Raw genomic sequence first — 121,896 nt, 5'->3', positions numbered from 1 at the left:
AAATCTAAAATAAACATTGTATTAGATCTATAAAAAACTGAATATTCAGGGCTTTTAATATAGTTCTTCTAATCCATTTATAAAATAAAAAAAATCTAAATATTACACCTAAAATGGTCCGGCCGACGTGGAATCAAGTTGATGATTCTATCAACAGTTATTTTCTAGATTTCTATAATGTAGTCTGATATCTGTATCATGAGCCAATTTTATTTAACCACTGGTGGATCAAAAAAGGAAAAAATACCCCAAATGGGGCTCTCTCTCTACTAGTATCTTTGCAAGTTTTTAAACCTCGTGCAATCCAAGCAGTCCCTTCGCTCTGTTTGGCCTGGTTGCTAGGGCGATTGGTTGTTACCATCCAAGTGGTGCAACACAAGTCCCACTATAACTGCCATAAAGAGGTGTGATGAAGCTCCCACTCACACTGCCAGGGGGTCATCATGACTGCTTCTGCACAGCTCATGCCTATCAAAAAGTGAAAATGACACCGCTCACCCAAGACTGTTACATATTCAGTGAGTAAACACTGAATGCACACGTCTCAAATTACTTTCCCACAGCTTGTCAATACAAATAGTTGCATGGTAATTGTACTAAAATGTATTATGTTTTGCTAGCAGGGAGAAAATGATGCCATAGACTCAGAACCTATTGAGACGTTGTGGCTGGATGCACTCACCGCCCCCGGGTTTAAATGAAAAAAATCGGAGCATAGCTGCTTGATTGAATGGCTTGTAACACAAGCCAAATAGGTTTTTCTCTAATGGGAATCGGCTTGGTGACGGCTGTAAAGGCCTTCGTTTGCACCTGAACGGAGGTAAGTAGCTGTGGACAATATGAGCAGTGGATCCTTAAAAGGGGATTTGCATTTAATGGCTGTTTTAGTGAGGAAATATTCAATGAGCCTTGAAAATGTATTCATGAGACTAGCTTTATGTGAGTGTTTGCATAGTGTATATACCTGATTTATTTCAAACTCTCATGTCTTCACTGTGGCTCAGGAGGGTTTAAAATGCAACAACCGGCTGTAATGGATGGACATTGAACATCTGCAAGCACTTTCCAGGTGAAGATAATCCTCCAAATTTATGGGTCCAAGGAAAAATCATCCTTTTAAATGATCCTTCAAATAAAGACAATCTCACACACACACACAAAAAAGAAATGGTCAGTCAGTCTAGCAGAGTTTCGTAAAAAAAAAAAAAAAATGCACTTGGAAAAGACTTCATAAAACACAGAGCTTTGTTTTATTGGGCCAAATAAAATAGAGAATGTAACTGCTTTACGTGTCAAAAGGGGATAAATGGAATAGACGATTGGATTTAAAAAGACAGACTACTAAAAGGATCTTATTCTGAATGAATTGAAAGTTGTAGATGTCAAGAATACAGACTCTATGACTATGAATTTAGAATTTTACAAGAAACAAATGCTTGAATTATTGCAAACAATGGGCTGAGATCCTACAAAATAGTCATGCCTCTACTTATGAATGCCTTTAAGTACAAAAGTTTCAGGTTACAACATTTCTATATGCAAATGAGTGACAAAAAAAGACATTAGTTACAAAATCCCCCAAAAAGTAAATGCATTTCCTTATCCATTATTTAATTTTGCAGTAATATGTTAATTGTGCTGCTGCCTTTTGTTGTAATGGGCTTGAAATAGTAATAATAATGATTCAATACAATTCAATTTTTATGCTTGGTGGAACCAACAGACATGGATAGGCTACAGAAGGTAGTCGAGGTCAAATTATCCACTCAAATAAGTTATTGAAATATTTTTTTACAGCACCCATGCAAGAGTTTTAGTTCCAGAAATAGCTGACAAAAAATATTGATCTTAAAAATAATGAGTTGCACTAATTTGAGGCCTACCTTTATAAGTAGATAGCTTTTTCTTACAAACTTTCAGGAGGTATTTCCTTTTTTCACCTTGACTATACCATTGTTTTAAACCAAAAAGCAAATTTTCTCATCTATAAATTCCAGAGCAAGCCAATGAACATATTCATCAACATTTGTCATCTGACAAGCTGGATTAATTGGCCTCAACCTAGGTGGGAAACCGTGTACATTCCGAGCAGGGGGATGGATCGGTGGGTTTTAAATATGTTTTTCTATCTAATACAGTGGAGATAAGCAGGCACCTTGTTTGCCGTGCAGTTACAGTATGAAGAAGCCCATTAGGGAACCAAGAGTGGAAATGAATGCTAAGCCTACAAAATATGATTTATTCACGAACGTGCAAATCTCAACCTGACCGCAATCTGTTTGGAAATAGATTAGCTATCCTCACAGGCTCTTATCAGACTGCTAGAAAGAAATATATTTTCTTGACTGGTTTGAAGTCCGCTATCCATACATTTTAAGTGCGAGACGCATATTAAAAGAGGACGTTATCATCCCATATACTACAGGATAAGAGCTGAGCATAACATTAAATATTTTGCTGTGTAGGCACTTTTTAGATAGGGTCAGTTGTCTTCTTCAAACAATTTACGCAAGTTTGAATGTAATTGGCTAATTATGACTACATCCCCATCTCCGGTTATTAAGTGTGTACACTACTCCGAATTCCATTTTATTCTAAATTACCCATTTACTTCTTATTTCTTTAAAAAAACATATTTTCTCATAGAAATAAGAGCATCAGAAGTTATCTTTTACTTTCATGGAGGTGCGACAGGCCAAGCAAGGAAAAAAAAACACCTACCTGTACACCAACATTGCTAGATAGCAAGATAATGTAAACCTTCCCAACATTTCCTGCAAAAGTCTAAAAGATTGTTAAGATAAAAAAAAGAGATGATCAAAAATAGAGTAATACAGGTAAAGCAATCTGTTTCCATAAAAAGGTATCAGTTATCTTGTTTTTTTGACTTAGCCAGATAAATATTTGAAGAGAGATTGCTAAAAAAAATATATATCTTGGCAGGGGAAGCAGTAGTCTCTTGCTGCAAAGCAAACAAAATACTGAAATGAATCAACACCAGGGGTTCCTTGGAAAAACAAACATTAAGGCCCCATTAGGATTTATTTGTTGTGCGTACACTTATTCACAGTTCATAAAAAAAAATAGACTTTAGTGTTTATTTTACAAATCCATAAAACATTAAATATGCTACACCATCATGACAAGAACGAATAAAAAAAAGGCACTATTGATCTTTTCAGTTGTGTTATATCAAGCAATTGCAGCAACTATTATCGTGGCATATGCGCACAAACTTTATGTACTGGCACAAATAACTAAGTAAAGAAAATTAAATTCATTGTGATAAAATGAATCAGTACTCACCCTTTTCTGTAGTCTCAATGTCACATTATTTTGAGGTTGGCACCATCCATGGATGTGTTTTTGAGCGAATTAGAAGGATTAGTGCTGACACAAGTGCAGTGAAACTGCTTTACTGTGTTGCGGTTTAGCACTGGTTCAATATAGATAGTTCAAAAAACAAAAGTTCATATGTGGTTGAGTTGCAAAGGATCTGTGAGGGATTTGGTCATTGTGGAGCCATCCAAATCGAAGGTGGTTAAACGTTTGTGTGGTGCTAAGAGAGAGAAAAAAACAGAGAGAGAAAAACAATGTTTTAGCCAGGTAACCAGTCCTCAAGGGTGGTTATATGTGCAGGTTTTTTGTTCCAACTGAGCCAGGCAGAGACAGTTTACTCAATGAGATTTCTGCAGAAAACAAGAAGTACTTGACTACAATCCAGTATTGCACTTGTAGGACAACACATAGCTAAAAAAATGTCTTCTTTATGTAGTTGGAACAAAAACCCGCATTCACTACGGCCCTTTCTGGAATAGTTTGTCCATCCCTGGATAGTCCATTTCTATAAGTCTGGACCAGAAAGATACTGTATTCTATCCTTAAATTAAAATTATTTTCTGTACATCTCGCGAGGCCTATTTAAATGGTGGGACAGAAAGTAGAGACAGCACTGGGTTCCAGGTCTTAACGACAACAAGGTTTAAACCGGCTTAAAACAAAATCTTCAAAAATCCAAAGAAGTTTCTGCCTATAATTCAGATTCAAAAGTGACTTGTTCCCAGTTCCCTGTTTTCAGCACTCATTTTTATGCAGATTTCATGACCAAAATGACCTGACAACATCTTGAAGAATTAAAAAGTGACATACTAAACCCCAAAAAGATTAAAACTCACCAAGTGTATCAGCCCTTCCAGTGCCATTGAGGACAGCATCGGGGGTGTCAATGGAGGAAGCCAACACAGCTCGCCTCAGACTCCTGGAAGCAGCATCCAACTTTTCCTCCTAAAAGACAAATTCACTTTTTCAATCATTCATTCATTCATTCATTTTATGTAGCGCTTTTCCTCACAAATTTATTTAATACTGCGATTGGCTGGCCACCAATTCAGGGTTTCCCCCACCTCTGACAGGCGAGCTGGGATAAGCTCCAGCACCCCCACAAACCTGGTGAGGATAAAGCGTTTCAGAAAATGAGATGTATGTGTTCATACCCTGCACTCGTGAATTTTGCGTTTGGACTCATCAAGCTGGTGCTGCAGGTCCCAGACAATTTCTTTGTGTTTGATGTAGCGTTGGTCAACCAATTCCTTCTGTTGTTGGGATTCCTGTTTGTAACAGATGGAAGGCATGTATTATTCTGAATTGTATAGTCTTTCGAAAAAAAAAAAAAAAAAAAAAAACGAAGCCAGCCTAACACAAAGGACCGATACCTCCAAGTCTTTGAAAATGTCTGTCAGATAATGTTTATGTGGAATTGAGTTAGAGTAGTCCCTTGCGGTTTTTGAATTCTGTTAAAAAACTAAAAAACCATCGATTGTTATGTAGTTCAAATTAAGCTCTATACATTTGTTTATCCAGGCCTTATGACTATCAGGACCAAGCTATTGTCTTATAGTTACAAACTAAATTCTTATATTTTATGCATAAAATTGTACTATTTAATTCCTAACAGTGTATTTTAGGCTGCACTTCATACAGCACTTCTACTATTGTGTTCTTTTTTGTCTAGTGAGAGTTTAAGTTCGATTATTTGGCATTTACACTTTATAACTAATGAGATGGATCCAGCTAATTATGTTTCTATTTCACTTAACAAAAACAGCAAGTTAAATAAAATTAACAAAGTATTTCTATTTATATCAGTTTTTTAAGGTTACCATATAATATCTTTAAGGAAAAGGATGCAATAAAATACAAATAGTAAATTATGGGTAAAAGCCAGGATGCAAGAAAAAAAACAATGAACTTCCTTCTCTTAAGTGTGCTGCAAACTTGCTTGTTAGCAGCCTAGCTATGAAAAATCATTCCCCAGAAAAGAAAAGTGAAATGAAGCATCATTTCCAGTTGAAAGCTCATCTGAAGAAATGATTACATCCGACGGCTGCACCAGATTTCTGTGGATGATAACAGCCCCAGATCATGTGACATACTCGTATTTGCAAAGATGATGGAAGCTGTCCACTAACAATGACAAAATTTGGCATTGTTATTCTTCTAGTTAGAAGAAAACATTGGGTTTTTCTCACTATGTGTATCTCCTACACTCAAATGCTCATTCAATGCAAGGACATTGGGTCACTATTAAAATAATGTATAATGTTCTCCTATATTATAGTTATAGTTTGCTTGTAGTTATTGATTTTTTTGTTAACCACTGCGTCTTTAAATAGACTTCTGACCCTCAGTCAGATGGCAAACTGGGTGAAAAGATGTGGTTGTCACATTGTGCAATGCTGATTGCTACATTTGTGGAGACAGTGGCACACGCAGATGACACTCGCCCGGACAGAGGAAAGTGGGTCGATGCATTCTACTGTTGCAGAAATGATTGAACTTGATGGTGGTCTGCAGTCAATGGCTAACAGGCAAGAGACTTGAGGGGACAAGAGAGACAGACAGCTTGAGTAAAACAAGCTTGAGTGTTCAGTAATTCTTAAAAGCCGAAGAGATAACTATGTCTATTTGGATCTAGTCAAATCTATATAAACGATTGACTATAGCTTATGAATCCAATACAAATTATAGGTTATTTCCAAAACTATACTTTACACAAAAACATTCGATAGCTCCAAAATACAAGTATTAACCAAATTAACATCGGCAAGTTGCTTCCTCCTCCATAGCAACGATATTATGACAAACTTTGCCATGAAGTGAAAACATATTTTAATTTGAAAGAATGTATAAGATGCTTCCTTAAAATAAGGGGTTCAAAAAAGGAGGCTTATTGACCCATTATTATCCACAAGCTTTTAACTAATTCAGTCCCCCTATGAGAATTTACTATGTTTTATCAACAGAAAGTTTTAAAATACCTCTAATACTTAACAGTGAATTCCAAGATTGGGAACAATGTTACTGCTCTGCACAACCATCAGCAGAAAACAGCATTACAGTACAGAATTTTAACATATAAAATCCCCACATTTAGTCTACAAGATATTTCTTAGATAAATGGAAGCAACATATTAGCCTCACTAAACAAGAGCTTACCATCTTGAGATCCAACACACGACCCTGCAGAGACAAAATGCATAATCAAAAATGTGCTGTAGCAAATTGATTACTATATACTATATACTATATATTATATACTATAATTCAATGACTAGTTTGCATTTCAATGTTTCTGTCACTACCACTCTTATGCACACCTGCTTCTTCCTCATGGGTTAAAAAAAACATTGGCACTTTCTAAAGAAGCCTTCTCCATTCTAAAAATCCCTTTACCCACCATTCAGTTCAATTTCCTTTCTACATCTTCCTCTTCTCATTTTTCTTAATTAGAAGCTCGACTGGGTACAAGACAGCTGAATAATTGCACACAAGTTTTGCCAGGTGCTGTCGAGTAGTAGCAGATGGATTCCAGGATTTCAACTCTTGGCAAGTGGAGGTTTATATATCTGCTGGTAGTGAGCAAAGGCCAAGGGAGGTGTTTGGGGTTCACTCAACCTTTGTAAAGGTGATGCTAGACATTGTTGCACCATGGGGATAGAAACAGGGCTACCAGTGGCTTGAAAAACTTGCTTTAATTAACTACTCGTCAAGGCATGGCTGCAAAACAAGTGTGTAGCGCCACATCACAGAGGTCCTTACTCAAAACTTCAAAGAATACAGCAGCTATTTATATCCTGTATGCAATATGATAATAAAGCACTTAAAAATAAAGTAGAATGGTCTTTCTAGTTAAGATGAGTAATTTCCTTGAGCTGATACACTTGCTGGACACAGCATTAAATGTGTCTTAACAAGATAAAAGATGGATAGTAATAATATTTGAATCATTATCGGTATCGTTGTTTTTTTCTGGTCTTGTTTGCGTTTGCAGCATCAGTGACAACAAAGACTTCAATTGCTGGATTCAACATTTATTGTCTTTGATGGCACTGAAACAAGATATTGTAATTCATTTCAAGCTTTTAGAGTGGATGTTCATGGCCATGAATTGCATACAAAAGTATGTATATTATGCACAATATTTGTTGTTGTGTGGTGATTTATAACACCCCTTGTTTTGGGATAGTAACCTCGACTAAAGTTAGAAGAAATTTATGACCACATGATTTCAGTTTGCTAATATTTATCATCAGACTTTAGGCATAGTAATCCTATCTGCTATTTTAAAATAGGCAGACTTATCTTTTTGTATATTGAAAATGAAGCAGTCCTTCTATTTATAATACCCCTACAAAATATTCTGTAATTAAATATCTTGGATTTGTATTATTTAGATTGCATCTTAGTTTGGATACATACCTGAAGGCTCCTCACTTCTTCATCCTTCTTACGATTCACCTCGAGCAGTTCTAAACAAAAAAGGCAATATTTATGTGTTAGTTTCCATTTTCTTCTTCTGCCAAATGTTTATTCCCTGCATGTTATAGAAGTGGCAATCTTAACCAGTAAACACGATCCACAACAAAGAGCAACTCAATTTAAATAATAATAATAATAATAATATGCAAGTCTAGTTTGTGCTCAATGTTAATTGCAGCTCCAAATTATATTCTGTTGCAATCACTGATTGTTTATCTAATTAGATCCTTATTTGGAAACGGATTTTATTTCCCACTACCGCAATGTTTACACACATTGCATGATGCTGTGCTAATTTAACTTTGTAAGCTATTTCAATTAAATGCAAGCAAGGCGTTACAGCATTAATCAAAATGAGAATGAATGATCAAATGCATTTTAAATCAATATCAAGAGAATGCTCGGAAAGTAAAAGTGTTTCAGTGATTACACTTGCTGTGCCTCATTACTTGCAATACAAAAACAAAGTTAAATAAATGCTTGCAGAATTGGAAATGGTTTCAAATGTATCTTTGCTAAGCTTTAAGTGCCTTCTGATGAAAATAAATAAATAACAGAAAACACTTGATGTCTCCAGCTGCTTTCCTGAAACCATTTGCCCTTGGAAATGCCTCCGCAAACATTATTTGTTAAGTGTGTAAAACATTTTATTTGCTCATCTCAAATTCAATGTCGGATACTGTATGTTGTAAAAAAAAAAAAAGCCACAGCTTTAGCTCAGGCATAGAAACATTTTTAAATGAGTATTGCCTGTATGTCAGGTCAAATAATGTTCCAGATACGAGCCGAAAAAAAGGAATAAAGATAAATAATAAAAAAGGGAATATACTTTAGTTTTGCTGACTCAGGCAATTAACAACCAGTCGCCGGAGGTGGGCAATTAAATGACTTTAATTGAAAAAAAAGGCTTATATTAGAATTTGATGGACGAGTTTATGGTGTAGCAAAGGTTATAAGTATTCAGCTATTGTAATTGAAAAGCTACTTTTGTGACTACCAGAACTTTGGAGAAGAAATTATTTATGCACTGATTGTTAGACTTATGGTGCTGAAAAAATAAGTGATTTTAATCTAAAATCAAATAGATTTGATTTTGCTCGATCGTGTGACCTAATGAATGAACAGAGATGTTGGGGCCAGCATTGCTCATGTTCTCTTACTGTGCCTTGGGTAAAAAAAATTCAAAAAAGCTATAATGCCTTTCCTGAGTGGTTTAAAAAAATGCGATATGGGAGGAAGGAAGCGAATGAAGAGATTAAATATGTCATATGTTGAGAAGGGCGCTCGCGCCCAAGTAAAGATGAGGACATTTAACAGATACGATCAGGTGAAAAGGGGAAGCAGGCGGAGATGCTGAAACAGTGTAAAAAAATTACAACGTTAAGAAGAAGCCATTAAAAAGAGGTCAAATTATTACTGACAATTTTAATTACACAGCTGCCTGATTACATTGCCTATTTATAAATTTGATGAGGGTAATCTGGAAGGATTAAATTCCTTCAATTTGCACTTTTTGTTCTGATGTTCTGATATACATATATATTATACACACACACACATATATACACATTTATACACACACATATACGCATTCATATACACATACATACATATATATATATCAAATCTCAAAAGTTGGGCCTTGGCAGAAGTGCATCCAACTTGCATGCCATTCTAATTGGGTTCAAATAAATGCCATCCTTATTTGATGATTCATATAATATCAATTTCTCTGCATCTTTTGGTTTTACTTCATTTTCAGCATGGTGGTATATGAAGATTTCAGACAGATAACAGTTAAATGAGTGACATTACAGCAGTGGCAGCAGAATGATTGTGTACCTTTTTTTTCTTTGCTGATGGAATGTAACATCTTTTCTTTTTCTTCTAGGCGTTGCAAAAGAGCATCCCGGTCTGTGCTCCGGCTCTGCTTGAGTGCTTTTAGCTCATCCCTGGTGTACTTGTGCTGCCTCCTTAGGTGGTGTTCTTTTGTATCATGCTCCCGCATCTCCTCCCGCAGCCAACGTATCTTTGACTGCTCAGTTAGAGTTGAAGAATTCACAACAAATGTAATAAATGTGGAATTTGGAGAAAGAATAGACGTGTATGTCTAAACTCTATGACAATAAGACATAGCAGCAATACTGAATTTCAACAGGTTAAAAATAAAAAACAATGATGAATTTTGACTGTTATTAAATACTTATATATTGATACATTTTGTAGTTATATTAGCCAAGACTAATCTGTTTAATGTTTTTCTTTTAGTAAATGTAAACTAATTTCATTGTAAAATACTATGTTTTCATATGCATACCATAGTGTACTAAATATAATGTCGAGTTTAACAGAATATATGTTTAATGTATTTCCATAGTACCAATTCTTTGACATCAAAAATAATTAAATTGCTAAAACTTCAAATGATTAAAATAAACAGATCTTTTCTACCTGTGATCTACACAATTTGCTAAGCACATCCACCACATAGAAAAGTCATACCTTTATTTCTGCATGCCAAAAGGAGGAGTCTTTTTCTAAAGTAGCTTTCTTAGTTGCCTGTCAAAAAAAATGAGTAGTTGTGAAAAGTAATGTTCTGCATGACAAACCAACCTTTTTTTTCTAATACTGCATGCAAAGCCCAATGCCACATTGGTAAAATAAAACAAATTACATTTATAGACATTTATCGCAAACTTAAACCGAAATTAGGTTATCCAAAGTATTACTAGATTTGATGAACAGATGAGGCCAAAACCTTTTAGAAACATTTTGTTAGAGGTCTTAACACAAATCAACATTCTTCCATGAACACCAGGGACACTTTTCAAACTGTCACTTCAAACCAGGTTGAAACTAAACAGAAATTCCAAGCAAGTGCTTGACAGAAGGTTCAAAGTGCATCTGTGGATTGTAGTGGTGGTCGGGTCCACAAGGACTTGGCACAGAAGAAACTATGACTGACGATACAAATATTTTTGGGATCAAAAAGAACCCTGCTGCAGGGGAGAGTCGTCTGAGAATTGAAAGTGTTGTTGGTGGGAATGAATGTGCACCAAATGCTGACTTCTCCACAAAAGTATTGTTTTTTGAGTCCATTATTTTAGTATCCATTTGCGATTAATATACCGTCTTTTTAAATTAACATGTACAGAGGTTAGGGATACACACCTGTATCAGTACCAAAAATTCACGTTAATATTTGTAAAAAGTTGTTAGTTGTACGATCATGTCAGACTTAAATAAAATAAATTGACCCTATATAAGACAGTATCAATCAACCATTGCAGATCAAATCAATCAAAGTATCATTGCTGACAGTAGAAGTACCAGAAGAGACTACTGTACGTATACAGTATAAACAACAGGCATTGGTCTTTTTCTGATCATGCATGCGTGACGTAGTACTTTAAATCTATTAGCAAACAACAATCATACCTGATATTTGTTGTCACCATTCCTTGGGAAGCCTTGGAGAGTAACATCTAGTTCTTCACTGATGGTGGAAAGCAGTAACCCATGTTCTGTTTCCATCTGTGCCACTTTCTGTTCCAGTTTGATAAGCTCGGTTACAGTTGCATGCCCCCTAACATCTGACCGGATCTAAAGAAGATATAAGACCAATGAGTTATTCAGGATACACATTACTGTAGTAGTATGTAGTAGCACAGTACAAAATGTGTATGTAAGTTTTAGAAAAAGAAGACGCGGACAACACTTTGAAATTACAGTGTAATCCCTGAGTCTGTTTTGCTTTCTTCCCACATAAACAGGCCTAGTTAACCTTCTTTGTCTGGTCTATTCTGTCAATAGTTTCAGGCCTCCTTCCAGGGCACAGTCAATTAATATGTCAGGGCCACAGGAACTAACTGATCAGGCTGCCTGGGGACTGTGGGTCATCATTCTGTCTCCCAGTGACAAACTACCCACGTTACATAAAGAACATTCCTTTTTTTTCTCCATTCAGCCAATTTAGAGTCAATACATAGATGCCCTGAAGAGATCATCTTACTTATAGAGCCTGTCAGGGGAGAGTGAAGCCTCCATCTGCTGTTGTAAAATACCTCCACTTTTATGTAGCAGCCCCTTTGAAATAGTGCTGATATGGCACAAAAATAACCTTTCAAAGTATACCAAGGTTCGCCTGAACACGGCATTGTCTTGAATACTTGGTTGTGTTATCACGAAAACAAAATATGTGTGAAATAAAACTGGATTTGAGCAATACTAACACTGGAGGATGTGCAATGCTTTTATTTTGTCTAATTTTGATGATGCATATCTGGTTCTTATAATCAGTGCATTTGTCTTTCTAACGACAACTAATGTGTGAAGGCAATAGCCTCTGAAAGCTGCTCATGAAGTGATACATTGATCTTGGACACTTCAAAAGTGATATGCTTTAATTTGGTGCCCTTTAGTGGTGATGAGGCAGGAAATGTCTCAGTAGCAAAGAGAAGCGGCATACGATCTCTATCTTGTGCCAGTGGGGGAACGCGCATCCCAGCACGAAAGGATAGAAAAACACTACAATTAAAGTTGAATTGAAAAAAAAGATAGATCACGGGTGGTTGGCCCCTTGAACTATTAAGCAAAGGTTTGAGAACCCTTGATCTACATGATATTGAAGCAGGTATTTCAACTCAATTTAACCAGTCCTTTCATATTCAATTTGAATAGAATGACAGTACTTACTTCCTCCAGTTCCAAGTTAAGCAGTTGGTAGTTTTTGTACAGGACTGCATGCGCATCTTCTTTTAAACGCAGGTCTGCAGAGAGCTTATCACACTCATCCTTCATCCTGTCCAACTTGACTTGCAGTGCCTCGCACAACTTCTTGTCTGACACTGCAACTTCCTAATGGACAGAAGGTGTGTTTTAATGATCATCATAAACGTAGGGATGGAATAATTGGACACAATTAAATGTATCAATCAATATGTACCCTATCCTAGCACTCATCTATATTGTAAAATGACAGTGTATCATGAAACCCTTTAATTGCAAATTAGAGTGGGACTATCATTGACTAAAACCTGGGATGAACTGACAAACTGTGAAAGGAAAAAGCAAAAAGAGGGATGGAGGGGAACAGAGAATGAAAAAAACGATAAATACTATATTAAAGCTAGAGGCAGGTGACAAGTGAAGGGATTATGAGGAAAAGGGATGATACAGTGGAAAGGAAATCGAGAGAGTACAAGGACAGGGAAAATTGCTATTTTAAGCTTTTTCCCCCGAAAGTTGACTATAGCTAAACATGAATATACGCTGCTAGCTATGTTCTTTGTCGATTGGGTGGGCTTCTTAGGGACATGCACAGCACCCATAGGCTGGGACTTTAAATATTCAAGAACATGCCCTTGTCCTCACGAAACTAAAATAACATTATGAGCTCCAGTACGTATGGCAGATAACAGAAATATGTGCTCCATTAATTCATATCAAGAAGGACCATACACCTTATAAACAATAAAATAATTTTCACAGCATTTCCTCAAAGGGCCTTAAAGGGGAGTTGAAGTTCATTTCTGAAGGCTGATTGGGATAATAGATCAATATTTGGACCTTGTGCTTCGCAATAGATATATAATTATTTCCTTTTAAACTTACTTGAACAGCATTTAAATGTGACTGGATTTCATCACGTTGTTGACGGCAAAATACCAGCATCTCATGTAGTTCCTTATTTTTCATTCTGCTTTCTTCAATGGTGGCCTTCAGGTTGACCACTTCCTTCTGATGAATCTCCCTTTCCAGCTGAAGCTGTTGCCTCAATGTGTCTGGCTCTTGCTGAACCATAGCCAGCTTGGCCTGTAATTTCACCGTGACCTTCTGTAACTCATTCTTGGAAGCTTCCGCTACTGTCAAACGCTGTGATAGCTGGGCATGAGCTGCTGTCATATGATTTAGTGAGTCTTGTAGTTCATCATGCTTATTTTGATCTTTCATACTAAGAAGAGCTTGTGTATCAGCTTGTTCAACGAGTCTTTGATTGTCTTCCCTTAGTCTCGCCAGGCTGTCCAAGTGACGTCGAACTTCCATCTGAAGGGCAACAGAGGACTCCCTCACCTATAATTACAAAATGCTCCTTAAATCTGGGTATGTATTTTCAAATTACCCTAAAGCCTACCTCCCGGATCTCCTGTTCTACAGCCAGTTGGCGCTGGTAGCTCTGAGAAAGCGAGACGTCCTTGCGATGTAGCTCTTCTTCACGCAGGGCCAAACGTTGTAGGTTTTCAGCCAGCTCTTTGCGGGCAGCCTCAGCCTGCTGGCTCAATGCCTTCAGTTGAGAGTGGGGGCTCCCTTTTTCTTTTGCTTCCTGGAGAAAGGAAGAGAAAGAGTATGAGGTGAGGCATGTAATAGAACAGGGAACAAAAAAATACAGAAGATGATGGGGACAGAATTACTGTGGAGAACAAAGACACACTCAAAGAATATTTAACAGGGGCAGGAGGAAGAATAATGGCGACATAATGGCTTTATGCCATATGCAGTTCGTTATTCAAAGGGCTCGTACCCAGCATTGCGATAAGTGATAGCTGCCAGGTCTGTGCAAGAGAGATTTTGTCTTTGACTGAACTTTGCTGTTGCTCACATACTAATCATTTAATTGAACAACTGATGAGATATCATTATTAACCTGGAAGGTGGAAATTAAATTATAATTAATTCATATTCCCAAAAATATTCACATCCAAGCAATTTTGTTGCACACTCTGATGGATATTAATTGAAGATCAGGGCCTGAAAAAGCCAATAGAATCAAATCTGGAGAAAGCAGAGATTGAGCATAGAATTCAGCAAATCATAATGTCTTTGAGCTTAGAAATTCCACAAAGGAAAATCCAACAGGCTACTGGAAATGCAGAGTAAACTAATACCCCACACTTCAAGAGCATCTCTCAGGGGAAACCAAATGCTAAACGTTCCAATTCCAGAGAAGCAAAACATCAAGGTCCCATTGAGGATTCAACTGAAAATATTCAGGCCGAACAAAAAAACAAACTACTACTCCTTCTGAATCCAGCCTGAAGGACTCCCTCATTTTATCTGCCTCTACTTCAAAGAGCTTTTCAATGACCTTTCCAGCAGAAATAAAAAAATCCACCCTCCAGGTCTCTAGATTCTGCTTCTTCACTAAATGTGGATAAATGACATGAGGAGCTCTGTCTCCTTCTATCCCCAAGTCAAGGTCCGATATAACAAATCCGGGAAGTCAATACTACAAACCTTACATGTAACCAACAGTGATGATTTACCTGTAGATACCACGTCTGTCCTTTCTATTCGAAAAACGTTCTCCAAGGCCTCTCTAAACTTCTCCCATGTATATTTTTTCCTCAGCAATTACTGTTGCTATGTGATGCTTTGCCTGCCTGTACCCATCCACATTAACCTGGGTTTGCATGGCCAAAAATACCTGCTCATGCATAATAACAGTCCTCCCCAGAGGAGTAGAACAATAGGTTCGAGGGCTACAATTACAACAAATGCCAACCACCTTTGGCCATCTCACTATGGAACATGATAGCAATCCTGCACAATATAAGAATTTAAACTCCTCCGTTTAATACTTATTTCTTTCTAAACGTAAACAGTAAACATTCACAAAAACATTTTAAAAATGCATGCATATATGCACATGTAAAACATGCTCATTTGTTTTAGTGGACTAGTAATTTTAATATAAAGCAACAGAACATTTTTTCTCATCATCTATTATTCATCATAGCGTATAAGAAGAGTTTACAGTAATTCTTCCCTTGTGCTTATTTTACAGGGAATTCCAGTGAAAGGCATTTATGTAAAAATTGGATGAAATAAAAACTATTAATAATTTAGCAACTGCATTTGTTGGAAAATTAGTGTTTAGCTGATTTATGTCATCTTAAAATAACGAAAGCGGCTACGATAGTTTTCATTCTTTTCTCACCTCTTGTTTATGAATTGCAATGACTCTAAATATAGCTCAAAATTGGAGCATAGTATGCTATGTAATTGTATATCAACCCTTTAATTCGAAATCAGGGTTCCTGAAGTTTTCAAGTTAACACAGTTGGGTTTCAATGAAATTAGTTGATGTGATATTTTCTATACTCCAAAATGCATTTTAAGACTGGCACTATTTATAAAAATCCCTGACTGGACTGACCTGAGCAGCCTTTTCAGTGTGAAGTCGAAGATTGGTACGGGCCTCTTCCAGGTCCCTCTGCAGTCGACTGCACTTTGTCCTCCACTGATGCACGGCCTTTTGGGCCTTAGCTCTCAATTCTTCTTTACTCCTTGTACTTTCATGGAGTAATGCCTCAGTCTCAGTTTTTTCTGTCTTCCCTCGGCTCTGAAAAGAAAGGCAAGATTAATTTCCTCAAAAGTGCTTTTGCTCAGTAGGCAGTATTGTTCTTGGCATCTTTGCACATTTTCTTCTTAGGTCTAGAATAAAATGTTATTTACATTAAAGATATTCCATCAAAATCTGGTCAATGTTGAACCACTTCATGATATTACATACTGTAACCTTTCAGGAAAAAGGATAACAGAGAACCATTGCTAATCAATGTTTAACAAAGTAACTGAAGAAACTTAGAAATACCTGTATCTCCTTAAGTTTTTCAAGCATTTCCACTTGCTGTTCCTCCCGCCGTGCCAACTCTGTAGACAAGCCCTATTGCAGAGAAACAAAATATAAATAGTTAAAGTGTGCAAAAGTAAAAGAAAAACAATTCCAGGATAAGAAAGCTGAAAACAAGCAATTGAAAACTGGATTCTCCTTTGAACAAGACAAAGAAATAGTCCACAGATACTTCATATTAGATTACATTACAACAACCTGAAATCAATTTGAAGTTTATAGTTCGACGTTATAACTGTGAAGTTGAAGTATTTAGGCCAAGTAGTATTGTCGGTTAGTCAGAGGCTGATGAGTCACCAGGAATTGATGTAGTCAACTCACAGCATTTGCATTTTTTTACTGTTAATATAAAGAAAGAATAGTTAGAACTATGTTAACCCATTTTTTTAAAATTGTCACAATAATTAGTTTTTTAATTATTATTTTATTATTGATTACTAAAAAGGAGCTACCGATCAAACTTACATGTTTAAATGTCATAGGGAATCATTTGAATTAAATGACGTAAATAAAGATTTAGATCTCAATTTTATAATACATTTTGAAATACTGCACGTGACACACACACACCTCCAACTGGATACTCAGCTGAAGCCGCTCTCGCTCCTTGCGTTCCACAGATTTCTTCAGCTTCTCGACCTCGTTGTTGACCGATACCTTGTGCAGTTGAGCTCGGAGTTCTGCTACTTCTTTTTCCATGTCTGAACCAACTATACAAATTCAATACAGAAAAGACAAGACTTTGTGAAAAACCAAAGCTTCCCAAAATCAGCCTAATGTTCTTTTTACTTCAAATTAGTTCCTATTAGTACTTACTTTTTTTGACAAAAACAACTACCATATTTATTTAGATATTGTGGCAGCCATATTGCTTCTAATGTCAAAATATCTTGATTTTTACAATGGTTCATATTACCGCAATAGTTCTCAATTTCAAACAAGAAATAAAATTTAAAAAATCAAAGTGGAATTTTGTTTTATTTCAATATTCATTATATTCTTAAAGTAGCTTGAAAAAAGAATTCTTTCCACACACATAACTGCACAACTCTTGTAAAAAGACATCCAGGCTTTTTACAAACTGATGCAAAATAATAAAACTTTAGTACAATTTTAAATGAATTTAATGAAATGCTCCCGTTTGCTCAATTATTTTTAACTAACCTCTATGAATGAAGGAAGTATCTACCACTTACCTTTGTACATTTTATTAGTCAGCCATGAAAGATACATGAATTAACTAAACAATGAAAAAAGGCAACGTGCCTAATCACACTCCTGACACCTTCAATACTACCTTCAAATTGCTTACCTCGTAACCGTTCTTCCTCCCTTCCTTGATAGTTGCAGTGAATGGGCTGATTAGGCTGAAGCCAGGCCTTCTGTAGCTCTGTCTTCTCCTTCCTGGTTCTCAGTAACTCCCCACGCATATTGTCCACCTGTGAATCATGACCCAAGCATGGAAAAAAATATCGATGAATTAAACCTTTTGGCATTTCTTTGAGTGGAGTTTGCCATGTGGATACCTCAAGATTTATTGTTTGCATTCAGACTCACACACAGCAGAGTAAAAATAAAATGGATAAAAACCTGTTGAACTAATGACTCCCTGCTGTCCTCTGACTGGTCAAGTAGTCTTTGAACTCTCTCCAGTTCATGCTCCATCTGAGGAGAGTATATAGATCTTATTACATAATGATGTCAGCAAAATGTACATTGAACCCCTTACAAATGTGATGCAGTTTAATCAGGAGAAATTAAGAAAACTGTGTAGTCACCTTGAATCTCTCTTTTTCTGAATTCTGCTGCTTGGACATTATGGTGTCCTCTCTTTCACTGACACTGACTGCATGTCTCTCCAAACTCTGCAAAACAACCGTACAGCTCTGGAACGTGTTGTTACTGGAGCACTACAGCAATAACAATGCGACATGACAGGTGCTTTAGTATGACATCATCGGAACTCGCTGTCTCTTTCAAATGAGCCACTGGAAAAATGGTGGATATGTATGAGGCTTCAGATCCTACTCAGTCCCACCCATTACGCGTATGCAGTATATGTTGGTTCTGGTGATGAATTATATGAGCTGCAAGCTATAACATCTACCCAAGTGACTCATCAGCCATTTAATTCACATCACAGCGGGCCCATTGGTGGAGAATAAATGTGCCCTGTGCTTTCCCTCTTCTCCTCAACTCCAGTGATAACATTGATTTTTTTTATGTAAAATGGATTTTCTTATGTTTATTTACTCATATATTATATATATATATATATATATATATATACATATATATATATATATATATATATATATATATATATATATATATATATATATATATATATATATATATATATATATATATATATACATATATATATATATATATATATATATATATATATATATATATATATATATATATATATATATACATATATATATATATATATATATATATATATATATATATATATATATATATATATATATATATATATATATATATATATATATATATATATATATATATATATATATATATATATATATATATATATATATATATATATATATATATATATATATATATATATATATATATATATATATATATATATATATATATATATATATATTTATAAATAAAATGCATTTTTCATTTTTTTTTGCCTCTTTCCTATTAAGATACAATGGTGTCAAAGGATATTAATGAATTGGAAACTGCCTTGTAAATTGCAAAACATGAGCTAAACCACTGGTAGCCAGTATTACAAAATAATAAAGCAACAGAGTGCCCCCTTGTGCTCTACTATAAGACTGCAATATAAAAACAGCTCTTGGCCATATTATATATACATATATATATATATATATAGTATTTCAGTCTTTCATCTACAGACAAGTTATTAGGCTAACTTGCTTTAACAAGTTCAAAGTAGAAACAAACAAAAAGCAATAACTTACAGAGGCCCGTCGTTGCACAGGTGCCATATGATCCGAAAGGCTCTCAATTGCAATCTTAGTATCAATCTCAGCCCTATCAAAAAAAGAAAAAGACAGTTATTCGCCACAGCAAAAAAAATAAAAAATTGCATAGACAGTTTTGGTCCACAACTTTTTTTTTTTTTTTACACATATCACCAAGTGGGATTCGAACCCGGGGTGCCCAAACCATTAAACCATTAATCTGATGAGGAAGAAGAATAATTATTTTCAACAATTCCAAAGCCTTCTACTGACAATATACGTCTATCTCTTTCTATTAATTAATTCATTTTCTGAACACACTAATCTCACTGCTACCATTTTTTTAATACATTCTCAATTTGACCCAGTACACAACATCAGGAGGGAAGGGTCTTTAAATAGGCTTTTCTACTTAATTTTAATGATGTTGAGACAAAATGTGTCTCTTGGAAATTTCACTATTCCCTTAAAGAACTTTGAAAAATACCATTATCTTCTTTATCTACTGTCGACCCTTCATCAAATTAAATCTTGAAACTTAGTTCACAAGTTCAAGAGCTTCTCAGAGCAAATTAAAAACTTCAATGCAAGAGATAGAATGCATTATTGCTATTGGTACATCCGAACAATTCAATTACTAAAGCTAATACAAATATAAAAAGACACAAAGTGCAAGAAATTTCACTAGTTCCAATAAACACATACACCAGGGGCACTCACACTTTTGCTCCAAGATCTAATTTTCAATGAGCCAACGTCACGCTATCTACTTTGTTGTTACAGTTGGAATTCCGGGGTGGGCAATGGAGGACCACTTACTCAGTGCATCAATTATTACCTATTTCTCCTGACAATTTCTCGATCTAGGTCCACTGACAGTCTCTGTTGGTCACAACGCAGGTCCCTCAAGGACTGGTGCAGTTCATGAAGCTGTAATGGGACAAATAGATTAAAAATAGTAATAATAATTTTAAAAATAATAATATTAACTGGCAAAACTAAACCAAGGCATTGTAAAACCAGAAGACGAGCTTCATTAACTGCCATATTTCAATTATTTTATATTGGTACTTAAATATTCAAATCCAAAAAAATAAACAAACCCAGTGTTGTTGTGAAATGCTCCTTTAGATTTTATTTAAAGTCCATATATGTCAAAACAAAGCAAAAACAAAGCAACTTTTTGAAAACTTACATTCTGTCCTGACAAGCTGCTATTCTTGAAATGAACACTTGCAGAGTGAGACCTCCTCCGACCGGATGTACTCGTATAGTCTTTTAGTGGTGATGTTGGTTTGAGACGCCGGCTATCTGTAAACCCACATTACAGTTTATTAAAAAATAATAAAACAGTGATAAAATTGACATGTATAAATGAAGTCTAGTGGTCAAGTCAGTCAAATCCATAAAATTCACAATTATGCTCCATCACAATGCCTGTTTCAGCTTTATTAAACAGATTTAAAACAATTTAGATGCAGAACAGTCTGTACCTGAACCAGGGCAACCATCTAGATCACTGGAATGCATGCTGGAAGCAGAAGCACTGCCACGAGCTTCATTGCTTCTGCTCAACCTCTGTGCCTGTAGCTGACTAATAGACTCCTCCAGGTTATCCCGAAGCTGTAAACCAGAAAACAGATGGCTGAAGCTTGGTTCTACATTTAAGCCAAGACTTGCACGATAATAAATAAGGAACGGAGTTCAACTTAATGTTGAATTAAGTCACTCATTTAATTTCAGGAAGCACAATATTACATTTCCACAGTAGGTTCCAATTGAGAATGTACTAATATTAAAATGAGATGACCCAAACCTTGCATAATTTGAACGCCATCTGTTTAATATGTAATAAAATTTCATTACACTGGAAATGGATTGAACGGATGTCTCACCAAAGCCATGGCCTCTGCCTGATCATCGGTATGCTCTCTGTACTGGCCCAGCATCTGGTCCACCTTGGTCAAGTTCCGATTAGTGTCCTGCCAAAAAGACAAAAGCAATTACGTGGCTCCTGAAGGTCACACAGTGACTGACGTTATGTGATTGTGTGATTACTGTCAGATAAAAGTATCCATTGTAATGCTACTGTGCATCAAAAACATGTTTTGCTCTACTCACTCGTATTTGATTTCAATTTTGATGGGTGCTGTAACTTGATTTGTAAAATAAAATGAAATAGAAATTTGTGAGAATTTTATTGTATCTGTACACCCGCTGTTTTAAAATGGAAGACTTTTTTCCCTATTCTCAAATGTTATGTTACTTTGGATACCTTTGTGAGATGTTATATTTGGATTAATGAGCCCCAACCGTTTAGTGCAGAGAGCCATAAACAATTCATATTTTCAAACATTATTCCTTGAGAGCAATACTCAGAATTTAAAAGCAAAAATACATGAAAATGTGAGCATTTATTATTCATTTCACCACTTTGAAAGTAAAAAAAAGTCTGAATTCTTTTGAGAATATTATTTCCCTGTTGCTAATCAACGAGAGTATGCATGCAGAAGAGTCTAATGAAGAAAAATTATGATTTAAAAAGGCAGAGAGTCATATACTACACGCCATTAAAAGAGCCACATGTGGCTCCAGAGCCATGGGTTCCCCTACCCCTGGTTTATTGTAATAACTCGAGATGGCAGTAACACCCTTTCGAATTTTACTTAAAAATACTTAGATTTTTATTTGATTTATTTATTTTTGTGGCATGTAGATAAAAAGGTACAAATACAAGTGCTCTACCTGCAAAGTGCTGCACAATGTGCTGATCTTGTTAGAAATGTCAGCTCGCCCATCACCTGCTCGCCCACTTGCTCGACCTCTTTCCCGTGGTGGTCTGCGGTGGGTTTCACGTCCCTGTGGCCTGTGTCCACGTACTTTATCGTACGAATCTGATCCACTTGATGTGTCCATATTTTTTGATGCTTTCAGAAATACTAGGCATGCATTCAAAGTAGGAATGTGTCGATGAGCAACAAACAAATCACATGTGTAATGAAATTCAGCAGATTTTGCAACAGATCGGTTTGAAACTCCTCGAAAACATTATGAGGAGGAAAATTTTAAATTCCGATTGCTTTTGCCCATTCAATGTTTGTCCATTTAGTAGTTGAAAGAGGATGGATGCTCCCCTTGATTCGCAACAAGTGTCACAACCAATATGCTAACTAGCTAACTAAATCTGGTTGGTACTGATGCAAACCCATCACAGACATAAAATCCTACATCAGATATGAAAAAAAATACTAGGATATTTCGAACAATATATCGTTTACACGCGCGAGTTTTTTTGTCATAAAAAAACTAATTAATTTGCGCATCCTCTTACTATGGCAACTTAAACTAGCCGCGTCTCGCCAGGAAAAAACAAACCACTACACACGAGGAGAAAGGTATGCTGGGAATTGAAGTCCAACTTCGATTGTGCACTAACTAAAATTGCAAGTTTGCTTCTGAGACAATCAAATAAAATACAGTGACATACAGGACAGTACATACTGTCCATGTACAGTAGTGGGAAGTCATTCTTGTTTACGTGTTACTTTTATTTGTCTATATTTATATAGTTTGCCTTTTCAAATTATAAATTTAAAGTAATGGGTGGCTCGGTAGATGAGTGGTTAGTGCGTCGGCCTCCCAGTGGGGGACCTGGGTTCAAATCCAAGTCGATCCACCTGTGTGGAGTTTGCATGTTCCCCCCAGGCCTGTGTGGGTTTTCTCCAGGTACTCCGGTTTCCTCCTAAATTCAAAAGACGTGCATGATAGGCTGATTGGACACTCTAAATTGCCCATAGGTATGAGCGTGAGTGTGAATGGTTGTGCCCTCCGATTGGCTGTCCACCAATTCGGGCAGTCCCCCACCTCTGGCCCGAAGTCAGCTGGGACAGGCTCCATCACCCTCCGTGACCCTAGTGGGGATAAAGCCCAGAAAATTAGATGAGATGAAATGAGAATTTTAAAATAAGAGTTCAAAAGTTCATGTTTAAATTTTTGTTGCATGACAGACAAACTATCATTTACTACTATACACTGTATTCTGATTTTAATCATTTAATGAAATTGTATGACTTTTTGGCAGGTAATTTCCCAGCAGCACACCAGACCATCATTCACAGCATACTGGTTTGGAAACACTACAATTCACCTCCAAGATTGAATAAAAGTTAGGTATTATGTATTTTCCAATGTAGTAGGTAACATAATACCCCAAATAATGAGCAAGGGGTTGGGCATTTTTCTCCAATCTAACACAAGAGTGCCTTCTAAATCCACCCTCCAGCTGAAGACCACCTCCAAATGTCAGTAAAAAGCTCCAGCTGCCTGTCCTTCAGCATCCCTGTACTTTTACAAGCTCACTCACGGACCCTCTTGGGACCCTGGAGAGAAAAGTTAGCGTTCTTTGCAAGGATTAGGGCTTGCAGAAAGAAGACAACATGCACGTTATAGTATGCGCTTTGCTTATCCTCCATTTAAATACCATTGGCCATGCTTACTCCTGCCCAAATGCCTGTGATTGCTCAGAATGGAGGACTCACACTATCTCTTGTCATGGAATTGATATGATTCCCAATTTTCCAGCTACAACTGAGACACTGTGAGTACATTTTCATATGTGAAGGTTTTTTATTGCTGTTGACTGTAAATGCTATGATTTTCTCAGCACACTTTTCTAGGAAAATGATTGTACAATGGTTTTCCCCCAAAGTGCTCCCACATGGTACTCTAAGAATTTGTGAAGTAGTCATATTATCCCCCCCCCCCCCATTTCGCTATAATAGTTCTCAAAAGTCAATAATGTTGTGTTCAGTTTGTGATCTATTCACGTGGAATATAGTACATAGTAACAAAACTAGTATTCACATATAGGAAAAAGTATTATGTCAATGCTGTATTATATTATATACATAGAAAGTGACCCTTTAATATTATAAATAATTTTCTATATTATAGTATGGCATATTCTGGTTTCAAGCCAAGGTAGACTATTAAAAAAATGATATTAATTTTAATTTTAATGCATAATGCTCTAGTAGTGCCATCCAAATTGTATTTTATTGTAAAGGTTGATTTTTATATCAGTTTTTGTCTCAGACTATGTAAAATTATCTGTTTTTGGTTCTTTAGCATATGAATTTTATCTTAACTGACTTATATTTTCTATTTATTTTTCTTTATTTCAATTTTCATCATTTTTATCTGTACCAGATCCATAGTTTACTTGTAGAACTGGAATTTTACCAAAGAAGAAATGGTATGCAAATAAATACATGTGATATTTAGATATATATATTGAGCCTGGACACTTACAGTAAGTTGTGGTTGTTTGAGGGTAAGAAACATTACTTCATGTCTTACTGAGAGTCAGAAAGGTGGAAAAGAAAGCAAAAGCACCCTCAAAAATTCAGTGGAGCATGACTCTTAACCCATTCAGCTCTTGTGTTTAAATATAATATTTACTTTTGACAGCACATTTCTCAAAAACGCAGGTATGGTAGTACTTTTTTTGGGAATACATGGGAGGCATTCAGAATATTTTATGATAAGTTTCTCATTCTGGAAATAAAAACATATTGAAAATGTTTTTTTCCAATGTTGTTTATATATGCGAATTGGTTCGTGTATGAAGTTCAAGGTGTGTGTATCCTACCTTTTTAACAAATACAGTTAAAATAAGCTTTTCTTTTAATCACAACCATTATTAGGAATATCCAAAAAAACTATCAATTCACTTCCAATCAAAAGTAAAACATGATTGTCAGGATTACTCTCATAAAGGTTAACATTTTTGAGATCCATCAAAATGGATTATTTCTTGAATCAATGCAGTTTTCTAATGACTTTATTTTTGTCTTTCCTTTTATTCCAAGCAGGTGGCTTTTCGAGACCCATCTGTCGTCTGTGCCTTCAGATGCTTTTGCCAAAATGGTCAACATCTCCAAGATGTCAGTAACAATGTTTGTTTTGTGTTTTAGTCCCTTAAAAAAACGAAGTAAAAGAGCTTTTAAGTGGTGCTCTTCTCCTCCTGTTTTCTTTTTAGCTGACACTTTTTGCACACTCTGCTTGAGCATCACCTTTGGCTTTACAGCTGGAAGCATTCATATTTTGCTTTAACACCAACTGTGCTCTTTTAACCGCAAGATGATTTTCAAAGTTGATATTTCAGCCTTGCTTAAATTAGGGCTCTTTGTAAAGGAATGTAAGGTCTAGGGTAAAATGTACGGTACAATAAAAATGTTATTTGAATAGGAAATATGATATAATTCTAAATATACCATTTGAAGGGACTTCTTAACTACTAGCGTGACTATTAGCAGATTAGATTAATTTAAAATATTATCATCAGTAAGTTTAGAAAAAAACATTTTAAAGAAAACTGAAAAATACCTGTACATTTTGATACTACATCTGTGTATTTGAAAATATATTATAAATACAATCATCCCATTATTTCTTATAGACATATATCAGTAGATGTGACTCTACGAAGTTTAGAGAGGAACTCATTTCACAACCTGGAGAAAGTCACCCACATGTGAGTATATTTGAAGGGAAAAGTATTTTTTTTATTGATCCCCGTTTGGTAAATTGTTCTACTGTATTAAATTCCAGTTAAAATACAGAAAATATATCAATTGCAGCTTTAAAAGCCGCTTACCATCTATCGAGTTTGTACTTAACAGTACTACTATTCATTTTCTGAACCACTTATACTCACTGGGCCGCAGGGGGTGCTGGAGCATATCCCATCTGAGCATGCAAATTTTCAAAATGTGGGAGTGAAAACCAAGCTCGGGGAGAACATACATATTCCGACCCGGGATCAAACCTAGGATCCTAGAACTGTGAAGCTGACGCACTAACCACTCATCCACCGTACATTACATGTTTACTTTATATATGTAGTATTATATACTGTATTTGACGTTAAAGTCAAGTAGCAAAACTAATTGGGTATTATGCAAGGCAGGGATGTGCTGTAGAATGTTTTTTTTCTATGCCACATTGAAAGCTGCTCGAGGAAGACAAGCCAAATAGAGACGTTAGGGAGGAGATGAACAGCAGCCACAATGTGGTTTCCCCTCTTTCCTTCATGCTCCAGCTCCGACAGGAGTGACTCAGGAGGAAAAGTTGAGCAAGGTGTACTTGTGTCTCAATTAGGAGAGCTACGTATGTTACCTCCAGGTGGCCCACACACCATCCGGAACAACTATCTCTCCACACTGAGCTCCAAAATTCCCTGAGTCTAAACCAAGGGTGTCTGACTCGGGTTGGTTCACGTGCCGCATTAACGTCAACTTAATTTCACGTGGGCCGAACCATGTTAGATATAATATTTAGATTTTTTTTAATTTTTTATACATGGATTAAAAGAACTGGAATAAAAGCCCTGAATATTAAATATGTTTATAGATCTAAAGCAATGTTTATTTTATCTTATTTTTATATATTTTTAGATTTTACATGATTATTTTTGAACTAAAAATAGAAAAAAATTGATTAAAAAAATTACAATTATTGATTTAAAAAGGGGGGAAATCTGGAAATTTAATATACATCTATACTCTCCATTTTAATTTGATCCTAAAACAAAAAGTCGGCACTCATGATTTACTTTCCCGGGCCACACAAAATCATGCAGCGGGCCATATTTGGCCCCCGGGCCGCCACTTTGACACAGGTGGTCTAAACACTCCAACTTAGTATTTGATCGATCACAACTCTCCAATTGGTGTTTTAGTGTCCCAGTTTTCAGTAGTAATTATAATTAACAGTGACACATGATTATGACATAAATTAATGATTTCAAATGCTTTACTGGTAAATTGCTGCTTAAGTATGTGTTGTAACTATCTGGCAAACTTCTTCCACATAACAAAAATACAGAAAGAACCGATTATTTCAACCGGCTGGAGGTTGGTATCTGTTTTCTAGGGGTGTTATTTTATACCTCTAAGGCCTGTTTGCCACTGATTGGTGCGGTGTATGAAATAATTGCATTTCACTCAGGTTTCCTTCAGGGTCAGACACAAATTAATGCGCTGCTTCCTTTCGACTGCTTGAGGAGGCCAACAGCAGCTGAAGATCTGAGGCTCTACTTATAAACAGATGATTGGAGGAGTCTTGTTTTCAGTAACCACAAACTTGGCCTTCCTAAGAGAAATGAAAGGGACATTACAGACGAAAGTAATAGAAATTCCACTATAGAGTGTCTTGTAATATATAGAAAGAGAAATTAGTCACAGATATATTAATAATATTGTGTATTTTTACTACAAGACCATATTAGGCTTAACAAAAATAGCATAACAGATGGAATAAAAAATAAAATAAAAAATGCAGTACGATAGCCTATTGTCAAGGAATTAGTAATTTACACAATTCATGTGAGCCGGACCATTTTAGATATAATATTTATATATTTTTTTATATAAAATGTATTAAAAGAATTGGATTTAAAAACCCTGAATATTCGGTTTTTATAGGTCTAAAACAATGTTTATTTTAACTTTTTTTTATATATATATTTTTTTAGATTTTACAAAATCATTTTTGGACTAATAACACAGAAAAAAATGATTAAAAAATTACAATTATTGATTTAAAAGGGGTAAAATCAGGAAATTTAAAATACATCTACACTCTCCATTTTAATTTGATCCTAAAACAGAAAGTCGGTACTCATTATTTACTTACCCAGGCCACACAAAATGATGCAGCGGACCAGAACACAGACTTGCAATTATTCATAATTTATTGTCTTATGTTAAAGCAAGCCATCATAATAATGTACAACCCCTGCTTTTCATATTAGGAAGTATACAAGTCTGCCTGCAAGGAGCCAATTCCTTACCCAGGATGTGAATGAGGCCAAGACACATTTGCCCTTAGACATAACATAACTATTCTGTCCAGCCGGCGTGAACTAGAGTAAACTAAACACACCAATGAAACACTTTTTTCTTCCATTGCTACTTCTGGTTTTGGCTCTCGGTACTCAATTTCCCTTCTCTTACCCACTGACCTACACTGAGGTCAGTTCTTCCAGCGGGTTTTAAAGACATTTTCAATTCAGTGTCTCTGGATTTTTGTTTATTCTTGTGGATTTAATTATAATATTGTTTGTTTCTCCACTCAGAGAAATCCGAAATGCAAAGAATTTAACCTACATTGACCCAGAAGCATTTAAGAATCTCCCAAACCTGAAATATCTGTGAGTAATTGTTATTGTATGCAAAATATAAGGGTTTACACATTATACATTATACTTAAAAATGGGATTTTTCCCCCCATGTAATAATTGTTGAGAAAATGTTAATTGATTTCAACTTGGTTCACCTGAATACTGCATTTATTTACATTAAAAACAAGTTTGAAAATAGTTCTTTTCCCAATTTTATTTGTTTGCTATATTAGACGTACAGATAAATACTAGTAAATATTCATATTAACAGAAATACACATTATGAAGTTATAAAAAGTCAATGAAAAGTGACCTTTATGAAAAGCAAGGCTACAATTTCCCTTATTACAAGCTAAAAAAAATACTTTACATTTCCTTATTCTTGAATCTCAGATGTGACATCCACATTGAAATATAAATAATAATATATGGTGGCCAAAAAGTTCTTAACATTTTTTTGTAGCCCTTTGGGTTGAGTTCTGTATTTTAGGGGGCCCCATTTAATCATTTATAGGAGTAATATATTGACAATATACATGAAATTATTGTGTATGGCATATTGAAAAAAGTAATTCAAATTTGTTCTACCATTCTTTTTGTTGAACAGGGGGATTTTCAATACAGGACTTAGAATCTTTCCTGAATTGGGCCAGATCCACTCAACTGACAATTTCATCCTGTAAGTAACCGCACTAATTTGATCCATTATATTGTTTTTTGTACAAAAGTCTGGTTTGGCTTGGTTTATCCATGTTGAAGCTACGTCTATCTTATATTATTTCTTGTCTATTTGACATATTCTCAAAGTAACAACACAATTAGGAAAAGACATGCAGACAAATTAGTGACTTCCTGCTTCGAGTGGCAGCTTTAGTTGATTTCCAAACAAAATTTGACCACCATCAGACCTCTCAAGCGGCTTTAAGTGTATAGAAAAAAAATGCTACACAAGCACTCAAAATGGCCAGTTGCACTTGTTTTGGAGTGCATGTTCTCAAGATGCCGTGAGTCTTCAAATGTGTGGTTTTCTGCCAATGAGTCATTCCCTCAATCAACTTCTCTAGCCACTTTTATTTTCCAGCTATAGAGTAAATGGAGAGGCATCAATCTTCTATCAAGGCCATGTCTGAGCAACTTTCCAGTGAAGACTATAATATATGTATGTTTACAGCAGCACTTAATGTTTTCTGTTTTCTTTCTTTGCAGGGAAATTGTTGATCAGCCACACATTACTGTCATCCCACCTAATGCCTTCCGGGGCATCACCAATGATGTACTGACATTGTGAGATATTTGAATGACAAATACTATCCACAGTGTTTTTGAATTTATATGCTTTGTGTCGTTTTTAAAGGAATTTGATGATATACAATGTGCAAAATATAGGGGTAGAGAAAAATGCACTATTGGTAATTTTCAACAGATAAATGAGCATCTAATTAATTAATATATTTCCTTTTTCTTTGATATAAAAAAGAAAGTAAATGGAAACTTTTGCAACATGAGAAAAGCTGCACAATCTGATTCTATGAGAATTATGTGCAAACTTTTGTAGAACAACAAAAGTGAATACTTGTGTTCTTAGATGAAATAAGCATAACAATAAGAGTTCTTGTATTAAATTATCACAATTGCAAACCATTATTAAAGCAGTCACGGTATTGATTTTAAATTGGGCATAGTTCCACTCCTGATTACTAATTGGAGCATTTTATTTGAAAATAATCCCTTTCTATATAGTCACATATTTGCTTTAAGTTTCCATGACAGCTATTATTGTGCTCGGAGTTATCCAGGATGCATGGAAATCTTCTATAACCAGCTGATTAAAATGTTATTAGTCACCAAAAAAAAAAAAAAACTATAGTAGAGGATAAGGTTGTTCCCTAAATAGTTGGAATCTAAATCAAGTCCATGTTAAACCTTAGACCACATTACATTTAGTAAGAAAATAATACCCCCAGACAGATCATAATGAGCTCCCTTAAAAACATGTTCAAGCAATGAACATTGCATTAATACTCAAACACAACAGCCATTCATAAACATGTGGTTAGAGCATAAGGAGATTTTTTTTAAATTAAATACAGTGAATAGTGAATGCAGTTATAGGAAATTTAAGTCTTCAAACCACAAAAATGCACAGCTAGACAAGACGTCATGGTGAAATGCACCACATTAAATGCATTATTATAACTTAAGGGATTGATTTAAACAATGAAATGTTATTTTATAATAGGAATATTGACTATTTTTTGTTGTATTTCAGGATGCTGTATGGTAATGGCTTCCGGGAGGTCAAACATCATGCATTCAATGGAACAAAACTGGATCAAGTGTATGTCAAATCCTGTTAAATATTTAATTAATGAGTCCACAGTTAGATAATGTCAGAAAATTTGACTTATTCCAACTTCTCATATCTAAAAAAACGAAGTACATTTCATCTAGTTTCTCTGACAACATTGCTCAGCACTTCAAGACCTCACAACTGGTGGAGGATGAAACTACTGCTGACATGTGTCATGCATATTTTTCTACTGCAAATGGATCTTCTCAAATATATACTCTAAACAGAACTTAGCCAAGCTTTTGATTAGTCTGCTCAAGTTCTCATGGGAAAATATTCATCCAATTTGGGAAAGAGAAGGACTGTAATAAGAGTTCCAACAAGGAATACTGGATTCTTGGTGGTCATCTCCTAGCTTAATTAGGGTTGTATTGTTTTTAAATGCTTGCTGGTCCCCACTCATTTAGAATATTTCAATATACAGTATAATTTTTACACTTTTATCTCATCTATACCTAAAAAATAGAACTCTTTGCTGTTTAATTATGCTGATTAGATTGAAGAGGTGTGTGGTAAGGATGCAGTGTTTTTAAGTAGTCTTCTATTGTGTCATTTGTAATATTTTGCAGTGTGATTAAGAAATATTTGACTTGGAAGATGACCTGACCATTTCTACATGGAATTTCTTGTTGTAGGGATCTTCACAGGAATACGTATTTAACCAAGATGGATGAAAGCGCTTTTGCCAGTGTCATCAGCGGTCCGATAATTCTGTAAGTTCACTACACTTTGCATATTTATTCACATAAGTGGATTACATGTGAATTTAGGGGAAAGGAAAAAGTATCAAACAATAAACCCGTGTGTGACTAAGGTAAGGACATATACAATCATTATTGTTAAAATTTGCGATCACTTATCTTCATTCAAGTCATCTTCAAGGAGTCGGATTTTAACATGAAATTGAATTATCATCAACTGGCAACCAGCTTTGTTGCTGCTTTTCTATATAACATGAGAAGAATTTAAATGTATAATGTTAATATCTGCTGAACCAGAAACTATCCACATTTCGCCACCCTTTTTTTCTTCCATCCCACAGCGATATATCCCAGACAGGCCTCACATCCCTTCCCACCAGTGGTATGGAGTCCCTGAGAGAGCTTAAGGCCCAAAATGTGTGGGCCCTCAAGAAATTACCACCTATCAAAACCTTCAAGCACCTCTCCAAAGCTAACCTCACTTATCCCAGCCATTGCTGTGGCTTCAAAAATCTCAAGAAGAAAAAGGGGTGAGGTTCAAAATCTTTGATTTCACATTGGTCAAATTAACTGCAGAGTTTGTTATGCATTCCAATATGAAAGAGACACAGACAACTGTATTTGATTTGTGTAATCTTATATAATGTGGATCTTGGCTGTTACTGAACCTACTTTTTCATGTCTCACGTCAAAAACTGTGGATGTAACTAGTCTCGTTCAGTGTTGTTATTATAGGCCCACGACTAAGCCAGCTATATGACTCTCATAATAGGAATGCATCTATTATCTATAACACTTGTCCTCATTTAGGTCACTGGTTGAATGGAACCTATCCCATACCTGTCAACCTCGAACCATTTGTGATCTTACCAAATTTTGTTTTCGCCCTTACATATATGTATAAATACATGGAAAATCTTACCACTTTACTTTTTTGTAAAAAATCACGAACAACAGCTGAAGAAACAGAAACAGCTGATCAAATGAAAGTAAACATAAACAAGGGAACAGGAAACGGAAATCACATGGTGAAAGTGTTACAAAACGAAATGTTTATCATGATCTTTTTTTTTTAGCCAATCAGAGGCGCCGGTACATATATCACTTGGCAGACATGCGTTTCCGGGAAGAAACAATGGCGGATGGTGAAAAATGGCTAGAAAGTGCCTTAATTTATTTTTTTTTCTCAAAATCACCGTTTAGCGTACCATTTTCATGTGTACAGCGTACCAATATAAAAATGGGCTTTCAGTTGTACCAATTACGGCGAGAACGTACCAGTTGACAGGTATGCTATCCTAGCAGAGCTTTAGAAAAAAAAAACTACCCTCTTTTGCCGTCTATGAGCGGTCATAACAAAAACAATTCCCCCACCTTGATTTAGGTCCAAACCACCTCATAAAAATAATGATAATCAGTGAATCATTACATTAAAGTCTTTATCTACAATATAAATAGTAAACAACTCTGCCACCTATGGAAGCAACATAAAAATACATCCCTCCATGGAACAGTCACACCTTAATTTAAGTACAACTATGAAAATACAGCACAGTACATTTATACCTCTACTTACAAAATTAATTGGTTCCCGGAGAAAACCCATGCAAGACAAGTGTGTCTATGCAAACGGCACACAGGAAGGTCACACCCACCAGGCCCCAATTTTTGGAACAATTATACTATACATGACCTGAAAAATTTGTAAATTGAAGTATTGGTCAGTAGATGTATCACTGTACTTGGAAATGTTACAACAATAATATGATATTTATGTAAAGATGATGCATTACATGTTTTTCAGATTTATGGAGTACATCATCTGCAACCTGACTGCCCTCTATGACCAACACCGTAAGCGATCCGTGGCGCCCTATTACACACCTTCCCTTCAAGATGTGGTCGAAAACCTAACAGAAGAACCAAACAGTGGTGATCAACGAGATGGATTCCATAATAGCTTGTACTACCATGCTTACTTTGGGGGACATCCAGATGAGGATGTAGGTTTTGGAAAAACCCTCATAAACCCTCAAGAGGACACCAGTCAAGACTTTGACAATCGATATGACTACGTGGTATGTGATGAGGGGGAGGAGGTTATATGTGAGCCAGTGCCCGATGAGTTCAACCCATGTGAGGACATAATGGGCTTTGCTTTTCTGCGGGTGTCCGTGTGGTTTGTAAGCCTGCTGGCTATCCTGGGTAATGTGGTGGTACTCCTAGTCCTGCTGACTAGCCACTACAAGCTTTCCGTGTCACGCTTCCTCATGTGCCACCTGGCTTTTGCCGATCTCTGTATGGGTATTTACCTACTCCTTATTGCCTCGGTGGACCTCCATACCCAAGCAGAGTACTTTAACCATGCAATTGACTGGCAAACTGGGCCCGGCTGTGCTCTAGCTGGGTTTTTCACAGTATTTGCAAGTGAGTTATCTGTCTACACACTGACAGTGATCACACTAGAGAGATGGTACGCCATCACATTTGCAATGCGGCTGGATCGCAAGCTGCATCTGCACCATGCAGCTGCGGTAATGCTAGGGGGTTGGATCTTCTGCCTACTGCTGGCCCTACTCCCAATTGTTGGGGTAAGCAGCTACCAGAAGGTCAGTATATGTTTGCCAATGGACATCCATTCCACTGAAGCTCTGGTTTACGTCATTTTTGTGCTAGTTCTCAATGTTATGGCCTTCCTTGTGATCTGTGCTTGCTATGTCAGGATCTACTGCGCAGTGCACAATCCTCAATACCGGTCCGGGTCTAAGGATACCAACATAGCGAAACGTATGGCAGTTTTAATCTTTACTGATTTTCTCTGCATGGCACCAATTTCCTTCTACGCAATGTCAGCAGTGTTGGACCAGCCTCTCATTACAGTCTCCAACTCTAAGATATTATTAGTGCTTTTCTACCCGCTCAACTCATGCGCAAATCCGTTTCTTTACGCTATTTTCACCAAAGCCTTCAGAGGAGATGTGTTCATCCTTCTCAGTAAAATTGGTTTGTGTCAACGGCAGGCACAACTGTTCAGGGGTCAGACAGTTTCCTCTAAAGGCAGCAGTGGGACATCACAAGTCCGTAAAGACAAATACGGGAACAGAAAAGGAAGAATTCCAGGCTATAAAAACACAACTATTGACCCGATGAAGTGTTCCGAGTGCACATACCAACCGGTGATCGGTCTGCAAAGCAACATTGAAAAGAACCAGAACCTGGAGACGTGAGCTAAACACCAGCCGGAGTGCTGAAAGGAAGGCGCGGTGAGGCCTTGGAGTGTTTGCCGGCAAATCTGTTTGAATATTTAACAGAACGCGGCAGCAGGCTTCTATTCCAACTTCAGCTGTTTTCACGATTTCAGCTATGTGGATTTTACAGTTCCAAATTGGTGGAGAATATCAAATGTCACTGAAGTATGACGTTGACATCATCGCTTCAACTGTGAGGTCTATTGAGGCACAATGTGGCTGGCATTGAACACAAGGAGAAATTTACTGATCCTCATGTGTTATTTTATGACGTGTATATATGAATTAAAGCTATTTTCTTATGTGATTTGATGAGAAACATTCAGATTTGTATTTTAATTTAAAAAAATGACATTTATCCATGTAGTTATGGTGAAAATTTCCATCACTGTGTTGCTTTGAATTGTGTTTTTAGATGAAATTTTTAGAGTTGCAACATAATAGAATGTATTCTTTGAGTATTTGCATAATCTTGATCTAAAAGGACTGTTCTCTATAACATATAAATATATATATAAACATATTTCTGCAAATTTCACTTTTTTGTGACAGTACAACTTCAAGGAAGTTCTTGTAAATTTACAATAGTCTTATAAAATTGCTATTTTGCTGTATATAAATATATTTTAATAAAACTTGAGTGTGTACATATTTTTTATTTCAATGACCCTTGTGAGGATAACACACTTGGAAGCTCAAGCTTAGGCAAAGTCCTAAAATTACAATATTTTTGCCTTCTCAAATTCCCTATTTGTCAGATAATTTGATTAAAGTTTGCAGAAGCAAGAAATTCCAATCCAAGTACAAACGTCAACACATGGCATATATACCGATGAGCAATTTAGAATAAATTGCACACAGTTATTATAACCACAAATATTTTCTGTCAGAGCTTCTGCGCTTTGGAATGCAATGGTTATTTTTCCAGTGCAAAAAGCGTTATTTTTCCATCCTCTGACGGAGAAAAAATGACTTAAACAATCAGTACAAATCATTTTGCCAGTTATCAAAGCAAATATACGGCAACAAACACACACACTGGCCGTGTGTTGGTGAGGGAGAAGATAATATCCAAATTTTGCATGACTCAAATTGTCAAATATGACCCAGAAAATGAGATGAAATCAAACCATGCATAAAACACTAGTAAATTGCTGAAACGGCCACACAGTCGCGATAAAGCAGAAATGTAGAGAAGAAAGATGCCACGCATACAGTAGAAGAGACTATCAGCAAGAGGTGATGTCATTTAATTACATTCCTCTGTCATTGAACTGTAACTCACACATTATAAAACTACCACAAATATAAGACAGCATCCCAGAAATTCTTGCTCCTAACAAAACAGATAAATCATATTAAACTGCCCTGAAATAACAACTAGAATGATTTCACTCCATCTTCCTCTTATCTAATTCTCTAAGTTAACCAGAGCCATTCCTTTAAAAGTATCCGGCCAGACTTCAATGATATTTCTCTTTTAAAATCAGTTTATCCTTCTGCAGTAAAACAGAGAGTGTTTTCGGACCAATCAGCATTGAGAGATTTACTCTAACCTTGACAGCTCCAAAAGAGGTTGTGTATTTCAACTCACCATCCAACTCTTGTTCTTGTGAACATAAAATCCTTGTTATGACGTCATTCTCCACACTATTCCATGGCTCAGTAGTCCTGGACTCTTGCAGGGGTCATGTTGCCGCCTCCTGCATAAAAACCTCTAGAACAAACTATTCCACAAAAGGCCCACAGTGGGTGCATATTTTGATTCCAACCTATCAAGAGGACATCTTGTCACCAATCTGATATCCTACAAGTGCAATCAGTGTGTTCCAATCAGGTGCATCTTATTTACTGCAGAAATCTTATTGGTTATAGTGTCTGTGCTTGACCTGTTGGAACAAAAACCTGCACCAACAGCGACCCTTGAGGACCGGTTTGGCCACCTTTGCTCTAGAAAGTGAAGGAGCTACTTGAATAAACCACTAAGTGGCTATCAGTACAAGTCAGGAAATCTGTTGTATTTTATATCTACTGTTTTACCTGGCATCTTACAAGACTCCAGTTTAGTCTCTACAGAGTTCTGTACATCTGGCAATATAAAGAATGGCCCACCCAGATTGGCCAGGTGAAAGCGTGATGGCCCGTGTAAATGCGATTTTTTCTTTTTTTTAGGCCTTTTGGAAGACACGCAGCCCCGACATAGCCACAAATAACATAAAGACCCCCTTAATCACAAGAATTTTTCATAGTTTATATCCCATAGCCTGAATAATATTCCTTTGTGGTGTAATTATGAAACAGTGGAGAAGAGACAGCCAAACTCCAGAATTATTCACAAACCAGGACTTTAGCTGTAATCCCAGACATCACCACACCTTCAGGCAATGATTACCCACAAGGAAACACAGAGAATTTAGTTGTGAGACTGCGACCACATGGCAAGCAGACAGACAAGCCTGCAGACGTCGGATTAGTTGGGCAGAAATGTGGAATTCAAGTAGATCCCATCCATGTAAAAATCAAATTTCTTGTGTTAAATGCCTAGTCGAGATGACAAAGAAAAATATTGTACATCCGTGCTTGATATTTAAGTGGACAACCAACAGAAGAATGCCATTTTTTTTTCAATTGTTCTCAACATTATTCATAGTGATGTGAAAAAAACATATTTAAAGGTGCTGATACTTACAAACAATTCAACGGTGCCCGAAGTCAGCTGGGATAGGCTCCAGCACCCCCTGCGACCCTTGAGGAATAATGGTACAGAAAATTAATGAATTAATGAAAAGGAAAAAAACATATATAAAGGTGCTGATACTTACAAACAATTCAACGGTGCCCGAAGTCAGCTGGGATAGGCTCCAGGACCCCCTGCGACCCTTGAGGAATAATGGTACAGAAAATGAATGAATTAATGAAAAGGAAAAAAAACATTTATAAAGGTGCTGATACTTACAAATAATTCAACGGTGCCAGAAGTCAGCTGGGATAGGCTCCAGGACCCCCTGCGACCCTTGAGGAATAATGGTACAGAAAATGAATGAATTAATGAAAAGGACTCAATGCAGCCCTTTATGGGATTGGTTAAAGACCCCTGGTTTAGAGTAAGGCGTATTTATATTGGGGGGAAAAACTGACATTGTGACTTTTTGGGTGTTTTTGATATTAAAAATTAAAGTTTCTTCACCAGGGGCCTTGATAATCTCTGATTGGGAAGACTGGTTAATGCTCCATAAGCACATTGTTTATATAATTCAGTTGTCAACCTTTAATAGCACAAGTTATGCAATTTGAGTAGTATTATAAGACCACCTATTCAAATTAATGCAAGTTTCAGAGTATAGTGGAATTTATAAAACATTTTATTGAACAATACATTTCAACAGCTAGTAGAAGTCACAACAGAGCAAAGATCAAAACATTTCTCACACATCCTTCTTCTTGGGAGGTACAAGAAAAGCAAAAGTACAAATCAAAAAGGCACACTCAACATTGAAATACAGTATGTGGAAACAACTGACTCTATTATGAGCCATAATTCACACACAACTAATGAATAAAATCAATTACTCATTTATTTTTGCCAGAAAAAAAGCTTTTTGGGACTGCTTAAATGCCAAAAGACACTAAGCTTTCTCACATGAACATACACAAATACTTCCTTCTTAAGGTTGATGTGTATTCACAATAAAATCAGGGAGCTCCCCTACTAGTAATTTGTCTCCAAAGCCCCAAGAAACATGAACTTTTTTTTTTTTATATTTCTGCAACAGGTTAATAAAAACATTTGAGAAAATCACACCCTTCAGTCCCACTTAACCCAATTTGAAACCTTCTGAATAGAAAACATGCCCATTAGAAAACTAAAGGACTAAAAATCAACCGAAGAGGACATCCAAGATGATGGGGAACAATGTCACACAGCGTTCGTTGCCCAGCCAACAAAAAAGGAACACTTTTTTGATTGTAAGAGCACAGTTTGGCGCGGATAAAGAAAAAAAATAACATGAATAAATAGGAAATTGCGTCAAGTCTTCAGCTAAAAGTGGTAACAATGTTTTATGGAGGTTTAAAGGGTGCTCAGTGATACAGTGGACAAACACACACGTAAGGTGAACACACTTGGCTACTAAAAAAAAAAAACATGTGCATTAGTTAAATGAAGGCAGCAGAGAAATCAATTTTTAAAAGGAGATGGCTCTAATATTAATTTAGCTTCGTGGAATGACACTACTGAAAAGCTGACAAGGGGGGGGGGGGGGGGAGAACGGACTTGGAATTATTTCTGATTAGATTTAAAATAATGCCATTACACAAGTATAAATGATGCTACGTTTGAGATAAAATTTTACCTTCTTTGTTATAACCCTTCAATTTAAAAGAAACCGTTTTAAAACAATGACGAATTAAGCTCTTTAACTCTCGGCAATATTCTCAAAAATGACTAAAGAGTGAACGGAAAAGGAAAGCGTTTCGGCAGATGTGAAGGCAGCAATCTCAAGTTTGAACTTCGTTTAGTGTAGACACGTTGGAAGTGCCAACCAACAAGCAGTGGATTTATAAACTTTGAAGGTCATCACGCTCTGGTCTTCCAACGTACATCCTGTGAAATAATGTGAGGGAATTCACTAAAGTAAAAGCTAAAAGGCTGAGAAAGAAAGAGGGCAAGATTCCCTTTTGCTGTCAATTTCTCATCCCGCGAAGCTGTTTGTTGAGTGTGACCAGTGGACATCTGGCTTGTAATAAAGGATCTCGTAGTTTTTAAGAGTTCTTATAGACTCGTCACACTTGCTGCCATCCAATCCAATCAAAGGATACGGATGGATATTGATATAGACCATTAACTGGATAGGAGGCGTACAAAATTCCTGATCCTGTTGCTTATCTTTGTCTTCCAATCTCACCATTCGGCATCCCCGATGGCTTTGGAGAAGACGTAATCTCTTCCGTTCAGATTCATGATGCCGTCCTTCAGGTGAAATTTCCATTTGTTCTTACTCCTGTGGATCTGGAAATTAAGTCGGGAGAGTTGAATTACTGTCAAGACTGAGGGGGATGTCTGGTTAGTTAGCCGTTACGTGCACAAAGGTTGTGGCATTCCTAATTATGGCTAGGGTTGGGTAATTTTTGGAATCCATCCGATACTAGATACGTCTCTGTACTTTTTTTAAACAGTTCTAATGCTTAAATGCCACTTGAACTGATATTATGGGATATTATGCAAAACACTTCATGTTTAGCAGCCAGTGGATAAATGTCCTGAAACAAGCACAACTTCTATACATATATATTAGAGTTCCCTTATTTGATAAGGATAATATGAAAAAAGACAAGGCACGGACGATAAAATGGAAATGGATGGGATATAAATTAGTGCTATTGTTCATTCGTAATTTCAATCATAAAAAAAGATAGATTCTTGCCAGTATAAGATTAGATTTCATTTTCCTAATTATGATTCCCAATTATACTGTTAAAACCCTACAACTAACTCAATCAATATTGACAACTCACCTTGTCATACTGGCACACAACTACATTCTCTGTGTCAAACAGCTCCTGGTCCTCCCCATCACTCACATCATCTTCACTGTTGAGGGGCTCCTATAATGGAAAAATCAAAATGAAAATGAATAACAATCAACAGATAAACAGGGAAACTATTTGTAAATGCGTGTACCGATTTATAAATACGTAGCAATGGTCATTTAAGTAACCAAAGTCACTGGTTACAGATGCTCAAACAAATATCTAACGGAATGGCGTATTCAAACCATGAAAGTACATAATTCATTGCTCCCAATTTTTATGGTGTGCCTCCTTTTACAATGCAGTTTTTTCCAACTTATTTAATGATTTTAAAAAGTTGTATGCGCTGTTTGGTGGTATGATGTAGTGACAACAGGTGCAGGACGTCACATTGTGACTAAAAAAACATTCATTCCAGGAACCCTGCACTGCAACAAACAAAGTTTGTCACCTTAGTTACTCATTGAGTTACACTTTTATAACTTTGGTTACAGAATTTGTTACTGTTACACGTTTGTAACTATAATTACAAGCATGTGAATTCATGTATGTAATTTTGATTTTGGCTACACATTTGTGGCTGCTGCAACAGGACTGTAGCACTGTCGTGTAAAAATCATACACAATCCAATGGCCCTGTAATTGTAGCTCAACAAACTACACATTTGTGGCTTTCGTTATGGATTTGTGACTCGTTACACATTTGTGACTCTAATTACACATTTGTGACGCTGGCTATATATTTATGAATCCAGGCACGCATATTTGCAAATCGTTCTGCTACAATAATCCATTCAAAGCAGTGTATACTACGCTCACCTCCTCCACCTGACCATCTTCTCCCGCCTCCTTGTCTTTTTCCTCTTCCATGTCGTCATCATACTCCTCTTCCTCATCCTCGTCTTCATCTGACGAGGTGTCGCCGGCCCCGTCTACCTGCAGCATCATGGGAGGCTGAGCTTGACCGGGGGCTGCCTGCTGCGCTTGGCTCTGAACCTGGGCTTGCGCCACTACTGCACCCTGGGCCTGCTGGATGTGTGCTGCCTGACCGGGCTGAGGTGCCATGGCAGCAGCCTGCGTCACCTAATGGGACCGAAAGTGGAACATGAAAGACAGCTCGCAAATCCATCTCGAGGTTGTAGACAGTAATTGGGGTGGTAGCTCATCTGTAATGGCTCCATCTTTTTTGGAACTGGAGTATGATGGTATTAGGTCACGCTGTGTACATGACAATAAGTAGTGGGGCATGCTAGAATGATTATAAATAATTTGTGGGGGTTAAGTATTCCCCTGTTGGAAATTTGAGAATGCTCATTATTAAAACATTTTATATTAAAATTTCCCCACCCACATTCACCAGTTTTAGTAATATTAGGTGACTAAAAATCTTCCCAAAGAGTCTCAACACAACAAAATAGATAAGAATACAGACATTGTAAACATGCTGACCTGTGTGTTGCCTTGGACTTTATTTCCAGGAGCTAAAACTATCTGTGGCTGCTGGATGATGACCCCTGTTTGCTGAGGAATGCCTCCTTGAAGAGGGGCCAAGACCTAGATATAATACAATGCAAAAAAAAATAAACTGAATATAATACACAGACCAATCCATGCAGAGAAATAGAGAATTCTTTCATATCAAAGAATAGTTTGTTCATCGACTTGGTAGGAAAAGTGTAAAACTCTCATTTACTATCTTCTTATTTAACATTGTCAAGACTTATAGATGTTTTACCAAGTGAGGATGAACAGTTTTAAGTCTCCTTAAGGGGCTAAAGAATGTGCAATAGACTACCTGTTGTATAACTGGAGCCTGAACTGATCCAGGCTGCATCTGCTGCTGCAGGAGGATGGGCTGCGATGGCTGCTGAATGAAGTACTGAGCTCCATTGGGTGCGCGCAGAACTTGCACAAATTGGCCTTAGGAAACAATGCCACAAGACACATAATTTCACACAACCCCATAAGACGTATCATCTCAAGAAGACTCTTTAGAGGCATTCTTGCATATGAAAACAATGTGTAAAGTGTAAAACTTACCTGAACTGGTAATGATCTGTGGGTACGGTGTGACCCCTGTTGGCAGAGCAAGAGCTGCTTGTGTAGCTGCTGCACTCTAGAAGAGGAATAAAATATGTATGACATTTTGCTACTTTTTCCACCTACTTAGCACAAGAACAGTATGAAAGTGAAAAGGTGTAAAGTTGGGGCCCATACTTGGCTGGAATAGGCTAACCTAATGTTTGGTACGGATTAGTCCCATAAACCAATGAAACGATGTTTTTTGTCATGTATAACAGGATTTTTTTTTTACTCCTTACCATCCCTGTTGTTGTCATATGCTGGAGAATCTTGGAATCTGGTACAATTACTTGTTGTTGGGGTGCTGCAGAGAAAAAGGACCAGGGTTAAATTATTCCGTATAAGACTATCTACCTTACAAATTTGGTAATGCCATCAATTGCCATTTAAAGAAAAGAAATAATTCCAGTTCTATTGAACCAACCTTGTTGCTGCTGGGGAGGAAGGATGACCTGCTGTGACTGTGCTGGCTGTGTCACCTGCTGGCCTTGTTGAACTTGTTGATGCGATGGTTGTTGCTGTTGTCGCTGTGCGGCCTGTAGGGCTGCCTGTTCCTCTGTATGGAAGCCCTCCACTGCCTTGGACTGCAACAGTTTGCTTTCCCATAGCTTACGGGTGGAAAAAAGACACAAAGTAACTACCCAACTTCAAAATTGTATGCATCATGTTTTATAAATATTCTAAAAGTACCGTTTTCAGCTCCAGAAGCACTTGCTCATCCACACCTTCATCCAGGAACAACTCTCGCACTTCATTAATAACATCTTCAATCACAGTCTTGTACAGTTTAGGCTGCAAGGGGGAAAACAAAAATTGCAATGATTTTTTTAGAAGCCAATATCAGAGCTGCATTTACAATAAGTTCAGGTTTTGGGGTGAGGCTATTTAGAGAAAATGTAAAACTTTTAACATTTACTGTGAATTGTCATATGCTAATATTACACCATTAAAAATATTCTGCAAAAGTTCCATGCAATTTCTCCATAATTCTATCGACAAACTAAGATTATTATCTACATTTATGCCTTTTTATGAATGAATCCCCACACTCTTTAATTTCCTATTAACAACTCTTTAAAGATGCTTGCTTTAAAATCACATTCCAGCTTTTGCAAGAGCTGACCTATCGTTGAGCATCTTTTTGGACATAAAATATTGAAATATTAATGTGCATGATGATGAGGAATGATATAAAATATCTTTGAGAATTACCTATTGTTTTAGTCTCAAAAAGAGCAAATACATATTGAACAATTACACAACTGCAGTTATGATAGAATTGTAAGTAATTCCATGCAAAGTAGCTGTAATAGATCCTGATATCATTTTACAAAAAAAAAAAATATATCACTTTGCCATTCATCTCAGGTTGTGCAAAATGTACATCAAATTTTCTCTAAAAATCTGTGATATTTAGATGCTTGTACACTTATAACTCAATACGATTTACATTCTATAATTGTGATCATTTATAATCAAGTAATTTGCACTGTACGATCGTTCATATCCGAGGAAATAAGAGTGTAAAAGACTCAAACAAAGACAGCACCACCACCACCCTCGGATTTTTCCTTCCCTCTCACTCGGCCCAGGCTGCTCCTCCAGTATTTAAAGCTGCGTGCCGTTTATAAACTGAGCCGGTGACGTAGTGTCGACTAACACCATCCCATCCCGGCCAGTCTATATAGAGCCAAAATGGCGGTATAAAACCAAGAGGCAGCGAGGGAGGAGGGCCAGAAGCAGAGAAAGAGAGGGTGGACATGGAAGCCATTATTACGGAGCAGCTCAACGATCTCGCTAATTCCGCGTTGAATAATGTGTTTTAACTTCGACTATCGTATTGGTGATCGTATAACTATCGATATAAATGGGAATAACTGCGTTTTAAATGGAGTAATAGTGTTTTAGTGGGCCTGCATTGTTGCCTTCGTGTCGTGGAATGGTGGACGATGATGATGCACACAAGGAGCGTCCCCATCGCCTATTTTATTTCATCACAAAGAAATAATTGGATCGCGATGTTTATACAAGGTGCTTTGCGTACATTTAAGATCTTAAAAAACGCACGTGTTCTTCTAGTTTTCCCCGAGATGACGTCAACAACCTTAACGCCACAAACGATCAAAGACAAGCTACATGAATTTATTCTACCGATCGTCAGAAATGTACAAAATGCCAAAGAATGAGATGCAACCTGGCAACACAACATGAGACAAAAATGTCACAATTACTTAAAATTCGATTGACATTTGTTTTGGAAAAAGACATTTTCTGAACTACATTTGACAGAAGTTTGAAGGAAAGACTAGATTCAAAAACTGATTCAAACGTCCCATTGATTGAAGCTAGTTTAATTGGTATGTGATGCAGTGTGTAAATGAACATTAATGTGGAAAAAGATTTTTTGGTTTTTAAATCAGGTGTTCAACAGTTTTCTATTAAACTTTACCCCCATTTCCCCCCGTTGACAATCCTTGAGATTGAGCCTTACCACTGGGTTCGAGTTAGCCGAGCTCGCCATTATACGCGTAGTGTAAAAACCACACGGCAATTGGCGAGAAATAAAGAGCCAAAAATGACCAAAAAAAACTATTAAAACAACTGGGAACGGTATTCTAAAACAGCCGGCATCACTTTTGTAAATAAAACAGTTTTGGCGGTCTTATTTACAATCCCGGGCTGCGAATCCCCAGCCGTACTCCGTCCGTCGTTGTTCCGCTTTATATACTGAGCGAAGGAGCTGCGAGTGCGCGAGACATAGGGCAGAGTCGAATAGCCAATATCGCGAGAATTCAAACGGAAACGACAAAGGCAAAGGACACGTGTGTTAAATGGCATTATGGGAAAAGGAGTGTTAATGACGCATTCACGTACCATCCGAATTGTCTAAGACTCTTTATGAGCCTCGTTCATGGAAAACTCCACTCACAAAACACAGTAATGAAAAGTAAAACAAGAAATAGCTTTTAGAATAATAATTTAAAAATCCACAAAGTTTAACCTAAACGTCACACTATCCCACCGATGATTTAACTCTGAACCTTTAAAAAAACATTGGAATTTATGTTTACGTACTCCGTTTTAAAACGACTAAGTTGGTGTCACTTGTAGTGACAAAACACTACCACAAGAGGCTGCTCATACTCCGTTTACCCTATCGCGACAGTGCCCTTAACGCGCATCTTTATGAGCGCTCAAAACGCAATGCCCAATCCAATCACTTTAGGTTGCAACTATTTCCCCACACCCAATCCAAGTAGGTGTGTGCCAGGTCCACTGCATTTAATCAAATATGCTCTTGTCCTGATCACCGATGAGATCTCTTGCCTAACGATAAAGCTTTGCAATAAATGAGAACTGACGAGAGTGCCGCTCTGCTTCCGTCTCCATGGTAACTTGCCTCACTGGTCATTGTGTGGCTATAGATGATATATACCAGAGACACACAACTCAGTCCGCATCCGCTGTTCTCTTACAATTCATACTCAAGTCAGATTAGAACAAGTTAAGGACGAGAATATTTAAAAAAAATGAATTTAAACAGACACATACACTTATTATTGATTAGAAATCATCCAGAATGTGTCAAACTTTCCAGAAAACACATTGAAGTGGTACCCTGCAGATTTGGCCTCTGATTTTTGATTCTAAAATAACAAAGACATAATATATTGTCTGGATGGCAGAGTAAAATACAATTATATAGAATACTGGTTTAAAGCAAGTCAATTGAGTCCGACTCTTAGTAACAGATGATGCCCTCTAAAGATGTGAATGCACACCCTCCCCTCTGTCTTGGTTTAGTTGCATAGCAACAGAGAAACTGCAAGCTCCAGTTGTGTTGATGATGGTGGGAGCGTGTCGCACACACAGAGGCGCTGGATGCAGATTAACCCCCTCTCAACTTCAATTATAAACAGACTTCCATGACCACATGGGTCTGAAATGACACCCCTTAGACCCTTTAGATTGAAAAAGTGTTGACCAATGCTATGGTGGCCTTTTACTACTTTGCCTAGAGGGAGAGTTAAGTTTGATCTTTAATCATACATATTGAACTAACACAATTAGAGGATGTGAATGAATAATTAACTGTCAGAGGTAGCAGAGTCAAAACTCTTGTTGATGGGAATTTGTGAGGTTAACTATGTGGGGTCAGGTTTAAATAGTTAAAGCCTCTACAGTTTTACACATCTATGCATATAGCATTGTTGTTGTAGATTACAAAGCATGGCCGCTCTAACGTCAACTTGATTTCACGTGGGCCGGACCATTTTAGATATATTTCGATTTTTTTTTTAAATAAATGGATTAAAAGAACTGGATAAAAAGGCCTAAATATTCAGGTTTTTTATAGATCTAAAACAGTGTTTATTTTTGCTTTTTTAAAAATATATTTTTAGATTTTACAAAATGATTTTTGAACTAAAAACACAGAAAAAAATCGATTAAAAAATTCCAATATTTGATTTAAAAGGGGGAAAATTAGGAAATTTAATATACATCTATACTCTTCATTTTAATTTGATCCTAAAACAGAAAGTCGGCACTCATCATTTACTTTCCCGGGCCACACAAAATGATGCGGCGGGCCACATTTCGCACCCGGGCCGCCACTTTGACACTTGATAGAAGAATATAAAGATATACGTTATATAAGACAAGAGTAGAACACTGACCTGATGATTAGCAGCTATATATCACAATTTTAAGGTTATGGATTAGAATATTGGTTGGCCTTTCAATTTAGAATTCAAAACATGACCACCCATAATTATTCTTAGTATTTCTGACTTATTTTTTGAAGAACAGCACACAAACTAACTCTCTGCAACTTGAATTTTTTTTTTTATTATTGCAACCAACTGGAAGACAATACATCACATAAACATCATTGCAGTTTCTCAGAAAATGGAAAACAAAATAAAACAACATTTATATATATTTTTTTGCCACGGTATTGGACAACGTTGATATTTACATGTAGTGATGAAACAGGTCTGGAACTCATTCTTTGGCAATACGATTGCACAATAAGGATAAGGAAGAGGAGGGAGTTAAACATTGACTGAAAAAAAATCAACACACCCGGGTGTACTCTGCGTCATCATCATGTCTCCATTCTGAATTTTTGACATCACTAACCTATGGCTTTCCAAATACTCAGTGTAGACAGTCACCAAATTCAACGGCAGTATTTTAGACTATTTTACTTGAGAGCGGAACAGTAAAAAAAAAAAAAAAATTGGCAACATTTAATGTTTTTTTAATAGCATTTTTCTGTTTGCTTGGCAGCATTGAATGAAATACTTTTTAAGGGTCTTTTCAGGCAGTGAAGCATACTACTTGCTTTCAATGTTTTTCCAGGTCAGGAGTTCCTAAATGAGCAAGGCAGAGGAAGTATTTTTTATTTATTTTTATCTCTTTTTTTTTGCCACAAATCTTGACATGCTTTTTTTTTTTTCAAACATGACATTTGTCATCACGCAAGTGGGTTGTTTCTGTAAATACAGCAGAGGGCCTGACCTTACACAGATACCACACAAGAGAGACAGGTGGCACATAACGGGACACTGAATGAACTGTCTCCTCTTAGCCTTTTTTTTGTAATGTCAGTATGGATAGCATACAAGATGGTTGGGAGAAAAACGCAAGTGATGCATGCTACAGTTGGCAAAAAGATTTCACCAATGTGGATGGTACATGCATACGTTACAATACTTGGCTCATTGCATGGGTGCACGTTTGTAAATGTAGCTTCCCAGCAAATAAAGCAGCTTTTTGGAAGAAGCCAAAGCAAAAAATGGTGGCACAATATCAAAATCACTTCAGAATAAAAGCGCTTTTGTGCTTAAACCTGCTATTTGAATTCCCAATTATGTCATTCTTTCATTTACAGGTGGTAAAGATAACATTAACAACCTTGAAAGAGAGAAGAATTGGTTTACCTTTCGGGAACTTATGAAATAGTTTCCAAAAGGGGGAAAAAGAGCTTCTTAATACTGCTTGACATCTTCGGATTTACAACTGCAAACCACTATTTTTAATTATGGATGGGTGTAATGTCCGGCGACCAAAAGTCTGGGCGACCAATCGTCCGGCCAGCGTTGTAATTGTTGATTAATTGAGGGTATTGAAACTATTAAGGCATATTGAAAAGCACTATATTATTATCGCTCCCCACATATACTCATGAAATCCAAACTATGGTGCAGCCCCCCTACTGGCATCATTAGCAATTCAAATCCATAAATAAGTGGTGTTAAAAATCTTAATTTAAAACAACTAGCAATGATGAATTTTACCCTTTGGGTGAACAAATACTGTAAATTTCTCATCCCTAATTTTAACTGTATGTACAGTTAAAATCAGTCATACTTTGGTCATATTTTTAAAATTTGTTTTGGTTTGCTATGTATGTTCTCAATTTAAATAAAAAATAACAATAAACTGAAAAGTTGGGAGGTGTAACATTAAAAAAAAACAATATATAGTTTATTCTCCTGCATATTTTGTGAATTATAATAGAGTATCTCTGATTGTATTGACTATTTTTGACAAAGCAATGCAGTCTAATCAATACCATTTTAATTTCATTAAAAATATAAAGTTATGTTTGCATTAAAATAAACAAAACCAATGTACTATGAATACCACTGATCTTAACTACACAGCCTTGTGTATCATTCCACTAAGTGCATTCCCAATTCTCTTTCATATCTTTCCAAATAGCCTTTGTATGTGGACATATGGCGTTGTTTTTTTTCTCTCTTTTTTTTTTTAAGACACAGACAACATGTTCAACTGTTTGGTCCATTTACACAGAACAGGGCTGATGGGGGAAAAGTACACACGCACACCCACCCAGGAGGATAAAAAAATAAAAATAAAAAAACTCCCAATACTTTATGTCAAACAAAGAATTGTTTGTTAACACGTCCGAGACATGACAACAGAGGTACTGCGGGCAGGCAGGCAGGCACAATGATGACGCTAGAATGCGCATGCACACACACACACACACACACACTCACACACACCACAAGATGAATTGTGGAATAACACCCGGGTTAACACTGATCACCCTACAGTCCTAAACCACTGCATGAGCAGAAGGAGACAAGTAGCCCACCCCTTAAGAGATAGAACCAACATTTCCAGGTGGCACCCTTGGGCCTTAAATTGCAGGTACTCTGAACCCCGCGTTGCTCCCTGAAGGTGTGTCTTTAAAAGTCGGCTCAAGAACCCCCATCCCAAAAAAAAAGGATTCAAATAAAAAAAGCAAATCCAATAAATTCACAGGTTGAAGAATTGGCGCAAAACATTTTTTTTTAAAACTTTCCTCTAGGATCAAGGTTTATATGAAAATAAGTCATGCTTCATGCTAAATACATTGTTTATCTTACATGTTCTTTGAGAATAAAAAAGATTTGCTTTTTATCTTATTTACAAGCACCCATGCAATATAACTGAGAAAGTCCTGCAGGTCAAATTGCTTCAATTAAGAAAAGGAAAAAAAAATAAAATATTTTCTAACTTTTTACAGAGTTGCCTGCGCGGGACAAATTGCTTATATCTTTATGAGGGTAAAGAGTGAAGAGGAAACAGACACAAACATAACCCTTGACACAGTTTGCGTATATAGTTCTTGGACACTGTCAAATGAATATGGTAGCCACGGGAAGAGCTACAATGTCTTTTCCGAGTATCTCGGGACAGGAAGTACTAGTTAAAGTTTGGGGGGACTTTTCGATGACGTAACAACGACAAAAAAAATGAAGACGATATTGCCTCACTACTGGCACACTATCCATCATTAAAGGTGAGAAACGAGAGATTTTTTTCCCCCAAAATATTTGAATGTATCTATTCTTAAATACTATGAAAATAAACCATGTCGCTTTTAATATAAGTGGCGTAAAATAATATCAAGTGCATGAGTATATATCACATTGGGTTTTACAATTATTTTGACACTTAAAGTCGTTGTCGTCAAGCTTAAACTACCGTTGCCTTCGAGTGTTTTTGTTATTTTTTTTTAAGTTGTTGCCCGTTTTTGTTTTAGTACATATTTCATTTCAGCTGTCATATTAGCTACATGAAGCAACCTGGTCACTTCTCTTTGGCACAGTCTCACATTTGTGCTCGTGTGATGTAAGGAGAGTGATGCTAGTGAGGAGCTTTCCCCCCCCTTAAACCCCTCCCCTCGTCCAAGTCTTGAAGGCTCAGCCCCCCCTATGCTGGCATCACTGCAAGATTGCTACAGGTTACGCACGTGAACGAACAAATACGCGAGACAAACAGCCATTATCTGTCCTTGTACTGATTCATGTTTGACCCACTTGTCCAAATGAATGCTTTACTATGGCTTTCATCCCCTTTGAAACAACAAAAAAAACAACAAAAGACACATGAGAAGTACCCATTAGTGTTGCTGAACATGTAGGAAAACATAGATTTTTGATATTGCCACAAAAAAGTAGGATTCACCTAATGCCCTGCAGATAGATAGAAGGGAGATAAGTGTCCATAGAGACTAAACATGTTACCTGTTGATCTATTTGTGTGTTGTACAATGTTTATGTGTCGGCGTGTTAATGTGTCGCTGTGTTTTGCCATGATTATGTAGTGCGGTTGTGTCTTTTTTAGTTTCTCAGGGTCTCTTTTTGCTCCTTCTGGCCCTTGGCGGTGCGGTTTGTGATGTTATTGAGGCAGGCCCGGACTCCGGCCAAGTGGAGCAGCGACCCCGCCGCCTCTTTCATCTCCTCGTCGTCGCTCTCCGGCGGCTTTTCTACCGCCCGTCGCTTCTTCAGCGGCAGCGTATCGCTAATGCCCCTCGCTCGGTTTTTTGTCCACGCAAAGCTGCTCCCTGCCAGAGTACCGGGTCCTGCCCCCAAGCTACGTCTTTGTCCCCGCAGGGTTTGCTGGGAAAGGTAGGTTGCGGCGGCGGTCGTGACGTGAGAATCCAGTGGGATCTCCCTGGGCTCGGGTTTGACGTCAGATTGTATTTCCACGGCGATAATGTCGTCTTGCGTTGGGGATGAAGGGGCCGTGGCCTGGGAAGAGCCAAGCCTGTTCGGGGATTTGGCGGTACTGTAATTGTGGTCTTCCTGAAGTTCCTCACTGGAGAGTGGAGGAGAGTAGCAGGAAGGGCTATCTTGGCTTCGTTTCAGATAGTCTCCTATGGGTGATCTAAACAAGAGCATGGAAAATGGGGATTAGCTCAAATATTTTCGGATTTGATAGGTCAGGTCTTGCAAGGACGTGTTCTGGATCAGAATTGTTCTGTTGGTGCTATCTTGTGGTATCTTCATGTTAGTGCATTAAAGCAGTGGGCATGCAAAGGTTTGGGCAGTATAACAAAACTTCTGTGACTTAAAAAACATATTTTTGCACTTCTGGTGGCGCTTTAATCTATTGCTTACAATAACAGTGCACAGATGACCAATTATCAGCAAGGATTGGCACAATGAAAATCTGCAAATAACTGAAAAACATAAAAAAGCATAAGCGGCCTTGCGGCTGAGTGGTTGCCGCATCGACCTCACAGTTCTTGGGTCCTGGGTTTGATCCCAGGTCAGTCCTCCTGTGTAGAGTTTGCATGTTTCCCTCGGGCTTGTGTGGGGTTTTGCCGGGTACTCCGGTGTCCTCCCACATTCCAAACACATGCATTGTAGGCTGGTTGAACACTCTAAATTTCCCCTAAGTATGAGTGTGAGTGTGACTAGTGGTCCGTCTCCTTGTTAATGATGTCTTGCAACCAACTATCAGTTTAAGATAGTAGATCAGTTTGAGCTAAAATGGAAGAAGAGCCAGCCATATATGCATGTTGACACTCAGTATAATGCGATTTTCCTTAAAAGAATCTTGACCATCCATGTCCATTATAGTAATCCATCAATTTGCTTCATACTGGTATAATACTCACAGGAGTAAAATCCGGTCCTAAAGACACCTTTTCATAAACCTCAGTTAAAAATATGACATGCCTTTTGTATCCCTACCCATACCTATAACACAGTGACGGTTTTAATAATTTATTTCTACTACTAATTCAATTAATGAAAGCTGTGTGTAAAAGATAACACACTAAAGTGGACCCCTACCCTGAACTTGTTCCTCCGGAATAAGGAAATTAGTGTATTAATATATTACAGGACAAAGATTGACTCATTTAATGATCAAATATTTACTGCATACCTTTAGTAAATGTATAATTTATTATTGTGTGCACTCTATCATATTTTTAGGCTCTTATGGATACACATGTCCAGGCATGCTTGGAATGTTCTTGGACTCACAAGTTTTTCCCCCTGCTAATAAATGAGTTTATGTGTGTGAATGTGGGACACTTATATAATAACTTGGTTAGAATGTTGTAGGGAAGAGCGTTTTGACCATGTTCAGGATGAGTAAACCATTGTGACACAAGTTGTGCTCACATCGGGAGTTCGCAATTCAGCAAACCCAACATTAGTCTGTACAATAATAATAAATGACACTGTCAGAGCAATTTTATTTTACTATGTTGAATATCTTGGTTGTGAAGAAAAATATCCTTATTTCGTGTAAACACTGATTGACATTATTTTAACTGATCAAAACACATTTTGACATTTGTTTTACACCCATGGAATAGATAAACGGACTATTGTTTTATATTTTAAAACTGCTGCCATAATAAAATCTATGGTAAACAAAACCAAAGGGTAAAAGTTGGCAAAGATAACTAAATGATCCTACTTTGAAACCTAGCACATGCCTTCCTTTGAGCAAAGAGCAGTGTCAAAATCAAATACAAAATCACACGATATGATATTGATTTTTTTGGGCAGCCACCAATATGATTTTTGCTGATATGAACACATTTTAATTAGATTCAAGGGACTTTGATCCTTTAAATAGGACAGGCATTACGTGCGTATTCAACACAGTCAGTTTCATTTCACCTAAAGTAGTAAAAACTATAAAGCACATTTAAATTCAGGTTCAATTTCAGACATTTCTGTGAATCACACTTCTAAAATATTATGGTATTAATAAACATTTGGTTAATTTTGACTAGTTTCTTATTGTCCAAATGGAAAGCAGCCACTAAATATATGGTTATATGGTAAGGTATGGCTTGTATGGTAGTTCAGTTAAAAGTTACTCACCTAATGGCTGAGGTTCGAGTTCCTACTGGGCTTACAGGAACAGGTCTTATAACAGGGAAGAGTGCTTGGCTCCTGACACGGGCTCCATTTTGGATCACACTACGAGGAACTGAAAAAAAGAATAAACACACAATATTAGACAAAATAACCCAAAACAGACATATTGTACTGGTTTGTAATCTTTAAAAATAGTCTAGTTGTCACATATCAGTGTTAATAAATACTTGTCCCATGGCATTCCCAGGTTTACCAAACCTCCCACCCAAAGTCTGAAATCATAAGCGTGAACTCATCTGAGATCTGATAAAAGATGGAAAATGGCTGGAAGATAGAATGGAAAGAAGAAAAAAAGACAGCAGTGGGTTCCCAAGAAACATGAGGAGACGGTGATAAGAGCTTGCAGCAGCTCAATGAGTCTCCGCCGACCATCCGAGGAGGCCAACAGGGCTCTATTGATGAGCAAGGCAAGGTTAAATTGAGCGGGAAAGCGTCATAAATGAGTTAAGGGCGCTGTGAATCATTCAATTAGCAACGACTGCTGGGCACTGCGAAATCTAGCCTGTCCCATGCGTACATGCTGTTTCAACTGAATACAAGCTAATTTGAATTCACTTAGTGACATCTTTATTGTGCCTTTGTTTTATATCTTTCATGGGGAAAAAGGTGTTAGATAACCAGATAATATTCTGATGTACTACATTGCTTTACTGTTATTTTCAATCGTATATTGGCATCATGATGGGAGCAAAGTAAAAAAAAAAGGCCTGAAAGTGGAAACCTGGTGCAAAATGGGACAAGCATTCACCTTGCAGCAGCTCGGCACTCGGACCACTGCACAGCCGGGATGATGGAATGGCTTTGGAACAAATCCCTGACTGTCCTCAAGTGACCCACAAAAGCTTGGACTCCCAAACCTTTTGAAAATCGCTGTTGAGAGCTCAAAATCCTGCTTTGCCAACACTGCTGATCCAATATGATGTGTTTTACACAAGATCCATAGCTCTCACCCACTTATACATAGCATGGTATAAAAGAAAACCTCACTCTATGTGCTGTAATGCTATAAATATATATTATTATTATTTATCATTAAAGGAATAGTATTAGAGTTGTTGTTTTAATACTATTATATAATGTAGATACCTTGTTCCAAATTTGTAAAACAAATAAATAGACATCACAGATCACTTAAAGCAAACATTGTGATACAGTCAGTGCAACTAAGAGTACCTGGAGAAAACCCACACATGCCCAGTAAGAACATGTCAACACAAAAAGGTCGGAACCCACTTGCGATTCAAACCATGAACTCAACACTGTGAGGCCGACACACCAACCACTTGTCCACCAGGCTGCATATGTGAAATATTTTTATATATGCAGGAATTCGCCAGAAGAGAAACTTTGAAGTGGGTGTATAAATCCGAATCCTCCATGACTCAAAGCTGGTGGCTAACCACAACACTTTCCTTAAACAGCTGTCATCTTCTTCTCACTCAGTTCACATTTCAAAAACTACCTGCTGTTTGCGCTGTCTGCTGCCCCAGCTTGTTGAAAGCTGCTACAAACACTAAGCCCCACATCAATACAGCTTTGTTACATCCACCAGGGGGGCTAGCTCCTGTTTTCATGGGTTTGTTTGTTGGTTTGCTGCTTGTGTGAAACTTTCTGGGTACAGGTTTGGATAAATGAAGCTATTTTTTTCTTCTCTTGACATAATGGAGCTGTAATATTTCAGCCCAACAGTGAAATCATGTTAAAACAATGTCAGCCTCACAGTCAGGAGATCCAGGTTTGTACCTACGTCTATAATCAGGGGTGTGGACGTCGCTCATTTCTTATTGTTGATGTCATGTAGACAGCCAAATATTGCACACCATAATCAACAACAAATCCTTTTTTCTATTCTCTTTTTGAATGTCACACAGCTCATGCTCAGTTTTACAAGGATGAATTTCATCCAATTGCAAAACTAGGGTTTTACTAGAACACACTAATAATCCATCCAGTGGCAAAATGTCCTTATATTTATTTGGTTCTTAAGCATATTTCAAAGACGACATAGTGCATAATAGGTTTGAGGTATGTCACTGTTGCTCTTTCACTTTGCTCTTATGCCTAAAGTAATCCTATTGAGTCCAGTTAGTGTGGCTCTGTCCCTGATGTCTTCCACTCTGCTCCACATAACCTTATAAGTCCCTACACGGTCTCTTTTTTTTAATCTTGATCACTCGCTGATTGCTTGTGTATGTGGTCAGTGCAGTAGGTCTCCCTGGGTCTACACGAAGCCCCCACCACTCCCCTCGCCTCCCGAACCTCCCCACCTCAAACTCCAGCCAGGCTTTAGGTTGCCATAGCAACGATTACCCTCGCACATGTCATAGAGTGATAAGCATGCATAGGTAGAGAAAGTAAAAGGATAACTTGAGTGAGGTTGAAATAAAAGTCTGGAGAAGAAATACAATGCTTTTTTTTTTACTAGGACTCTTTGTGCTCAGCAATACACTCCTGAACACCACATTTGTCCTTGACACAAACACCCTCACAAAGACACACACTTAAAGACAGACAAGATGCAAGGAGCTAAAGTCCAAGTTGCATGGAAAATGATATGTCTGTGTAATGGTATCTGCCGCTCTTTGCTTTGTCTTCCCATTGATCTTTCTGTGTATAGTGATGACTTATATCTCCTTCTAAGCATGTATACCATCCCTGTAGCAAAAAGGCATGGTTACCTAAAAAAACATGGATACAAACCATGCAGGATGACCACAAACATCCTCTTGGTGATTGACTAGCAACATTTCACACCAGGTTATGGTAAGTGTTATCAGAAGACCATATCATTGTTTGAAAATCAAACTGGTAACTACCATAAAAACAAGCTTTATTCAAAGTACCACCATCTGCCCAGTCAGAAGGAACATTGCCCTGACGAATTTCTGATTCAGGCGGGCGCCAATGCCAAAAGAACTAAATAAGCTGAACAAAAGCTAAATCAAAATTTCACTTGGCAAATCTATCAATGCTTTAACTAACTGACTGACAAACTTGACATCTGCTAAAATTGAAGAAAAATTGAAGTGTAAGATATTTCCATATCTTTAAAGTAACGTCATATACCTGATTTCTTCCGATATACATATTATTCATTGTCCCAGTTACTAAGAAATAGCCATTTCACGACTGAATGACAACATGCTTGATGCTCTGACATCTGGCCTCATGAAATCATTTGATCAGTCAAATGAACACAAGACACCTGCCAGACATCCGTACTTTGACTGAAGGGGACTCTAAAATAAACCACATCTTTAAAAGATCTAAAAGAGGACATAGTGTAGGGTTGTGCTTGATCACGACTAAGACCGTAATGAAATTTGTACCGAAACCGGAAACCTATGATACCTAATCAAGATCAAGTCTTTTGGAAGAAAAGACCAAGACTAAAGCTACTGATGCAACACGCAAACTCCACTCAGGTGGATGTGACATGGATTTGAACCCAGGAACCCAAAACTGTGAGGCCAACACACTAACCACTCGTTCCACCGGGCCTCCCATGAGTTTTAAAATGCTTAGCCAATAAAAATGATGCTGCTCTAAGAATTTTGAGCGAAATATTAAACATCATAAAAAGTTCACATCTGTGAAAAATTCAGACTCCCACATAAAGGTTTTATTGATTCTTTCTTGGACAATACCCAACGCTCTAAAAATCCTTACTTTCTTGATCAAGGTGAAAAGTTGTTTTTTTCTCTAGAGAAAATGATCAACTCTCTTCCTACATAAGGTCAGCTTCAATACCTTTCAGTCTGTATTTTGTGCATCTTTGTCACTGTCACTGCCTGCGTGTTTTGCAGGGAAAGTAAACCTCTAAAAGCCAACCAGTCCCTTTCCTTTCACTCATGTGCCGTACACACACGCATACTCCTGTTAAATGAGTTCCACATGGCCCTGCAGGCAGCCATCTCCACACAGCCGGCAGACGAGTGTAGCAGACAGGCAAAAGCACACACAAACAGGCGTGCTGCACATGCTCACTGTGCTCAGTCACACAGTCAAAGAGGTTCAAAGGTCACTCCCGACAGACCTTGACAATACAACTGTTTAAAAGTGGGCCCTTACCCTTCGGTCTAGCTGCTGGGTTTGTTTGTGTGTGTTTAAGCGCATGCAGTTCTGAGGGAAGAATGCATAGTAATGTTACCTGACTAAATGAATGGCTCGCTGTGGGCTCAAAATGATTGTAGTTATTCTGAACAGCTAAGTGGATTGTCTATTTAAAAATAAAGTTAACTGTCTAAGTGGCTGGCTGACTGACGTGTTCGGAATTACCGAGAGCAAGACAAAGTAAAAGCAACGCTCAATCATTGCATCGGAATAAGTCTCATGAACACGCCCACATACACGGCTCATATTAAGCTGAAGTGCTAATCAACCGAATTGGTTTATGTGGATGAATTCATTTGCTGACTCAGCATCCAGTGCACTTTTATATAGTGATTGGGAAAAATCGACTAAAATGGTAGATTAGTTAAATTTGATGTAAAAATATAAAAAATATAATCGACAAAGGAAAGCACACAATTATTCAACTATTCTATGTGCTTTTTGACCAATGAGCATACGAGTATGACAAAGACAATACAAAATCCAGCTGGCCTGATGTGAATACATGGTGAGGAAGGAGCTGTGCCAGAAGAAGGTGAAGCGCTAGATTTACTGGTTGATCTATTTTCCTATCCTCACCTATGGTCACAAGCTGTGGGTCATGACCGAAAGAAAATGATCCCAGATACAAGCGGTTGAAATGAATTTCCCCAACAGGGTGTCTCTGGTGAGAAGCTCGATCATCCGGGAAAGACTCGTAGTCAAGAAACTGCTCCTCCACATTGAGAGGAGTTGGTGGTTCAGGCATGTGATCAAGATGCATTCTGGTAGCATCCATGGTGAAGTGTTACAGGCAAGAATAACTAAAAGCGGGCTGGAGGGTAAGCCCACATCTTGGTGGAGAGACTACATTTCCTACCAGGCCTAAAAACACGGTAGAATGAATGGACTAAGTGGTTGGGGAAGTCATGGCATCCTTGCTGAAGCTGCTCCCCAAACAGATGGATGGATGGATGTAAGTAAACTTGTTGCTCAGTAAACTTGATGAAGTACAGCAATGTGCATCACATGGTGAGCTTGATATGATAATTATGGGAGGCAAGTATCTTCTTGCCACACTTGCTTTGTCTTTAGAATTTATGAAGTTTAGCTGTTAATTAAAGCGTGACAAGACAGGTTGTATGATGTAGGTAACATGACATAACAAGCTGCTTGGAAAAAAGACACAGCCAGCAGCATATATCAATGTTTTTACGTAGTGGACAAAGATGAATATTCAATATTTCCGTTAAATTGAAGTTAAGTTATTGTATTTTCCAATGTATATTTTTGATCATAAAGGAGAAAATTGGGGCAGTTCTTCCAGAATGTGCTCTTGCTAATGAAATGCGATTATTAGTTAAGTTTCTATCGTCCAGTTGAGCCCAAAATATTCAATTAATGTCCAGATTAATTGTGTTGGACCCAGACCTACATGGTGCCACATGTACTTGTCTAAGTTATCACCTCTGCCTTTCTCTAAAAATTCCAAGCTGCTTTGACATGTCACTCTTAGACTGTGCATCTAAAGGGAGTTCAGGTTTTTAGACACTCTTCCCAACCTTGGCTCCTTGACCATTACTACTCCATTATCAGCAACGACGGAGGGCACGGTGCAGACGCCTAATGTATCCATTTCCCTCTCCATTTAGGGCTCGGCGGGTCGGCGAGCTCCTGGAGTGCTTCCTGATTGGGATTGAATGTCCATTTAAACAGCCGAGCAGCCACCGGGGAAAGGAAAGGATGGGAGGGAAGACGGGAAAAGGGGAATAATGGGAAATACATGGAAAAGCGGTGTATAACAACAAAAGAGGGAGACAAGAAGAATGCCTGTTGTGTGTTGAATGAGGAAAAGCAGACAAGGGGATTGCTCCCCATCCTCTGATAACATTCTCTATCCACCCCTTCAATTGATGTGTCTCAATCGGTTAGTATTTTTATATTTATTTTTAACTTTCAAATATGCCGCTGTAGGAGAGCATTCCTTCACATGCATTCAGCCAAGTGTCAGAACTCTACACTTGGTATTCTCAAGATGCGCTTTTAGAAAGACAGCTTTGGAATTTAGATGATTGCACATTTGGCACTTTCGGGTAGAAGTTGGACTGTGAAGCAAAAAAAAAAAAGGCAAGAAAGGATGATAGGCAAAAAAAAGCTGTACCTTGTAGGAGGACTCCACCATTCTTCCTGAAGAGGGGACTCCCCGCCCACAATGGAGGACTGCGTTAGTATGGAGGGGGGGAGAGAAAGAAAAGTGGTCAACCATCGGAACACGTCAAGCGGCCTAACAGGCTTTATTGTGAGCAAGATAGCAAGGCAGGAATTTGAACCCATAAGCCTGTGCTTTTGATTATAGTGATTAGATTCCCGGGTGTCCCACTGTTGCCATTATTCCCTGTGATTACCTCAGAGAATTACAGCCTCGCTGCTGAAAGTCCATGGGAGTAATTTCTCATGACAACCCCCCACCGCTACCCACGGGTCCGCACATATCCAACGAGAGAAAAAGTAATCAACGCACTCTCACTTAACACATGCTTATGTCACAAAGGCATGTTTAAGATAAATATGCCTACAGAGTGACACATTTAAATGCAATTTTAGCTGAGGGCTGACACATAACACACACACACACTTGCACACACATCCAGAGAAGTAGCGCACAAAGCCTGGGATTCAGTTTAGGTGATCATTGCACCACTAATGAGGGAGGTAATGACAGTATTTCTCACATAGATGGAGACATCTTCCCTAATACATACACATGCACACACACAATACTTTAGTCCTCGGGGAATTTGAAGTCATTCCAGCAAGGTGGAGGAGAAAAAAAAAGATTAGGATGTAGAGGGGAAATATTCCTCCAGGTAATGCAGTCATGTCTGGATATTCTTCTTTTCTTCTTTTTTTGTTTCTTCAATGAACTACAATTCCCGCATTCAAAACATTTGACAGCATGGCCCTATCTCAGCACAAACAAAATAAACTCATACGGGCCAAACAAATAACACCTGGAGATGGTGTGAACTTCGAAAAAGCATCCCACTCATCTCCACTCATGATGAGAGTTTCCTTTGTCATATGAGGTCTGTTTTATGTTGCGCTAAGCTGCTGAATGAGAGGATTTGGACGTCTGTGCTTATGATGTGGCTCTCACCTCGCCAGATGCAGGGGAAAGATGGACCAGAGGCTGGCACGAGCACTCCCGCTCGCGCACATACACACACCGCACAAAACGCAAAAGCTGCACATTTCAGCCCTGAGCCACCTGCTGTTGCCATGGAGAGTTGCCACATTGCGTTGCCACGGCGATAACATATTTTTCCTGCGCTAACAGCCTGTCTGTTTTCCCTACCACCCCACCCCACGCCAATCTCACCCCCTTTCCTCTCTTTCTTCTCATCCACGTGCCGCCTTCTCACTTGCTCAACAAATGGCCTCGCGGTGCGACAGCACCTGACTTACATGTGTTGCCATGGTGGCGTTTCCCGTTGCCAAGGCAACGTGCTGAGCATTTAATGTATTGGGCGATGGGCTAAACTTGTGGTGGATGCTCATTCTAACAGACCCCACACCCTCATGTGTTTCCTCTAAGGAAAAGGAGGAAGGAGACTTGAGGAGAAAGGAAGGTAGAATCTAGAGAGCAAGATCCTCTACATACCCCTTGAGACATCCATCCTCCACTCCTCCTTCGTTTCCTCTCATCCAGATGCTGATGGGGTGTGAAGGAATGCACCACGGAGCTGACCTCCTACCCAGCATACTCTCCCTCTCCCTCCCTTTTGCAGGCACGTGCATAAGAACACACCCATTTAGTCATGAATATATTAATACACAAAGAAATTGGTGGACTCAATTTGGTGCACACCAGCAGAATGGGAAGAGGTGACAAACACAAAACCAGGAGGAGTTGGTAGGGTGCCTTATGCAGCGTGAATTTTCATGACCCTGAAAAGCTCAGGTGTGAGCGACATTCAAATGGGAGAACAAAGCATTTCCATCTTCTCATCTCAGTCAAACCAGTCCTTTTCCTTCTCTTTGCTCTGAATTGCGTTGAGCTGCTTGAGACAGTCCTTGACCTTAACACAATGGAGCTTCTGTGAAACCATTACTATTATTATTATTACACTTTCTAAAATAATAGTCTTGAGAATGAGAGCTCTTCAGAGGGTGATATGGTTTGGTATTGAGTAGATCCACTGAAATCCAAGTGAAACAAGGAAACTTATTTTAACTGATTCACAAGCTTAAAGTTATTACGCAAATAAGGCAGCTCCTGGACAAAAAAACACAACAGAAAATGCCTATGATCTGATAAACACTATCTCAGAAATCCTGGAAAATGCTCAGTGAGAGTCCTGGCTAACCACGTCAAGACACAAATTCAGTTTTCTCTTACAATTCACTCGGTGGCCATAACAATAAAAGAGATGGTATTCCCTTTATAGCATTTATAGGTATAAAAAGCTTAATAGATAGCTTTATAAATCTATATGATAAAATAGTAGTATATGAATAGAGGTTAGGGGATTTCTTGTTTGGGTTTTATATTAGATTCCAAACAGTGAGTGGCCAAGTCAAACTTTTAAAACGTGGAGAAAATGTATGGATGTTTTTAAAATGTTTAAGCATTTATGCCAATTACGGCAACTCTTTCCATAATTTGTAGTTGTTACAATTAGGTATTATTTTGCTCATAGTCTACTCGATTTGGATTTTTGTTGGACCTTGCATACATTTTTGGGGAATGATTGTTCACAGGCATTAGATGTATATCTTTATAAAAGTTTCCCATATTTTAAGAAAAGTCAAACAAGCATCTATTCAGCCAATGTTCCATTAACAACTAACAATCAATTATTTTAAATCAGTCATTTTCTATACCCATCAGCACCTACTTAATTCCCTCATTTATGCTCATTCTCTGTGTTTTTAAAGCTGGGCAATGATTCCGTAACCAAACAAGAAGAAAATGCTCAAAAGGGAGCTTCCTTCGAATTTACCATAAAAAAGCTTTCAAGTATGGGTAAACATATTTCAAAAGATGTTTTGGGGGTACACTGTTTAAGATTTGTCTGATACCGAGTCAAAGAGTGCTTCTTTATTCTATGAGCCAAAAACGCAAATAAAGAGCAGCAATGGAAGTTAGCAAAAGGCTAATGTAACTGGGTCAATGTTTGCATTAAAAGTTTTGTTTAGCTGTGAGGAGTTTGACGGCACCACTTAAAGGCAACTAGTCATTTCTGCACTTTGCCAGCTGTAATCAAATAACAAGCAAATATCAGTAGTGACAGATGCCTGCTGCCAAGCGTCCTTTGGCATTTGCATTTGGAGAAAGAATGAAAACAAAATATGTATCAATTAACTTAAAATCAAATCAGCTTGACACTTTTGGATAGATTTGCTAAAGCACAATTATTTACACATCAATTAAATAAGCAATCTGAGGCATCTGTAGTGATTTATTGGTGTTCTATAATGGAAACTGTACCAATTTAAACCACTTACAGTGCCAGGGCGACAATAATTAAATTGGACTCATACCTAATTAATTAAAACATGCAGCCATCAATCGGTTTCCAAACTTGAAGCAACATGAGTCTCAAAACTAATAAAGTGGTTTGTCATCCAATTTGAAAATCGTAATGTGCCGAAGTACAATAATCGAATTTACTAGGTGCTGACGTCAAATGTTTTGAACTGAAAATGTGAAAAACGACAACAACGTGGATAAGTATTAATACATTTAGATTTTGCTGCATAAGCCAAAAATAAATATAGCTTGTTGTCACGTCAAAATTCCCATAATTTGCAGAATTATCTCAATGCAGAACTAATAAACAAACACACCTGCAGACTCACAGTTTACTCAGCAGGTACCTCATCCCAGGGGAGCAGCAGTTTCTATCTAACCCCGAAATGAACCCTTCTCGCTTACTGTGTCGCAGATCCTATTGTGGGTCACCATGCAAATGACTGCAACTCCAACATCTCCTTATTGTAACCTTCAGCTCTCCCTCATGTTCCCGATCTGGCCTCCAATTTGTTCCACATCCCTATACCTCATTATTCAAAATGACACTTTTACATTTTACGGTGAACCGAGTATTCTGTTTTACACAGTCCACCAGCTCTGCAAGCCAACCTGCACAGATCAACTCGGTTGTGGGGTAGCACAGCAGCAGGACTTTACTCCAGGGGAGAGAAAAAAAAAGGCAAAGTGGACAAAAGGAGAAAAAGCCGACTAACAGTGCCTCTCGTTGACATATCCACGGGGAGGTGAAGAAGAGTTAGGTCTGAGAAGTAGGAGCGAATAGTGGCGGAATCAAAAGGTCTTGAAAAACGCTTGAAATGAAACAGTTGGAGGTGTGTGCTACAAGAGGGTGTGGAAGGGAACATGAATGAAGACAAAGGAGAAATTAATTGAATGATAAAGTGGAAAAGGGAAAGTATGAGGAATGGAGTGGGGAAAGCGGATGAAAAAGAGAGGACACCCTGTGTGTTTATTATGTTTGCCTCAGGGTGAGAAGAATTGTATGTTGGATCTTAAAAGAATCAGAAGAGCGTGTTGGGTACTGTTAAAGAGGAAAAAGAGTAATGGAGGAAGCAAGAGGATAAATTAAGAGATCAGGAAAATAAAGTGTTGGAAAACTAGCTGAAGGGAGAGGGAGGGAAACACGAATGTGACCTAAAGGGAAGGAGATAGTGGAGAGGCGTTAAGGAGAGTGGGGAGGGACTAGGTGTTGAATCACGAAAGTGGAAAAAAGGCAAGCACTGTTTTTACCTGTGATTTGCCTGAGGATGTAAGAAATAGGAAGATGGGGTGGGATTGTTGTTGTATGAAAGCAGCATGCAAACAGATTTAAGGAAAGATGGGGCGGGATTGTTATTCAATGCCTGAGGAAACACCAGATGAAGACAAAAAGGCACAGAAAAGAAGAAAAGTAGATGCTAATACTCAAGATGAGCAGAGTTAATCAATGGCTTTTTTTTCTACTTGTATACCAATTGAACTTTTTTTTTTGTTAATGGATTAGTCAACCATTTAACTAGAAAACAGAAACCGCTCAACCAGAGTTTCTGAATTCTAGTAGTGGTAGTGTCATTGTGTATTTCTGTCAGATTTTGGAGAAAGTCATACATTAGCCCTCACCAAAATGTGCATTATGCATGAGGTTATATCAGGAAAATAAATGCAAAGGATAAAGGTGAAGCAATTCCATCTGCTATTTGTTCCTCCAGAAAATAAGTCAACAACAATTTACTGTCCATTGTGTTGGCAACCCCCTACGTCCCTCAAACTGTAATCAATGCCAAGTCGGAAAATGCAAAGAAAAGAAAGTTGAATCAAAAACCTTTGGCTATGCACAAATATAAATCCTCTAGGTTTATTTATTTTTTTAACCCTAATGCAGCCACTGACTAATTTCCTTTCCACCAACATTGCTTTAAACTGGTTAGCAACAGAACATGGTTTATGCCTTAAATTTAAAAGATACTGAAGGCCAAAATTAACATAGCTGACCACGCAGAGAAGAACATTTCATTTCATTCTTTGCAACCAAGATGATGGTGTGCATCCTAATCCCATGTATCACAGTGTAAAATAAAAATATTTTGTCTCCCACAATATTCATTTCAAAAAATCACTCAAATCTATCACAAAATTATGTGTTTTGTAAGATTTTACAGTTTTTTCAATGGTACAATTCTACTATTTTACTATAAATTTATGTATGTATGTATTTATTTACAGTTTTGCTGAGGTTCTTTTTTTAAAAGTTATTTGACATGCGGTTTATTTCCCAAGACAATTTTGTTAACATACAGATTAACATATTGTAAATTGTCTTGATTTTTAATCACATACCACATCAATAGTTGCTATACCTGTGGTGAAATGTCTGCGACAAAGCTGGTGGAGAAGTGGAAGGAGGGGGAAGCCCCGTTGAGTAGGGATGGTAAGGTGTTTTCTTGAGAGCCTGGATCAAGTTGTGCCTGTACTCAGGGTCTATTGACCATAGAGATCCCTTTCCTATGCTCTGTAAAAAAAAGAGAGAGATATGTCAGTGAAAGTAATGCTTAGACACAGATCAAACACAGAACACCAGCTGGGTCTGAGCCAGCTCCAAAGTCCCAAAATGAACAAATTCATCTCATCATGTTGACCTAACAAATGTGTACATAATAGGAGAACAAGACATTACATAACGTCATGTTGTCGTGTAGTGTTAATCATTCATAGTGTTGGATCACTGACAGTTCTCCAGCATGTGTGGGTTTTCTCTGGGTGATTCAGACTTCCACACACAGAAAAACGATATGAAATTGACTAAGGAGGACAATCAAGCTTTTGTCGCCAACCCCCCAAAAAACTTGTGAGGTTAATTGGAAACTATAAATTCCATAGAGTCATAGTGCACACAAAAACAAAAACTGCTGGAAATAAGGAAAAAGTTCAAGAGAGCACTTCACATAGTGCAAATTATTTAGCACGAAACAAAATGAACACAAAAAGGTAATAAAGAATTTATTTAGTCATTCATTCTGAACAACTTACCCTCACAAGGGTTGCCGGGTTAATAAAGGATGAAAAGAACAAATAAAGTTAGCCAAGTTTTTATAACTGACTGCTAACTCATAGGTGCATATTTGATATTCTCTTTTGTAATATTTTAGGTAGTATTCTAGTGTTGTAAATATGAATTTATGTTCAATTGAGTTGAAATAACAAACTACTTTTAATTGCAACTACTATTTTTCATCTTTCTGTGACAATTTTTGACAGTTCTAAGATTCTAATCATGAGTGACGATTTTTGTGGATCAACTTCACTTTCATGGAAGATCCTGGATTGATTTAAAACATCTGAGAGTCAAGAAGCTCTACTAGTGGCCTAAAAAAAGGTGTTCTTGAGGAAGAACTGACAAAAATTCCCCACAGGCACACATAGCACTTTGTACAAAGTCTCCTGAGTAGCAGTTGTGCGAGGAATTTGGAAACCAACTTGTTATGTCCGTTCTATTTTCTGCACATTTAATAGCCAAGCTTCCCATTTCAATTATCCATACAGAGTACCTCACTTGTACAAACTTTCGATACACCCAAAGTAATTCTATTTATCAATCCCACCTTCTCTAATGTTTTTCTGTCTCTGTCTTTTTCTGAAGAATTTTCTGATTAAAACATTTGGAAATTCTTGAACTTTTTTTCCGCTTCAGAGGCCGCAGGAGTGTGTATTTTTAGATCAAAAGAAGACCTGCTTCTGTCCTAATGAATCTGTCGCTCTCAATTTGAGTGAAACCAGCCTATAGATTATAGAGAGCAGGAATTTCAAACAGGTCACCATGAAAATATTTTGCCTGTCTGGAGCTCTCTCAGCTCCCACTACTCTTTCATCTGCCTTGTCATCCGAATGTGGCAAAATCTCAGGTTTGTATACAGCAGAGACCAAAAAGAGGGGAGGGAGGTATGAATAAATATGAAATGAAAGGCGCCTTGCCTTATGTTCAGCTCACTTTGTAATGCTCTCTGATACGTTATAGATGGGGTGGAGATACTGTATGTTTTGGCAGCAGACTTCTGTCCCCCCCCCCCCACACACACACACAAAAAAAAGGCTAATCAGAATCTATTAAGAAGAAAATGTCAGGCATGTCAAAATCTGTGTGTAAAAAAATAATTGGAAAAAAATATTCCAAAACTGGGATGCAATTTGAATAAAATGTACTTATACAGTTACCATCTTTATACACGTGTTGGTAAAACTGCAGTATACTTCTGAAACATCTGTCTTCAGATTTAACTGCTTGATTTTTATATTGGTATGCTTCCACTAATGCTTACATGACAGTTCCATTAAATCTTTTGAAACACATGATTGTAATTTGTCAGGTCATATCACAACCGTATACCAATATTTTTCCTTGTTTGGCTTATACTGAGGTTTGACTTGGTACAACCAAATTTGAAAAGAAAACCATTTGATCTTTTTAGCACCAGGTTATCACTTTGTCTGATTGATGGAGTTGAAAGCGGAGAAAGAAAATAGTGGCTTATAGTCCAAAAATTAAGGTACTTTTAAAGACCCCCATTATGATAAATTGATGGCGTCTAAGCAGCTTAACTCTGTTAATGCTATCAATAATGAAGCCCATGTGATTAGCCTCAGACAATCTATGATAAATTAACAATCGTGACTTCAACCTACGGCCACCCAAATTTTATTTTACGATAACATAAGGAGCCACTGCATTAATTCAGAACAGTTTGCAATTTCAATTAGATAAGTAGATTATTTCAGTAATTAAGTTTGCAAAATATAAGAACATAAATGAGAAAAAATCAGCAGTCAAGGCATGTGATAAAATTGTGCAATTATTTAGTCTAATTACTAGGAAAAAATTCCACCTAGGGTCAAACTTATTGTGTCGCCGAACCCTGTTCTACTTTGAATGGACCTTTGTCTTGAAAAACGGAGCAGCATCAGACCTTGTTAGAATGCACAATCATCGTTTGAATCACCTTTTTGTAAATCTCTTGCTGAAACTCAGTTTTATTAGTCTGCGCATCAGTGTAGTGATACATATGCCATATGCGCCATGCCTGTTTTGCCGAGCGTGTATGGTGAGCTCCCTGGGGAGTGTGATATTACCCAGCATGGTCTGCGCCTGAGAGTGCTTCTATTACTGCCAGCAACACCTCTCCTGGAGAGCATGATATTACACACACATACACTTACTCCCACAGAGGTGACCTCCCACTGGGCCAAATTTCCCCTATGCACCTCGAGACTGTCAGGCAAGTGTAGAGTTTATATTGAAATATGTGCGTGAGTGCCTACGATCTACTAGTCTGCCGGCCTATTAGATCAATATTCCCTTAAAAAAGGGCCATCTGCTTCTGCCAAATAGCCAACCAATCAAAGTACTCAATCTCCAGAACCCTCGGTCGATAAGCCAATCAGAGGTCGATATTCAGTGAAAGGCTGTGACACCCAGTTTATTTTGGTCACCTTGGCAACAGGCATCATCTGGAGGCAAGAGATGGTGAGATGGAATTTCTTAAAAAGGAATTCATAAAGTTGAGAGTAAGGCATTATATATCATAATCAATAATCTTGTTCTTGAGATGAGAGACGATTTTAAGAGTTTGTTGTGAAGATCAAGTTTGATACACTAAGACAATGGCATGGCTAAATTTAAAAATAGCACTTGAACAAGAGTGGCAATAAAAGAACAAGACCTTTGAAAGTGTAATTCATTCCGAATTGTTTCATTTTCTTTGATGGCATTTAGTCTTTCTCATCTAAAAACAGTACATTTGGGGGGAATTTGTAATATTTGTGTTTCATTTCTGTCATGGGAAATTCACATTGCTCTATGTTACTTGCAACAGAAGAACATGGATTATACAACAAATAATCCGGAACTCAAAATGATAACCCCGCACTCACTGCATAATAGCCTAAGACTTTCATTAGACCCGGAGAAAAAAAGAAAACAACTTTAGTTCACACAAATGAATTATGCATATCTGTGTTAATAAAAAAAGGTGAAGCAAATAAGACATTTCCAAGCAGTCCTTTATAACGGGACAAAATATAAAGCCAACAGCTGTTAATGCTGTTTTAATACAAAATAAAAATAATAAACTTGCCTGGATTACCTATTGTGTGCGAGGGGTGTTGGGGGCAAAAGGCTAACAAAGTGGATTCAAGGGCGGTTAGAGACTGAGATGGTTGTATGTTGCCAACATCTGTTTCCTGTCTTATATAAGCACTGGGGGCTGGTCTTACTGAGAAATTGGAGCAGTTCAAAAGCTTTGCTGTCACAGACCTGTTCAGTGACATTGTATAAAATAACTATCAAAGTGCAATAATTAAAAGATGATTGAACAATTAATACATTAAAAGACAATCATTTTCATCATGGATTAATTGCTAGAAGAATTTGTTTGATTAACTTTCTGATTTAGTTTATTACACTCCAGTTGAGGTTTATCGGGTCGAGCTGATCTTTACAACTAAAATAAAATAATAATAGAAGCAAGAAAATTTAAATTTGTGTGCATTTAAATCTGCAAACAATTCCCACATTGCCTTATTCACAGCGCAAAGATAGTGACCATCACTGAGCAAAAAATTACCCTAATAGTAAGGTGTGTTTTAAAAATTACTTAGTCCCAACATTAAACAATCGATAGACAACTTAAATTAAACAATGTGAGTGTGTGTGTGGGTGAGTCAATATTATTTAATTCATTAATTCATTTGCAAGGCCTTGTCAGGGTCACGAGGTGCCTATCCCAACTGTCTTAGTGACAAAAGCGGACTAAACCCAAAACTGGTCGCCAATCAGTTGTAGGGCAAATAGAAGCAGATAACCATCCAAACTCACGATCGCACCTCAACAGACTGGAAATTGAACCCTTGCTACTCGCACCAAAGTCAGGCAACAGACTGCAGCAGCAAGGAGGAGGAAATACATTTTCTAAATGTTAAGCCCACTATGTTACTACAGAATGAAAGATGACATTAAAAGAAAGCGCAGTCAGTATGCCAGTACATTTTTAATTAATTAACAGCAGACCTGTATTATCAGACAGATCAGAGCTTTAAGTCTCTCATTTTTGTGTGGGAAGTATTAAGAAAGTTATGAATTCATAAAACTGTTGAAGTTTCAACCTTTGGTTCCTTTCCTGATCTTTATCCAATTTTCAAAAAGCTTTTGAAGAGCTCTTTGAAAGCTAACTAATTATAAAAACAGGAAATACTTGATGTTCTTGAAGACATTTATAGAAAGCATTGGGAACAAATTTACTAAGTTTCAATAAAACCTGGCACATTATGTTGACAAAAAGAGATAAAATGTTCCAAGTAAATATTAAAAAAATACTATCAGTATCTAAAAATTCTCATTGAAGGATGTCAATATGGCCTTTGTGCCTTGCCTTTTTTTTCTGTATGTCGCCCTCAGAAGAAAAGGTTGGGACACCCCTGACCCAAGGCTTTGACAAAACGTTTTTCAACTCTACATTTAAAATCCATCTGGGATCATTGCCAGAATCATCGCCAAGATTTATACAACGAAAAAAAGCACCTCTATTCCTGTTGCCAAAAATCCACACATGCATTTCAAATGAAGAAAACATGACATTTAGAACTTGCTCATTTGGACCTTTGTAAAAGTTCACAATCTTTATACACCACCTGCAATATGCCCATGACCAGTGTGCAATTTGTCACAGTGAACACACAATCTCAGTATTTGAAAACTTAGTAAATTATCCACTAAGACACATAAAAATATTTTTTAGTGTGCCAGAACTATAATTGTCTATATAAAGTCATATAACCAAACGTTGACTGTTAACAAAGAAGGGCACAGCAAAGCCAAAACACCATACAGTAATGTAACTGGTTATATTTCGCTTGTATATAGAAATATAGATGATAGTGTTAGTATCTTGCTTGACATTTATAAAATGTCTGGCATCTTGTATAACATCCTAACACTACCCATCCTTAAAGCTCTCTGCTGCAGCCTATAATATTCTACGGGTGCTCTCCGTGCTTGGCTGGCATCATTTAGTTATGTTGTCCAGTACATTTCATGAGCAAAAAGACTTATCGCGCTTAAGTATTATGACTGCCTATAATTCTTTGAACATCCGCAGTGTAAAAGCAAAAATACTGTCTGGTTTTAAGCCTGATTAACCTACTGCAATGCAGGGATCTATGGTTACTCACAGTATACATCCTGTACAGATAAACAGTGGATTATCCATATTATGTACTGTTGAACATTTTGTATTGGATACATGTCGTTACATTCTTCAACATATTGAGTATTTAAATCTACCTTGGAAGACTGCAAACAAACATGGTATACACTGTAAAGCACAATTTGCGATCCTCTAAAAAGCAACAAAGAACCAAGGGTTTCTCATTCGTGGAAACAAGTAAACAGTAAAGGTCATTGCAGTAGTTTGGTCTCAAACACACAACATCATAATACACCTTTTTGGTATTTGACTCCCTCACAATAACAGCACTCAATGTGTCACTTCAAGGTACCATGCACAAGAATTATATATTTTATTGGGCCAAGCCAGATTGGAAAATGGAAACTTTGGCATGGTGCAGTTGCTCCAATATGAGCAAGTCTTGTAGGTCTGAGACGTTGGTTGTATGTATTTCCAAAATCATCTCTGTTTAGGAAACCCATAAAACCAGCATCTTTGTTGAGCCGTTAACACTGAATTGCATTGACAGCTCGCCATTTTTCACAGTTTAGATTGGCAAATAACACCCTGGTTGGGACTGATTGATAGTGTTGATTTGTGTAAAATATGAAAAATTTAGACTTGGGAGGGCCGAGCCTGATGCAAGGAATATGTAGCATAATACTCCTGGACTCCTGATATCAGATTTCTCTAGAAATGGTTGATACTCAACAAAATAATAATACAAATAATAATTTAAAAAATAGAACAAATCGAAAATAGCCACATGATAAAAATTGCAGTGAAGTTTTTTGTGTTTATGCATTGCAGTTGTGGAGAATCAAAGATCTTGAAGATAATTTAAGTTGACATAAGTGTGTCATATTCAAACGCATAGGCAGACATAAAAGAACTAACTGTGTGTCAACCTAATTGAATTTAGCACAGTTTAGGACTGGGAAAGACATGTTATGGTAAGTAGTAGCATGATAGACAAATTAATCAGAAGATTTTCTGGGAGTCTTAATTCTTGACATACAAAGTGTTAAAAGCCCCTGCAAAAATGAACCACCCTACTAAGTTTTGTATTTTTCTTTATTATTTTCAGATGAGCTTAAGACTGTTATTCTAAAATGGTAATTCATTACCTTTATAATTGTTATGAGATTGCCTTTTCTACAAGTTCCATTCTCCATTTCTGAAGTGTAACGATCTAGCTGGTTTGCCAATAATTATGGTCCAACCTATGAAATAATGTATGTAGCTGCTTCCTTAATGGACAACCTCAGTTTTTTTTAAATCATGCAGATAAGACATCCTAAAAATGCATGCTAAATGCACAAACGGCAGTAATAAAACAACAAAAATAACTGGTGCACTGTGGGCCTTTATAAAATAAGGTTATTAGTTAGTGCACCCAAAAAACAGTGCACTCTATTTACCCTAAACCTTAAGTGTTGCCTCAGGGTGTCTTCAGATTGAAAAGAGTATTTATTTCAGTTAGTGGAAGAGCCCAAGGAGAGAATAACATGGATGATTTAGCCCACCATAACAAGCTAACACATTTATTACATCCACAAAGCAGCTTATGGTTTAGAATCTGGATGCAGTGTAAAGAATGTACCAAGGAGAATATCATTTTGGTGAAGACCTGGTGAAGCAAAAAATTACTTAATATTGTCCACATACGTGTTCTCGGAGCTCAATCCTACTTCCATTTTAATTTGTCTATCTTAGACCTGATATTAATACTACTACTATGATAATCCTAATACATTTCTTACTTAAAAATTTACAAACCGATTTGACAGTACGAAAAATGTAGGAATTCGTTGCATGCGGAATATTTTTTGCAGAGATTACAATCAGAATAAAACAAATGTTACTTCAAATGTCCCTCATCTTGTTTTGTGTATGACCTTTTACATACATTACCCAAGATCTATTTTAAATTGTAAAACAATACAATTTAGGATAAGTGTTAAGACAAGCGGGGCCTCACAGTTCTATATGCTGATTCAGGGTGTCACCTGCCTGCTGCCTAAAGTCAGCTGAGATAGGCTTCAGCACCCCCCATGACCCTTGTGAGGATAAGCGACTCAGAAAATGAATGAATGAATGTTAAGTCAAGCCACATAGCTGCTACACTAGAATCTGTTAAGTCAAACAAAGCCTTAAGAGGTAGCTCATTTTAGAATTGAAACATCATGCATGGATCCACGTGCAATTAGACTGATAGAATTAATTTCTCATTAAGAATTCAGTTGATTGCGTGGAATAGATTTTTGATTAAGCACATCTGGAAAGAATTAAGGCACAATCAAGGCGACGATTTGCTCCAACTCAACTACCGTAGGTGGTCGTTCACAAAAGAAGACGTTAGATGGCTTCAGCAATGACAACTGCTATACTTCATGGCCACTAAAATGACAGCTCAAAAATGTTGTGCATGAATTAGGAAAAAAGTAAAATATGAAAAAACAATCCAACACAAAGTATAAATAACATATGGAACATATAAAAGAAACTACTTCTCTGAACAACGTTTAACTTAGTAGTGCAAATGTTATCCAAATGTGCAAAAAAAACCCATAAAAGGCTATGAGTTTTGACACTTTTTTAACATCTGTTTAAACAACAGACCAAATAGGTTATTTTAAAAGTGTCCAATAACAATGTTAAGTTGGGAAAATGGTTCCTCCCTTCAAAGTGCAACAAGTACTTTGTGCTTTTATTTCTTAAGAAAACAAGATTTTACCTAAGCATTTTAACATACTACAATTCACTCAGTACCGAGTTGGGAAGGGGCCAGCTAAGACATTTTAATGGTCCAAGGAAGTGAATCAGGCTCCGTCTGAGTCTTAGACGGACAAAGAAAAAGACAGACAAAAGATGCAGAAACCACTGTAAAAGAAGAAAATGGGTGTCTATTGTCTTAGCTCTATTTTCTTTTTTGGTGCGTTTCATTGTTCATGTCGTGCATGTCACACAATTGCTGTACTCGCAAGCCTGTGTCATTTTGTGTTTAAACTAGTGCTGTCAGGTAAGCGTGTTAATGGCGATGTCAACGTAAACCCTTTTGACACTGTTATGTCATATTTTAATAGGCGGTATATTATGGCCCTTTACATTCTTTGTAATTTTCAAGACAACACGTGCGCTCTCATGTGTTCCCAGAGCTGAGACAGAACAAGTCAGGGTGAACTTGGTTGTCATAGAAACTTAATTTGGATGCTTATGGCCAAAACAGGGCACATTTGAGCACTGCGAGTGCAACCACTCAGAGGATTGGTGAAAATCCCCTTTCTGATGTGAAATGTAACTTTGGCTTTTAGCTCAAAACTTAAAACTCAGACAGATTATGGCATTTATTGTCAGTTGTCTAGTCAGAATCCACCGATAAACTGTGCAACCAGTCTTCTTATGAAATGCATGTGCTTTGAGAGACAAGCATTTTAGGGAGTGAATAATATATTGGTCCAATCTTTAGAGCACAAACATAAAAAAGGGACATCTGACTGCAATTAAATGATTATACTTGTATGATACCAGATTCTTAAAAAGGAATGAAATTTTACAGCAACTGTGGCCTTTTGTGGAATAGTTTAGAGACCCATCCATTAAAGATATGGCTGAAAATTAAGCCACACTAATTCGAATTAAAACAATACACATTTGAATCTCATCTAACATGGTAAAACAACATTGTTACATTTGAGGGTTCCATTCTTTATAACCTTACAATACTGATCCAGGAATCTGTTGACAACATTTGTCGTTGGGCATATTATTGAGAAAGAGAGGAATCCTGTTTATAAACAAAGCCATGGCAACCTTGGCCTTTCCTTCTAGTTCTCACACAAGCTTGCCTTTACACACACAATGCTGACACTCGTAGACACACACAGTCACGCACCAAAACGAGCACGTGGAGCAGCAGGCTTATTCTAAACTATAGTCCCCATCTTGTCATCTGCCTGGATATGACCCAGAAATACAGTCACCGGAACAAATAGGCCACTGCCATATTAATCTGCACCTCCACAAATTGATGGAAATATCAGTTGGTGCGTTCACACATTAAGCTCCCTTCTAGCTGATTTAAAAAAAAACTTTCTCTCACTAACAGGCTGTCATCGTGACATAATGTAGCATTAAAGAAAAGTTGAACCCCTGCTTTTCAAACGCCATAAACAGGTAATTGTAAATGAATAGAGGGGGGAAAAGTGGTCTATTCTCAGTGAAAAGCTTTGAGTGGCACAGTCAGACAAAAATTACAGAGATTCTGTAATTGCAGCTTCAAATAAAGCACAGTACTTGGCAGGTAGAGTAGGAGTCTGCAGAGATGTGCCCTCATTTCTACGCAGACAGCGCTCTGGCACGTGTAGGAGTCCTTTTATGCATGCATGCGTGCTCCTGAGTTTGCATTTTGCCTCGGCGCTATTTATTTGTGTCTGACATGCTATGTGTGTTTCATTTATAAATGTGTTTGGGTGTACGTGTATGTGAGAAAAAAAAGGGAATAGATTTGAAGGGTTAATTAGTGTGTCGTCTTGAACAGTGTGCAGTGACAGGAAGGGAAGGCAGGTTTTCCTTGCCAAAATCTCTACACATGGTACGCTGCATGCACATTTGTCTGTAGCAGACAGGCACACACAAAATAGATCTAACTGTAGATGAGGACATTCATTCAGCACCTCTGTGCCCAATTGTAGCCTACATGCATATATATTGTCATATTTTCACACGCACGCCTGAGTTGCTGAACCCAAATTAGTTTCCCGTTGCTACAGCAAAAGTACACTTTTATGTCAACTGCAACCTTGTTACCATGGATATATGTATATACAAGAGAAACTGTATGCCCTTGTAGTCAAGGGCCAGATGACAGCATAGCGTGAGGGAGTGTGCGTGAAGACAGACATGTCCACATGGACATTGTCTTCTTCATCCTTCCTTCATTCAATTTGTTCTTTAATATACACACACACAGCTTACTCAAAATAGGACACTAGGTTCATTCAGTGGTCAAGGAAAGAGGCTACTGTATTATCTCGAACAGATAAACATGTTAAACAAGCATTGATCTATGCTGTTTGTCCCCCACCTCATATACCCTCAGGTCTGATGAAATCTTAAGACTGCCAGCGTTTGTGTTATTAAATCCTCCAGTATTAATTTTGCACTAATTGAGTAAGGGATTCATTCCCTGTTTACCCTGAGTCTTTAATGGATTAAATTCCGGATGGGAAAGCCTGTATAAAAGACTATATCGAGACTTAAATCAAAAGCGAAACGCTGTTCCCACTGGGGAAATGTTAGAGTGAACGAGAACTAAGAAAGCGAGATAGAGATCATCAACTATTGATAGGGTCGGATCTGGTACAGCTGTAGACAAAATAGAGAATATGTTGAATTTCAAGTTGCATATCCCAGCAAACCACTGATAACTGTCTCTCTGTGATATAAGTTACTATCACATGTGATGGAGTGAAAAATGGGTGGAATTAGATCTTAAACAATACTTTCCTGAATAATTAAAACTCAAGCATTCTGAATATAGTTATCAGACCAGTTCATGTATAATTTCACATCGGGTGCTATAGAATATTAGACATCAAGAGTATATCTTCCTCTCAACAAATCCAATAATTTGGAATTTTCATTTTGACATTTACAGGAAAACTCACCTTCAAATTTGATCAAAAACTTACATTTTGAGGACTGTCCTTTGTAACATCAAGAAATAAACTTGAATGATTTCAGCAGTCTTCACTCTAGAAAATGTCTAAGGACTTTCCTAGCAGATTTTGTTCTTTTAGTTTTTGATGACACTCATTCCAAAAGGACAAACACATTCCTATGAGTGAAAATTCAAACTCATTCATGAATAACGTATACTGTAAAACTTGATGTCAGTTTCGCATTTGGCATTCAACACAAAAGTGTAAAAAATGCATAGAAATAAAAACAAATAATAATTTAAAAATAAATAATAATTACCTGACTGCGGTCCTTATCCACCTTCTTGAAGCACTTGTTTAGCGACAGATTGTGGCGCACTGAATTCTTCCATCCTGTAGGGGCGCTTGCAAAATAGGGAAAATGCTCAAGGATCCAACCATAGATATCTTTTACCGGGAGTCTCTTGTTTGGCGCATCCTCAATAGCCATAAAGATCAAGCAGCTGAAAGAGTATGGTGGTTTTCTGTTGGCCCCGGCCGCCAATTCATATGCCGAGTGTGCATCACCCAGTAAAGGGTCGTCTGGGCATGGCGACGTGGAAGAAGGCGAGCGTGGGTGCTGACCATCAGGGTCTAGGAGAGGGGAAACGCTACGCAACCCTGAATGGCTGAAGCTATTGAGTAGGTCAGTGCTCTCATGGAGCCAGGAAAGACTGGTGAGTTCCTCGTCTTCAGCTTTGGAGAAAGAGGCTGACAAAGAAAGAGAGAGATCTGCCGCCTCTGCTTCAGACGCCGCTGTTGCAGCATCTCCTTGTCTGTAGGGTGGGCTCATGCCCTGTGAAGCACTGGCTCCACTACTTGGGCTCTGGGCCTTCTTACTGGGAGGCATGGTGGGTCCCATCCAGCCCAGGGCTCACTCCTGCAATGGGTAAAACATAAAGGAATTAGTCATGGGAGAACCCAAGAATAATTATAGTCTTGAGGAAGAGGCACATGGAAGAAAAAAAAGACAACTGAAGAAAAGGGAGAAATAATCAAGGTCATCTTTTGTCAGTCATTTGTCCTCCTCATTTTCTTAAAGGCCAAAGGGTAGAAACAAAACACACTCTTTTGACCACATTTCCAATTAGACTGCCAAAGACATCAGCAAGAAAGTGTACATCATCATTTTTCTTAGAGGCTTTTTATCCATTTCTCACTGGGATGGCAAATTTAGTGCTTCACTGGTTGGGGAAATCCGACATGTACAACTGTCAGCCAATTACTGGCATGCCATGCAAGTATTGACATACAACAAGGTTGCTGTCAGAATATAAGTACTCTATTAAAAAAGTGTCTGTGACTGGATTGAACATTATATGCATATTCTGTAACATTTCAAGAACATGGGACTATGTACTTAGTCGATGTACTGAATAGACTGTCTGTTTTTTAATTCAAGTACAAATGCATAATATAAAACTTGACTGATCTCCGTGGCATCTGTGCTTTTGTATAATGTAGGTATGTTGTGTTTAATTGTTTGTATATTATGTCCTATTGAATAAAAAAAAATGGGCAAAGAGCTTGAAAACACAAGTTACAGAGGTTTGCTTGATCTAGATTGCTTTGTGTGGCAGCAACATTAAGACTACCCTAGTTATAGTCCTAATTTACTTCCTACTTCTGGGTCGTCTTGTTGCTTTTGTGTTGTCGTTTCAAATTTGCATTTGTGTTGTAGGCAATTGAAGTTTGTTTTGTGGCTACAGGGTCATGTTGTAACTATTTGATTCGTAGAGTTAAGTTCATTTTATCTTTCTGTCATCTATGTTTTGACCGGTTCATTTATAACACAGAAGAGTGTTTTTTGTTTGTTTGTATTTTTAGGTTTTAGTCACCTCACATGTTTCGGCGTGTTACTTCCGCCTTCTTCAGACTCCGACACTCTAACACGCCGAAACATGTCAGGTGACTAAATTCTAGACAAACGTTTTATATTTATGTTTGTTTGAAGCCTGAAATTTGGCAAAAGGTATAAAGTTCAATGGGGCCTTACTTTCGCGAGGCACTCTATGTGTATTTGGTGTTTTGTGTTGATTTATTCTTTAATTTTTTGTGGAAATTACAGTAATAACAGTAAGAAAAATAAAGGGTATTAGAAGTTGTTGCAATCCATGCAATTAAAGGGGGTAAAGCGCTTTCCAGTGCATGAAAAAATTGAAAGAACTTCATTCTGACAAATAGTTGTGAAACAACCTTAACACGACTAGACAACGGTCCACAATAAAACATTTGCAAAGGTCAGCTAGTTTAAGATAAAATATTTACTATTTAATATTGTCAAAACTAACAAAAAAGTGTGGGAACAATGTCAATCCACACTTAGCCTAGCAAACACAAAAAAAAGCCTGCTCATCAAAACATCAATGGTTACACTTAATGTTGCATGCAAAGAGATATGTATGCATAAGAAAGGATAGTCAGACACACAGGCACACGCACCAGAGAGCAACACCATTAGGATAGAGGGATTAAGTCCAGATATGTTCTGGCTGGCCCCTGTGTGGTGCGATCACTCTCTAATCCAAGGTGATCATCTCCCGATCTGTCCCCTCACTCTTTGTGATTGACGGGCAGCTGTCACCCCTGGCAACCTACAGTGCCATGACAACTGTCATCTTACTGCAGTTCCAGCCGCGTTACCATAGCAACTAAAGAGAAACAACACAGCTCTACTCTCGTTATGGCGCTTCTCACGGCTCTGTCTGCTCTTCCTACCTATTTCCTCATCTCTATTTCAATTTCCTACCGAAACTGATAAGTCTGCTACACAGTGTCGATAGGCTGTAGTGGAAGGACTTTGATAATAAAGAATTGTATTGAATATATCGGCGTACACCCTCACAGCCTATAGTCATGCCGCCGCTCCAGTTGGCTCTCTCTTAACCGAAAGGAAATGCCAGCGAGCTTATTGCCTTTGATCGTCCCTTTCCTCTATTTTTGCACACATTCTGACAGCAACATGCTCATTCAACAACCTGTACCTGTCTGAGAACGTGCACCGTTGCACCAATATTGACATTGAGTGTAATGAATTCAAATTGCCCAGGTGACTTTAAAAGTGAAGGCTGAACACTGTGGGCATCAAAAGAATAGGCAATGGCGAGGGTGTTCGACAAGCTTTTCAAGGTCTATTGTGTCTCTCTATGTATGACATGACCCGGCTTCTCCTGGAGTAGAAGCAAGGTTATCTTTATGTGATTGATATTTTGGTAAAAGACCACTGGAATGCGAAGATGGGTCTCGTGCTCTTCTTCCCTCCATCTCCTCGCCTCTTTCTCCTTGTTATGTTGCCATAGCGGCAAGGGGGCCATGAAACATTACGGCTGACAGTAAAGTCATCTCATTTTACTGTTGCTATGACAACAAACTCCTCACTGTTGGTTGGGGCCAGCGTAAGCTGCCGCCCAAGCCTCCCGCTTGAGCGTGTGTGTGTGTCTGTGAGTGGAAGTGGATGCATGTGTGCATGTGTGTGTACCATTGTGCCTCCCGTGGGTTCTAATAAAGCTTAACACACTTGCTCAGCTCTAAACAAACTTTCATGCAACTCCAACAGCAGCCCCCTCAAGAGCAACTGCTAAAGGACAAAGGCAGATATCGCTCACACTCAGACAAAATGATGTTTGCTGTGTGTGTTGCATGTGTGTTATGAGTATGTTGAGCATGTTGGTGTGTGCTTGAACTCATTCTCACATTTGTTTGACAGATGGGATTGTACCATTTTCTCTGTTTTCTTTATTCTCCAGATCTCTTTTGTGTTTGCGCGCCTTGTTTTGATTTGTGTTTGGCATGTACACATTTGGCTTTGTGTGTGCATGCCCCCCCCCCCCCTGCATCAGTGTATGTGCGTGCATACAAGACCCAAAGTACACATTCTGATTATCTCTATAACTATCGCTCTACGTTACGTCTTATGCATACCAATGTGGTATAAAAGGTATAATGTGCAAGGTCTGAATGTGGCATCAGCCCAGCTCTGTTTGCAGTTTCTTACCTGATAACACATACCTCTAAAGAGACAATTCAATTAGAATAAATGACTTTCTCTGTTGGAAACACCATTGTAGAACAGTTGGTGGCTCCGATTATTCCTACACTGCTATGAATACAGATTCAAACGACAGATTAGAGGCAGCGTTGATGGAACTAAAATAGCACCCAGTGAGGTGCCACACAAAAGGTTTATTAAAAGAAAGAAAAATGTAGATAGTTGTATTGATTAGTTGCTTCAATCAATCTTACTAGTTAGCAGTCTACTAAAGTTAAACGTTGTGAATGGATGGCCATTTTGACATCAGGGTGGGATTGATTCCCAACTGGGTGGTGGTATGATTGGGAGTATGAATGGTTATCTGTTACTATGTCTGCCCTATGACTGACTAGTGAACAGCATAATTTCTGATATTAAGTCTCCCACGCTCCAACCAACTTAGCCTCATTAAGTTTGTAACCAGTAGATAAACACTAAGAATTAATCATTTTTAATGAATGGTTCTTGCTTGCTTTATTTTTTAAGCACTAGTAGAGACAAAACACTATAAGGGAAGCCCTTTCCTTTTTGGCTCCTTAACGAATGAAATATTTGTGTAAGTAATAAATACTAAATTATTTTATATTTACCAGTATGTTTGCTTTAAATCGATGGTCTAACATACATACTCTCTCTGTCTGAGGCATTTGCATGTGGCCATGTTTTGTTTTTTGTTTTTTCTTATCCAAAAAGTAAACATTTTTAAATCTCATGTAGACGTGACATACAGTAATGTCTAGGTCAGTCAGTGTTTATCCGCAAAACCTCCTTCCAATAATAAGCATTTTCCTTTTGCGGTAGAAAACATGTCCTGCCTATCCAAGCGTAAAACACATTATGCAAATTCACCACTTTTTTTCCTTTTTTCCCCAAATCAAATGTATAATGTTTCGTTGCATGTTTATTTGATTTGATTTGTTTTCAATTGGCAAAAAATGGATAGAAACTGTAGCCAAATGCAAAGGGAAGAAAAACATGCAAGGAGAAAAAAACTATATTATCCATATGTGTAACTGAGGCGGCTCGGCGGTTGAGTGATTAGCATGTCTCACAGTTCTGGGGTCTTGGGTTCAAATCCAGGTCCGTCCTCTTGTGTGGAGTTTACATGTTCTCCCTGAGCCTGCATGTCTTTTTCCGGGTACTCTGGCTTTTCCCCACATTCCAAAAACATGCATGGTAGGCTGGTTAGACACCCTAAAATATTTCATAGCGGTCATGAATTACTAACTACAAAGGCAGCCTTTGACAGATGACCAAAATTGTAAACATAAAATATTTTAATTTTGGATAATCTTAATTGTTCACTGCTGACCTCGACTCAACATTCTTGTCAAGCTTCTGTGAATATTAGTGTACACAAGCCAAGAAGGTTAGGAAATTCCTCTGAGGGTAAAGACTAATTCTCATTCGCTAATTGACAGTGTAATCATCTTACAATGTGTTCACGCTCTATCCGATAGAAGTCTAAATCACATGTCACATTTACGTAATCCTTAGAAGATCTTCATTCCCATTTGGCTGCTGTTTCTGACTTTTAAGTTTTTGTATGCCAAAGCCAGAAGAAACATTTCGATAATATCCTTCATAAAGTGAGATGAAGTCTGCTAACTCCTGGCTGCTATATTCGCAAAACTAACTTCCAGTGAAATCCCTTCGGTTATCAAGTTACAAACACCCAGCCACCCAAAACCACATCAGTAGAAGAATATTAAAAATAAAACCAATATAGGCTTATGACATGCTGTCAGTGCTGCATTTATGTTCTATTCTGGGCCCTTAGTGAACTGAAACAACTATTATAACTTTGTCAGTTTGATCCCCACTTGTGACATATGTTGCATGTCACATCCTCCTGGCTCTCCTCACTTTCCTGTCAGTCTTCACGACTCAGTCAAATAAAGACAGTCAAATAAAATACTCCCCATGCCCACCCTACTATGATGTAGTGAGGCTAAGGGTTGAAGATAGTAGAGAAGACTGGTAGGAGTTATTACCTTTCGGAGTGCTTAGCTGAACCTGACTCTGGTCACAGTGATAAAGCAGACAGTCAGATGTACCGAGGCAAAACTAATCTGCACTTTTTGATGACAAAAGACGACCTCTATCACTCCTACACATAGTCAGTTTGCCTGGAATTGGAGCGAGAGACTGATCAGAACCAGAAGATGGAAAGCAAATCAGAATGTAGAATGTAATAACTTCTGCTACTATGTCAACAAGGAAGGTAGCTTTGTTATAGTATACATTTTGAACCTCTGGACCTTCACCCCACCCCACCAGCAATTGATGTTTCTTTTGGACTCAACGCCAATCGCATTCTGTGAGGTCTGTTTATATACTCCTCCATGTCATCTACAGTAGCAAAGAATTATGGAATAGAGGAAAAGAGGTCAGGTGGTCAGAATATCCCAATGGACTACTGTACATCCCTCAGTTAGAAGCCCAAAACATTCACACAGAAAGAAAGAAAATGTCTACATGTGTTATTACTTTTGTAGGCTTGTTGTTTTAAATGTCAGTTACGTACGCACAATAAAGCTTCACCAAAGTGGAAATCTGCTAGTTTATACAAACAAACCCATTCTGAATTACCTAAAAACTATACCAACCATGAAATGAGCAATGCCGCAGAAGCCCACTGAACAAACACTGTCACATACAGTAGCCTGAAGGGGTACCAATACATACTAAGTATATATTTTCGAGTTACTGAGCATCTGCAACTACATTTTCTGAAAGTGAAAAAACAACAGTTGTCACTTTTCTCCCACAAAATGCAGTAAATGACTGGTCTGTCAATGCCAGCAGCCTTTCAAATATCTAGTTTCTCCTTTCTTTTGCCACATTACCACTCTTTGTTTTCACTACAGAAATATAGCTACAGTGGCCAGAGGAATCTACTTTTTCCTTGACAATCACACCTTGTTGTTTGTAGCACTATAAAATATTATAGCTTCAAATCGTTGTTCGCTAGGGGCTGCATTTTCTTTTTTGTTGCAGGGAGTTGGTTTATGTGCAAAGGTCATACACAGACTGTAATTTTCTCGTGTTTCTTTAGCTCTTTCTGTTTCATTCTTGTCACTCGATGTAACTATATTTAGCTGGTTTTAATCACCTGTTAGACCAAGTACACAACAAGTTACTGATAATATGTAAATTGTTGTCTAACTGGTGCTACTCGCCCAATTGTTCCATTCATTCATTTTCCGTACTGCTTATTTACACAAGACTTGCGAGGGGTGCTGGAGCCTATTGTCAGTGATATTAGTCACATCAAAAGCTTTGCAAGACATGACATCATCAACTTTGTTTCCCCAAATGACTGATACATATAAAAATTTATTTTTTATGCTGAAGGAATTCAACATAGTCCAATTTTAATTTAAAAAATACAGTCATAATACTAATACTATAACTAATAACTTATTTAGTTAACCCTCACTGACCAGTACAGGAAAATTAGTTTCATTTCCTTTCAGAAAGTGAGAAAACATGTAAAAGTAAACTAGTCTAATAAGTAAAAACCTAAAAGAAACAGGCTGTGCGGCAGGCCTTCTGCTATTTTACAATTCTGTCGTTTAGAAGAAATGTTATGCATGAAATATTTAACATTTGTTAAATTAGTTGTCAAAACTCACTGATAATGATTGGTACTTTGGTTGAACTTTGGCACAGGCTGCTTATGATCAATTCCAACTCAGTGATGTGTAAATATGATCTATGTGGTCTGTAACAGAGTGGTAACCTGTTCATGGTGTAGTCTGCCTTTCATCCAGTCAAATTGGCAAATACTCGAGCACCCCACGACCTGCGATAAATGGCATTGAAAATGGAAAGATTGATAGTTTACTTGGATTTAGTTCAGATGTTATTGGAACATTATGAAAGGATTAAATTAATCATTCACAACATCATTTAAACAACTGATAAACAGTATGCAGTAGCGATGATCTGATCATTCAGCCATCAACACCTGTTGGCATTACATTATATGTTCATGTAGAAATGCTAATACATTTATTTGATTAATATTTTGATTGCTGCTGATAGTACAAGTCCTGGTAGTATAGTGCAAAAAACTTAACTGAAAACTGATGGCACAAATCAATCCATCAAACAGTCTTACGACACATTTTGTCATCGGAACAACTATGAGCCCACTTTAAAAGACTATCATACAACCTGAGAGGCTTACAGCCAAATATCTCAGACACAACATATGTGATGTACAATGGAACAAAATCTAATACTGCCGGTGAATAATTCAAGACAGCACACACAGACACGCAGAGCCTCTGTGTTCCTAAGTAGGCTAACCAACAAAGCAAACAGACATTTGCGTCAGGCAAACAAAGTAAGCCCCCTATGATTCAATGGCATACAGCAGTTGTAAAGACACGCATATCATCGCAAACCTAAGATTGAGACCAGCCAATTTCAGATGCACGTAAAAATGTGGGGTTCTAGCGAGGACACTTGAAGGTGACTTGTGACTACAGGGGTTGTGTTTATGTGAAGGACACAGCACTTGAGTCAAGCTTTAAAAAGCCAAAGCCAGTCCACTGCATGACAGCAGCAATTACACAGCACGTTCCTGTTATAAACACTTGCTTGTTCACTCAGCCTCTTAAGTGTTTTCTCCATCACTGCAATCTTCTGGCGGAACATTAGAAAAAGGTATCACAATGTTTTGATCATTTCTAATGTTTTCTCATTTTTACCAAAGACCAATTAGAATATCGAGCAAATAATTTGCAGTTAAACCTTGTATGAAAAGAACAAATGGTTTGTTTAGATGATATTTGCCAAAAACAACTTTCAGGCTTTCCTTTGGTTAATAAAGTATCAACAGCAGAAGCACACATTAAAAAACTTAAACTCTGCTTATTTACAATGAATTTATGAAAATGACCCAATACATGTATGAAAATGTTTACTGTAATGTAATCTGCATTGTGATTGAACGGCTCTGGGGGAGTCCCATATACATTGACAGCTGCCCGCTTCTCTGTCAATGTAATTGCCAACCAATTGCAGACCCTTTCTTAATTTCTATCTTCCTATTGTCATATTTAAATTTTGTAGGATCATTTTGATATTGCAGCACCATCAAAACGTGTAAGAGATAAAAGACTCAAAAATCACAACACTCACAGAATTATAAATCTGTGTATTAACTAACTAGTAGAAGCAGGTAGCTCATAAACACTAAGGTATTCCAAAGAAGGGCAAGTCAGGACTGCACCTTAACTGGTATGCCAGAGGTTTTGTTTCACAAGTTTTACCAACATGGGAAAGTCCCAGCAATAACTGCTCACAGAAAGGTGGACAGAGGGCAAATAGAAAACAAAGTCAGATGGAAATATTAAAGGCATTTCAGTTTTTTTCTTGTTTTATAAAATACTGCACCCAGAATCAACAATTGCCCACAAACTGCTTTCATCTCTATCTTCTCAAAGGATGCTCAATGGTTTGGCAAATTTTGGATTCATCACAATTGTCTCAGTTTGAGCCTTAACAGTTTCTCATGAACCAGGGAAATTTAGACAGCAATGGATTTAAATGTGACAACCTAATAACGAAATATTCAGACTTCACAATGAAAGCAAACACCTGATATCATGGACATGTCTTCAAATCCCTCCCACCTGTGTTCAGCACTTTCCTCACTCCCTCAAAGGCATTCTCTGCCTGACAGTGAGCAGGTCCCTGTCGGCAGTATGTGCTCTTTCACACGGTTGAAGGAAACGTGAACAAGACAAAATGAGAGACTAAGGAAGAGTGGTTGAAACACTATAGAGTATCAAAGAACACAGTCAAGTGAGCTATAATAACAGCCAATGAAGGGTGCAGGTCAAAGCCAACTAGAGAAAAGCTTGGTGGACTGGATAAAGAAAGGACAATGATCTACAAGGTTACCCATATTGATGATAATTTGAAAACAAGCTATGACCAAGTATTTTCATCTATAAATGTCTGCAGCATCAACCTAAAATTTGTTTTTCCAAATAACAGCAATAACGAATAAACACCACTTTGAAATAAATGTCTGTCTATGGTCCTCTCTTCTTTTTCCCCTCTGGCTTCTTGACTTATCTTTAACAAGCAGCAACACAGACTCTCAGGAACTGGCCGTCAGTTTGTCACAGACCCAAAAAAAAAAAAAAAGAAAAATCATGCCAACAACAACTGGAAGAGACAGTCCAGTCCCATTAGGTTGTCATTTTGAGCTGAATTAGCCCCTTCATTCCATTTTTCCATCTTATGCATTAAAGTCATAAATGTTTTTGTGAGTTTGTATCTGAGACAATAGAGGTAGAGAAAATATGAGATGAGTAAGGCCATGCGAGAAGACAAAATATTGAGATGACAATCACTGCCCTTGTTCATAACATGCCTTGACCTTGACTACATCTGCTCACACAACTTATGACCTACCCTCATACTTCTGATCAAAATGGCATGGTTTGGTGTTCTGTAATGTATAAAAAATGATGCAGTAGGAGATATGGTGAATGGGAAAGAAATAATAATGAATTAATAGTCAATGGCAAAAAAAAAAACTATAAAAACGGTATCCTGTTCTTATCACAGCAACATCTGTTGTCACATCAATCATTTTGCCTATTACAGTAGCAGGTAATATTTAAGGGGTGTGTGCATGTGGGCATATTACTGTAAAAGATTTTTTTTAAATACATTGAGGGGTACAGGCTACTCATTAAATAATTCAGTGGTATTGTAACATTAAACAGGTGGACCACTTTTTCAGGCTGTAACATCTTAAAAACTCTAAGGATGCTCTTAGAATTGGGTGCGGATATAAATAATACACAAAGAATTAATTATTAATTACTTTAGTGAAGTAATGCAGGGTTAAGAGCAGATTTGAGGTCCTTTTTCCATAAAACCTCCCCTGCATACCAATGGATTGTGACCATGTGGGGAAGTGGCCGTGTTCTTTTTGTCAAGTCAAGTCACATTTATTTATACAGACATAGCCCATAAACACAACAATGTCTTAGAGGGTTTCACAGGCCCATAGGTGACCGAAAAATAGACAAAGCATGTATGGGGAAAATGGGAAACTTTGAGAATACTTCTTGTTTGATGAGCAAGTTATAGTGGAAGCCAACTTTCTTCAAGCCATAAAATTTAAATCTGATTGTAGTACAAATAATAGACAAGAAAATCCAATTCAAAGATTGAAGTATTTGCATTTATGTTGCATCCAATTTCCTTCTCCATGCCAAATCATGCAAACTACTTTGATTAAAACACTTCAAATTCTCTAAATCCTTTCTGTAACTGGGTAGATGTCATTTGCACACATGTTAGTGAGCTAGTGTGTAAAATGCAATTTCCATGACTGGCGGCACAATTAATAAGTGTGCATGTATGTATTATTTATAGTTTAATTTGTGTTTTGGTAAAATCTACATAAAAAACATGAACATTTAAAACGAAGGTTGATCCTTTAAAGATTAGTTGAATATTTTAAAACACAAATAATGTTTTGTCATGGATATTTTTTCTTTGCGTTAGATGGAAGCTGAATCATTGAAACGTACCTTTATGTGCTTGTCTCACCCTCTCATGGATCTCCCTGCAAAACACTCTTGGTGAGTTTACTTAGTTAACAAAGGTGCATGTGGGTGGCTCAATATGGAGTGAGCTTTCTTTGGATTAATCAAGATTTGAATAGGTTTGGCAATAAGCCGGTTGGTTTGCAGCCATGGGGGTTACTTATGGAGCATTCCTTGCTTATGTGTCATTTATTAGATGTTGATATTGTTTGTTTGAATATGAGGCACCCTTGTTTTTCAAGGTGCTTCAAGTAATACAAATATTTATATACTTGATCTTAAGTTTACGCTCTAAGTAACCCACCAGTGCAACGAAAAGTTTAATCATGGTCTTAAATAAAAAGACATTTTCATATACTCGATTAGGTTTTATTCACATAACGATACTATGTTCTCTATAAACCTACGCTTGGTCTGGTATCCTCTAATCACAAGATAAAGAAGATGGGCGAGAATGACTAAATAAATAAAGGACATGATCGCAAGTGTAAATGACGTGGAAAGACAAGAAAGAGGAAAATAGTGAGTGGGCGTAAAAGATAGAGGGTACTTATGTCCTAGGGTCATTAGCAACATTTCAAAGTCACCTCGTCTTTCAACATATGCTGGTTGACAGGTCCTGCCAACAAAATTAAAGATGAGGGTTGATGGTACTGTGATTAGCCATGTAACTTAGGGCTAAGTTATGGCGTGGCATTGACTGTGGTTCTTGCTCTTACTGTGCATGTAAAGACGCAATTGGAATTTTGGTGGTGGGGGTATAGGTCTTTGCCTGCGGAGTAGATATTAACCAAAACTTTCTCACTTCTAATGTTTTTGGAAAACAGGTGATGTGGACCAGGAGAACAACACACAATGTGTTTGATATTAGATCAATAAGTCCATCTTGAGCATATTTTATACTACATTCCTTCAGCAAAGCTTACATGAATACTCTCCCTTCTTCATTACGAAATGTATGCCAAAGAAGAAGAGAAAAGTGAAGGGCAATTGCTTGAAGTCTGTAAAATATAAGACCATAGTAAAAGTTGGATCTAAAAAGAAGTATTCAACTCTTTTGTTTTTATTTTACATGATAGACCTTTTGAACTTTTGAAATTCTCCTACTCCCTTATCTCCTGTTTTTGCATGACATGCTCGCACTAAAAAGCAAAGTTCAACATATTCATGTGCCCAGTGCCAAGTGTACGGCAGTGACAGGAGTGTTTGTTGAATAAACTGAGAAAGGTCCATCTGTTGGCGCACACACTCCCACTCGAATGTTTATCCTAAATACAGACTTAGTGGTACAGTGTCCCTGTTGGTGCAACGGCTCCTTCCCAAAGTACAAAAACATGCAAGTAAACTTGATTTTACTATAATATGTGAGCAAGTCAATATTTTTCTTTTATATTTGCATTTTAGGTGCCGGTAAAAAAATATAAATAAATTAAAAAACACCAAACAGCTTCGAACAAGAAGTTTGTATGCACGTTTGTTGTGGTTGTTGGCATGACTTCACAAAAAAAGTATTAAAGGTCTCAAGACATACAGTGGTCATCAAAACAATGGAATTTATAGTACCAGAGACTAAGTGCTTTGTTATATCATAATTTAACAAGTATTTTTGAGAATATGTGTAATGATGTTAGTTGGAATCAGCTTTCACTCATGTTAAAACATGTTTATATGATCGAATAATACTCATTAAATATATTGTCTAATTTGAATATTTTAATAAAGGACAAATGATAAATAATTGAAAAAATGGCATGGGCCATGGCTGACGACAGATGTTAGCTCAGAGGCAGTGCAAACTCAGCCACATTGTTGTATTTTTGCATGAAAAAGCATTAAGGTCAGTTGGATCTTTCATATTTGTTTGTATTCAGACGTGTTTCCTCTCTCCATTTTTACTGTGGTTTTCTGTGCTAGGGTCATAGCATTAGAAGCCATATTCAGCAAGTCTGGACAGAGCTGCCAAATATTGTGTTCCCTGTCTTGCTCTCTCTTAGTATCTTCTCACCCGTTTAGTTTCCCTCCTCAAACTCTTCTCAGCCCCAACCCCCCTATCCTTCTCTGTGACTCTCCACAGTTTCGTCACTGCTTGTGTTCTCCGAGCTCCACTTTCATTAAGGGATTCTCCTCTGATAGCCCTTCATATACCACTTAATCATCATAGCGGCAAGAGCACCCTCTCTGCGACGAATCACCTCGAGGGGCCAGTCCTAAAGACTCTCTGTTAACTGATGTCATTATCCACCAAATTCGTCATTGGTCTGAACGCCAAGTGAGAGCCCGCCTTAGGTGTTTGACTGAGGGCTCAGCGGGACCGTGCAGGTCGGACAGGCCAAGGACATTCCTCTTATAGAAACGTGCTGTGGAAATGTACCACAGGCTCCTGCTGAGAAGAAAGAGAAAACATTGTCTGCTTGGCTTGCAGTCAAAAGAGAAATGAATCAGAGTATGGAATATCTTGGAGGGAGGTTTGAATCATGTTCTTTAATGAATGGATCTTGAGGGAGATGACTATTAACTGTAGTTATCTATTATTTGATCAAGTGAATTTCAAGAGCGCCTGATTTTTTTCCCCTGATTCTTCACATCATCATCATGTTATTCATATGACATTGTGGATTTTCATATAGAACCTTTCATACGGACACATGCGCAAAACCGTCATGAAATCACAGTAGCTCAGCTGCTATGCGGCAGTCGCAGTACCTTAGATAGCATACACAAACTAGGCTGTGTGAGACCCAGACTGTAACACCAGACTTCGAGGTCGAAAGGTTAGGGGGGCATTGTGACAGTGTTGCTTAGCAACAAACATGCCACAAACAACATTTTCACTACAATCAATTTGTGTGTTCATTGCTTAATTAAGAAAAGATAAAGCAAACTCAAAAGCACTTTGATACGTTTTGTAGAGAATTGAGATGTTGCTAAATTGCCTTTAAAAAGAACATGTGGTCAAAAAGTATCTTTTGCCTTAGAGAATTTAATTTTTATTTTTGGCAGAATGATTGATAATTCTCAACCTTGTAGATGCTCATCAGCACCATATAGGTTGTCTCAGGACTAAAGTTGTGGCATAAGCAAGATTAAAATTAGCATGTAGGTATTCTTTCAAGACTTTATAAAAGAAAGGTAACTTGTAAATTGGTGTGTAGTTTTCTAATTGCAGTGGGTTTCTTGAGGTGCAGCAGAACGTTTAAAATAATCAGGTACTCTCCTGGAGGGAGGAAATCCATTATATTAAAGAGCAAGCAAGGAACTAATTCCAGAAAGCCATGTATGAAAGATGGTGTCTCACGCACACGGCCAACAAATTAAAACCAAAAGGGTCGGAAATGGGATAAAACAGAGAGTGGTGTGGAATGTGACGAATAACAAATTATTACTTGTGAAATCCTGGATCATTTCATTACGGTTAATTACCGGTGGAACAAGTATACAAATACTGTAAATAGACTTGTCACAATAATTATTGAATTGAATTTATCTATGTGGTCAACATTTCTCTTTGGAACTTTAGCTTGGTTAAAGTTTCTATTGTAGGGGCTTTAAAAGCTTTAAATGCTTTAAATGCAAGCAAAGAGCCCAAAGTCCAAAAACTGAGGTAATTTATAATGCAACAAAAAGAAACGCTAAGGGGGTGTCATGATATCAGCTGGGAAAAGAGTGAAATCATTTTCATTACAATTATATTAAAACTACCTATTATTATAATTACCTCATGAGACAGAAGTGCTAAAATAGATTAAAATTCTGAGCAATGTTCAATAGCTGTTAGTACAAATTATCATATTGCATCAAACTAATTGAGATATATAATTAAATCAAGCATCTCTTGATAAATGGCAAATGGCAACACTTGTATAAAGACAATAAAGGAATTCAATTCAATTCAATTCATTTCAAATGGCAATTCTGCAACCTTTAGATTAAGGGAAATTGTTACTCTACCCCTGAGCCATGCCGCCCCACTTGTGCAGTCACTGTCATTTAGCACAGCCCACAATTAAGATGACAACTTGCTTCAGATTGATAAGCCTTACTTTCAAATGTGAAACAGTAAATAACAAGTGTAATATGGGTGTACCTGGTTGGGTGGAGAAGGTTGTTCTTATCTTTTCTATTTAACTTGTAGACATTAAAACTTAGTACTCACTACAATGTTACATTTTGGACTACAGAGACCTGGCGTCCACTTATGATATGGACATTATTTTTCTCAAAAACGACGTCATGTAAAAAGATAATTCTTTGTTTTTACACTCACCAAGTCCCAATTAGCCTAAATATCTCAAAGAAAATAAAAATGCATGCCTTCCAACAGTGTGGGTCTTAGGAGGTGAAAGTCAACCTTTTTAAAGTGACCTTTTTACAAAATAAATAAAATAAAAAAATATATAAAGAAAGCGAACTGTGCTGTGGATTCTATCTATATAAGAAAGAAGGTAGCAGTGGAGAATACCCTCAGAATGACCATCACACACTTACACAAGCATGCAATTATGAACACACATTCTCAGGCACTTGTGTGCTTACATCATATAAGAAGGTATTTTTTCCCCCTTACATTGCCAGGGAACGGGCCCACGCATGGACACACAGACGCTGACTAAGACTCCTGGTGGTTAGGGCCCGGCGCACATGTGGGTGTGCATATCATATAAGCTCAATGGTACTATTACGTCAAAATCGACTGAAAAGAAAATAGTAAATACAAATATTCTAAAACTAAAATTCAACTCAAGATTGTACAGTGACTCCAAAAATTACAATTGAAAATAATGACCAGTAAATGGACGCCTCCCACCTCTAGTGTGTATCTATATTTAGTTCTGTGTATCAGTGTTGTGGATGAAGACTCATAATTAGAATTTTGATTAACTATTAACTGAGGAATTGTTTGCTGTGCGTTGGTGTTTTAAGTGGGACATAATGATTATTATATGTCCCCATTTAACCTATCCACTGGGTTAAACAAACAAGCTCATGAGTCCTTTCTACAAAAAGCTCAAAAGAGTTATCCTCTCTTCTTCTGTGATGTGTTGCATTGCTTTGCTAATATAAAAAACAAATGATAGCAAGTCAACATGTCAGCTTCTCCATTGTTGGTTTTTACTGAATAAGAACCAACAAAAAGGTCAAACGGTCACTGATGAAGGTCATTAAGGGGATGGAGTTACCAGCTGTGAGACAACAGGGGTATCAGTTTCAAACAGCAGCCATTCACGAGGGGCAGAATGACTTTGTAAACCATCAGCGTGTGTGCGTGAATGTGTATAATAATTTGTGCAAAAGCAGGCATCATTCTACACAAGACCTTTGAACGAAATACAACTGTGACTTCTAAACCAAAGCAAAGAATGATTAAATGGATTTAGAAAATGTAAAATTCCTTGGAGTCACTTTTGTTCTCAAACATGATTATTCTTTCCAACACTTAGACACTCTCCGTGTATAACTGCATCCATTTGTGACATCACTGTAACTAGCCAGAAAGCCAAGGCAAGTACAAGAGCGCCATATTGAAGTCACCCCATTCACTCAATGTCAATTACGTAATCTCCAGGTCCAACGCCGGCAGGACAGACATGCAGTGTTTACGTGTGTGCTTGTGATTGCTTGCAGGGCATGGACACATAATTGCAATCTCATGTGTGAGTGGAGACATAAAAAAACAGGCATGCTGATGACATCATTAGCACGCAGGCGGCCTGGAATGAGCATGGTAGCTGTATCACAGAGGAAGCTTTTGGGGTTGAAGACGGATAATTCACATTCGACCTGGCTGGAAGAAGTATTATGCAATACAGATTAGAAAAGGCTTTCTCAGCCATTTTTTCTGTGGTTTCTGTATCTGCATCTACTTTTTGTGCTTATACTTACAGCAAAGTGGAACTGAAGTAAAAGCCAAGCAAATAAAGCATAATACTAATATGCATACTCAATTTTTCACATGCATGCATGCACACTAACTCTCATAAAACAAAGCTTCCTAAGGACAGGAAATCCTTCCTCCCACGTCCCTGTGTTGCTTAGCAACCGTAGCAGCGTCAGCGTCATTCTGTGGATGCCTCCGCCACAGAAAACAATACACACAAACATTTCCTTGAACTGTGCATCTTTTTTAGAAATACATTAAAGTAAGCCAAACCTGAGGGAGGCTGATACTAGTAACCTCCAATTTGTCAGTTATGGATTTATAACAAACATGACATCACGCCCTGTAAACATGAAACCTTGTTTGTGAGCTCTATTTTTATACTAGCTGACGTCTTTTACTGCTCGTGCGTGCGCGGGTTAGTGTTCATGTATGTGTGTATCACTATGTGAGGTTGCAGCCAGCAATAGCTCAGCAAGTATAAGTGAAGAGGTAATTTTTGGCCCGAGCTGCCTGGAACTATGGCCTGTCACTGTCTGTTTCATATCAACAGAGGGCCTATGAAAAACTATTACAAACTGGGGGATACAGTTTTAAAGAATAATGGTTCATTCTTGATCACTTGGCCAATATTTTTCCACTGGAGTGATAAAACATTTTTAAAAAATCATTTAATTTGACAAACCAGAAAGAGATAGAATGTTACCACTAAATCACCAGGCATTATCAGTCAAGTCTAAGAAGTTGTACACCTAAATGAGGTTGGTTTTATCAAAATGGGGTGTGTTTGGTTTGGTAACTGAGTGTGCCTTCTTGTGCCATGTGACTATTTACTCTTGTGCTATCCTTAAAACTATTCAAATCATGCCCTGTTTATAGAGTGTAATGAATAGGTCTGGCCATACTCAGGTTTCCCAAATGTTTCTTTGCCCTCACAACATTGTTAGTCAAAATTTCTGTTGACAAAACCGAAATAGAAGATTTTGCAAGTCATTCGATTTTGTAAATACTCTAGCAATATCAAAAAATAAGTATAATGCCACAAACATGGCTCTTCCTAGAAACTGGGCAGAGCCAGACTCTATCACTTTGTACTCACAGTAATAACAGACACTTACTGCAAGATTTTAGCAACATTTGAGGTCTTTGCAGTCATGGACAGTATAAAACCCTCGAAAGTTGTGAGAATGAAAGAATCCAGTCCATTTTACGAGCATAAAGATTTAAGCATTTGTATCAGCCGCTGTATTGCAAATACCACAAACCAATATGGCAGCGTAAATCTTATTTATATAAGACAAGAGTAAAGATGTCACTGGTGTCTAATTGCCAGTCTATGAAAATCACTATAGAGCTTTGACTGGCAATAAAGATCTTTATTGTAAAATCCTGCAAGATGAGATATAAAAACAAATTCTGCACTAATAGGTATCATGATAAAGGGTAAGTTCAATATTAGTAAAAACTATTCTTGGCTGATCAGTAAGTACTGGATGTTATCACTGACCTGTATTTTATTTTTATACTTGTATTGTGACCCACACTTGTGATGAATGTTATTTGAGGTTCTAAAGTCACTCTGCTCTCATGTTTTCAGTCTGTAACGGTGCTCCAATCTCTAAAACCATCGTTTCAATTGTACTCTGGGCTCACTCCATAGGATCTAACAGGGTAAGCTAACCCACTCAGTTGTCAGCTGTCATAGCGACCAAGGTCATAGTATTGATGCCAGGATTTACACTTGTAAAGAAATAGGATGAGGAGAACTTCTGGTGAAGAGCACAAACAGTGATTTTACTGGTTTGTGGAGTAAAAGGGTTTAAATCATATGTACTGTTTGAAATAAAAAGCAAGACTTGTAAAAGAAAATCGTGCAAGGATAGGTGCTGTGGTCAAAGAAAAGAATAGTTTTCGGTCTGTGTATTTCAGTTTGTACAGATTTAAAAGTGACCTTGGCAGGGACTACAATGTGATCACTTTTATTGCTCTTTTCTGTTCTCTTCAAACATCTAAGCCTCAATAATTGCCTCGGCTGATGACATCTGGGATTTGTGAAAATTATTCTATCAAGAATAATGCAGCTCATGAGATTTCCATCAAAAAGCACAATGCAATGATTTGTTTTATTTCTGATGGGTGTGGACAATGACTAATTAGTTTTACTATATTTGGTGTGCCGAATCCATAGGGAATGAGAGAGACCCTTGACAACAGCATTGGCTCAATCCTGATCGAAAGACTCTGGAGAAAAAGTGCCTGACACTCATTTGGCTGAACTAGTACATCTTTTTGTTGTTGCTTTCTTTGTGGAACATTATAGCAGTTGTCAGCACATAGCAAATATAGACTTGACTTGCGTGTGACTCAAAAGAGAACTTTCAAATCAAACTTCTAAAATATATTTTTAAAAAACAGTCAAATTACCTTCGTAGAGACAAGATCACATGTATGCAGAAACTATTTGGTCTGGGGACAGCTATTCAGAAAAATGGCCTTAACGTCATGGTAAGGTTTTCTGGAAATATAAAAAGCATCTTCCTCCACAATCAATGCCATGATGAACTTGGAAAGTTACAATAACAGCAGCTAATTCACAGTTAGATCCAAAAAAAAGTCCAATCTCCTTCATTTACCAAACAGAAGGGTATTAATGAAAATGCTGCCTACTGACATCCAAACCAGCCATCATCTCCTCTTTAAGAAGACATTCTAAAAGGAGCCCTGGAGAGAAGAAAAGTGAGAGAGAACTGAATGGGACATGAGATTTTAATGTTCTTTTCATTCATCATTATGCTGACAGAGAGACTACTTGCCAGCGGGCAACCTCGTGGCTGTTTTAAAATTGCAGTTGATTGTTTACATTCACCATCAAGTTCTGCAGTCAACACAAGTAAGAATGTGCACACCAGTTAACTATTTCAGCATGTTCTTAAACTGCTCAGTGAACACTTTCATCATGTTGCACTCGCTCATCTACTAACAACTTCACATAATAAGACTGCAACAAGGAGGAAACAATGTTTCAGTATAACAGAATTGTAGACTACCACTTTCCTTCTCTCATCAAGAATATTTAAAAACAACATGTACTTTGAGATACTAAAGAGATTTCCACCAAATTTTCAATCAAAATATGATTCCAATTATCAAAGGGTAATGAGGGTAGTATGGATTGCTGCTACTCTGCTTATCAATCACTCACAGAGCACAGACAGATGAATCAAAGTAACCGAGACATCATCTGGAAATATAATAATCCAGTTGTGAAAAAAAATCTCTAATTATTTTGCATATCAATGTAAAAGTCGATTTCCCATGGTAATACTAAAAGATTTTCACCTTACCACTTTCAATGCAACCGAACATTTACTATTATAATGCATTGCTAAACAAACAAGTACTTGGATTTATGATTTAATCCATTTTCCCCATAGAAATACATTACAGGGCTGCTTATGTTTAGAACTATTCAGGCTTCAATGCAGCACTCTGACCTCTTACCTCTTCAATTAGCTTTTTTTTCGGCTTGTAAGACATCTCTAAACTACTTTAATTTAAAAAATGACCTGCAGCCAAAATGAGTGAGTGAGTGAGAAATTGACACTCTCTTCTGATTCAATTTACTTACTGTGAAAATGCTTGACAAAGAGTTATACACATTTGTTTTTCACTAAAATATTCCTGGACCATCATTCCTTCTTAATTATGTCAAAAGATGTGTAAGCTGTTAACTATTTGGTGGGGCAATGTATGTACATTTATGACAATGAGGCAGTGTAGCTCAGTAGTAGAGTCATCGATGCAGTAGACCATGTCGAAGTAGACTTGAGCAATATAGTAAACTCCATTTTGCGCTACAGTATGTCATCAGTATTGAATGAGGTGACAGTGGCAAAGCGCTTTGAGTGCCTGGCAGGTGGAAAAGCACTATACTACAAGGCTCTTTAACCCGAGAATTGCACTGACAGGTCTGCTAAATTCATGAGTGACCAGTTGTGATTTACTTCACACTCTGCAATTAAACCGGCACACTTATGACTGAGAGTCAATGGTTTTGGCAATATAAAAGTGTCTGTTGTGACAAGAGCTATGTTGAGTCAAGCCGTTACAATCCAGCAAAAAAGGAGAAAGAGAGCCTTCACAAAACGTACTTGTTGATTGATGGTTATATTTCTCGTAGAAAACTGATGTGTTTTTAAGTGTTACGTTGGCTGAAACTAAAAACTAGATCAAAACCTATAGAAATGTTTTAATAGTAGGTACATAACAAAATCATCTTAGTCTAAAAAAGTAAACGTAAAGCCCACAGGTCATGATCGCCTGCATCTGATTAAACTTCAAACAATTTTACGAATGTTTGTTGTTTGTTGAGTCAATGATGATGATGACAAAGCCTATGTCCGATGATTATATCATTAACTATGTATATTATTTATAGAATTATTCTTAAAATACAAATAGATAAATATGGTACATTATCTTCAAAGTACAGTATAAAAACTATAAAACGTATTAAGTGCATTACTATTAGATCTATTCTAAAGTATTCAATACACAATGCCTCAGCAGTTATTGCTATTTTTCCAATTTCATTTCAAACAGTGATTTATGGTCCACTGATCACAGTTGACCAGACCACAACAGTGTAGTTCCAATCACAAATGATACAATCAGAAACATCAAAACAGCCATTTTGAGTATTTATACTGAATAAATCATGCCCTGGCATCCAAGACATCCGTCTGATGCTTTTATCCAAACACAGACTATTCAATTCATTCACACATGAATTATAGATCTATAATAGGCTGCTTTAGCTGTGTTAGGGGAATCCGACAAACAACACTTGTAGTGAGAGCACTAACCCTCTGAGCCATCCATACCAATTATCTGTGTCTAGGGTGGAGTCTGAATTCAATATTCAATTTACACAACTTAATCTCACATCAGAGATTCTGGCTGAAAAAAGTGCTGCCGTATAAAGAAACCTTTAAAAAAAACACTAAAGCCTTTTTAAAAACCTGTAAAAGAAGCAATATAAGGGCACGGTGCTAACTGATCGCCACGCCACAGGGGTGTCCATTGAGAGACACCAAGAGGTGGAGGGGTTGAGAGCTCCATTGAGCACAGCCATGGGGGGGTCAATATGTGAATGAACGCTTGCCATGGAGGTGAATTATGAATGAGCGGCACTCTGAGCACTCCTGGAGGGAGCACGTCAGGCCCTGTCTCCTTCACTCCATCCCCTTGCATTTCTCCTCCTGTCCTGAAATCACTACCACCCCTCTGTTTTCATCTCTCGCCACAGGATTACCCTTCTCATCTACCTTTTTTTTCCTTTTTTCCTTTGGTCATTTGATTATTTTTCTTGATGTAAAACCCTCCTGTCTTTTCTCCACAACGGGGGGAGAGACGGCAGTGGGGAAACACTTTCCCTGTCTGAAAAGAGGACAGAACATGGACACACAGGTGAACAGGAGCAAATGATGACACAAAAGCAAACAGTCCTGCACGTGCAGGGGCAAAGGGCATCCATCCAGCGAAACACACACACTCTCTCTCACACACACATATAGTACACACATTTCTCCCAGCTGTTCTGTTGCCCCAAGAGCTTGATAGTATGTGCTCGTGTGAATTCGTGTGTATGTAATCCAATGTGCTGCTGCTCAGCCTGTGCCACGCTTGCTTCTCTGTTGCTGTGCGTTTGATCAGATCTGCCTCCCTCAACCTGTTTGCTGTCTGAGACACAAAACACACCCACACACGCACCAAGCCAGAGAGGGGGGTGAGATAGAGAGAGATGGTGAGAGGGTGAGAGAGAGGGGAGAGAGAGAGGAGAGAGAGAGGAGAGAGAGAGGAGAGAGAGAGGAGAGAGAGAGGAGAGAGGAGAGAGAGAGGAGAGAGAGAGGAGAGAGAGGAGAGAGAGAGGAGAGAGAGAGGAGAGAGAGAGGAGAGAGAGGAGAGAGAGAGAGAGAGAGAGAGAGAGAGAGAGAGAGAGAGAGAGAGAGAGAGAGAGAGAGAGAGAGAGAGAGGGGGGGGGTAGGGCAGAAATAGAGAGAAAGAAAGAGAGAGACAGAAAGAGAGAGAGACAGAAAGAGAGAGAGACAGAAAGAGAGAGAGACAGAAAGAGAGAAATAGAGAGAGAGAAATAGAGAGAGAGACAGAAAGAGAGAGAGACAGAAAGAGAGAGACAGAAAGAGAGAGACAGAAAGAGAGAGAGAGACAGAAAGAGAGAAATAGAGAGAGAGAAATAGAGTGAGAGACAGAAAGAGAGAGAGACAGAAAGAGAGAAATAGAGAGAGAAATAGAGAGAGATGCTCCCCATAACTTCTAAATTTGCGTTCCTTGTCAATCGAGTTCCCGTAGAAAAGAACGTTCTACCAAGAGCTGCTTTAAGTGACCTCACACCAGACACAAGAAACGAGAGTGAGTCTTAAGTGTTCCTGAAGTGGTTAAATGATCTCGAGTTTCTTTGAAGGAGGTGCATTTACACTACTTCAGTCGTCGCTCCGCACCAGGGAAGTGCGTTTGTAGTTTATCCGAGTAGTACAAGTAAGTACCCGCTCCTCTGGACCCCTTCACTCCAGTTTACACTGGTCAGATCTCCTGACACTTTCCCCGGAACTCCCATTTTTTCAGTGCGATGGAAGTAACAACCAAAAGAATGTATACACACATGCTTCACGCACACTTTAAAGTGCCCCCACTTGGACACGACCAGTGTCATCATACAACCCGAGCATTGCGGCGCGTGTCAACACCACACGATCACTCACACCAACAGAAAAAAGAGCCATAGAAGTCACCTTAGAATCCTGCTGCGTTCCAGATGAGTCGCTTTCCACTCTTTTCCGATCTGTCAGACTTTCCTCGCCAGCTTCCTTCCTCCCTTCTTTCCTCGCGTATATCCGTCCGTCCTGTCTTTCTGCGTCCCCCCCTTCTTCGAGTAGACGCTCGGTCACTTCCCAGCGTTTTTCCCGAGTCCCTCCATGTCCGCTCCGCCAGTCGATCCTACCGCCTAGCGAGCGTGTGCGCACCTACACGCACAAACATTTACACGCACACATACACACACTCTCACAAGTCGCGACGTTCCGATACTCTCTCTCACTCTCTCACTCACTCACTCTCTCACTCTCCGCACTCTCCACTGCCGAGTCAGTGAGTGTTTGTGCGCGTGTAAGTGCGCGTGTAGTTGTGTGCGTTGATTTTCCTCTGCTTTGCCTTGCCCCGCTAACAGCAGTAGACTTGCCCAAAAAGTCAGCTCTGGGTCCTAAAGCGAGTTAAGTTCACTGAAAGAATGCCATTGTGCATGATGTTATCCGAGATCGTCTACGCATGACAAATGTAGATTGAAAAAGTTTCAAAACACTTCAGGTAAAGAAAATTGGAATTAAAAACATTTAAAAAGGATGTGATGCAAGGTTATCCAATACATGAAACATCTCCTGTATCTTATTAAACCCCACCCAAGGTCAAATGAAAACTCTTCAGACCTAACATTCCTAACCCTAATAGGTCATCTGACTATTTTTTCATTCATTCATTCATTTTCTGAACCGCTTTATCCTCACAAGGGTCGCAGGGGGTGCTGGAACCTATCTCAGCTGACTTCGGACCGGGGGACACGGTCAATCGATGGCCAGCCAATCGCAGGGCACAAGGAGACGGAAAACTGTTCACAATCACACTATTAGGTTGGGAATTTAGAGTGTTCAAGCAGCCTATCCTGCATGTTTTTGGGATGTGGGAGGAAACCAGAACACCCGGAAGAACATGCAAACTCCACACACAATGAGGACTGACCTGGGATTGACAACAACTCAACCTTAGAACTCCAAGGCCGACGCGCCAACCACTGCCACTGGGCTTAACTTACATGAATTAAATTATTCGTTCATTTATTCATTTAATTATATTATGTAATTTATATTGTCCTTAACAACGTCAAATACATTGAAATCGGGAGAAAGGCTGTAAATGTTCACCTTTCTGTGACCCTGATGACATTAGATGTCCAATCTATTTTGACAGTGAATGTTGGCAGACGCCTCCCAGTGGAAATGGATTGAATGCCTAACTTCATAAATGACAGCCAGTGAGTTAAATGGTTGACCTATGAAGTGTTAAAAGTGTTACTGACAGTGTTGAACTACAAACATGACTATATTTTACTTGATTAAGAATGTAATTGCCACAAGGCTGCAATGTTTTTTTCATAACAAGTACAATATAAATCCATAAATAAATAGGAGAGAGAGAATATAATAATCTGAAAGTTTAAAAAAAGCATCTGTAACTTTGCAATTGTTTGTGCAAGTTAAAGAAAAAAATGTTATGTTCCTACATGACTTTGGGCCTACCCTGAATGTTTTTGTGGTGTTGCAGAAAACCGGAATACCCAGAGGAAAGCCACGCTAGCCCGTGGAGAATATGCAAACTCCACACAGAAGGCCCTACCTGGAATCGAACCCATATCCTCAGAACTCTGAGTGCAACGCGTTGAACTCTCACCGCCGGGCTTCACACAATGACTTTAATCTCATAATATTAAGATCTGAATCTTGTAATGGTGAAATCTATGCTTTCGAGTACTCCATATGGCAAATTTAATCTCGTAATAGTTTGATTTCAATCTCTTAATATTAAGATTTCTCTCTGAATATAACAATGTATGACTTGTAATTTCCTGCGGCATACCTGACGGCACATCATTGTGCCGCAGCACAGTGATTAGAGGAACACTGCCCTAGACAACGTGAGATGTCTTTGCAGAGCAAGTCATCTTCTAAATCATTCAATCTTTGGTGCAGCAAACCTCTTCCTCATTTCTTTTACCCGCCTCTCTCCTCTCCCTCCTCTTCTCCCACAGAGCGTCATCAAGTTGCCATAGTAACGGCCTGCCTATGGGAGACAGAACAGATCATTATGGACCATGGGACTCAGAAATTGAAGGACATGTTTTTTTTCTTCCTTAAGAACACAGGAAGTGGGAAAGCTTGACCATTTTTTTGTGTTAAACCCCCCAAAGCAGTTCCTTGGAGAGAAAGAGCAAATGACAGTACACTTGTGCTCCATTTAAGCCTTTAAAAATTTATATTATGCATATCCACTATCCATGCATTTTGCTAAAAATAGACACAACTTGATTAGATGTACAAAAAAAACCAAAAAACAGAAATACATTCAATTAAACTTAAGTTTTGTGTTTCTTAATACATTTCTCTAATAACTTGGCAGCTATCATGCCACTGAAAAGCCACAGTGAAGTACTCCAAATATGCTGTTGTTGCATTCATGGATGGGAACGTCAAAAGAGGGAAAAATGCATTGCAGCGAATTTGAATTAAGCCATGGAAGTGCACATCATAACAAAAACAGCATTGCTGCGCAAGGATCAAAGAGAATTTTTGTAAAGGAAAAGAAGAGTACTTCAATAGTCAAGCACAATTTCACCTTAACATAAGTGGGAGGTCAAGTGTTTTTTGTGTGTTTGTAATGTGAGGTAAAAAGCTTCTGTGCAAAGAATAACACTCACAAATCAACACATTTTTTTTAGTAATGAAGGGGTAAGATTGTCTTTTTAGCTGTTCACTGGCCAGTCAGTATATATGATGTAACACCTAGAGACTATACCTGTGCTATATATTTAAATATACCAGAAAAGGTAGAACTAAAGGTCAATTCGATACTACCTATCAATTTCAGGATAGCAGAAAAAGTGGAGGACCTCTTAGCCATTCAGGGAAAGGCATTGTACATCCAGTTCTGATTATGAATCAATCAGTGGACATAATCCCTATTCTCACTTTCCCTAAACCCAGTGTTTGGCTGGATGAGTTGAACAAAAATACAGGGGACAGAAAATCTGTTTTTGATTTAAATTATATGGGAAGAAATAGAGACTCTTGATCGTGTAGGGCAGGGGTGTCAGACTCGGGTTGGTTTGCGGGCCAGAAGTCAGCTGGGATAGGCTTGAGAAGCCCCTGCAACCCATACGAGGATGTTGCAGTATAGAAGATGAATTAATGGGAAGAAATATGAGTAGATGAACAATCGGAGTAAGGCCCTAAACTTTATTAATATACCCAACAATGAAAGCCCATAGGCCAGGTTCATAAAATCACCATCATATTTCCCATTCCCATTTGTCTGAGTTGTATTGTAAATAGTTTTCTTCACTTTTAGGGTTAACGTAGTAAAAAAAAAAGTGATGTAGGTAGTACATTTTAAAATTTGCAACAAAAAAGGGCATTTTTCTCACTGACTAAATAATTATGGAAGGCTGTTCATTTTCATGCAACCTGGCAACATTTTTCATAGGGTAATTATTGTACCCAATCCCCTTAGTCTACTCGCCAGCATAAGAATACAAATAGATGACTGTGTTTCCTAAATCAGCAGTTTATAGAATCACTACTGGTTCAAGGTTTTTGCAGAATTTTGATATGAGTAAGCCTATCTGTCATTAGAAAAAAAACATTGATTATGTTTTATGGAGCTCAGTATAGGCTAAAAACTATGTACACTGAAGAGTGCATTCTGTGAGGTATGATGCTGACTCCTGAGTTTTAAATACAGCTATGAAACATTTGTGTTTCACTAATGCCAGCTGGACTTTACATTAAAAAAAAAACAAATAAACTGCAGTAGCCATTCTGCAAGGATTAAGATTTAGAGATTAAGGCTAATGGTAACCGGTCAAAATGGACTAAAATGTTGAGTTTGCCATTCTTGTATACAGTTTATATAAAACAACACAAAAAAAGGTTAGAAACAAGTTAGTAACCTGAGGGGAGGGCGTGTCTGCCATTGCTGCCTGTCTACCCAGAATTCACTACTCTGTAAGAACGTCTTGAATGTGACAGGAACCAGACAGGCGTGTGGGCTGTCAATCAGATGGGCTTTTTATTCGATTTTGTTTGTGAGTTTCTTTCACTTTTCTGTCACTTAGTTTTACCCATATATTCTTTCCTTCAGGCCTGACAAGGAATGATTTTGACTTCAGGAAAAATAAGTGTCATCTCTCATACATATACTCTCGATGGCACCAGGCAGTGATTTGTCCTTTTAACTTACATGGACGGTGCTTTCAAATCATTACTTACACTTTTCAAGTCTTTTGTGATTAAGGCCTAAACAAATAAACTTGACTTGACTTGACACATAGGCATTTAACATTCCTCAGGAAAGAAGATTGCTTTCCGAATGCAGCTGAGCACCACATGGATCGATAGTAATTCTCAGCGGGAGCCGTTTATTTTGGAATGCGTGTGTGACCTAGTGAGTGACATTTCCACTCACACATGCATGCAACATTATACATTTTGCCACAGCTGGAGTTGCTTGCACTCTACAGCAATAGGCAGCATGCACTGGTGGAGACGAACTGACAGACAAACTTAAACAAACAGACAAACACACTTGAACAACACGCTCTGGGCCTGACAAGAAGAGACTCTTTTTTGGGGTGAGCACTTTTCTTTCCTCTATTGAGCAAAACTCATATGGCTATGAAGGGGAGGCAGTGTGATCCGATGCTGTCCCCTGCCAAGGTTTCTGTTTCAGGGGATGGCAGCTCTCAGCAAATGGCTAAATTGGAGTCGTCTGTGTGCAGACTCTAATCAATCGGCAGTTTAATCTGGCCAAACACAATAATGTAGAATGATATTGGAAATATTCAGAGAACTTTGACCAAACCAATTTGTTAAGTTCTTTTTGAGGAAAGAAAAAAAAATTTAGCTGCCCCAGCAAGAACAAAATATTGCAACTAAAACAATGGGAAATGTATATTCTGTCAATCATGTAGCTGCCATTGTCAAAATTAACGCAATCTGCAATATACTGGAAACTGAAAATAGGATAATTAGGATGTGTACTGATTGACACGGAGACTGACCAGTGGCCTATGTTAAAGAGTTAACAAATTTGTACTACAGCCTAGACTGATTGTCATTGAGCCCTGCCAATGACTTCATTAAATGAGAATCGAATGAGCTGTTTTTAATTAGTTGGCTTTTTGTGTTTGCTGGCTAAATGTATACTTTATGCTCTTAGTTGTGAACATCAAACATGGACCTCGCGTCCGTGCTGATTCATGTGTAAATATTGCTGTGGTATTAATGCGGCAAAGTTGCTTGATGGATGCTGATGCTGCATTAGTTTGCTGTTTAGATATTTACCAACCGTATTAAATCCCAAACCAGATTTAACGAGTTTAAGACTAAACAGGTCTAATTCTATTTTGAAATATTATATCATTATGCAATAAGACAAATTGGTTGATTTTACAGATACAGTAGAAAAAGAGTTAATTCCACTTTACAAAAAGGCATTTCTTGTATCACTGAATGGTTCCAAATTAATTATTTTAGTTGTTGATGTTGTTGTTTATTCCAGTTTCTTCTGTATATTTTATTTTATTTTAAGTTTTTTTGTGAGTCCTTCCTAAAAAATGATCATTATTGGTAGTTAAATTGATATAAATCTCTAATATAAAAATACTCCATCAGAATCAATTATACAAAACATTTAGAAAGTGTATGTCTAGACAGTTTATATTTAGAAAGCATGAAATTACCTGCCTCAGTACTCAATAGAATGATGGTAGGACACTTATTTCCCTCTATAGGCTAATGATTTTCCAACGAATATACTATTGACAGGTTTCCCTTTCAATATCATTTGAAACCACTTTTATGCCTAGTGTGATAAAAAGATGCATCACCAGGTAATATGCTGCATCACCATTGGCAATAATTCAGGCTAACCTTGTCAAGCTTCTTGGCTTTCAATTTCAGGAAAACCATAATACTTAGGTGGTTTTGAATGGGGGAAAATGGTGCAGTATCGGCATATCCTGCATGTATAGACACATGGGATCTTACCACTTAACTATCTCAGCTCTTTGCAGTCGTCAGCAATACAGATAAGCAATGCACCTCTGCATTACCCCTGTATCCTTGGCAATAGAGCCAACTCAGTGGTGTCATATAGCAGAATCACCTTTTAAAAGCATCCATTTGTTCTATCTTCTTCCTGGAACACCGTTATAGATACTAAAAAACTATGATTGAAGGTAGCAGTCATTTAATGCCGAGCAAGTTTAAAATAGCTGTGATAGCATAAAACGAGTGGCAGATAGTGGCAAATCTGTGTGTCGTTGGGATAAAATTATACAAGCAATCGGATTAAGTCATTGAAATAAAAGGTCAGCGGGAGAAAAAAAATACTTCTACTTCACTGTCGTGCATCTTCGTTTAGTCTCATCTATCGCACTGCGCTGTCTTTCCTACTCTTTCCCCCTCTCTCACTGTCCCTGGGTGGGATGAGTCATCCAACAGAAGAACAGAAAGGAGAAGAGTTGTGTGTGTGTGTGTGTTTGTGCTGTTTACATGTGTGTGCGCGCATGTGTTGTGTCATTCCTCCTGAGGTGCTGTGCCCTTCACACTCAGCATCTCAGTCAAACAGCTAGGCAAACTCACATACTCCAAACGTATGCAGATGTTGCAGCAAAACCAGACACAAAGTCAACAAACCAATCTTTTTTTATGGCTACAAAACTGTTCTACTGAACTCTGACCCTGGCTGCACTCGACAAACAAATACGATGTGGAGTTCCAATTGTATTTAAACCTCATTTTAAGGTCTTTCCTAGTGACCACAAACTGATTTGACAGTTTGTTTTGACTTTATTATCCAATGCTGGCAGCAATTTACTTGCGTGCTGTTAATCTAATCTTTCCTCATTTGTGCCTCTCATTCCCCTTAAATATTAATTCATTAATTTATTTATTTTCTCTTCCGTTTATCCTCAATGGTCCCAGCCAACTGCTCATAGTTGGCTGGGAACACCTTGAGTTGGCAGCCAATCGCAGGGCACTATGAGACTAACAACCATTTACACTCACATTCATACTTAAGGAAAATTTGGAGTGTCAACCAGCCAACCATGTTTTTGGGATGTAGGAAGAAACCGTAGTACCCAGATTAAACCCACCAATGCACAGGGATAACATTTCCATCTCAGAATCGGAAGTTGTACATGCTAACTACTCTTTCACATTGCCGCCTCAATTCATAAAAATCATTAATAATTTTTTTACACATTACATACACTGTAGATTGCAAATTTGATCATATAAACCAGTTGACTTGGCTTTTTTTCCACACACTGACTTACATGAATATGCATTTAAAGCGTAGAGAAACACTTGATACAAATAATCAGTAGACTTCCTAAGTGCATTACTGTCAATTCAATAAATAATCCTAAAAGTTGAGCTCAAAACCCATGGTGGGGTGTGATTGCCTTTCAGCGAAGAGATGCACGAAAAAGCTTTTCTTTCAAGAGACTGTAGGAAAGGATGACCCACTTAATCGAACAATTTGGAGCGCCAGTATATATGAGTGTGTGTTAGTGCATGTGCATAAAGGCCTCCCAGTGCCTGGAGACAGACAATAAACAAAACCAACAAGCTTATGTTCTTGCAGAGATGTGTCATGATGGCTGTCTTACAAGATTCATGTGTGTTTGTATCTCGCGTGTCCTACACTTTAAGAGTCATGTATTTTTATATCTTAATAAACTTCACTAGTAAAGACATGTCTAACAGAATTATTAATACAATAATCATCATATTTTGTGACTAATCTTGAGTTTCTGCTGTAATATATATATATATATATATATATATATATATATATATATATATATATATATGTATATGTATATGTATATGTATATATATATATATATATATATATATATATATATATATATATGTATATGTATATGTATATGTATATGTATATATATATATATATATATATATATATATATATATATATATATATATATATGTATATGTATATGTATATGTATATATATATATATATATATATATATATATATATATATATATATATATATATATATATATATATATATATATATATATATATATATATATATATATATATATATATATATATATATATATATATATATATATATATATATATATATATATATATATATATATATATATATATATATATATATATATATATATATATATATATATATATATATATATATATATATATATATATATATATATATATATATATATAGTGCCTATTGTTTTGTCAACTCATTAATGGTTAATGAAAAGTTGAGGATTCTACTTGAGAGTTATTTTCTTTCTTACTGTGCCCCCATCACTGGCACTCTCCCTCTCTCTCTGCTGCCATTGAGAGCCACTTTCATCTCCCTTTATAAAGCCATGAAACATCAAGCGGTGTCATAAATCCTGCAATGGATTGCTGTAATGACCATGAGCTGACTGACGAATGGACAGCAACAGGGGCTGGACAAATGTGGGTACTCGCACAACAAATCTGGGGTCAGGGATGCTGCTGTGTTTTGTATGCAGTGTCACAAAGCTGCATGAAAGTACAGTGGTTGTGCAATGGAGCTCAAGTCACCTGAATAGGCTGACATTCACAGTGTGCATGGCATATTTCAGATGGTACGCAAACTACAGACAGGCTGAAACCAGCACTAATGGGGTTCACTTTCCAAGTCCTGCAAAGCTCTGATAAGTCATAGAGCCAGACATAAATATCACTTGCGCAGCAACACACAATAAAGGGAAGTACAGTGGATGAAATATCCTAGAAAAACAGGCTCATTTCATTTATATTAACAGTGGGGTACAGTGTGTATTTTCTAGGCTTTTTTTTGTCTTGAGGCTGGATTTCCAGCCCATCACCCACAATTGTATAAACAGTATTTTAAGGATTATGGGTCGCATATTTTTGGGCTCGGCCTACGATGTATAGTCCGGGATCATACACAGTATGTTTACATTATTTTATGGTAAGATGGGTAATAGCAGTTTATACGTCACATTAGCAAACAATATTTATCGTGTTTACTTTCTATAATATTATATATTTTGGGAAGCTATAAAGAGATTGGCCATGCCAATCTTTAAGATCCGTGCAACGTCATATCACAATTAATTGAAGTAGAGTGATAACTCTACTTCAATCCTTTATCACAACCTTACATTAAACTTGGAGGATCAATGTGTATTTGTGCCAAAAATACATACAAAAAATATTATTGTCAACAACAAAAAGCACAAAAACAGTTTTTTTAAAGTATACTAAAAAAAAACAAATGTCAAACTTCAGTAGGTGATTTGAAATGACTTTTTAATTATAATTAAGCACATTTAAGAAATTGATGCAAAATGAAAGCTACTACTTTGGATGCAACATGTCTTTTTACCCCCATTCATTTTTTTTGTGAGGCAATGACCTTTCATTTAAGCAAAGACAAAAATCTTAATGTCAAACAGCATTCCTAATAGCAATTGATAAATCAACTGCAGACAGCATTACTGTTATAGGCCTCTAAAAAACTCATCTACACATAAAATATTTCAATTATATAGCATTTTTAATGTTAACGATATTTTATGAGTTTACCAACTCAAATCAAATTGACACTTTACGCTGCTTATTCTGAATCACCAGGCTAAAAATGATGGCTGATTATGTTTTAATAGGTTTTGTGAAGAAAGAAAAAAAACATGTCAAACCCAGACAAACATTTCAAAATGCTTTTGGTGCACAGCCATCAAGTGTGTTCCCATTGAGAAAGCCCGGACCCTATTGGCATTGCCCTGGGCTGTACATCACATGACCTTTCTGTGCACCACTGCAGTCCCACGCCTTTGTTCAGCTAACGGGCTCAACACAAAGACACTTTTGACCAAGAACAGAAGAAGGAGGACAGAAGATTCAGAGATAGTGGCAAAGTGGTTGAGAATGAATGGATTAAGGACTGGAGGTCCGCTCTAATGGCCCCTGTGTGTTTTGTAATTAGGAGCAGTGTCAAGAGATGCAGAGATGGAGATTGGGGTGGGCACGAGGGGGGTTGTTCAGACATTTGAGAACGAGGCCATGAGAGAAAGGGAGTCGGGAAGAGGACAGATATCCAGACAGATGGAATAAAGCCAAAGTACGAAGGGGGAAAGGGAATACACAAAAGGATAGATTATGGGCCGATTAAGAGAGGACTACAGGGGATGACTTCTAAAGAAATTCAAATGATGGGATTCCCAACCTCTGATCATCAATTGATCTAATGTCATTGAGTACTTTGGAGGGAGATTTGAGAATGTTAAGTGTGGCAGTTTTGCTTTCGAAGGATGTGGCTCATAATGAAGTGGGTTTAAATATAATTAAAAAAGGCATTCACATAGCCATCTTTGAATCCAGATTTTGTTGATATCAATAAATATTTTTGTTGTTTTACTTCAAAGACAAATTCTCATGAGATAAACCGTAACCGTGGTGATTTGAAATACAGGTTAACAGATACAGAACATAGAAATTGGTATTGATTCCAATAGAGTTCAGTGTCCACTGCAGCCATATAATCCACATTTGAATACAAGCGAAAACGCCCACAAATTAGTACAAAAATAGCAGTAAACTCATCATTATTTCAGTCTACGTATATATGATATATATTATTAAAGGTTTTACATAGGGATTCAAAACCAGTAGGAATTTACATCTCTCTTTTTATGCAACAGAAATGCAGGAGTGAATCAGATTACTTTTAAACAGTCAGTTAGTTATGTATAATTCTACTAATGTGAAAAATATTATGAATAAGTTCACTGCCTTTTTAGGGTTGTATCTTTCATTTTTATATTGCAGTTAATGTTGCTTATACAAGCTCTGTAATTAGAATATTCCTGCTTAAGCAAACCTTAGGAGGTAAGATAACTAGTGTTTTGCTGTGTTTTTTTAATAAGGAACACATTACTCTGTTTGCATCATGTGTCCATGGTTTTAAATTTTAACAGATCAACAGTACATTATAAACTAATGTAATAAATGTTGCAAATGGGAACCATTCATGTCCACCAACATTTCCTGACCCTTTTAAATACATTGTTGCATTGGTGATAGATGTTCCAGTGTAAAATGTGCCAATAAAATCTCAAATCTGAGTTCTGCACATTGCTTAGTGAAAAAGAACATGGTCTTTCATTTCTACACCCAACAGACGCATAGTATAGCTCCCCTGCTGCATGTAAAAAGGGAGTAATGGTCACAATGCTTCATAGTTACTGTGGCAATAATTTTAATATAGGCCTCCTTAATATGAAAATTAGCAGAGAGGAGCTATAAAGATAAATCCTATCCATAAAGTTAAAAAAAAGGGATAAACAATTTTCATGTTGAAATAGTATTTCCAACTGTATTTTTTTCCAAATAAATTTCTTCAAAAGAGAATTATGAAGTAGAAAAAAACCACAGGTAAAATGTTGTGTAAATGTAATGCCAAAATCTGTTAGACAATGTAAAAAACAATTTAAAAAATAGAAATAAAAACAGACAAAAGTATAAAAATTTCAGACAATTTTGTACTTGAAGAAAGCAGTTATTCTGCAGTAAACTGCAATGTTTTTAGCCCCAACTTAATGGAGCTACCCATTTGATCATGCCTCAAATCCTCTGATCATATTTAACCAATATGAACAATGATATTTAAACTTCTCTTCATTTCGCTGGACAAAATTCCAATACATCCATGCACTTATTAATGAATAAATTTCATCAGGGACACTAAAGAACCATATAGTCATGTAAATACACTTTAACATAGAGTTGTGTGTTATCTACAGAAGTATGCTCGAAAATGTTATGTTCCATAATCTGATATTGATGTTGAATAAAAGCAGTCCAAAAAATGACCTTTGCTGAACTCCATGTGATTTTTTTGTTTGTTCAAACACATGGTTTCCGATTGATACAAAGAAAGCCCTATTCCAGTCTCCTCAGAAATAAAAGACTTCTTCAGCTAAAATGTGGATTCACATGAGCATGCATGTATGTGTGTTTATGCAGCACATGCAAGAAAGGATGGATGGACATGACCAGGGCAGCGCTACAAGTGAGTGAGCCAGATCAGTCAGACTTTAAGCTCTTCTTCCCCAATGGAGGCAACAGTCAAGCTTTGATGTTGATGTGAACAAATAGAAAGGAGCCAAAATGAGTAGAATGGATGATTATCTACTGTGGAGAGGCCCTGTCATGGAATTGTGGCTGCCCGTCTGCTTTGCTTCCAATTTGGGAGAGTGACGAGGAATTGAGGAAGATTGAGACACTGAAATGTGGGACTCCTAAAATAAGAGTCGGTTTGAATTGTGGATGAATCTTATTTTTGAATCTACCATGAGTGATGTTTTCAAGTAGAATATTCCTACGTAACATATAAAAATAAACGCATGTAATATTTAAAGGACATATTTGCGGACAAAAATGATACAGCAACCAGACTGAAAATATTAAAGAGCACAACTTTTGGGATGCTGGATAATTACTTTCCAATGTATTTTTTGAGTGATATTGCACATAGTTTGTACTCTCGCAGAGTGACTAAATAACATGAATCTGAAAATAAGATAACCAGGATTATGCTAAAACAAGAAATCATTTTAAATTTTTAACATTTAACTTAATAAATGATGACAAATGAATAAAGAAAAGATGATAAACAACTAAAAAAAACATACCAGATCAAAACGCCTTAATTTCTGACAAGTGACAGTGCACATGGTTAAACTGAAGCCTTAATGCTTTGAAAAAAACTGACATCCCCACATTCCCAGTTAGTATATCATCTTCTTTTGTCTCACATTCAGATCTTTTTAAAATCCCTTGTGACTGAAAAAAAATCTCCTAGACGGAATCTTTCTTTGGATTTCCAAACAGAGACTATTTCACTTTACGCTGAGCAGAATATATTGTCTGGCATATATTTTTATCCTTCACCAAATATACTTCTTAAGAGACATTCAATGTTAAGAGGTATATTTATATGAAAAATATTACAAGGGATATACCCCTCCCTCTGCTTGTCCATAATTAACTAACATCATCATGACTTTGGTGAGGATAACGAACAGAATGATGAAAGAATGATTGAATTTTCTGAGAAAACACGATTGATTATCTAGCAAATATATACTGTCTGTCTATGTGTCACTTTGTATTCACCTTATAAATTGAAGGTTGAGTCGACATTAAGTGACCAATATTACAATATTAATTCTGCAGCAAATAACATTGACTGATATTGCAATACTTATCAGCATATATTTATTGAACCTTTGTACTTTACATACTATATTTAATTCTGTCTATTACTCAAAATTAGATGCATTATGTACAATGTGTAATGTACAACTTTTCTGTCTTAATGATTTGATTTAATGATGCTTAATGATCCCATATACCTTTCCTTGCATTGTAATTTTTGCTTTGTTGTTCTGCGGTTTTTGCGACTATATTGTCCAACTTATGTGTAACTATGCCTTTCTTGTATCTGCATTCCATCCCTCTTGCTACTGTGACTGAAATTTCCCGAATACGGGATGAATAAAGTTATCCAATCCAATCCAATCCAATGGTGAGAACACAAGAAATTCAAAATCTGTTTATTTCTATGCATTACACTTATTTTAATGTTTTTCCACAATGTAAAATAGTTTTTTTGTTGATAAAACATGTAAAATTGTGTTATTTTGGGGAACTGAGATATTTTATAGGCATTCTCCTTTATTTCAATGTTGAAAGATGATGGGGATGGAAGGAAAAGATGTCAGGGATTTTAGCTCATATCTCAATGCACCACTGTAATGCAGAAAATAAGACAATGTTGCTTTACAAGGTGACTAGACATGAGAAACAGAATACATATTGAAATAATACTAAAGAATTTTGGATGTGTAGAGCAAAATTACCGGAATCTTTCAAGGAAGTGCAGATGACTTAATTGTTGTTAAATTTACATACAATTGAGTCGCTCATGCAGAATAATCCCATCTGAAAATCCCAGGCCAACGTCTTTTTCTCTTGACGGTATCTTGGCAACTAATGAGTGTTGGGGGTGTTGGCGACTAAAAGTTGTAATTAGTTTGCAATGCCACATCTGCTGAAGGGCAGTCATCATTAATGAACATCAGCAGCCCTAATGGAGCATAAAATGACACTCAGAATTACAAGATGTCGTGACCAACAAGTGATGAGCACATTAGTCAATTGCAACTTTCTTCTGCTTTAGTTTGGAAAGACAATGCAGCCCACACAATTTGTCATATTTGATATTTCTGCATTATAGGCCATAACATACAATATTTTAAAATATTCACATATCCAAAAGTGATGTGACCAATGAAGTTGAAATTCAAATTACTGTAAAGTGTTAATTCCCAATTCTCTCGGTAATTTTTCTCTATTTCAACTACTTTAATGAGAGACTTTCCAAAATGTTTTTCTGTTTTTTGTTGTTAACTTAGTCGTTGGAACACTGATGCTGGTCCAAGCTTTGATTTATTCATAAGGTTCAATGAGAAAGGGCTTTGATGTCCATGAATAATTTAAAAGTAACAGTTTTTGAATAATCTGTCTCTTTGCGTAGGTTTTTTTCCCCATTTGGCCTTACCAGCCGTCGATCATTAGAGAAGCTAGTGCTGTGATGAGGATGATGATGATGGTGATAAGGAGGAGTAGGAGGAGATGGTAGAAATATGGAATGAGGTTAAGTGCAGTAAAAGTACCAGTAAAACGGAAGTATGGTGGGAAATTGATTTTATTGTTTAATATTTTGTTTTGTTTCTATTATGTACTCATCTTATTAAAATATTCTGAGTATACTAATACTTTAGCGCTCTTAATACATTATAGAATGATATAAATCAACTGCATTTCCATCATTACAATTGTGGAACAGATTAATAGGTTATTTCTTTTAATTTTATTAAATAACTTCTTACACAGCCACGGAATAAAATAAAAAATCATCAAAGTATCTATTTTGGGGCTTGATGAGTCAAAATATGATGTTCTAAAATATTCTATAAAAATAGATTTTTTTAAACCTTATTAAATTAAAATAAAAGTACCTTTTACCCTATTGTCTTTTTAAATTCCATCCAAATCTAGATCAGAGTGCATTTGAACAATGTAAATGGTCTTTTTTGACCATTCATTCATTTTCTTAAATGCTTATCCTCACATGGGTTGCTGGGGTGCTAGAGCCTATCCTTGCTGACTTATGGCTGCACGTGGGGGACACCCTGGATTGGTCGCCAGCCAATTGTATGTGTATGGCACGATCAGACGGGCACCCATTAATTTAGAGCTAACCAGTCCACCATGAATGTTTTTGGAATGTGGGAGGAAAACGGGCATTCACTAACTCCAAATCTTCATCAATCTCAATCATATAGTAGAAAGTGGCACCTAATCATTTTTCTGTGCTTGAGGAACTCAATCAGAATTAAAGGCCTTTCAGTCCTGAGTTCACTGCAATAACTACTCCTTTTGAGATTGGTTAAAGGTGGTCAAAATGCAGCTTTATGCATACGTTTAAGCCTTTGGCCTCAATCCTCCATCGAGAGGTTATTAGGTCTCTAGACTCGACCAGCTTCAAATATCTGCTTAATACCCATCAGATTTTAAACAGCTGCAATCTTAATACGTACAATGCATTCAACTAAAGAAAAAATCCTAAACATAGATTTAAAGGGGCATACTTGTTCACTGAGCCATGCACACAACCACAATACTTAATTAAAAGTAAATGTACCGGTATCATTATGAATGAATAATTTATATATCCTGTTTTAATTCTTTGGACAAAGCATTGGATTAATCTATACAGAAAATGTATTTTTTTGGCCTATTATGCATAACACGATGCCTTGCTTCGCAACGTGGAACAACCAGAGACAAAAGTTGATTGCGCTTCGGAGCCATTTTTATGGTACATGATGCCCAGGGGATACATTGTGTTTATTCATAGCCATTTCATTTTTCTTAATATAAGTTTTTTACTTTGGCTTTAATTATGTGAATTACAAAGCAACAACAGTTTAGGAGAAAAAAGTTTTAAAGTATATCTCACTGGCTTACCTTCCTTCCAAAGTGCCTGAAACGTTACTAATTAATCATCAACATCAATAAAGCAGTGACTTATTTCCAAAATATGAGTTATGTCAAATATTACATGTCGTTAAAGGAGTTGTTAGTGATGCATGGGTCAGATGGGTGTTAAGGTAAATATCCTTAAAATTCTACAGCAGCTATTTGATATTAGATGTCTTGTTAAATAATTTCAAAACCATGGCCAATGGATTATGTAAAAGTGATGACATCAGAAGGAATATATGTTTGAATCTGGAGCCTTAATAGTGGTTAATCAGACAGAAATGGCATTTGCAGTAATTAAAGTTGCTATCAGGGCGATTTTGTAAATATTTAGATGTGATATATGGTTTTGTGCATTCAAAAGGCTATATATACTTATTTTTTTTCTTCTTTTTTACGCCAGTGATTCCCTTTTCCACTCCTCAGTAAGTTGATTGATGTCATAATTAGCTGGTAATGTTCAGAAAACATGTACATCGAAAAAGTGAGCAAGCAGTCCAAAAAACAACACCTACATTGGAGGGTCAATATCATGATCAAAATACAAGTGATTAAAACATGACAAAAACATCTAAGATAATAATTAACACAGACAACTCACTATAACTAACAATATCTAAAGTACAGAATGCAGCTGATGTGTTCACAATGGTGAAACTAATAGTTGTGAGGAAGTCAGAACCAATGATTAGTACAGACAATTAAGGTAAGAGGGTTGGTAAAAAAATGTGGATGGGCAACTTAATGAATAACAAGTAAAGACGGTCATACCAGGAGTTAATGTTATTGTTGTGCACTTGCTTGACGTCATGGGCGGTTTGATTATGAGAGAAGGTGAACTGGTTTGTTCAGTAGATGATGAATGCTTATTTGGTATGATAAAGGAGAAGCAGGCCTCACAAGAAGATTTATAAGATCTTATTTTTGTGTCATAAATGAATAAATGGGATGGGATGAGGGTTTAGAAAAGCTAAGCTTTGGTCTGGATTTCCCTCCATTTAAGTTTAAAACAATTATGCTTGGATTACTTGATCGCATTAGGGTCATAGTTAACTGGAGATAATCCAGGATGACTTTGGGAAGAACTTTATTCTTCCCTTGTCATAATATCACTATAGTGAAAGCCCATTCAGATTGCCAATCATATACTAACCCTGAAAAGACATATATTGGTATTCTGTCTAAAAACTACTGTGGAAAGTTTAGATCCATTGACTTGCGCTCTTTCAACAGTACAACCTATTAGCTTTCTCCAAATAATTTCTTTGGAAAACTTGGACTTTTTAAAGTTGTTTCAGTGTTTATTCCTACTGGCTTATTAGATGTTGAATATTCAATGATTAATATCAAATAGCGTTCCCTACTGGCACTCCAGTCAGCAAACTTGTACTTACAGTATGTTCTTATGTTTGTACTATCTCGGTTCAGCATGTAAAGCATCTGAGAAGCATTTAGCCTTTTCCTTGCTCTGTCTCAACTTTCATTCCCATACAAGTGATCCAAGCACACATGCGCCAATTCTCTCTCTCTCCGTCTTACTCCAGTATTTGATGTCATATGGGAGCATCGAATAATGTGACGTGAGGGCAGTGGGAAGAGCAGCGACAAGACTGCTCGCTTGGCCACGCTCTGCTGTTTTACCCCATGCGGCGGCACACGATGCAGGCAGGAGTGATATAATTAGAATGGAAATTGCAGAAAGTTACAGGCGAGCTATATCCCCCCAGCACTCCCTCCCCCACCCATAGCCACAGTCCCCCCCACCCCACCCACCCCGTGTATCGCGTGGCTAAAAATGTCCCGGGCAACGCCAGTGGATGTATCACCATAGCAACAGCCTTCTTCTGCACTCTATTTTCAGACTGAAAAGGGAGAAGCATCCAGAGAGAAAGAGGAAAGAGAGAGAGAGAGGGGGGGGGAGAGAGAGAGAGAGAGAGAGAGAGTGTGAGAGAGAGAGAGAGAGAGAGAGAGAGAGAGAGAGAGAGAGAGAGAGAGAGAGAGAGAGAGAGAGAGAGAGAGAGAGAGAGAGAGAGAGAGAGAGAGAGAGAGAGAGAGAGAGAGAGAGAGAGAGAGAGAGAGAGAGAGAGAGAGAGAGAGAGAGAGAGAGAGAGAGAGAGAGAGAGAGAGAGAGAGAGAGAGAGAGAGAGAGAGAGAGAGAGAGAGAGAGAGAGAGAGAGAGAGAGAGAGAGAAATGCAAACATTGCCATTTCTGAAGAAATTGATACATTATTCAAGTAAAGGAAAACATCTCAGTGGGAACCCAGGCAGACGGGAGGTGGGTTCTGCGGCGGCGCCTGCTTGTCAGGGCTAAACTGAACTGTCTTGAGGGCATCAGTGTGACGGTCGTACAAGGACAATGGGGTGCTGTGGGGCTGACTTCTATATTTCAGCAGAGGTCAATGCTGAAACATTCAAGCCAACGCCAGAGATGTTAACATCAATGCATCAAACGTGATGACTCTCACAAGCCATCACAGTGCTGGCTTCTATTTTAATCAATCACGCATGGAATGGTTTGACGACGAAACGCCTTGAAAAAGTGAGTCATCTTATGGAGGAAAGAAAGTAATTTGGACATTACGGGGGGAGACTTCTATTAATCTGGATTGTGTCAAGGGCAAAGTGTGATTTTATGAGTTAAAATTGTGAATTAAACTTGTGTTTATAAACTCGGGAAGAGGCACTGCAGAGAAAAAAAAGTACATGGCAAATCTACAGATACGCTCCATTCCAATGCACATGCCTCCTTGTGAGTCTGATTTATTCTAATTCAGAGCGGCTTTTTGGCCTGACAGCTGAGACTAAAATGGCAAGTATGGAGACAAAAGCTCCACATGTCCCTCGTTTGGTCTGCACACATCTTTCTCCCTCATCCACACGCACACACACGCATACACACGCATATGTGTCCATCTCCTAATGTTCCTCTCAGCCCCCCGGGGGTCTGATTGAGCCGGCTGGGAGGCATGGATCTTTCTTTATTGATCTGCCTCCTGAATCACTTATCCTTTTTCCGATGGCCTTCATCACCACATTGAGGTTTTTGCACTCAAGGCATGCACTTATTTCTTGTGCCGCCAAAAAGGCGAAATTTCAGAATAAGAATCTTCCCAAAATAATTTGACAATAAAGAATTTGTTAAGTGTGATACTTAGATTTTGCCAAGTGGGAAAAGAATGTGATGGGATGAAGAAATGGGTGATGCTTTGGATGAACCCAATTTCCTCTTGCAATCAATTCATTTACTAGAAATCAATAGTATTGCAAAAGGAAATTAGGTCACTGGTGTACATAAAAGAAACAAGGAAAGGAAGGATTCAGGCTAATGGACATTAGAATATTGTTGGTTAGTGACGTTACAATTCCATAGATAAAGGTTATATAAAATACCTTTATCCTAGTATATTTTGTATTGTTTATTTTGTCAATCAAAACAGAATGAAGTAGTTGATTATATGTGGGATTTCCTTTCAAAGTCAGGTATAAATTTGCTGAAATTTTAGGGGACAGACAAATTCACAAATGAATTTGAAATATAAATGTAAGATTAATAAGCTCAAAACAATACCAAAATGACAAACACCTTTTACTCAATGTAGTCTAGTGCAGGTTACAAATTTTGACAAAGTAAATTGTCTGAAATAGAAAACTTGTGAAACCAAAATCCCATCAGCTACATTTACTAAACTGTAAAATAGGCAGATTTATATAGGTTACCGCAGATCAAATGATTGTTGCTGTGCCCAATACAAACCTGATATTATTATCATCCATCAGATTGCTTTTGCATCATATATCATCTCTGCTGACTGGACTGCTTAAGAAACAAATGAGGAAAACACGTGGGTGAAGTAAGCATAAAATAATACAATAAAAGAAGCATAACTCTTACTCTTACCAAATACAAGATGTGAAAAAATATTATACGATGAAGTTGGGATTGATGAATCATATTTGGTCAACTCGGAGATCAGGCCCAATGCCATTTCTTTTTTACTTATTATTATTTTGTAAATGTGCACAAAAGCATGTTCCTACCCTTGAAAACAAGCCGCATAAGAGGCAGATGGCGCAAAGATCAGGTCCCTTGTGGTCATAATGACTT

At 37.5% G+C, this 121,896-nt stretch overlaps 4 protein-coding genes across 5 annotated transcripts; 1 reads left to right on the top strand and 3 right to left on the bottom strand.

The window, feature by feature from the left end:
- Window positions 1-1,693: 1,693 nt before the first annotated feature.
- On the bottom strand, window positions 1,694-22,811 carry cep128 (centrosomal protein 128). Of its 2 annotated transcripts, none has more exons than XM_077712230.1 (23): window positions 22,171-22,811; window positions 21,321-21,407; window positions 20,919-21,048; window positions 20,621-20,736; window positions 20,264-20,355; window positions 19,423-19,495; window positions 18,229-18,315; window positions 18,041-18,115; window positions 17,763-17,889; window positions 17,021-17,160; window positions 16,412-16,483; window positions 15,974-16,159; window positions 13,952-14,140; window positions 13,432-13,890; window positions 12,514-12,675; window positions 11,257-11,421; window positions 10,321-10,377; window positions 9,661-9,853; window positions 7,759-7,808; window positions 6,496-6,519; window positions 4,494-4,607; window positions 4,176-4,284; window positions 1,694-3,559 (listed from the first exon to the last, which is right to left on the bottom strand). In XM_077712230.1, exons 1-23 carry the CDS (start codon window positions 22,339-22,341, stop codon window positions 3,471-3,473), a joined length of 2,967 nt encoding a protein of 988 aa, XP_077568356.1. In that variant the 5' UTR covers window positions 22,342-22,811; the 3' UTR covers window positions 1,694-3,470. The 2 variants fall into 2 exon arrangements, with proteins under 2 accessions (XP_077568356.1, XP_077568357.1); XM_077712231.1 differs by having other exon boundaries at window positions 13,952-14,101.
- Window positions 22,812-23,775: 964 nt separating this feature from the next.
- On the top strand, window positions 23,776-35,166 carry tshr (thyroid stimulating hormone receptor). The gene is made up of 10 exons (XM_077740935.1): window positions 23,776-24,022; window positions 25,299-25,370; window positions 25,886-25,960; window positions 28,565-28,639; window positions 29,217-29,288; window positions 29,816-29,893; window positions 30,879-30,947; window positions 31,595-31,672; window positions 32,002-32,190; window positions 33,465-35,166. The coding sequence occupies exons 1-10, from the start codon at window positions 23,862-23,864 to the stop codon at window positions 34,885-34,887; spliced, it is 2,292 nt and encodes a 763-aa protein (XP_077597061.1). The 5' UTR covers window positions 23,776-23,861; the 3' UTR covers window positions 34,888-35,166.
- Window positions 35,167-38,252: 3,086 nt separating this feature from the next.
- Window positions 38,253-45,185, bottom strand: gtf2a1 (general transcription factor IIA, 1). Its single transcript, XM_077740948.1, has 10 exons — window positions 45,011-45,185; window positions 43,210-43,311; window positions 42,944-43,127; window positions 42,759-42,823; window positions 42,478-42,553; window positions 42,233-42,357; window positions 41,887-41,991; window positions 41,257-41,520; window positions 40,423-40,512; window positions 38,253-39,916 (listed from the first exon to the last, which is right to left on the bottom strand). The coding sequence occupies exons 1-10, from the start codon at window positions 45,038-45,040 to the stop codon at window positions 39,809-39,811; spliced, it is 1,149 nt and encodes a 382-aa protein (XP_077597074.1). The 5' UTR covers window positions 45,041-45,185; the 3' UTR covers window positions 38,253-39,808.
- A 5,357-nt stretch (window positions 45,186-50,542) lies between these two features.
- ches1 (checkpoint suppressor 1) lies at window positions 50,543-102,006 on the bottom strand. Its single transcript, XM_077710231.1, has 6 exons — window positions 101,573-102,006; window positions 77,553-78,152; window positions 65,715-65,866; window positions 59,986-60,044; window positions 53,676-53,784; window positions 50,543-51,711 (listed from the first exon to the last, which is right to left on the bottom strand). Exons 2-6 carry the CDS (start codon window positions 78,132-78,134, stop codon window positions 51,165-51,167), a joined length of 1,449 nt encoding a protein of 482 aa, XP_077566357.1. The 5' UTR covers window positions 78,135-78,152; window positions 101,573-102,006; the 3' UTR covers window positions 50,543-51,164.
- Window positions 102,007-121,896: the final 19,890 nt, after the last annotated feature.

The sequence above is a fragment of the Stigmatopora nigra genome, chromosome 2, assembly GCF_051989575.1.
Source record: "Stigmatopora nigra isolate UIUO_SnigA chromosome 2, RoL_Snig_1.1, whole genome shotgun sequence".
Classification (NCBI taxonomy): domain Eukaryota; kingdom Metazoa; phylum Chordata; class Actinopteri; order Syngnathiformes; family Syngnathidae; genus Stigmatopora; species Stigmatopora nigra.
This window is presented reverse-complemented; position numbering and strand designations above follow the sequence as displayed.

Excerpts from the sequence above, each read along its gene's own strand:
- tshr (XM_077740935.1), top strand. The coding sequence starts at position 23,862 with ATGCACGTTATAGTATGCGCTTTGCTTATCCTCCATTTAAATACCATT. Across the intron at positions 29,894-30,878 it reads ACCAATGATGTACTGACATT|GATGCTGTATGGTAATGGCT; the intron begins GTGAGATATTTG and ends GTTGTATTTCAG. Across the intron at positions 32,191-33,464 it reads AATCTCAAGAAGAAAAAGGG|ATTTATGGAGTACATCATCT; the intron begins GTGAGGTTCAAA and ends CATGTTTTTCAG.
- gtf2a1 (XM_077740948.1), bottom strand. The coding sequence starts at position 45,040 with ATGGCGAGCTCGGCTAACTCGAACCCAGTG. Across the intron at positions 43,312-45,010 it reads CGGCTAACTCGAACCCAGTG|CCTAAACTGTACAAGACTGT; the intron begins GTAAGGCTCAAT and ends TCCCCCTTGCAG. Across the intron at positions 39,917-40,422 it reads TTGTGTGCCAGTATGACAAG|ATCCACAGGAGTAAGAACAA; the intron begins GTGAGTTGTCAA and ends CTTAATTTCCAG.
- ches1 (XM_077710231.1), bottom strand. The coding sequence starts at position 78,134 with ATGGGACCCACCATGCCTCCCAGTAAGAAGGCCCAGAGCCCAAGTAGT. Across the intron at positions 65,867-77,552 it reads TGGATAAGGACCGCAGTCAG|AGCATAGGAAAGGGATCTCT; the intron begins GTAATTATTATT and ends TTTTTTTTACAG. Across the intron at positions 51,712-53,675 it reads ACTCGAACCTCAGCCATTAG|ATCACCCATAGGAGACTATC; the intron begins GTGAGTAACTTT and ends GCTCTTGTTTAG.
- cep128 (XM_077712230.1), bottom strand. The coding sequence starts at position 22,341 with ATGGACACATCAAGTGGATCAGATTCGTACGATAAAGTACGTGGACAC. Across the intron at positions 7,809-9,660 it reads CATCAGCAAAGAAAAAAAAG|AACTGCTCGAGGTGAATCGT; the intron begins GTACACAATCAT and ends TTTTTTGTTTAG. Across the intron at positions 6,520-7,758 it reads AAGAAGTGAGGAGCCTTCAG|GGTCGTGTGTTGGATCTCAA; the intron begins GTATGTATCCAA and ends TTGTCTCTGCAG.